We start from the raw sequence: 144179 nt of genomic DNA on the forward strand, positions 1-144179 counted from the left end.
AGTGCGCTGGCAGTAGGTGAGATCGTCTCTGTCAAATCTCAGATGATAATCTGGGCAAAGTTCTTCTCTCCCAAGTGGTCAAATGACAGTCCTTATACCCTAAATCATATCAGAGATTGGAATGTTCATCCTAGATTATGGACATCAAAGTATATACTTCTGACAGTGGCTTCATGGACATCTAGGGGAGACAGAAGTCAATTCCGACTACACTCCTTTGATTAAATATCTATATCAATTGTTATTTATCGTTGACTTGAAGGGGACTCAACATTTGACCCAGACAACTGTCACCTTAGAGTTTGTATCTAGGGTCACTGATCAAAGAGCTGGACGATATAATATTTCTTTAGAACAATAAGGTCTGGCGACAACTGTGTTAACATACAGACATGATAATGATTCTGCGCAAACAGGGAATAGTCTATGTCCCTTGTCTGAGATGGAGAAGATGGTGACATCCATGAACTAAGATGGTGTTGGGGCCTAGCTAAGATGAAGACAAACCTTAGGGACTTTGTCTATCCTTACACACTTTCACCAAGCATTACTGTCTGAATTCTAAAGTAGGTAAGGCATGTGTGTCCTGCAGGACTTCCTCATTTAACTATCCATCAACGTACCTAAGGGGTGCACTGCTTGGAAATCTTTCAACAGGTGAGGAATCTGCAGGTAGAAATGTACACCAGAAGACAAAGTTACTTACCCGAGGTAAGGATTTTTCTGGTGGATACTCTAGCTACCTGCAAATTCGTCACTGATCCTGTCCACCTCCCCGCTTGATGGATGTGTTATTAGGGAAAGTTTAACAAGATCCCAGTTAAAGCTTGACTCTGCACTACTAGCTGTTGATGCAAGGCCATCCACTTGCCTTGAAGGCTTTGAACAAATGGGGAAACTGGCATGGATGCTTTAAGGTGGCCGCTATATGGTACTGCCGTTACTTGCAGCTTCCATATGGAGACTTCAGCCCCTTGCGGCCACTTGAGAGCTTAGAAGTTTCTAAATCCAGTGTGACATGTGAGATTATTCTGTAGGTGAGGAATCTGCAGGTATATAGAGTAGCCACAAGAAAGATTGTTACTGCAAGTAAGTAACTTTTTCTTTAAATTCATCTCACTGGAAAGGCTGTATAAAACTGGTGAACAAGAGTAAGACTTCTGTTTCCTCAAATGATCCTCTCCTGGGTTTTTGCTGGAGAAATATAAAGAAAGACGTTGCTTCTTACTTGCAGGCAGTTATAAATGCATCACTTATTACAGTCGATCCAGAAGAGCATTTTGTGTCATTGAATATTATTAGACATCAATCTGTGCCACACTCTTGTAAATGAGTTGTCCAAGGGAATCTGGTCCCATTCTACCAGGGTGAAATCTTCAACCAAAGCCTTATCCATGTGGTTGATATTTGCAGGGCAGAGACATGGGCTTCCCTTCAAACATTCACCAAATACTACAGTTTGGATTCAGAGTTGAGGAGGTTAGTCATTTTGCATACTCAGCCCTCCAGGATTTCCTCATCTGACCACTCCTTCAGAATTCCACTTGGCGGGGGTACTGCTTGGGAATGTATTTAAGAGCTGAGTAATCTGCTGGTAGAAGAAGAAAAAGTTAATTGATAACAATCTTTCTGGTGGATACTCTAAATGCTCACTGTGGCTCAGGTTCTTTCGGCTGTGGCTCCAGAAGATTGGATGCTGTCCTTGGATTTGTTGGACACGTATTTTCATGTACCTGTCCTGCTGCAATCCCAGAGATGGTAACTGTGGTTCATGCTGGGTGTCAAACCACTTTTAATTGGCCATCTTACCCTTCAGCCAGCTCTTTGGGTGTTTACAAAGATGATACAGAAGTGCTTGTGGCCCATTTCTGCCATTTGGGATACGTGTAGTCTTCTACCTCAGCAACTGGCTGCTCAAGATGTGCTTGCTGCAGTTGGTCTCAAAACACCTTCAGACTACAGCCATTCTTCTGTCATCTCAGGGGTTTTCAATCAGTGAACAGGAGTCCCACCTGACTCCTGTGTCTTGAAATTCCCTATAGGTGTTATCTTGGACATGGTGGCGTTCAGGGCTTTTCCAGGAAATCTGGGGCAATCAGGATATGATCCTTATGTTTTAGGCTCAATGCTGGGTCTTGGTGAACATGGTCCTGAGGCCTGTTGGACTATCCAACACCATCTGAATTTCAAACGAGACAGCCAACGACCTTCAGTGGTGACACACGGGCACTAACCTGTCTTGTAGCAAGCTGCTCTTCCAACCCTATTCAAAGCTAACAGTAAAGATGAATGCATTGTCTCTGGGTTAGAGAGGTCATCAGGGACACGTGGAGATCAGATGTCTGTAGTCCTCAGTCCAATGTCAGCTCTACATCAATCAACTGGATCTGTATGCCATAAAACTGGCCCTGAAAACCTTCCTACTGACCATCAGTGAGAGACAGATGATGCAGGTTCTCACAGACATGACTGCCACATGGTACTGTAACAGGCAGGGCAGTGAGAGGTGTTGGGTCTTATACAAGGAGGCACTGTTCCTTTGAAGGCGACTGAACCACTTCCTGATAGTCACCCACCTAGTGAGATTCCTGAATACCAGAGCTGGCGAGTTGGGCAGATTTCAGCTGGTGGAAAATAAATGCAGTCATTATGCTGGGATGGTTCATAACATCTCTGACCATTGGGGCTGCCCTGGCTGGATCTTTTTCGCAAATGCTGAGAATGTCCAGTGTCAAGACTATTTCGTGCTGTGTAGCCTTGTAAAACATATCTCAGGCCTGTCGCTGCAACTTGTAGTACAATTTTAAACTTATTTTGACCTGGCTGTAGGAAGCTGGCTTTTTATGTAGTGGGCCAATATAAGGGCACACCATGCAAAAAGTCCAGATAACCGCTATTTGCTTTACAGGGCTTACTTTAATAATCCCCAGTGCTCTATTAGTGGTGGTGTGGTCCAACAGCTTGAGCTTATCAGAGGGGGATGTTATGCATTTGTTGCACACAAAAAGTCAATAAATAGTACACATACGCAAAAAGAAATCCGAGATCAATGTATAAAAATAACACAGATTTTTGTATATTTTTAAACACCAAGATCATCAATGTCGGGTAAGTACTTTCAGAGCTATGAATTTTAAAAGAAAACAGTAAAAATGCACAAATAATGGTTTTGAGGCGGGATCCTCGTATGCAATAATGCTAGCCTGTGGGAGGAAAGACGTACTGCAAAGAGGTACTTGTACTCTGAGTTCTGGGGTGCCTTTTGGAACTTAAGGTGCTAGGGGGCCAAGATCCAAAGAACCACCAGCAGTTTTAATTTACCTGGACTGGCATGTCAGGGAACAGAGGGTCTGGATGGGTTGGTAGCCTTGAATGCTACACGAGTAGAAAGCAATGTGTACCTGTGAACGCAGACTTCAAAGGGGTGACTTGGATACAAGTCTGGCAGAACGCACAGGGGGTTTGGCTTGTGAGGGCCTTTAGGGTAATGAGGCACAGTCAGTTGGTGTGAACCCAGGTTGAGGGGCTCGGTGCAGAGGTGTTTGTCTGGCAAGTCATTTGTGTTGGAGGCTCTCATGGTTCTCATGGTGACCTGCAGAGAGAAAGAAAACACAGCAGCAGGGCCACTCTTGGTGTGGGCTTGTTGGTTCTGAAAATTCATCGGCAGGTCGGGTTTCAGGGTGTTGGTGTCTGAGCTAGATGAAGAACAAGCCTTGGCTGGTTCAAATACTCCAGTACTTAGGGTATTGGTGCAGGGAGGCACTTGGAGGGTATAGCATCTCAAAACTTGGTAGAGAGATGGGGCTGACCTCCCAGAGCCATAGAAACTCCCTCCTGGTGTGATGCTTCCTCGGTGGGCCCGATGGTCAACAGAATGATGTATCAGAAAGATGTGGTTGGTGCAGGAAGATGCAGGGGGATGGCTCATTCACCCTAAGGGAGATGCTAGATGGTTGTCGAAGTGCTGGACATTCCTCCAAGGCTTTGGGAGGATGCACAGCTTTTGAACGAGTCAGGTTGGTGCAACTGTCGAAGTACCAGCAGCAAGGCAAGGTTTGGTGCCAGGTCCGGTGTAAGTACTCAGTTCTTGCAGTGACTACTCTTCTTCGTCCTTCTGTTCCCAGGAAGTCCAATCTGTCAATATGGTGTCAAGGGGTCCCCTAGATACTCAATTTCGGGGCAATAGGGAAATTGTAGGATAGTAGCCAATTGGCTACTTACCCCTGGGGTGACGTCACCCCCATATAACAACTTCCTGTGAAGAGTGGGCATAATCCTGACCCAGAATTCCTAGTTTCATGAAAACCATGATGGTGAAACCCTTCTTCGAGGGGAAAGAGCACTGGCACTGGGCCTAATTAGCAAGGACCCAGCGCACTGCCAATCAACAACAACAGTATCAGTGAGCAAAAAGTGGGAGTCACCATGTCAAAAAGAGGCACTTTAATACACTGGCAAAATAAACCTTTTTCCAGGTCTAAACCTTCCTTTTTAATACTTATGTCACCCCTATGGTAGGACCTAAAAACCTCATATTTCAAGGTGCATATTATTTAAAAGGTAGGACATGTGTTTTAGATGTGCTTGTCCTTGCAGTGAAAAACTCTCAGTGCCGTTTTTCACTATTGTAAGTTATCCATCACATTGACTAACAATGGGTTACCTTATTACATTTATTAAGTGCTAACTTCAGATTGAGAACAGATAGAGATATGCTTTTCCCACCCAAATGAATTATAATGTAACATTCTAAAATCCTCTTTAATGGTGAAATCAGATTTTAACTTACAATTCTGAAAATGACACTTTTAGAAAACTAGCATTTTCTTCTCCCAACCAACTGTGCCTTTCTGCCAGTGTTGTCCTGGGTCACATTACTGTAGGTGGCTCAGCTGTTGTGGGTTGTAAATTGCTTCCAGGCAGTGATGCAAGTGAAACCTAGGTGTGAGAGGAGAGGTTCTTCTTGACAAGATGGCTGGGGATGAGCTGCACCCAGCTTTAATTACATTTCAAAGGGCTCTGCCAGCAGCACACACAAAGGAACCCAACACATTCCTGCTCTGCCTTTTGTCACCCAAGGCAGTTTAGAGCCAGGGAAGAGGAACTGACCAGAACCAGTTTGGGGGTTGGTGAGGGGATTCCCATACACAAAGGCATGCTCTACATATTAAAATAGGACCTTCAGAACCACTCATGGACATGTAGAAGATTCAGAGGAAAGACTGCTCTGCTGTCAGAAGCACTGCCCTGGTGCTTCAGGGGCTGCTTTGCTGTCTGAAGTAGGAAGATTGGCCTGCTGCTTTCCTTGATCCTAGGCTACCCAAAGTGACTCTAAGGATCAGTTGGCTGACCTGTGAGAACTACATGAGACACAGATGCCACCCTACAAATGCCCACCAGATCAGCACCAACTGGACTGCCTGAACCTACTTGAGTCCTGCTGCTGGCCCTGCTATAGTGAGTCCTGATGACCAAGAGATGCCCCCAGGTCCTAGACCCTTGACTGGCATCAGTGAGAGCTCCTCCTGAAGAAAAGATGAAAATGCTGACGTTTGGGCTCCTCGCAACCATGAACAGGCCCAATTATGCCATAATTCTGTCGCTCGCTCTGACCATCAAGTGAAAGGTCCAGTGAGACTTGCTCATGTCGCGACAGCAACAATACACAATGATCAACAAACAAAGCTCCAGTGATGACCGGCTGTTCATGATACATTAACTACTGCCTGTGTGACACTCCACCTGCTCTTCACGCTGAAAGCCTCCTTCTTGCGGCCCTCACCGGTGTGACCAGAACTGTTAACGCTGGACTGGAAAAAGAAACTTTTTGGCACTATTTTCACTACAAACTTTAAAATTCATTATTTCCAGTATACTGCTTGGATGTGTTTTGTTTTGGTATCATTTTATTTATTAAAATGTATTCTTTTTTCTAAATTGGCTTTTTTCTAATCTTTTGTTGCCACTTTATTACTGTTTGTGTGCTGCACAAATACTTTACACATAGCCCCTAAGTTAAGCTTGGCTGCTTTTGTGGCAACCTAACAGAGGGATGAGCACAGATTAATTTAGTGACTTTTGTGGTTTACCCTGACAAGGATTGTGGTTTTTGCCCAAGTGTAGCATCTGATAGAGACTGCTAGCTGCAGATTCCTTACCTCTGAATTCTCCCCAGGCGTCAGATTGGATCTGGAAGATTTTCGTGAGCAGTACCCCTGCATGCTGTTGAGCCACTCAGCGTTTGTCGTCTGCGTCGTCCATGCCAGATATGATGTTGCGGGTCCTATATTGGCGCCACCCTGGCACGCAGACACCAGTTCTTTTCTTTCCGCACCAGCTAAGTCCTGGTCCAAAGAGAGCTACCCCTCATTCCATTTTTGACTGGCTTTTTTCAACTTTTTGGCAAGTGTTTTTCAAGTTTTACTCTAGACACATCTAGGGATGTCTTCTAGCAAGACAGGATTCAAGCCCTGCGGGTACTGCCATCGGGCAATTTCCACGACGGATCCACACCGCGTGTGTCTTTGGTGCCTGGGTGCGACCACAGCCCGAAGTTATGCTCTGAGTGCCGTGCCATGCATCCAAAGGCTTTGAGGGAGTGGTCCCTGTAGCTGATGATGGCTTGGCGCTCAACTCTGCGCAACTCCAGATCCCAGTCGAGAGGAAGTCCTGCGATCGGTCGTGGAGTCTGAAGTCTTTGTCATCTCACTCCAAGTCCTCGGGCGATTGGATAAGTCGAGACGCAAGAAAAAATCCAAGAAGTCAAAGAGCACTTTGACTTTTCCTTCTCCATTGGCAGACGAAATGAGAGAGCATTGATGCTCTAGGCCTTGTTCTGCGGAACCTGCGCCTGGGCCAACTTTACACCTCCCTGAGTTTCTGGGAGCTGGAGCGACCTCTGCTCAACTCCGAGAGTTCTATGAGCTCATGCTCCTAATTCTTGGAAAGCCCGACCCTGCTAGAGTGCCTTTGGGCCCCGTAGAGTCAGTTCAAATGTTCCACTGCGGCGGCTTCGGCCTTGGTACCGGGAAGCTCCCAGGGATCCAGGCCTGGTTCCGGACCGGCACCGGTCGTACCATCTCAACCTTCCCCGAAGCTGGTCCTGAGGCTGACGGTCCCGGCGCCCCCCATGAGCGGAGCCATCCTCATCGTAATCGCCGATACAGAGCCAAATGCATGTCGTAAGATGCGGAATCCAGCAGGAGCTTTACCTCTTCGCTCAGTTCCTGAGCCCTTTTAATATGGGCTTGGCTTCAGTGATGAATGAGAGGGGTCGCTGGACCCTTTAGAATACCAGCCTAATGAAGAAATGGACTGGCGTGAAGCCTTGGGTGAGGCCAGTGAACTAGATACTTCTCCAGACAATGGCATGCTTTCTCCCTCTACGATGGCTAGGGAGTAGTAAGCCTCTTATGCTATGGTGGTGAGGAGGGCAGCTGAGGTCCTGGACCTTCAATTGCCCTTCGTGGCAATCACGACCAATCTCTTGACAGAGGTGCTGCAACCCAAAGCTTCCTCCTCAGAACCCATGCCCTCAATGATGCCCTACGGGGTACCTGGTCCAAACCCAGCACATGGGATCCTGTGAACAGGATGGTTGCCCGCTGCCATTGCCTGGCACCTGGGGACCCAAGTTTCTTAACGCAACACTCCACCCCTGAGAGCTTGGTGATCCAAGCCTCAACCTCCCATGGCATATTCCCTTCCGCTCCCCCCGATAGGAAATCCAAAAGGTTTGACTCACTTGAGAAGATGATGTTCTGTTCACCCAGCCTTGCATTACAGTCCTTGAACACTGCATGCCTTTTGGGATGTTACTCCCACACGCTGTGGGACACGGTTGCGCAAGTGCTCACACAGGTCCCGGAGGAGGCCCAGGCTCTACTCTCCCAGACTGTTTCCAATGGGAGAGATGTGGCGAATTTCACAGTTCATTGTGGACTGTATACAACTGACTCGCTAGGCAGAGAGGTTTCTTCAACAGTGGCCTTGAGGCACCATGCCTGCTGAGGACATCTGGCTTTTCGGGTGAGGCCCAAGCTTCTTTGATGGACATGCCCTTTGATGGCACCCGTCTCTTCGGAGACAAGGCAGACTTGGTGTTTGATTGCTTCAAGGATTCTCGGCTTATGGCCAGGTCCTTGGGCCTTGTGGTGGCCCCTCCCACAAATCTACCTTTTTGCCACTTTTTATGGCTACTGAAGGGGTCTCTAAGTGAGCCCATTCCCAGTCAGGCACCGTGCACAGCATGTTGCCCAGCTTCTGCATGGCTGAGGGCACAGACCCACCAACCTCACAGCCAGCTATCTGGTCAATCTGTCACCACCCCCCCTCCTGCAGCAGCCTCTAAACCATCCTAGTCTGACTGAAGCCCACCATGAGCCAGTTGGCGGCAGGATTCGCCATCACCTGCTCTGCTGGCAATCCATTGTGTCAGACAGGTGGGTTTTTGCAGATAGTCAGAAAGGGCTGCTCCCTCCCCTTCTAGACTATCCCTCCATTAATGCCACCATCCTACAATCGGATGATGGAAGACCATTTATCCCTTCTCCATGAGGAAGTTACAGCTCTCTTGGCCAAGGGAGCCATAGAGAGGGTTCCTGTGCCAGAAGTAGGCTGTGGTTGCTATTCCCTCTACCTTCTGGTTCCCAAAAAATTGCAAGGGTCTTCCCCCTAACCTAGACCTTTGGTCCCATCAATTTCTTCCTCAAGAAGGAGAGGTTCAAGAAGTTCACTTTGGCTCAGGTTCTATCTGCCCGGGTTCCAGGAGACTGGATGTAGCTTTGGATTTGCAGGATGCTTATTTTCATATCCCGTCCTGCCTGCCCACAAACATTACCTGCGGTTAACGGTAGGCCACAAGCACTTTCAGTTTACTGTGCTCCCCTTTGGTGTTTCAAAGCCCCTCTGGTGTTCACCAAGGTGTTGCCGGTGGTTGCAGCTCATCTGCAGAGAGCAGGGGTTTCAGTCGTCCTCTATTGCGACAACTGGCTATGGAAGGTGGGCTCGCCACAGGTTGTTGTCTCCCACCTCCAGACTACAGCAGACCTCCATGCATTCACTGGGGTTCACTCTAAACGTGCCGATGTCACACCTGACTCCCTCTCAGACGCTCCCTTTCATCAGAGCTGTTCCGGACACAGTGCAGTTTCGGGCCTATCTTTCCAAGCGGTGAGTCCAGGATATTCTGGCCTATGAAACCGATGTTTCAGCCTCTGTCCTGGATTCCGGTGAGAATGACTCTGAGTCTGCTTTGCCTCACAGCCCCCTGCATCCTGCTGGTGACACAAGCCAGATGACATATGCAGGCTCTGCAGTGGGACCTGATGTTCCATTGGGCTCAGCATCAGTGGAATCTCTCTGATAAGGTCCAGATCCCAGAGGGAACTGCACAAGATCTGCAGTGGTGGTTAACGAACCACGATTGGGTCAGAGGCAGATCCATCTCTTTTGCCCAACCAGATCTAACAGTAATTACAGATGCGTCACTCCTGCGTTGGGGTAGCCATCTGGGACAGGTGGAGATCAGAAGCATCTGTTCTCTGACGAGACTCCACATGAACATGCTGGAGCTTTGTGTTATCCGGCTGCAATTGAAAGACTTTCTTTCCTCTATCAAAGGAAATATGGTGCAGATGTTCATTGACAACACCACCGCTGTGTAGTACTGAAACAAGCATGGCAGGTCGGGGTCATGCACCTTTTGTTAATAGGCTCTGTGCCTCTAGATGTCGCTGGAACAGCAGGGCATATTCCTGGTGGTTCAACATCTGGTGGGCTCTCTGAACGCCTGAACTGACTAACTTAGCTGAAAATGCGGATCATGAATAACATCTCCATCCGGAGGTGGTGCAAGGTCCCTTTCAGCAGTGGAGAGAGCCTTGATTAGATCTGTTTGCCTCCACAGAGAATGTGCAATGTCAGCAGTTTTGTGCATTGGAGTTTACAAGGCGGCAATCGCTCTGAGATGGTTTTTGTCTCGATTGGAGTTCAGGCCTCCTGTACACCTTTACACCTTTCCGCCAGTACCACTCCTTCCCAGAGTTCTCAAGAAGATCAGGAACAACCGGGCCCAAGTAATCCTTGTGGCTTCAGACTTCATTGGAGAGTCTGGTAACCCGAGCTCTTGAGCATGTCCATCGACCCTCCGATCAGACTGCCCCTTCAGGAGGATCTTCTTTTGCAGCGGGGGGGCTCTGCACCCAAACCTGTCCACTCTCTGCCTTCTTTTGTGGAGATTGAGCAGTAGCAGTTGACAGCCTTTGACCTTCCACCCAAAGTCTGTAATGTCATCTTGGCAGGCAGTCTTCCCTCCACCAAAACCGTATACGCCTGCAGTTGTAAGAAATTTGTGGTGCGATGCGCAGACAAGTCTGTTGACCCCCTTTCTGCTCCTCTCTCTGAGGTCCTGTCTTTTCCCTTGCCCAGCAAGGTTCTGCTATGGGCACTTTTAAGGGATATTTGTCTGCTTTTTTGAGGTTGCCTGATCAACCTTCTTTCTTTAGTCCCCTATTGTACGCAGGTTCCCAAAGGTCATACACATCTTTTTCCTCCAACCCCATTCACATCTGCCCACAGGGTAAGTGAGCTGTAGGCATTGTCATCTAAACCGCCCTACCTTTCTGTCTATAGTGACAAAGTGGTGCTTTGCACTAGGGCCTCTTTTCTGCTGAAAATGGTCATGCCCTTTCAAGCTGGCCAATCCATCACCTTGCCTACATTTAACACATCCCCACATCCTTCTAGGGAAGAAGAGAGACTCCACTGCTTGCACCCAAAAAGAGCTTTGGCATTCTACCTTGATCGTACAAAATAGTTCTGAGTGGATGACCAACTCTTTGTAGTGTATGTGGGTGTGAAGAAAGGACAGGCAGAGCAGAAGCAGACCATCTCCAGATTGGTCGTCCTCTGTATTAAGATCTGTGCTACGCACTGGCCAAAAAGCAACCCCGAGGGTTTTCATGCTCATTCTACCCGAGCTAAGGCTGTGACCACTACGTTAGCACGTGGAGTTCCAGTCCTTGACATCTATCAGACGGCAACGTGGGCATCTCCACACATGTTTACCAAACACTACTGCCTAGACAGTCCGGTCCGAAGGGATGGGCACTTTGCCCACTCAGTCCTGCAGGACTTTCCAGTCTGAACTTGTTTCGCAGACACATCTCCAGGGATGGTACTGCTTGGGTATTTATTCAAAGGTAAGGAATCTGCAGCTAGAAATATCTATCAGATGGGCAAGTTACTTACCTTCGGTAACGCCTTATCTGGCAGAGACCCTAGCTGCAGATTCTTTTCCAACCCGCTCTGTGAACAGATTTCTTGTCACAGAGACTCCCATTTCAGGGCCTTTATTTTGACACAACAGTAGTTAGTGTTCCTCATGGCGCTGCTCTTCTGGAGTGGAAAGTTGTGAATAGAAACTGATGTCAGCACACCTGGGTGGTGTCTATATAGGACCTGCGACGTCCTAACCAATTGAGTGCCTACTGACGCCACCTAACGGTGTGCAGGGGAACTGCACACGAAAATCTTGCGAATGCAGTCTGATGCCTGGGCAGAATTCAAAGATAAGGAATCTGCAGGTAGATATAGTCTCTACCGGATATGCCGTCACCAAAGGTAAGTAATTTGTCCTTCCACCTCTCTCAAACAATATCTCAATTTCTTACGGTCTTCCACCCAAATCTTTGCAATCTACAGTTCTGTACATGGACGTTGGACAAATGAATAGCTATTATTTGCCATCTGAAGTGATGGAGTGGTTTGATCTTGCAGGTAGATGTTCTTCAACCAAATCCTCTTTCCTAGAACCTCTTAGTCAGGGTTTTGGGAAAACTTTTTGTGTCCAGGTGTAGGAACTTGAAAGACAATTTATACAATGTTTTGTTATTTGTTTTGTTTTTGGCCCAGCAAAACTTTGCGTTGGGCACAGTATAAGGCTACATGTTAGCCCTTTTGGCCTTTCTTTATTTGCCTGACCATCCTCCTTTCAGATCACCAGTTGTGATGTGATTTTTGAAATAGTTTTGCATGTTTCCTTTAAAGTCCTACATCATGATTTAGAAGGATCTAAACGTAGCTCCCATATTTTTTTGTCTATTACCCACTCAAGTCTTTACAGCAGTTGTTCCCTAAAGCTCCTTACCATAAAGACAGTGTTCTTTATCACAATCACTTCTACGCTCCATGTCAGGGAACTGCTGGCACTCTCTGCAGCCCCCTTACACCACTTTCTTTCATTACTATTGGAGCAAAGGACACTAGCTATCTTTCTGCCTAAAGGTTATATCAACCTTCCATGTAGGCCAGTCCTTCATCCTTAGTGCATTTTCCTCATACTTCGAAAGAGAAGATGCTCCAACTGTTGGATCCTAAGAAAGCGTTTGAAATGAACGTATAAAGGAGTACCGCTCCTGAGAGGAACACGGGGGATGCAACGAAATTCAGTGTCAGTTGCACTTTTATGTAAACCGTTATACTTTCCAGGCTGTAAAATCAAAGTGGAATTTGTTTTGTCCTATTTACCTGGGAATGCTGCTAATTGACATGTCCCCTTAATAGAAATATTTTGGATATTTTATTGTTAAATTTGAAGCTGATCAATCAAGACTTGTAGAGTTACGTTTATATGTTTAATCATTAGGTAATTGAATCTAGTTGGCCATAAGAGAAAAAAAAAGTCTTTATTTTATCAGGGTTTACGAACTGAAGTAAAAGATGTTCTGGCACAGGTAGTGAATCTCTCCAACTAGAGGTATCCTGTACAATTAATCATTAACCCAGCAATCACTCTGGGATGAAGACCATAACCAAAGTGAAGCTAGACCAATGTTCAGTTGCACAATATGTTAATGCTGTTAGTTAGACCTTTGCACACCCTATTGGTGTCATGCTTCATCAGCGGGTCTCATTACGGTTTCTAAACACAGGATGGGCTCGACCATGTTCCAGGGACCACTTAGCATACTATCCTACCAGGGTCTATTGATAAAAATACTTCAAAACACCAAGGTATTCCTTTATTAGCAGTGTTCCTGGTATGATTAAAATACTATTACAGGTGGGTATCTACGGAGATTATGTAGATTGACCAGGCGTCCCGAATTTGCCATGACAGTCCTGGTTTTTCACCAGTTGTCCTGGCTGATTTCAGGAAATTTAGCTCATGTCCCGTTTTTTTGTGAGAGTAGACTGAAAACGCTGGAAGGTGCTTTTTTATGTTTCTAAAACAGGGATAGTTAGCAACTGTTAAAACAAAATAATTTCATTAAAAGGCATGATATTGGCATTTCATATTGCATTTTATTTACGTTCTTAGTGCCTCTTCTGTAATTCTGTGCTGATGAGGGCCTTCATTCTGTGCGCTCCGTTGAAGTATAATTGTAATCTTTCATTTTGTGAAATGTCCTGGTTTTTGTCTTTAACATTCTGGTCACCCAAAGATTATGGTCCTACACCCTATGTATCAGTCGACATGTATTAGTCCTCAAATAGAATTGGCCATAGGGCTTTCGCCAGGACCTGGTTATTTACAACCTCAGAGAAACTGTCAGTCGTGTCAAAGGAAGTCTAACTATGTTCTCTATAAAGTGTGTGCCTGCACCTTTCCTTTTAAAAGGGCTCTGGTTCTTTTAAGGAGCGCTCACGCCAAACTTTCACGAAGAGAGACTTTAATATGAGCAACTTTAAAGTTTCTGTTGGTGCACGCTGGCACTCACGCTGCCTGTGCGAGAGGCTTTAGAGAAGTGTCGGGGGCACTCAGAGGCATTATTTGGCCCTAGGGTATTAAGAGCTGCACCTAATAGCGTTATTCTGAAAGAAGCCTAACCTTGCAAACTTATTTTTTGCCTTTTATATGAATAGGATTGTAAACAATAATATTAAACAGATCTGACTGTCCTTCAGAACAGGTTTCCTCATTCCCCAGTGTGGTACAAAAAACAGCCGAAGTCTTTTAACTGACCTTGCCCTCTGCGGGGCAGGAGGTGGGGGCAAGGGGTGGGAGGGAGCCTAACATTTTCACTGATGGTTTACAACCCCAATGGTGAAACTCTTGCTGCATTGAAACAGGCTTCTTTGGATTCTGTCATGCCTGCGTAGATGAAACCCTTTTCACTATCAGCAGTACAGAGGACCATTGCCTGACACAAGATGACTTTATGACCTCTCACCGTTCTTTAAAATGTCTGGTAGTTAAAGCTTCCTCTTTGATAAAAACCTGAATGTGTTCACCGGGGCACCTTCCGGTAGGAAGTCGAAGAAACCTGACATTTCGAGTCGAAACGTTTTTGACTCTTGCAATCTCATTCTCCGTACAGTGAACACCACCTTCCTTGACATTAAAAAAACGTTTAATGATTGTTATTGACAGTTTGAATACCTCCAAACGGATCGTGAGGTGCCGTCTGGACTCAGCAGATACTATGACTAAGTCCATGGGCAGAGCCTTTGTGCTGCAGTGCTTCTACTGGTTTCTCTGTAGACTGTCCAGGCAACCCTCCTGGACACGCCCTCTGATGCTGAGTGGTTATTTGGAGACAAAGCTGATTCCTGATGGAATGTTTCAAATACAGTAGAGCAACAGCTCACTTGCTGGGCTAGCCTTCAAAGGGAGACAGTTTTTGCAACAAAACAGATATTGAGCAATATCATCTAGCGTCCCTTTTGCTGTCCTGATGAGGTGAATATCATCTAGGGTCCCAGAAAAAGCCACTGGGAAGTCCATCTATGTGGGTCAATGAAACAAATGTGTGCTGTGATGTGAGCTGGAAGGCCTAGATCCTTTCACATCCTCCCCTTCTGACTTCCTGAAATTTGTGTTGTCCTTTGCACCAAAAGATCTAGTGGTGGCTACAGTTTAGCACGTTTTGACTGCCTGTGCACCTTTAAGTTCTTCCTTACCTACGATCCCTGTTTAAATCATCACTTGTGGTGTGCTTCATGAGGGTTTTCTTTACTTATGTCCTTCCTCTCTGTTCGCTGTGCCTCTGTGTGTTTTGAATATTGTGTTGACTTTCTTAATTGCATCACATCTCAGGCTGATGCACAGTTGCCCAGTTTGAATTCTTATTTTCAGCACTGTTCTAACGGTGGCAACTTCAGGCACTCTCAGTTCTGTTTTTGGTAACACAATTTTCTTGATTTTCTGAGATCAGTACTTCGTAATTGCCAACAGCATATAGATCAGAGGGTCCTCCCATGACAGTATTCACAGACACAGGGACAAATTTATGAAAAGTGGCGCATCATGTCACGATGTACCACTTATCTTGAGCCCAATTGCGCCCACGAATGCCACCATGTGTGCATCGTATTTATGATACAGCGCACCATGGCGCACGTTAGGGAACTAGCATCAAAAATGTTGGTGCTAGTTTGGCGCTTTGCGGGATTAGCACCAAAAATATTGACACTAATCCTGCAAAGTGAAAGGAGGCCCATTTAAAACAATGAGAGCCTCATTTTAACACCTGCCTTAGGCCGGCGTTAAACATTCTGCTAGAAATGGCACAGTGCAATCTTTTAAATTCCACCACACCATTTCTCTGGGCCTCCTAATGCCGAAACGCCCCCTTGCATACATTATGCCTGGTGCAGGCGTAATGTGGCACAAGGGTTTTAAGTATGGTGTGGCATTTTTGCCAACCTAAAGCTACATTAGCGTGAAATGACGCTAATGTGGCGCAAGGTGGTGCTAGGGCCTTCTTAAATCTGGCCCACAGTTTGCAAGCGGATATATCATGTAGGAGAAAGCAAGGAGGGTCCTGATGAAAATAGTAAAAATTACAATTATACAGCAGGTCTATTACATTAGTGCTGTGGAGGAAATGCAAGTAAGGGCATGAGAAAGAAAAAACAATATATTCTAACACATGCTAAGATTTAAACATTAAGCCAATCAACCCACTGGAGAGGATATTATAAAGTTCATAAGCTACTTTCAGTCCGTGAGGGCGAAGATGGAGCCTTTGGTTAGCTCCTCCCATGCTTGCCAAGGTGGGGAATAGTGAGTGATATCAAGCGGCAGATACTCAATCATTGTCTCCCTCATTGACCTCCAGGACAGCGAAGAGATTAACAGAGTTGTCCATCAAGGGGCAATCTTTTAGTGTGGTGTCCTAGGCCAGGGCAAACTCAGGTCCTCCAACACCCCTTTGTGTCTCCCTCTTTAATTTTGCCACTTCATATTCTGGCCATTTGATCAATTCGTTTCTCCATACCCAGAGCCCTGACCCATGTTGGGACTTCAAGCGATGGTCAGTTGACGGAGTGCTGAAATTAATGTTAGGCCTGTGAATCTGAACGTAACAGTCAAACCCCTTGGTCCCGGGAAGAGTCTCAACAGGCAGAAAACAGCAATGGACTACATATGCCTGTGTTGCTAAATATTTTTAATCTGATTATGTCTATATTCTAGATATGTATAGTTCTTTAGGAAATATGTATTGCTACTATGCCATAACAATAAATTACACACATACTCTTTAAACCTGTTTAACAAATGTATATTTACTCACGATTAAATATGTATGTGTATGTATATATACATATATATAGTGTGTGTATGGGTATATATATATCTATATGAGTGTATGTGTATATGTACATATATATGTGTATGTTATTCTATGCTTAACATGTTCATAGGTCATTGCATAGCTCCTAGATAAGTTGTTATATTAGATACGTATGAATCCCTGATCTCGTTTTTATATCACACTGATCAAATGTTTTATCATCATAAGCATTTCACTATTCAAACATTGAGGAAATAAATAAATGTTAGAAAAGTACACTCATTAATTAACTTCAAATATTACAAATCTTGAAAGTCTGTGTTTATACAATACTACTTTTCTTCTCATATTTTTATACCCATTATTATATTCCATGAACATATATTCCATTACTATGTATTTACATATCTATTTATTACTCTAGTCCTACTGAACTAGAATTTTTTTAAATAAAAATACATAAAATAAAATCTATAAATAAAATTCAAATGATAAATAAGTAAATTTAAAAAAATGAATAAATAAATTAAATAAAAATAATGATTAAAAAAGTATATATATATGTAAAATGTTTTATAAATAAATAAAAAAAATTATAAATGTACTCCCTTGTAAACTTTACTTTGTCTACCTATCCCCATATGTCATGTCTCTATCAATCTATCCTGCATCCCCACTCTGACTCATCCCAAACCCATTCTGCTACTTTCATCTTCAAAATAACCCTGCCTAGGCTCGCCCCTCCTCTTCCTCATCTTGCTCACTCAAACCTCAGTTTACTACCATGATCTCCCAAATAAACCTACTAAATTCTCCCCCATTTATCTCACCTTTGACTCATCCAAAACCCCTCCTGCTACTATGATCTATCTAACCCTTTCCACAGACTCTTTCCTCCACCATCTCTCCTTTAGTCATCCCAAGCTTCATCTTATCACTATAAACTCCCAATTAACACTTCTGGATTCTTCACTCCTCTATCCCTCCATTACTCTAGTCAATCCAACTAACAAACTCACATATCCTCTGCTCAAATTAACTCATATTAATACTAAAACTGTACTCCTATTTTCCTATACTAATCCACCACTAATTCCTCTTGGGTTCCGGAGTAGTGTACTACTCCCCAAAAAGCGCTTTGACACCTCATCAGGGGTAGTAAGCGTGATATAGAAATACTATTACGATACAATACAATATGTAGCCCCTGGCAGTCCAAGGTGGAAGCTCAAAGCATTTGCGGCTACAGTAGAAAGTGATGCTTGCTGTGCATCATCTAGGTGTGTTATCAGATAGCATTGAGGAAGGGCAGGCCAGGACTACAAAAGGTAAGACTTACGCAGCTCAGCAAGGCAATGAATGGTGACGCATGTGCACTAGTGCATGTGCCTATGCAGTGTTATTGGGTGCCTGGCTCTCTGTCATGCAAAGGTCAGAGAATGACAGAAAACCAGGTAGTACTAATTTTCTAATTACTATAATCATAATAACAATTAGAAAATGTGTATCTTGATAATGAAAGAAATTGGGTAGGTAGGTGAATGCCAGTGCCCAAAGTAAGCATGGCAAACAAGTGTAGTGAGTTCTTGGGAGTGTGTTAAGAGATGCATGTCTGGTTCAGATTAGAATTTTCAGATGGTTTTGCATTTATGTTTATGGGCCACCTTTGTGAATTATGTGCCAGGAAGATCAAGAAAAATGGGATTTTGTGGTCGGACTGAAATTCTTCATGGTTGGTCATTGCCACATAGGGCTCGGGGGGAGGTTGAAGGTTGTGGGTAAAGTGGCCCAGAATCTTTTGCAGGAAGAGATGGACCGCAGTTTGCTTCAGTCTGGAAGGGTGGTAGGGGGCGCTATCAGGCGAGGGGAAGTAACATTTACGAATACAGTCATCACTTTGACGTTGTGGGTTGCATTTGGTTCTGCAGTATAGCACAGTGTTGTCACTGGGAAGGCATCAGTAATAACCAATGTGATGTGTTTCAGGCCCTCTGCCCACTTTGGGGCGTAGGTTAAAAGACCTGTATCCCACAACAGTAAATAAGATGCCACAAACCCTTAGTCATCTCATTATCTGTCATAGGTAAGGCATTTATTCATGGTGAAAGAATTACCATTATAGGCAGACTGGTAAATGCCAACAGAGCCATACACCGTTGCGAAACAACATATAACATGTGTAGAATGCTTGTCACGGGACATGTGATAGGCCTTTTCTGTGCAGAATAATATACTGGGTCTGGCAGAGTGGTGAAATAATGAACAGGATAATCCATGTTCTCAGTCAGAAATGTTATTATTAAGTTTGTAAAATAATCATACTATTCATATATACATATTTAAAATACATACATATATACATATTTTAAATACAATAAAACTCTTGCAACAACGATAGCATTCCTCATGGTATATTTGAAGTCAGCCCAGTGCATTAAAATAAAATATATTACAGTGCATACATTTTTAGATAGCTCTTCCTTTTTTAAACCAATGTTATTAGTTTTCCAAGACACTATTACAAATCTGTTATGTTATCATTGTACACCAGACATCACATTATTCAGATGGCAATATCATAGATAGGCTTCAGTGGCGAGACAGGAGTTACTGGTTCCTTTTTTTCAAAACTTGAACTATCTGAATTCGATTATCAAACAAACTGGAATATGTCTACCTATACTGTAAATGGCAATATGATCACATGCAAACGCATTGTATCTTTAAAATTAAGGCAGAGGGAGAAAACAGCCCACATCATTTACATAGATTAACATTAGCACGGTATCTATGTATGCGCTACCTTCCAATGTCTGGGATCTCACCCCTGTCAGATTGCAACAGCGCATTAGTTCCCATCCATGTGCCTGTTATAGAGAAGTAGCATGTAGTCCTTGTAGGTATGTGTCCGGGGGGTGGGGCCAGGACCTTTACTAAATCTATATTCCGTTTATCTCGAGCATTAGGGCATGATAATTAGGGCTGTATTTATTCTCGGTACCTATCCAGTTCCTGCATGTACATATCCCAGTTGCTTGCGATTGGTACTTTGCGTAGCCCTCTGGCTTCCCCCGCCTAAGGTCAACTGCTTCAGCCTTACTCCACTTTAACAATGAAGCGCACCATTGTGGAAGTGTCGGGAGCTGGTGCGATTTCCAGTTCATAGCTATGGCTCTCCTGCCTAAAATGAGTGCAAGGTCAATAAAGTGGCTAGTTGCGGTTGCCTGCTTGGATTGATGAAAAAGTCCCCGTAGGACGCTCTCTAACGTATGTATATCTGTACCCTGAGTCAATTCTGCAAGACCGCCTGCTATTTGTTGTCAAAATTGATCCGAATCCGGAGCACGACCAGAACATATGTATCATATTGGCTGTTGGTTCGTGACAGCGGGGGCATTTTGCTGAAGCCCCAAACATTTTGCTCAGTGTGTGCGGTGTAAGGTAGGCCCTGTGTAAGATGTAATACTGGATGCATTGGAATTTCGCATTTCTCTACACTTTTTTATGGTAGATCAACAGCTTGCTCCATTCCTTATCCTGGATTTCCCTACCGATATCCCTCTCCCATTTGTCACGCAGCGCTTGCAGGGGGTCGTGGGACGTGTGTGCCAGTGCCCAGATGAACCAAGTTATTAAGTTCTTCCCATTCCCCATGACATGTAATGCATGCACCAATGGGTGTGGAACTGGTTCTGAGTCTGTTATTTGCCAGTGCTCTGACAGTATAGTAATTAATCTAGTGTGTGCAATAAAGTGCCGCGTTGGGACTTCTCCCTCCATGTGCAGGTGGTCAAAGGGCTCAAGCACCCCATCACGGAACAAAGACCGACTCGGCTGATCCCTGCTGTCTCCCATTGTTGCAGTCCCACTTGGCCCAACATTATCTGGAAGGGTTTAAAGGCCTCTAATCTGATTTCAGGGGAATATGTCAGGAATATGTCAGGATCGAGGGCATAATTCTAATACTGCACTTGTAGCTACTTGGGCTACTGCCAATAGTGTACTGCAGCACGGAGGCAGTGAGGCAGATGGGAGAAAGGTTTCCTGAACTACGCACTGCACATCTTTGAGTGTATTGTTCCAATTCTTCTAGTTGCAGGCCCACCAGCCACCGAGCCAGCCACTGCAGTTGTGCCACTAAATAACAGTGTTTGAAATTAGGAGCTCCTAACCCCCCTTTCTCAATTGAGAGTTGCAATTTCCGTAGTACCACCCGGCGCCTGCTCTTATTCCTTATAAAGGTGCCTAGTGCAGCATGTGAACGACTTTCCTTAGGATGATTAGAGAAAAATGTTGGAACTAGTACAGATGGTGTGGAAGTATACCCATTTTTGATAATGCAATCCTGCCTTGCACTGTAAGTGGTAAGTTACACCAGAATATCATTTGAGAGCGTATAGCTGTGATGGCTTTTGTAAAGTTCCCATCTATCGGGTCATGTTTGGCGTAGTAAATGCATATATATATATATATATATATATATATATATATATCAAAATGTGCTGGGCTCCCAGCAAATTTCTTGGGTCTCTGCCCGAGGCACTGCAAAGGAGAGCAGGGGCTTAGTGGATATAGACATGACTTGGGCCAGTTTACCCCTTGACCCGATGCTGCTTCAAAGTCAGACAATATCTTAGTTATGGCGCTTACTCCCTGCCTTATATTGCATATATAAACCAGCACATCATGTGCATAGAGGGAAGCAACGGGCATACTACCATCTAATGGAACCCCCCATTCTGCTCCTTTCTGATGGAGTTACTGTGCAAGCGGTTCCATCGCCAAGGCGAAGAGCAGTGGAAATGGGGGCAGCCTTGGCGCATGCTTCTCGTCACTTGGAAGGCTGGGGAAATGCACTGTTCTATCTTCACTTGGGAGATAGGATCCACATATAAAAGTTATATAAGTGTATTTATGTGGCCCTTGATGCCAAGGTCAGTTATGGTGGAAAACATGTAGCTCCAGTCGAGCATATCAAACACTTTTTTGAGGTCTCAGACCGGATACGCCACCTATGTCCATTGTGTTGGAGCACTTTCCATTATTCTGTACAATCAACGTATGTTAAATGTTGTGCATCTGCCTGGGCCAAAGCCGTTCTGGTCTATATGTATTAGGTGGGGTATCCTGCAGAGACAATAGGAGCCGTCCTTCCTGTAACGCCACCTGGTAGGCATCTAACAGCTTGGGTGCCAATAACGGTAGACAGGCGTTTATAAAACTCAAGAGGGTACCCATCTACTCCCAGGGTCTTCCCAGTAGTTGAGGATTAAGGGCTTCTACAGCAGAGGGGCGCAGCCCTGATAGGACTAGTTCCTTCATGAAGGCCCGTATCTTCTGGGTTCTGTTTACTGGCGGGGGGTTATATAGGTCTCGGTAGTACATAGTAAAAGTATATTGGATATCTACTTGTGTGGTAATCAGGTGCGTGGGGGACAGTTTTATCTCTGTGGTCGGTGGTGCGGAGGCTGAGCTACGGAGCAGTTAGGCCAGTAAGTGTCCCGACTTGTTCCCTTCATCATGCATCCTTGCCTGATAATCTCTAAAGTCAAGGCAGCATAGTTGCTCTATTAGTTGAGCATGCGCTTCTGTAGCTGTGAGTAATTGGCGCTTTTCTTCTGGTGTGGCCCATGACTGGAGTTCTACTTCTCTAGGCATAGTTTCTAACCCCATTAATTCCTTGTGTATCGTTGCACGGACCCCCACTGTTGTACGGATACAATGTCCCCGTATTACTACCGTCAGCACCTCCCACCTCATCGCGCGTGTATTTGCCGTGCCCCAGTTATCTGTCAAGTAGTGTGCTAGAGCTTCTCACGTGCCTCCCCAAAATTACTGGTCTTGCAGTGTTGCAGATTGCAATTTCCATGTAGGGACCGGTGGTCTCAACTTCCCCCATTGAAAGTGTACTAATAAGGGATTATAATCAGAGAAGTTTTTCCAGAGATACTCTGCTGTAACTGTGTGGGGGTCTGACAGAGTATATAATGCAGCCGAACGTGTAGGTCATGTGGTATAGAATAGTGTGAAAACACCCTGATTTCTAGATGTAGTACATGCCAGCAATCGTGCAATGCCTACTGCTGCTGCCATTGGGAAAAGGGAGCAGTTAATGGAGGATATGAGCTATCCAGATCTATGTTTAGTACATTGTTAAAGTCCCCACCTACAATCCATGGCAGTGGTGCCCATTTAACCAATACAGTGGCTATATGTGCAAAAAAATGCAGCCTGGTTAACGTTAGAAAACTTAACAACCTTCTGGGTCCATGTCTGTCTTAATTGATTGGAACGGGACTCCTGCACGGATCCAAACCATGGCTCTGCGCGCAAACCCAGAGTACGTGGTGCAGTAGCATTGTCCCCGCCATCTGCTCTGTAGTCTAGTATCCTCAACCCCAGCTATGTGCGTCTCCTGCAAGAGCGCTATCTGCGCCCCATGTCGCCTTATATACTGCTGTATTGCATGCCCTTTCCATGTGGTGCCCAGACCCAGAACATTCCATGTCACTACCTTAATTTCTGCCATTAAACCTTATCTGGGATGAAGGCATCAGGAAGAAGGACTGCACCCCTTCCCCATTTTGTGCATCATCCTTGAATTTTATTACAACTATAACTGATCCGCGGAAGTCCAATCCCAGGGCTACTTTAAACAACTAGGTAAACGCAAACCAGAAACACATGATCCCAAACAAAGGGGTATCCAGCAGCGTGACCTGTGGGCGCCCAGGAGCAGGGCAGGGGGTTAGTTGGTTTGTACCTCAGTGTTAGCGTGACTACCAGTGCGTGTGCTGCATGACCTCCAAGAACACTTCAGGTAACAATGCAATATCACGTTTTAAACATTCTATTCCATCAATCTTTTCCAACAGCACCGGTGGCCTAGCAGGCCATGGAGAGTGACCTTGTCTTCGATGCCTACATTGCCATTCAGTGCCTCCCTGGAGTAGCATCTCAGCTGTTAGCAGGATTACCTCTGGTAAAATGTCTCGCTGGCCGAGCCCTCCGACTCGGAGTCTGTGTTGCTCATTACTAATCTGCAACATGGCTAGTCCTTTGTCCATCCATAGTGCAATTGCAGCGGTCAGTGCCGGGGTAGGTGCTCCTTTCACCCTATCCATGCCAAACTCCTGGGGAGTTTTCCTGCTACGCTTCCCTCTCTGCGGCCAGGCCGGAGTGCATTCGGCGATGATGGCTTAGAGATCTCATACCTGTGCTGCTCCACCCAGTCCCCGGTGTCCGTAGGCTCCATAGAAAAGAAACTGGTGCCATTGGCTATTACTTTGAGTCTGGCTGGGAATAATAGGGAGTATGTTAGGCTGGCCTGGCATAGGTGCTTCTTTACCCCCACGAAGGAGGCCCGTTGACGCTGGACTGTGGCTGTGTAATCCGGAAACAGGTAGATGCATGAGTTCTCATACTGCAGAGGCGATGCTGCATGGGTCCTCTGCAGCACTGCCTCTTTATCCCTATAATTAAGAAAGCGTATCAGTACCGGTCTGGGTGGTGCTCAAGCTGGCGGCCTTCGGGCTGCTACTCTATGTGCTCGCTCTACGATGTAGTGTGGAGACAATGCCTCTGTTCCCACCAATTGGGCTATCCAGGTCTAAAAAAAATGTATAGGGGTTAGTCCTTCTGCCCCCCAGGACCCCCACTACTCGAATATTGTTCAGTCGGGATCTACCTTCTGAATCCTCTGGTCAGTGCTCCAATTCTCTAACCTTATAAGTGAAGGAGCTAACTTTCTCTTCCAGCTCTATTAGCAATGGCCGTAAGGCTTTCAGTTTGCTTTCTGTGTTTGTCACTCTTGCGGAAAACTTCATCTGGTCTTCCCATAATAAGCCTACCTCCACAGCCACCACATCTACTCTATTGCGTAAGTCTTGTCCAGCTATGGCTTCTAGGATTTTGTCAAATTTTTCACCATGAAGGGTGGGTGTCAGATCCATCTCTGTTCGCCGCGCTGCGTCCCTATTGGGCCCAGAGATGCGGCCGCTCTCTGCTCTTGTGAGCCGGTGCTGGAACCTCCTCTCTTCCTTCTTGTGGTGGGGAATTCAGAGCCCCTCAAGCAGTACGCCACCACTAGTGAAGCAGTATGCCTGTAATGCATCGCCCTTTGTTGTCTTTTGAAACCTGCCAGGTGCTTCTACCAGGCAAAGGGGGGGGGGGGGCCGCGAGGGCCCTACACACCCCACCACTGGCCTGTATTTACAGGGATTGCTGCAATATCCAGTGGCACCACCAACACCACCCTTGCCTCAGCAGTGGCTCACGTCGGAGCCCGATCTCCCCCCCACATTCCCGGCTTCATTCATCAGGGAGATCCATGGCTCCATTAGTGGCGACACTGTTGTCGGCCACTTCCTCCGCAGACCTGGACCAGTGGGGAGGGCTCCCCTAGGTGACTGCTGCTCCCCCATCCAGCGGTCCCCTCGTCCCACGCCTATTCCGGTCACCACTGCCTGATATTCCCTGCGCGCCTCCTCTTGGTACTATGGAAGGCCGCAGGGAATATCAGGGAGATAGTGAAGAAATCAGTGGGGGCACCACTATCCTAGGCCTCTCCGCAACCCCCTTTGTCCTCACCGCAATCCAGGGCCCACTTGGCGTGTCCCAGTCCAGGTCACCTCCTCCTCGTCCTCTGCATGCACCATGGCTCACAGTCTGCCCAACTATCACCGGGAGCCAACCCCATGTTCAATGAGGCTGCACTGCCACAAGGAGCTAAAGGACGGCGAGGGAGGTAGTGGGCGTGTCCTCTGTAGGCCTCTTCACAGCCCCCTTCCCCTCACCGCGTCCAAGGCTCCTGACAGTGTGGTCTGGCTAGACCGCTGCTTCCTCTTCACACCAGAACGCGTGGCAACCGGCCACGACCAGTGACGCCCTCTGCAAGGCCATCCGGTCTATCGAGGCTTCCTGCACTCCAGACTTCCAGATCCGCTGCTCCCCCCGATTTCTGGGGAGTGGCCTATCTCGCTTGCTGCAGGGCGGGGAAAGGAGACAGAACAAGGCGAGGCCGGGGGCCACATACTACCCCTAGGCCCCTCTGCGTCCCATGCTCCTCACCATAGCTGAGGGAGCCCTCTTAGCATGCTATATCTAGGAAGCCTCCTTCTCCATTCCTCACGGCACGCGGCAGACCCGACAGTCGCCGCTGTCATCGCCACATTCCGCGAGGCCTCCCGGCTCTCCGCATGCCCCCAAGCCTTGGCCACTTGGCGCCGTCGCTCTCCCCAACGTTTATGTCTGGGGAGCAGCATATTTTCCCGGGCTGTGAGTCAGGTGGCAGGAGCTCTCCTAAGCTCCGTCCGCCATCTTACGGAGCCAGACCACTCCCCCAGCTAGTTCTTCCTAGTGCTGGAGCCACAACTTTTGAAAGTATGCCTGGAGAGCCCTCATGTGCTACCTTGCATGAGTGACCAAGAGAATGCAGGAAGCCAACACACCGAGCAGTCACAGTACTGTCAGGATTAAAATCCGAGCCCCTAGTTGAAACCATCAGAATCACATTTCATATGTCCTGAAAAGATTGTGGAGAAGGGAACGCTTGGAGTAAGGTGGTATTGAGTATTGCTCCTATGAAGAGGAGGCTCTGGGAGGGCTCTTGTTGAGTCTTGGGTATATTGATTGTAAATCCAAGTTGAACAACAGAGATGTGTTTTTGCAGGTGGCATGACACCAGGTGTTGCAAATTGTCTTTTAGCAGCCAACTGTAGAGGTACGGAAATACTGGAATCCCCAGACCTCCTTGAATGAGCTGCCACCCCACCCACCCACGGACCTTGGTGAAAACTTTCAGTGCTGATGTAAGATCAAATGGAAGGACTGAAAACTGGTAGTTGGTAGAACCCACCACAAATTGCAGATACTGCCTGTGTGACAGCAGGATTGGGATAAGAAAATAGGCATCCTACAAGTCGAAAGACACCATCCAGTCTTCGGTATTTAGCTCTAGAAGGATTTGAGCTAGACAGAGCATCTAGGAGTCAGAGGTCTAGGACTGGACGGTGACCGCTGTCCTTGAGGATGTTAGAACCTGTACCTTTTTCCTGCTCTGACATCAACTCCATTGCTCCTTTGTGCAGAAGGCTGCCACCTCCTGCTGCAAGATTCTTAGAAGTTCTTCGCATTGAAGGGACTGTTGGGGAGGAAGGTCATGGGGTTGTTTTGGGAAGGGTAAGGTATATCTTGTTTATTACTATTTGTAAAATCATTGGTCTAAAGAAATGCCTCTCTAAGATAATAGAAAAACGGTTACCAGTTCTTCCACTGTCTTGCACAGCCAAACATCTATGGCTTCTCTGGTGATACCAGGGAGGAGGAGGAGGACTGAAGCTGTTTTGCACTGCCTCTGTGCTGGTGCGTGAGGGAACTGGCCTGTTGATGCTGGGTGGTTGATGAAAATTGGCGCTGCCTGTAGGAATTGCCTTTAACATAAGGTTTTGGTCCAAGAAATATTATTCTAGAAGAACCTTGGAGACCTAAGAGGAAGCTTGGTGACCTAAGGAACTGGCTGTAGCTCAACGTTCATTTTTCATCTCCTTATATAAACTAATGTCAATTAGTGGAACGGAAAAAGGCATGCCTCCTCAGGGAGACTGATGAGCACGTGGAATGTGAAATTGTGCAAAGTGGGGTCCAAGGTGGACCGGTAGGCAGGAAATTGCCTTGTTTTCTATATCCTATAAGGCATACTTGTAGATGCCAAAAAGGCATGTTGCACTAAAGGATCATAGTCCTAAACGTCCTGAGGAAAATAAATTCTTCTCTCATATTGTTTGGACTCCATGTCTGGGGGGTGGAAGGGAGAGGCAACAGGGTCTAGATTAGCAGTGGAGGAGGCTTGATTAATGAAGGTTTTAGGAAAAGGATGAAGGGAAAGAAAAGCCAGATCATTAGGCACTGGCTTATATCTACGAGCAATAGCACAGCAAACCGCTGTAATAGTTGCTGGATGTGACCAGCGTTCCTTTACTGTCTCTATTAAGACTTTGGTAAGTGGAAGAAGGGGCTCATTGGATGCAGTGGACACTTGTAGAATGCCATGGAAGGTCATAAAATGCACTTCTATCTGTACCTGGGGCTGATCTTGATCTGAGTCTGGACCAAATAAGTCATGAATAAGGTCCCAATGTAAATTCTGAGAATCCAGGCCAGGCCCTGCAGGCAATATGTGTGGTGTTGGGTTGTTATACGGCCAACCACCGCTGCGCATGGCTGAAGGCCTTGCGCGGTGGTGGTTGGATTTACGTATAGTAATAAAAATTACTTTACATTGAAAAAAACAGAGAAAAAAACAAAGGTTACAGAGATGCTATCGTTAGGAAATAGAAGTTTAAAAAACTTATAAATTCACTTAAAAACCAAAGGTAACGGGGAAGTTGTAGTTAGGCTCATATTTTACACATACAAAACAAAACGTTCCCACCCATGCACTGCTAATTGCTCCAAAAATTACAGCACTCATGACATTTTTGATAACATCATTGATAATATCAATTTAATATTTGCAGTAACATTTTTGATTAAAAGACTGTGCATGGCAGGGGCACAAGTTAGGGTTACCTTAGAGCACCAGTTATAGTTACTTGAGATAACTCTAACAGGTGAATCTCTATAAATTCTATGGTTTTGTACATTTAAAATGTGAGCCTAACTATAACGTCCCTGTAACCTTTGGTTTTTTAAGTGAATATATATATTTTTTTTCACAAAAAACCCCAAACGTTTTATTTATAGTTAGGAAATAGAATTAAAAAAAACCTTAGAGATTCACTAAAAAGCCAAAGGTTACAGGGATGTTATAGTTAAGTTCAGATTTTACATGCAAAAAAACATAGAAATTCAGCTGCTATAGTTAGTTATTTCAAGTAACTGTAACTCGTGCCCTAAGGTAGCTATAACTCGCGCCCTCTCCATGCACAGTTTTCTCATCAATCATTTTACTGCAAATGTTACAGTGATTTAATTAATGATGTCAAAGAAGATGTCATGAATGATAAAATATCTTGGGAAATTAGAAGTGCATGGTGGGGGCCTGACGAATCAAGAAAAACAGGCCCAAACTGTTTCAAAATAATATACCCTACTGGTCTTTCCAAAAATGCCACCAAAAACCTCATCACCTTTTCTGGCCGTGCCCTGCCCGTGCAGACCAGTGTGTAACCCTTTCAAGGTGGGTGTGCACAGCATGGCTAAACCGCTCTAATGTAATCAGGTTTTGCACCCCACTGGCCATAAAAACACATGTATGCGTACGTGCCTTAGCGGCCACTGTAAAAGACTTGCAGTACTTCCAACAGGTTTGTCAAGCCCACCGCCTTTGAAAACTGGCACTGAAGCATGCACTCCTGGTGGCCATTTTGCAGAATTGGGAACCTTCCCAAACTGTGCCTATTTTCCATAAAAACACATGTACCACATATGCAATGTGGTAGCCACCTTGAATTGAGGGACATATCCTTAAACTGTATGTGCATCACGGTGTTAGAAAGCCTGCACTGATTTACAGCGACAGGCACACTTGTGAATTTGGAGAAGGCCTGCATTTAATGTTGTTACCAGGCACACCCTGGTTTATGCAAAGTACTAGGCTTATATCAACAGTTGATGACAGGCACACCTACGTTTAAAGTTAACAACTTATAATATTATGTACTTATCACTGCCGGTTTCCACAACTATGTTCTGCATGTATCCTGAAAATGTTTTATTACAATAAGAGAAACATTGGGCAATGTTTCATCCTATATAAGGTGTGGCAGCAACTCCCTTATGTATAGTCACCTCATGGAATAAATATTAGCACCACCACCTTTTCTTCAAGTACCTGGCACTCTTCTGTTGACTGGCAACAGTGGAATGAGACCTTCGAAGCATATTTAGAAGCGATTGATGGGGATATGTTCAAATCATAAAAGAAAAAGTGCTTCTAATAGAGAACTTGGGTTCTGTAGGAAGAAACATATTGAAAACCCTACCTTTGAAAGTAGTTAATGTCCACGCGGGTGAAGGAGAAGATGGTGATTCTGTGGTTTCCAAACACTTGGGTAAAAGATTAATTCCCAGGAAAATATAGCATTTGAGTGCCACACATTTCTTCAGTGTTCCCAAATTCCCAGGGAGTCCAATACTATTTTGTTGCCGCTCTATGAACACTTGGTGTTACAGGCAACTATAGGGAATTCAGAGATTAAATCATCCCAGATCAGTTGATCGAAAGAACTACCAACAAGGAATTTCAAGAGAAGCTTTTATCCATGGAGGACCCCCATTTAGAGACAGCCCTAAATCTGGCCAGAAGCATTAAGTGTTCTCAAATGTGCATGAATGAAATATACAAGTGTGTTAAGTCTAGTGAAGTAAAACAACTCAATTTGAAACACAATCCAAAACACCCTGCAAAGGAAGTTAATGCCAGTATTTTACATAATTCTGAAGTCTTACCATCCAAGTCAAAGGGCAAGAAGAATGAGACTTCATGTTTCTGCTGTGGCACCAAGTCTTATCTAGGAAATGCCAAATTCTGTTCTGCTGTGAACCAAATTTGTTTTAAATGTGGCAAGAAAGGCCACTTTGCACATGTGTGCAGAGTAAAATCAGGACAAAAAATGCTTCTTTGCAGGTTGTTAAAACATTGATGAAGATTCTATTGACTGATAAGAATAGCAATGTTGTACTAATGTTATCCTCATCTAGTCAGGAAGGCAGTGGTGCCATGGAAATATCAACCATAATTGGGTGAGGTAAAAGCCCCCCACCTTGAGTGATTACTGTGAATAATAGTGACGTTCGATTCATGGCAGACTTTGGTTCTCCTTTCACGCTAATAAATGTGAAGGGTTTTAGTGGGTTGGAGGACGTTCAGGTGCATCAATCTCACATAAAAATGTTTGCATTTGAGGGCAAGAAAGAGTAGAGGTTATGGATAAATTTGATGCCAAGTTGGAATTTGATGGGGAAATCTTCTGTGGGACCAGTATACATTCTCAATGAGGGTGACATTTTGTTGGGTTGGGATGAACAAGGGGACCTTGGAATTGTTTTGGACCCCAATCATCCTGACATGGTATTATCTAAACAAAAAGTGAGTGGAGTTTATTGTGCACAACAAAAGGCGAGCCTACCCAGTTCAAGCCTGGTTTGTCATTCGAAGGCTGATGAGTGGATCAGGGATTACTTTGAGGTTTTTAATGAGAAATTGGGAAAGCTAAAGTGTTTCTACGATCGCATAGTTCTTAAAGACTGCACACAAGCAGTAGCCCACAAGGTACGGAAAGTGCCATTAAGGTCGTGAGAAGAATTCAAACTTGAATTAGAGAGATTGTGTTCCATGGGCATAATCAAGCCCATTTAAGGGTCGGAATGACCGAACCCCATAGTCTGAGCAGGTAAAGTTGATAAGTCCTTAAGACTTTGTGTAGATTTGAGAGATCTAAATTCTAATATTTAGGTGGCTTGCCAACTCCTTCCTAACATCAATTAAATGCTGATGATGTTGGATAATGCTAGGTTATTCACTCCTCTAGATGTATAATCAACTTATCATCAGGTTAAATTAAGCTGGGATTCTAAATACCCGCCATCATTTGTTACGTCAGAAGGAGCATATTGCTATGTCCATATGCCATTTGGTCTGGCATCTGCATCAGCTGTATTCCAAAAATCAATGAACAATTTATTTAAGAACAACAAGGGGTGGTCACGTTTTTCCAAGATGACATCTTGATATTTGGTGAGACTAAGGCTGAACATGACTGGCTTGTGAGTTAACTTTAAAGACAGACAAATGTATTTTTTTTCAGGAGGGGGTGGATTATTTGGGTCACCATGTGTCAGGTGGGGGAGGAGGGGATTGAACCCAAAATAAAGATTCTAGAAGCCGTCCAAGGTGTGCCAAAACCCAAGGACAAAGACCAGCTTCCCTCATTCCTCAGTTTATTGAATAATCTGCCGAATTTGTTAACAAGTTCCTGGATAAAACTGTGTGTTTGCGCAGGCTCCTAAAGAAAAAGGGAGAGCTGCCCCGCATATTGCCAAATGGCAATATAAATTGCAAGAATTTAATTACAAGTTGGAATATGTGGCAGGGGGCAAGAATTCTGTGGCTGATTGCCTGTCTAGATTGCCACCGGAGAAGAGTGAAGAACCATATGAAATAACAGATGACCTTGAGATGGTATGTGTTGTGAGTTCAGCTGATTACACTATGAAGGAGGGATCTATCTGAGCAGGAGTGGTTGGAAGCAGTGTTGGATGACAAGGAGCTTCAGGATGTGGCAAACTTTGTTGTGAATGGTTAGCCCATTAACAAACGTATACCCCTGAAGCATTGATTCCCTAAAGGGGGGGAGGAATTGCCCATTGTTGGGGGCATTATGTGCAGGGGTGGACTATTGATGGCCCTGGGGTGCCTACACAGAAGATTCCTGGATTTGGCCGAGAACGTCATCTTGGGATTCATGCTATGAAGTGCAGAGTAAGTGAGGATTTTTGGTGGCCGGGGGTGGACAAAACCATTGAATATTATGTCAGTGAATGTTGCATGTGTGTCCTCAGTGATAAATCCTAGGTGACATGCTCCTCTCCTGTCAACCCTATCATAGTTAAAAAGACATCTTGGTGTAAAGTGGCATTTGATGTGTCTAGACTAGACCTTTTGGAGCTACAGGTAGCACACCCAAGTATGCTTTAGTTTTGGTAGACTTCATGAGTAAGTGGCCCAAAGTGAAATTTGTAGACAACATCAATTTTGATGCAGTCATTTAATTCTTTAAGAAGCGTTCTTGAGAAACGAATTTTCAGAAGAATTAATGACTAATAATGACACTTAACTTTTATCCAGAGAAATGAAAAGCTTCCAGGAAAACCCTGGCATAAAGCATATTCTAAATTCCTTATACTATCCCCGCAGTAATGGTTTGGTTGAGAGGGTGAACCAACGACCAATTACAGCTTGCACTTATCAATGGGTTGCATTGGAAGGATATGCTATGGGCCATAAGAATAACCCCTCACATAAGTACAGGGATATCCTCTTTTACTTATACTGAGTGGCAGGATTGGAAGATCTAAATTAAAGAATGAATGGATGTCTAGAAAACCGTTAATGTGCTGAAAAAGGCAGGGGTGGTGGATGTGAGAACTGCATTATAGATGAAATATAGTACTGTGGATGATTGACACAGAACCTTAGTAATTCCAATTGGACACTGGGTGAGAATCAAAAGACCTGGTTGTCTTTGCAAGGGCTTGTCATGGTTTTCTGCACACATTCATTTAAAAGAAGAGAAAGATAACATAGTAGTGTTAGAAAATGGTAAAAGGTGGAACAAATGTTTTGTCTCAGAAGTGCCAGAATCCAAGGCTGAGTACCTACGTAACAAAATGGGGGTACAAACTGGCTCTAAGTTTGACAACCACTGTTCCAACAACAGGGCTTCAGGTAGAGTATGATCGAGTCCAGTGAAGTTTAAGGATTATGACATGTATTAACTGGAGTCCTGTGTTAAATTCGGAATACCTTATGACATACATTTTGTACAATTCATGTCTGTTTATCTTTGAATTCATGTTGTTTTCTTATGTTGTTTACTCATTTTTTTATTTCTTTATTTTTTTTCGTTTTTGTGAAGGAAGCGGGTGTGTTGGAATATGTGCTGGGCGGCTCAGTATGTGGGAATTTGTAGGTTTTTAGAGTTCCCTGAGTAGAACCTAGGGTGGGGTGTATCTGAGAGTTCTGTTGCCACTTGCTGCCAGGAGATTGTGCTAACTCTTACCACTGTGTCTGGAGCTTCCTTTCACTGGATCTCTGGTCTTGTTCTCTGCAGAAGATGAGCAATTTAGATTGCCCCACAGTCCTCCAACCCTTACCTGCTCATGTCCTTCACCCATCCTACCACCATTGCTTGGAGAAGTTCTGCTTCTGCATCCATTCTAAAAGGTATGTGTAGGATGAAGAAGTTATTTAGGTATGTTACATCTCAGAGTTGTGTTGCTTGTGTTTGTTTCCATACCTACTTTCTCAATGATGGCGTTGGTGGGCATCTATCTAATGTTTGTTGGAGGTAGAAAGAAAAGTTTGAAGATACAGGTCCCATGGATCCGTACATCAACCAAGGCAAAGCCGTAGATCAACCAAGGCAAAGGTCATTCATCTCTGGGATTTTGCTACTTAACTTGATCCACATAGAGAAGAATCATTCTAAATGGTCGTGACAGGCATAGGCAGAGAACTTGGGTGTTCACCCAACTATGCAATAAAAAAAAAACGCAAATACTTTAACATAAATATCTTGATCACAAGCACCACCTGTTACCGTAAGTGTTAATCTCACCCACACACTTTTATTAACGTAAAACACATTTTGTGGAACCACTAATTATTTAGTACTGTCATTATCTAGTAAATACATTTTATATTACATTTTTTACATTTGTACATTATTCATTTAAAAAATATATAACAGTTAGGTGCAGTGGATCCAAATGGTTATGATGTTAGTGTGGCCTCACACCAACAATAAATAGAAGCTAGGGAAAATGTCGAGGCAAGAGCTTTGCTTTTGAACAACTGAAACTCTCAGTGCATGTGTACACTTTCTTTCATTGAATACACTGTGCATGATCTCAAGTCGAAAAACATTTTAAAAATGGAGGCGTGTTTTTTAATCATTACTTTGCTAGTTGTTATGATTTTGCTGTGCTGAGGTTTTGTTACCAATATTCGTGGTTTGTATGTGGCTTCAAGAATGCCACATGAAATTCTTTCACTTGTTCCAGAGCAGTGCAGATCATCAAGTTTTATGAAGTTGAACACTACAGCAGTAAATAAGTATCTATTTGTTTTGTAAGCACCATCCCTGTGATCTGAATCCTTCCTCTATTTCTGTTTCAGCTCTGACAAAAGTCTTGGCAGTTCTTGCTAGATCCCATAGAATCTGTCTGGAGAGGATAGGAGAAGTACTGTGGAGATACCAGAAAGGTAGCAGGCTGGGCTGTCAGGTGGATGGTGTGGGTGGATGTGTAAGGCGGGGGCGATGATTGTACCAGGCAGCCAGGCTCTGTTCTGGCGAAGGAGAACCTGCGAATAGAGCCCCCTGTGGAACTGGAGCTGGTGGCTATGCTGGACTGTCTCGATGGAGTCCTGATGCTGCTGGATGTCAGGATCATTGGGAGTGTCTCCGTCTGGTAGCTACGCAGGGAGAAGCGGATTGGCTGCTGCGACGTTTGTTTTGGCCTCAGGCACGTGCAGCAATAAACTGCCACCAGTGAGCCCACGATGATAAACGCAATAAAAATTGAACCCACTACAAGGAAAGGCACGTAGATAGGCTCTGAATAGGGGGAAAAAAAGAATATTTTAGTATTTTTTTTTTTTTTTAAAGTACAGCAGTTGCTAAAGAAATCATGCCATCGCAGTATAAATTCAAAATATTTCAGTCATTTCTGCTACATATTATTGTTCACATATTCTGGTGTACATGTTATTTGATACTTCACTCACTAAGTTTGTTGACTTCGTTTATGAGGTTTTTCGCCTGTTAAAGGCGTCCCTATTTGATAACACTGTGTAACTCGTAAAAGCCATCTCCACCAAATTATATTCATTATTTTGATTTACTTGCATTGCACATGACGTCAATTATTTGAGACCTTGGGAAAGAGAAACAATATTTTGAATGCCTCATATTTTTCTGCTGGTGCCTTCATTTTTTTGGTTAAACGTCAAAGTTTCTGCTTTATTCACTTGCAAAATATATTAAGGATTTCTACATGATCATCTGCAAAAGTGAGTCTGAAATATAAATCAGAAAACTTGTCTTCAAATGACAATGCCCTCAGAAAATGAGGTCCTTAGAATATGCCTTGGCAAAGTTAGACGCCCATAGAAACTCCCACTTTAAAAACTGACAAGAATTAAATAGTTGTTATAGGTCATTTTAATTTAATTAAATGTTTTGGTTAAAATAAAAATATAGGCACAATAAAATAGTCACACGCATATTAACAAAAAACAAAACTAAGTTTGCATTCATCGTTCTAAAATACATTTTCTCAGTGAATTTCAAGATTCGTCTTTAAAACTATTTAAGAAACGCAGGTTGTAATAAGCTTTGCTGATTCTATAGTATGGCGGCCACTCAGATTGCAGGTAGGAAGTTCCTATGCAGACTCCAATTAAACTGCCCATGTGTATCCTGCATAAAAAGTCTTGTTTCTGTAGAATACAGATACCTAACGTCAAGGTGGTTCCCAATTAACCGTCTTTACATAAACGCTGGAAATTATTATCTTTTAATGATCTTACCATCCTTAGTATGCTATTTGTGAATGCATTATTGACATTTCCTAGTTAAACCTAAGCTCATGATAGCTATAAAAAGGGATTACAGTGTTTTAAATATTAAAGATACCTTGGTGTGACCTCCCTGGAAATGTTTTTCTTCAGAGCTGATGACTCAAAAGATGTCTTTGAAAATGCTTTGTAGCAGCCAGTGGGTTCTTTCATCTTTGCTTTATGAGGAGTACCTCCCGCCAATCACGCTCTATTTGATCTGTGTAGGCATGCTTTTCCATGGCTTCAAAGATGCAAAAATGTCAAATAGGGATGTCCCAATTAGTACAGATTACTGCATACTGTGACACCCACACTGTGTGATAATTTTAATCTAATGTCTGATTCTATCCATGGTATGAAATACCACAATAAAGGTATACACCTTATATTTTGTATTCTATTTTGTATTTTTTTTCATTGTTGCCCTATTACCAATGAGTGGTGTAATTGAAAAGGTTAATACAAGTGTCTTTTTTTAGAAGTTTCCTTTCTGAAATTCGTTGATGGCTGTGGGGTTCAGGCTTTGGAGAAGATATATTTTGATAGCATAGTAGGTATGCCTGCATGGAGTAGTATACTCAAAATGAATCGAATGCATTGTTTATAGGACAAATATATATATATATATATATATATATATATATATATATATATATATATATATATATATATATATATATATATATATATATATATATATATACACACACACACACACACCATGTAGCTTTGTGGCATTCTGTTAAAAAGACAACATGTTCCATAGCAAGAAAGGGCTGTGGATGAAGGGAAGTAGGAGTAAGTTCAATGGGTGAGCAGATGTAACATTTCCAGTGCGACTTATTGTTTCTTGTGAATGTCAGGGGTATCCTAAAAACGGAGGCACTCATTACATGTACCCTAGAGCAGTAGCCCCAGAGGAATACCGCTCTGGGGAACTAGATGATTTTCTGTGTTTCCAGGGCTGGTATTATCAAGTTCTCAAAGTTGGATCCGAAGGAGCTCCCCTGGAGGATCTCTACCCTCTTGCTGCCTCTGCACTCCAGACCACCCATGGCTGAGAAAAGAAGCCCCACAACATTTAACAAAACCAAGCAGGTGTGAAATGTCTGCAGAGTTGGGCCTGTCATTTCCCCAAAGCAGGGAAAACGTGCAATTGGACCTGGTATTTACCATATCCGCTTGTTATACCCCATTCCAGCAGAAACACCTTTCTCTCTCTCTCTGTCTCCCTCTTTTGTGGTTGGGCGTTACTTCTCAATTCTTTTATCCTCCTGACTTCAAAACAACATACAGAATGTGCCACTGGTAAATCGTCCTGTCTTGTGGCTCGCAAACGTTCGGGTCCCAGCTTGTGAGTGGCTGCAGTAGTTAATTTCGTAGATGCCATGTGTGTGTGAATTTGTGGATTTATGTTGGTGTGTATTTGTTTGGATGTACGATATCCCTGTGTATTTGTGTGGGTGTGTAATACGCCAGTGAGCTGCGACCACTAGAAGGATGTTTCCTTTCAGCATGACGGACTGATGAGTACTAGAGCATTGTGCTACTTAGATGGTAGTTTATGGCAGAACTAGAGCTCTCTGTGGGTGTTGCGGTTTAGTGCTTTGATGATTTCGTGTAGATAGCATTATTAAGTTTTCAAAACACTAAATGACAATGTATGGGGAAAGGGACCTTCAAGTTGGACGGTGGGGGGGGAGTGCTTTGAGTGGCACCACGAAAGAGGTGTGTGTGGTGTTGACACAAGGCTTTACAATTGGGAGGCCTTTTGGTGGCATGATGGTGATTCAAAGACAGCAGGCGTTGGGGGTTGTTTCTAGACAGGGCTGTCAGGAAATTTTATGTAGGGTGTAGTGATATTTTATGTAGGGAGTAGTGGCGTAAAAAAGGAAATGTTCTAGTGAGAACAGTTTTGCTTTTTTTGTTAGTTTCAAAGAGAAGAAGGAAGAACACCCAAGAAGGTTGTGGTGTGTTCATGTTGGCTATTTTCATGCAGATGTTAGACTAGTGCAGTGCTTCCCAAACTGTGGGTTGCAACCTATTGATGGGTTGTGAGCTGAATTTTTGTGTTGCGAAAGTCAGAGCAATAAATAAAGATGTTTTTAAATTCTGTGTTGTCTTATCAAACCTGCAGTGATTCAAGGACGGAGATCAAATGTCAGGCTGCTTTATTCTTTTAACTTGATGATTAGTCTTTACCTTTCTTTCTTTGACTGCAAAGTGAGTGGAATGTTTAAAGTGAATTATGCGACAATAGGATGTTATTGTTTTGTAGTACACACCAAAGTGTAATTGCCTGTAAATTAACTCTATGCATCCAGCAAAAATGAAGAACTTTTTGGTAATTCTGAAACATGCTGGAAACAGAGATTTTAATAGGATCAAAACCAATCAATTACTTGGTGATGCACAAATGATAAATATTCACAGAAACCCAATTTCCACACATCATAATTGGCGTGACATATAGCTTTATCAGAAAAATGTCTGTCTGTGCAAATTTATTGGCCATTTAAATGGAAAATGTTCTGAATGACAATGCGCTACCACACTATTCTTTTGCTATATTAAAAAAATCACGCCACCTGATGTCCACTAAGGGTAGGTGGGTTGCAAAAGCTTGTTGTTCTAAAAAGTGGGTTGCTGTTCTAAAAAGTTTGGGAACCACTGTGTTAGAGGCATGTGGGCACTGGCTATGGTAGGCGCTGGAGTGTAATGTAGTAAGTGTTGTAGTCATGTATTCGGTACATTTCATACAGAGGCAAAGCTGTTGCCATTCTTCAATCTTAAACCAGCCAATCTGGTTTGCTGTGGTGGTGTAAAGGAATTCCGACATTTCTTGGGGAGGGTTTTGCTTTCCCTCTCTTATTATTATGTTCTACTGAAACATCATGTTTAGACAAAAATAGGATCTTACCCACGGGGAGAGTATTGAATCCTGGTGGGCAACGGCCTGTCCTTTGAATGAGAATTACATTGAAGATGCTAGATGAAATCTGTTTCATAAAGAATACTTATGTCATACCAGACCTGGATACAAACCTCATGCATGAGGAGTGTGTGGAGGAGATTTTAGGAACTGATCCTGTTAAAAGCCTGAATGTCTGGGCTGTCTCACCCATGTTCATCATTTTATGCTGTATATATTTATTTCTAGACCTATTTAGGTTACTATTTGCATTAGTGCATTGGTCTAATATTTTTATTTGTATACCAATCACCATTTCTCATGCCACTAGTCGTGGTATAAGGTGCTATGTAACTAAATAATATAAAGAGTGGGGTTCTTGCTGTAAATGTGCAAAGTCTTTAGCCATGAAAATTATATTTTTGGGTGTCACTCGAAGCATTTTATCCTGGATAGGGTTGTCATCTGTTTATTTTTTACTGGCCTGCCGTGTCACTTTATGTCCAATCCACATAAATATTAGGGAAAGTAGTGTTTTCGCTGTGTTGTTTCTCAGCAGTAATGATACAACTCACAAGCTCAGACCTCCGATATGATCTACCAGTGGGTGACAAGTCATGCTATGTGGATCGTCTGTGGGCAACTTTGTCATCACTTTCTTTAAGGTGTTTTGTCTTTCTCATTGAAAATTGGGGAGTCGTTCAAGGCAAAGTAGAGGGCTTCCATCTCACCATCCGGACACGGGCAGGTATCACTGCTGAAACAGCAGCAATTCTAGTCAGGTGGCACGGTTTGCACTAGGCTTCCACTGGCTAGGGTGAACAGATGCCTCTTTTCTGGATTGTCCAGGCACGTTACCAGTGGTGCACAACAAAATTATGCCCACACTGCTCAATGTGGTGATGGGCCCTTGTGACTCCAATATCTCATGAATATTCATTGCCTTTAGGCTGACTGGAAGGCCTTCCGGTGGATGGGTGACCACACTCCACCACAGGGGCTGCAGGGGCCTATGCATCACACCTATTTGTCACATGTGTTTGTATTACCTCGCTGGGCTCAAAGATCCCTTGGCACGAATTGTGTCAGCTGCCATTCTGCACAAACAGTCCACCTTTAAAGCTTTGCCTTAGTGACTTGTTTGTATTCTGTGTACTCTGCAATGGGCCAGGAACATTTCCTTTCGATTTGCAGTTCTTTCACTTCCCCCCCATTATCAACCTTCTTCTCTTTCGGTTGCATGTGGCAGTTACCACCTCCTTCCAGCATTCATCAATTATGTGCTTGTTTTACTGTGTTTTTCTTGGCTGCTTGCCTTGAGAAGATATTGTTTGCTTTAGGCGCAAGTTTCTGAAAAGGCATTTGTCCTCTGAGATTGACATTCATATGCATATGGAAGGTGCAGTATCTTCTTCCACAGAGCTCTCCACGTCACTCCCAGAATTTAGAAGAGGGCTGGGGTGGGGGGCGCAGACTTCTGGGCGGTATATACCATGGGGTCACTCTGCAGGATTCGGCAGTGTTGAAATGAGCCTCGAACAAAATGATGTGCAAACCTGGACCCAGCTCTAGCTTGGTTAACCGTTTTCTTAGCTAATTTTGTTAAGTGCGTTGCCAGTTCAGCGGATAATGAACCAAATTCCCATGTAGGGAAAGCTAGTTACCTTTTCCAGTTTTTGAATAAATCTCTTCAACTTGATCCTCTTATGTGGCCCCAGGGCATTATTTTGTATGTGCTGTAGTTTACCTGGATTTCTTTGTGCTAGTGACGTGTACTTTGTTTCCCCTTTTGCATCCTGGAACGATGAGTGAGTTGTACTATGACTTTGGTCATTCTTAAAACTTTGTGAAAAACTGAGACCCAGTTCCAGTAACCAAAGTGTTTGAAAGACTCTATGCACCGATTTGGCTGCAAACTCAGGGCCTGATTATGAGTTTGATGGGTGGGAAAGCCTGTCCGCCAAACTCCCGACAGGCTGGCTTGGCCGCCTTCGTGGTGATCGTCGGAAGGGCAGAAACCTCGGCCCACAAGCCTAGCGGGAAACAGGATACAACATTTTCTCTGGCTCGTAATCGAGCCAGCGACAATGCTGTAGCCTGCAAGGTGCACCAGCACCCTCGCAATGTTCACTGGCTGGCCAGCAGACAGTGAACATTGCAACTGTGCTGGGCAGAGGGACTCCTGCACTGCCCATACCAAGTGGATTGGCAGTGAGGGCCACCCCGTGGCCCCCTGCACCTGTTCTCTGCCAGCCTTTTCATGGCGGTGAAACCACCATGAAAAGGCTGGCAGAGAATGAGGTGGTACTCCGCAGGGCGTCGCTGCATACAGCGCTGCCCTGGAGGATTATGATCTCCGCCTCCACCATGCCATCAGGATCATGGATCCTGGTGGTGCTGGTGGAACCCTGACGGTCTGACCACCAGGGTCTTTATGTGGCAGTCAGTCCACCACAGCAGCAGCAGTCCTGACTGCCACCGTGAGGCTGGCGGTCTGAAGATCACCAGCCTCGTAATGAGGCCCTCAGTGTTCTGATCTATGTGTAGCCTGCACGTCACAGATTAGCACCCTGGCATGCTGAACTCAGCCTGTCATCCTTCCATGGCTAATGAAATATGTACAATGTTAAATTGAGTACTAATAATTAGAGACAAATGTTCCATGTAAAGCATGACTAGTAAAGGTCCTATACATACAACAAGTTATGTGTTTCATCTTCCATGTGTGTTTTTTTTAAATGTAGTCAAAGTAAAACAGCACATCTACCGAGGAACAAAATATCCTTCATTGATTGACCTAAGAGTAGTTGGAGGTGGCCTCCTCTGAAGACGATTGCTTCCTGCATCCCCTCCTGTGCGCTTTAAAGATTTACACTTATCGGAGGCAGTGGGTTAAAAAGCACCATAGAAGGCCACTCCTGAAGTGTATGCAATAGTGTACAAACATTACACTGGTAGACAACAGACAGTAAAGTGCACTATTCCTCCCTCGACTATGTGATGCAGAGGGCTCTTGTTCATCTCAGATGCAAGTAGGGTTCATCTAAAAGCATCAGCTGAGGGAAAGAAGAAACCTGCTGCACGACAAGAAAAGAAAAATGTTCTCCTCGTGCTGTTTTTACTGGAAATGCAAAACTCGATTTTTGTGTGTTTCATATTGATCACTTAATAGCTATGAACTGAGAACTGGGGCCTGAGATTAAAAACAAAAAAAATCCTACATCAACTTGTCAGGCTGGTCCTTGCTGAGCACCTCTGCCTGCCCAATAAAAGCACTGCTGGTTGTCTCAATGACTCCTGCTCTACCGCCTCTTCATAGCGCCATATTTGAAATGACTTTAGTATGGTACACTTACCAAAATTCCACTATAGGGGCGACACATTTAGAGTTTTGCAGTCAGACCTTAGAGTATTACATGAATTATAACCAAAACCTACATCCTCACAATAAAATTCCAGTTGAAATGTCTTGCATCAGAATGTGCAGACTCAAGGAACAGAGCCAAGGGCAGAAAAAAGGAGCACGATCCTGCGGAAACCATTTTCTTCATCAGCTGGTGTGCAGACTGTTTTCTCTTTTCTTGACAAGTTGTTTAATAAAGGCACGGACATGGTTAGTACCTTGGTACGGATTTTTCTTCTCTAGCAACAGAAAGTAGCCTGGCTGAGTATGAAGGACTACCTTCGGGGCCACAAGAGTACATTGAGATAGGCGACTAAGAAAGATATTCACTTTGTCAAGCCAGAATCACACAAAAGCTTGAACAGCAACACCGACGACTCAAAACAGATGGCAAATATTGATGAAATGCAGGAGAGATTTTGGTTCATGACCATGACCACTTTACATACGTTTTTATAGTGAATTGGCGATAAAACTAACAATCCCAGAGGCTTGGCATAATAGGCCAATAAAGGAATGTCCTATGGTGCAGACAGCAGTCAAAACCACAGATAAAAGGTAAATTATGAATTTCCTAGAGATTAGTACACACAGTGGTGCGTAGGGCATTTGGCCCTACATCACAAGGTGGACAAATTAATCATCAAGAAAAGAGTCAAGACAGCACGCAGCTCCTAAACCAAAGGTAGCCTGCAAGGTGTTCAACAGTACTGCATGGTTGACAGTGATGAAATCCATTGAGAAATCTAGCGGCCCTAAAACACAGATAGCCCTGCCATTCAGCATATGGTGACACCAGCCAACACCTTCACACTGTCAGTATCAAGTCTGCATCTAACATGGAACCTCTTTCTATTACCCATGCTCTTGAAACGAAGAGCTTCTGGGTATTATTATCTTTGCTGCATACAGGTTCATGAGGATTTTGTGTGCAGAGATTATCAAAAATCTGCCCCTGGAGATTTCCTCCTATGTTTGGAGTATATTTCAGACTTGTATAGTATTTATGAAATTCTGGGGTTGAAGATTTCCAGAAGCACTTCTCATATACACTTAGGAGGATTTTTCTTAGAGAGAATCTTGGTGAAAGGATGGCAGAAATTTGGATTTGCACATTTAACTTTTCCTGTAGAGGAAAACCCCCTATGAAATTTGAGTGTGTTGCTTTCCTATTTTCACCTTTGAAACCCAGTTTCTCCAACCACTTTGTAAAGTAACTGTACAAGTTTTTCCAGAGTGTGTCTTGCTGTGGAAAACGTGTGGGATGCACGCACATCTATGAGATTGTGGATGTTTCAGGCATTTCCTGCAGCCGCGTCTAAATGTAGGATGGGAAAAATCCACATAATGACGATTGCCCACCAGTGCACTTTACAATCCTAAAATTTCCCTTATGCTGGATCTACAAATTAGGATATGGAATTTTGACCGTAAAACTGATTTTGTTAGCATGGGCAGAAGGAATGTGTACTTGGAAAATAGCGCCTTTCGTAGGGAGTAGATGAGAAGGAGTGAGGAGAGGATATTGGAGTTATGCAGTGGGTATGCGTAGCCCAGGAGAATCAAAGCAGGTTTTTATTAATTTACTCAACTATACATAAAACCAACCAACATTAAAAACAAGTAACAATAAGTAACCATATTGTTTAACCTACTCTTGGAAAAAAAAAAGAGTAATTACATGTATGCAGTAAAGACCATTCATTCTCTAGTTGTTCTTGCAACAGCTGCTGCTAGCAGTGTATGAATCTCCCCCACAGGACCGAAGGTATTCAAAAGACAATCCTGTGAGTGCGGAGCTGTGGGGGCGGGTTTGGGTGGTTTCATTTATAGGTGGGTTATCTCAGTCGGCGTTAGGAAGGGGGCCCGTCCAGCGGGAGGGCTCCACAGAAAGAAGTGACCCAAGACCGTGTTTTTTTGGTTTAGAGAATAATATTCTGGCCATATTTATTGCATCCAGCAAATTAGTAAAAAATCACAATTATCGCAACCTTACATGAGAACAATAACCTCCTGTATATGTCATTTTTACAGTGCAAACTGGACATTACCACTCCAAACCACAATCCCCATTAAAGATAAAACCTTCTGTAGGCTCATGCCCTGCTCCTCAACAGGTCTTCTCTGGACCACATGATCTAGCACCTTGAATAAACTAAGGGCTCCTTTCGGAAATTAAGGAAACTCTCAGCTCTCCAACTGGGGAGCAAGGCCCTGCTCTGATGCGAGCCAGAGGTCACCATATTGGGGTCACCTTCACATCCTTCTGGGAAATGTGCCTGGGCAGCTGGGACATAACTCAGCCCGCTGCTGCATCCCCTCTCTTTCTCTGGGCATTTAAAAACTGAATATATATTAAAGGGCTAGAAACAGTGACATAAACATTCTCAGCTCACCCCATCACCACCAGAGTTCCAAAGCCCAGATTTCTGGGCTGAAGACAACCAATTTGTTGGAAGATTTAGTGTGGGATACCAAAGGTATCCTTCCTTGGTACCTGCTTCCTTGGCAAAGCATGAGTCGACCATGATCAAAATAATAAATTAAACAACCCATCCCCATTAAAGCAACAATGGTATCATAGCATAAACATCCACCCTAACCCTTATCACAGGCTTTGGTAGGTAGGAAAAGCAAGAAATCCAAGTGGGCACATCGCAAGCAGGAGGCTTCTGCAGGTCACAGCATAAAAAGAGGTCTTGGCTGCCAATTTAACCAATTGGCAGCCCGTCAGCTCTGGACCCGATTGCCCCAATATACATCCAGTTAAAGCCACTTTTGAGGGCTCTTTTTCTGCAACAGCATCAAATGTTAGGAAACAATATATATATAGTAGAATCAGGCCTGAGTCCTGTCTTCCTGCTACATGAAAGGCGTTGTGGTATGCTTATATTATAACTTATTGCATTTTCCATTCATTTGTATTTCCCAGCCTCAATTTGCATGTGAGGTTCCTTAATGTATTATTTGTCTTGCACTCTAATTCTGTTTTGGAGCTCACAGGAGGTTCTGGAGCACTACAGCCATCTGAACTAGTAAGCTGCTGGCAGGCGCTTGAATCTCCCAGTACTGTTCCTGGCTGTGGGCTTCTACTTATTGAAATAAACATATTAATGTTGATTTCCACTGTATGGCTTCTAGCGTATGATTTACACATCACAGGACAAAAGAGGCTCTAAATTAACCTTTATTAGAACATTGGAATGCTGGGGGCTCCATTGAAAACAATGGAGTGCTGCGGGCTTTTACAGGCCAGTAAAAGCCAGCAGCGCCAACATTCCAATGTTCACTTTGTTCACAGCAACAGCTGTGAACAAAGCCTCACGGAGCCCGAGGGGATTTTAATCCCCTCGGGCTCCGTGAACATTTTTTTTTTTAATAGAACATTCTGCCCTGTGTGGCAGAATGTTCTAATAGCCTTAGAACCCGCCGTAGCGGGCTCTACCGACTATTAAAGTCCCTCTCCCTTGTTAAATGCCCTCGCCTTCGGCTCGGGCATTTAACGCGGGGAGCGGGCCTTTAATAGCCGGTAGAGCCCGCTACGGCGGGTTCTAAGGCTATATTAGAACTTTTAAACACTGGGAGCTCTATTAAAGACAATGGAGTAGCTCTGGGCTTATAATGGCTGGCATAAGCCTTCTGCTCCAACATTCCAATGTCTGTCTTAATGTTTCTCCCTTTTTAATTTCTAACATTCTGTCCATAGTGGGTGGAATTTTCTAAAAGCCTTATAGTCCTTTAGCCTCGGGCATTCCAGTTCTCAAAGGCCCTCTGTCTTTATAGGCCCTTGCCTGTTGCTCAGGCCTATAACTCTGGTTCAGGGCCTTTAACAACTGGTTTAGCCCTCAGCAGTGGCTACAAGGCTATATTAGAACATTGGAATGCTGGGGGCTCCAATGAAAACAATGGAGTGCTGCAGGCTTTTACTGGCCGGTAAAAGCCCGCAGCGCCAACATTCCAATGTTCGCTTTGTTCACAGCAACAGCTGTGAACAAAGCCTCACGGAGCCCGAGGGGATTTTAATCCCCTTGTGCTCCGTGAACATTTTTTTTTTAATAGAACATTCTCCCCTGAGTGGCAGAATGTTCTAATAGCCTTAGAACAGAGCCTTCGGCTCGGGCATTTAACGCGGGGAGCGGGCCTTTAATAGCCGGTAGAGCCCGCTACGGCGGGTTCTAAGGCTATATTATAACACAGGAATTTTGGGAGCTCTATTAAAGACAGTGGAGTAGCCCCAGGCTTATAAAGGCTGGTATAAGCGTTCTGCGCCAACATTCCAATGTTTGTCTTTATGTTTCTCCCTTTAATTTAGAACATTCTACCCATAGTCGGTGGAATGTTCTAATAGCCTTATCCCCCTTGTCCCGCAGACTATACCAGTTGTTAAAGATCCTCACCCTTGTTATAGGCCTGAGCCACAGGTTCAGGGCCTTTAACAACTGGTAGAGCTTTCTGCAGCGGCTATGAAGCTATAGAAAGATCTTTCACAGTCGTATCCAATAAAGTGCCTTGGATAACACTCTGGCATCAGAAGTATGTTTCTCCTTTTTCTGAATACGAGGGGGATGTAATTTTTGTAAATAAACATATTGTAATGCCAATGTGTTTTTAATATAAGTGGTATTTCCTAGAAAGACTATTGGTATTGCTGTCAGTAGTATTGTAATTCGAAGGCCGAGACACTTTGGGTATTCAAATCTGTGCTGTTGCTCACTTGTGCTGGTGCTGCTGCACTGTGAGCAGGTTGCTGAGTGGATGTTCTTAAGACAACCCTGGTTTCTTCTCGGCAATACAGATAAGTGGTCAATTGAAGTGGTGTTCAGCTGAGACAAATTTGAGAGACCTTTAGTGATTGTCCCAACTGATTGGCTAAACTTCAACTTGGATGCACAATGGTAACTTTAGATCACAGAATCAATAAGGTGAAATTGGATTTTAAAAGCTAAAATCCTCTTCGAAGTTAATGAATGCTTGTGTGAACAATGGACACTTTTAAATCACTGTATGCACATATGGATCTGAGGGGTGAAATAAACTCTGAAGCTCAGGTTAATCTATGTGCAAATTTCTTGAATCAATATGACAATCTGTGGGATGAGAAATGTACACCAAAAAAAGAGTCCAGCTAATGAATGAGTATTAGGGAAGGCCAATGTGTATTAAAAGGGCCAACAACATGGAGCTGTTAATGAACTGAAAAGAGAAACTGGTCGTCTTGAAGCCTGGTAACTCTTTAAAAAAGGCATTAGCACAAGAGAAGAAACAAATAGTAGGGGCAGAATTCAGTAAATGTGTATCTTTAGTTTAGCCTACAAAAGAAGAGCAAGATAGAAACAGGTGCAACTAGAAATCCTGTTAGGAATAGTGTGAGTGTTATTACACATGGCAGGGGGAAGGGAGTACCAGTTGCTTAAGGAAAAACCATTTAGTGTTGTTTTGAATCTTCTTTGCAGGTGAATATTCAATATGTCACCTTTATTATTTTAGGTTGTTTGTTTAGTTCGTTATTTCTTCCCAACCTTCGTTCCCTTGGGAGTGCTCCTTCTGCTGACTCTATAGAAGGGATCACCGTAGCAGAGAGGAGAAAACCCACTCAGAACAATGAGTTTACAATTCTCTAGTCTGACACAAAACATCTGAGCATACACACTCGAGGCACAAGATATCTTAGGAGCAGTGTTTTGCATATTATTAGAACATTGGAAGTTGGCAGCTCCATTGAAAACAATGGAGTGCTGCGGGCTTTTACTGGCCGGTAAAAGCCCGCAGCGCCAACATTCCAATGGGCTTTGTTCACAGCAGCAGCTGTGAACAAAGCCTCACGGAGCCTGAGGGGATTCTAATCCCCTCGGGCTCCGTGAGCAATTTGTTTTTTTTAAGAGAACATTCTGCCCTGAGTGGCAGAATGTTCTAATAGCCTTAGAACCCGCCGTAGCGGGCTCTACCGGCTATTAAAGGCCCTTTCCCTTGTTAAATGCCCTTGCCTTCGGCTCGGGCATTTAACTCGGGAGCGGGCCTTTAATAGCCGGTAGAGCCTGCTACGGCGGGTTCTAAGGCTATAATGGATAAGAGTAATGGAGCTGAAGAGTCATGTCTAAAGTGTGTGTAGTGCAAAGTTTTTTCGCACATTATTAATGGAAAACCTTGCAACTTCACAGTTATCAATCAATCAATCAGAGTATTTGTAAAGCGCACTACTCACCCGCGGGGATCTCAAGGCTCTGAGGGGAGGGGGGGCTGCTACTGCTCGAACAGCCACATCTTGAGATGTCTCCTGAAGGTGAGTAGGTCCTGTGTCTATAGCATGTGGGTGGGAAGAGTGTTCCACGTCTTGGCGATGAGGTGGGAGAATGATCTGCCACCGGCGGTCATTCTGTGAATGCGTGGGATAGTGGCAAGGGCAAGGTTTGCAGAGCAAAGCTGTCTGGTCGGGGTGTAGAAGAAGAGCCGTCTGTTGAGGTATTCTGGTCCGGTGTTGTGCAGTGCCTTGTGAGCATGGGTGTGGAGTTTGAACGTGATTCTCTTGTTGACATGGAGCGAGTGTAGGTCTCTCAGGTGGGCTGTGATGTGGCAGTGGAGAGGGATGTGCAGGATGAGGTTTGCGGAGGCGTTCTGTATGCGTTGCAGTCTTTTCTGGAGCTTGGCCGTGGTTCCTGCGTAGAGGGAATTAACATAGTCCAGTTGCTGCTTACGAGGGCTTGGGTGACCGTCCTTCTGGTATCAGTGGGGATCCATTTGTAGACCTCCCGAAGCTTGCGGAGGGTGTTGAAGCAGGAGGAAGAGATGGCCTTGACTTGCTGGGTAGTTGATAGTGATGAATCCAGGATGAATCCCACGTTGCGTGTGTGGTGGATGATTGTTGGTGCGCTTCCCAGTGTGGCAGGTCCCCGGGGGTCATCCCAAGCGGGGGGGTGGAGCCGAGGATGAGGACCTCAGTTTTTGGGGAATTCAGTTTCAGGCAGATGTTCTTCATCCATTCGGCAATGGCCTTCATTCCTTTGTGAAGGTTGGTTTTGGCGATGGTGGGGTCCTTGGTGAGGGAGAAGAATCAGCTGGGTGTCTTCGGCGTATGAGATGATGTTGAGGTTGTGGGACCGGGTGATGTTTGCGAGCGGAGCCATGTAGACGTTAAAGAGGGTTGGACTGAGGGATGATCCCTGGGGTACGCCGCAGATGATTTTGGTGGCTTCAGAGTGGAATGGAGGGAGGCGGACTCTGAGTTCTGCCGGTGAGGAAGGAGGTGATCCAGTCCAGGGCTCTGTCGCGGATCACTGTGTCATTGAGGCGTGCGCGTAGGGTGTGGTGGCAGACAGCACACAGTTACAAACACTTACACTTTTATGTTTTTGAAAGAACATATGGACAATTGTGACAATTCATGCTGTAAAGGATAAACTTGCATACAAGCCTACAAACATTTCCCTCTTGGCTGCATTTGATTTAAGTGAACATTATCTTGCAAACGTCTCTACAATCCACAACCAATGCATGCTCAACACTTTGGGGCCTATTCACAAACTGTATTTTGTAGCAAGTGAAGTAGTACTACAGTAGAACTACTCACCTACTACAAAACCATATACACTTATGTACAAATGGAGATCACTGTCTCTGCCTTCCCTCTCTTTCCTATTCAGAGATCTCCATCATGGTGGCTTAGATTTCTGCAAAAGTATGCTTATATTTTAGTAGGAAATGTGGGGGGAACATGGAGGAGTGGCGAGAAATGCTTACTAGAAAATGGGAGGAGTCTAGGGAAATTTAAAGAGATATTTAGGGAGGGATGCGCTAATCCAAAAACCCTCTCTCAAAAGAGTAAGCCCATTTCTATTAAAAAAAATATACTTCTAAATTTACTACAGCCGTTAAAGTGGTAAAACAGTAGTAGAATTACTCTAGCCCAACCTTGGTGTAAGTCAAGCATTATGAGGCATATCCGCTAAAACAATGTATTGCAACAATTTTCCTGGACCATAATGGAGGCACTGAAGTAAAATGACACCCCATAGTGTAGGAAAGTGCCCCTTTTGGCATGGGTACCCCCCACAAACCTTTTGCCTGATATTGATGCTAACTTAACTGAGGGGGTCATTCCGAGTTTGGGGATGGCAGAGGCCGCCCGCCAAACTCAACCTGAGGCCTGACCGCTGGTGCCGTCAGGACACTGCCGACCCTATTACGACTTCACACGAAGGGTTGGCGGGTGGAAACAGCGTTTCCACCCGCTGGACCTGTGGTGAAGCGGGCCTTAACATTGACGCCAGCTCACAATTGAGCCGGTGCCAATGTGGAGGTGCAGCGGCACCCGTTGCACATTTCACTGACCATGATTTGCCCAGTGAAATGCGCGAGACCCCAGCACCCTCATTCCGCCAGCTTTTCCACAGTGGTGTAAACTGCCATGGAAAGGCTGGTGGAATGGAACTCGTAATCCGGGACTGCCAGGCTAGAGGCTGACTCCAGCCTGGCAGTGTCGACGGTATTACTGCGGCATTTCAGTCACAGTCAGAATGTGGCGGATTGAACTGCCACTACGGCTGCAGTCTGATGGCCACCCCAAGTCTGGCAGTCTCAAGACCACCAGACTCGGAATGACCCCCTGAGTGTGTGCTTGGATCCTGCTAACCAGGCCCCAGCACCAGTGTTCTTTCCCTAAACTGTACAGTGTTTCCACAATTGACACACCCCTGGCACACAGCTAAGACCCTTGAAAAAGGTACCAGTGGTATCAAGGGCTCTGTGACCAGGAAAGAGCACTAAGAGCAGCGGCATGTATTGTGCCACCCTAAGGGACCCCTCACTAAACACATGCATACTGCCATTGCAGCTTGTGAGTGTTGGTGGCCATTACCAGTTCACTGTTATGCCCATTGGTTTAGAAAATGGCCCTACCACCTTCCAAAGGTCGGTGAATCAAGTCCTTGCTGGTTTGGAGTGCTTCAGTGCAGCATATCTTGTTGATATAACTTTATTTAGCTACTTCTGGCAGGATCACCTGGTCCACCTGAGGAAAGTTTTGCATGCTCTGCAAACTTCAGGCCTCGCTATTAAGGCATCCAAATGCCAGATAGGACAGGACACTGTTGTATACTTGGGCCACTGTGTAGGTAGAGGCCGAGTGCAAACCTTACAGCCCAAGATCCAGACAATTCTGGACTGGAAAGCTCCCAAAACCCAGACTCAAGTCAGGGCATTCATTGGCTTGACTCGTTCTTGCAGGAGACTTGTGAAGGGGTATGGATCCATTGTGACCCCCTCACAGAGCTGACCTCTAAGAAAATGCCCAAGAAAGTAAACTGGACTGTAAGTTGTCAAAAGGCCTTTGACACCCTGAAGGATGCAATTTGCACAGCACTGTTCTCAAAGCTCCAGACTACTCTAAGCCTCTCTATGTGCAGACAGATGCCTCTGAACATGGGATTGGAGCAGTCTTGTCCCAAACCAGCGATGATGGCCATGACCAGCCTGTTGCTTTCATTAGCAGGAGGGAACAGCGTTGAAGTGCCATTGAGATGGAGACCTATGCTGTGGTTTGGTGCCTGAAAAAGGTAAGCCCATACTTGTTTGGTACTCACTTTATTGTTCAAACTGACCACAGACCTCTCGGATGGCTAATGCAAATGAAAGGTGAGAACCCTAAACTTTTGAGGTGGTCCGTCTCCCTACATGGAATGGACTTTACAGTGGAACCTGGGACTGCCCATGCCAATGTAGGTGGACTTTCTCACTTAGACAATGAAGACTTTCTTAGGATAGGCTGGTCTCACCCTCTTTCATTTGGGAGGGGGTTGTGAATGAAAGTGCTCCTTTTGGAATGGTTACCCTCTGCCTCCCCTCCTCCCCCCCAGTTTATGCCAGGTATTGATGCTAACTTGACTTAGTGTGTGCTGGGATCCTGCTAACCAAGCCCTAGCACCAGTGTTCTTTCCCTAAACTGTACCATCATTTCCACAATTGGCACATCCCTGGCACACAGCTACATCCCTTGTACAAGGTACCAATGGTAACAAGGGCTTTCTGACCAGGGAAAGTCCCTAAGGGCTGCAGCATGTATTGTGCCACCCTAAGGGACCCCTCACCAAGCACCTGCACACTGCCATTGCAGATTGTGTGTGCTGGTGGGGAGGAAAAGGCAAAGTCAACATGGCACACCTTCCAGGGTGCCATGCCCACAAACCACTTCCTGTGGCACCGGTAAGTCACCCCTCTAGCAGGCCTTACAGCCCTAAGGTAGGGTGCACTGTACCACAGGCGAGGGCATAGCTGCATGAGCAATATGCCCCTACAGTGTCTAAGTCCATTCTTAGACATTGTAAGTGCAGTGTGGCCATCTCAAGTACATGGGCTGGGAGTTTGTCATTACGAACTCCCCAGCTCCATGATGGCTTCACCGAAGGCTGGTAAGTTTGGTATCAAACTTCTCAGCACAATAAACCCTCTCTAATGCCATTGTTGGATTTATTGTACAATGTACACAGAGGGCATCTTAGAGATCCCCCCGTATTTTACTAAACCCTTTAGTGTAAGGCTGACCAGTCTGTACCAGCCTGCCACTAACAGACACTTTTTTGACCCCATGGGGTAGAGCCTTTGTTCTTTCTGGGGTCAGGAACAAAGCCTGCTCTGGGCGGAGGTGCTTCACAGTCCCCTAACCCCCTGCAGGAACTGTAACACTTGGCTGTGTGCCTCAAAGCCTGTTACAGTGCCCCAGGACACTCCAGCTAATGGAGATACCCGCCCCCTAGACTAAGCCCCACTTTTGGCAGCAAGTCTGGTAGGAAAATTAGGAAAAACAAATAGGAGTGACCACTTCAGCTGGGACCACCCCAACGTATCCAGAGCTGAAGTGACCACCTCCTTGCAGAATCCTCCATCTTGTTTTGGAGGATAGGGACCAATAGGGTTAGGAATGTGCTTTCCTCCCCAAAGGGAGTGGACACAAGAAGGGTGTAGCCACCCTCAGGGACAGTAGCCGTTAGCTACTGCCCTCTGACCCCTGTAATACTCTTAGATCTAGTATTTAGGGGCACCCCTGAACCTTACTCACCAGATTCCTGGTGACCTCAGAAGCAAAAAGAATGAAGAGCTGCTAAGCCGACCCCAGCAGTGAAGTCTCTAGATGACAACTAACTTGGCTCCTGCCCTAACGTCCTGTCTGCACCTCCAAAAAGGTGATGCATCCTGCAGGACTAGTGGCCTCTGAAACCCCCCAGAGGGCTGCCTGCCCAGTAGAGCACCAAGAATTCTCGAGGGCAGCAGCCCTATCGAGAAGAAATTTCTGAAAGGACTCCTGAACCGCCCAGGATCCCGTGAGCCCTGTCCACTCTGCACCCGAAATCCTTGGCCCGAATACAAGTGGCCCACTGGCCCAGAGAAAGTTCCCATGCAATCCCAACCTCAAAATGCACCCTGGGTTGACCCCTCCTGGCCAACACAACGACGTTTGCAGACTGAATCCGGAGGACCCCTCTGACCGTGACTGGATCCGACAAAGATTCCCGACACCCAAGGAGACCCCTGTACCCGCAGCCCCATGGCCTTGGGAATCTATGCGACAGTCCAGCAACTTCCAGTGCGCACCTCCCCTACCTGTCCAGCTTTTGGTTTTCCTGAACCTACCCCCTAGGATCCATCCTGCAGCATCTTTTGTGACCCCGGGGTCCCCATATTCAAAAGCATTGGGCGCCCAAGCTCTGTGTTTGCCCCCTGCACCCAGCTGCCCCTGTGCCACTGAGGGTGTGTGTTTCATGTAGACCTGAGGCTTCCCCATTGCCCCTCTAAAATCCCCAGGTCTGCTCTCAGATGACGCGGGTACTTACTTGCCAGCAGATCTTCTCCGGGTGCCCCCAGTCTCCATAGGATCCCATTCTAAAACCAACATCAACTTTGACCTCTGCACCCGGCCTGTCCCGTGTTGCTGGTGGTGTAGGTTTGGGGTCAACTTGAGCTTTGACCTTTGTACATCCTAACCCCTGGGGACTGCAATTGTAAATCGAGTGCATACCTTCAAAGCATACTAATACTTTTCTTCCCCCAGGACTGCATTGGATCCTATGAAAAATGGCACTGTCAACTTTTGAAATAGAAAATTGCTACTTACTGCTTTATCTGCTAAAACCAAACAAAGTACATTTGATACATATGCTTTAAACCTACTTCCAACTGTACTCACCTGCAACAAAGTTCTTCTGGTTCTAGTAATAAAGTTACAAAATACATTTTTGCAATATAAAAACAATTGTCCTGGAGTTGCAGGTGTCATTACGAGTCTGTCGATCACTAGTCTGCCAGACTCGCGGATGGCAGTCGGACCAGTGCCAGTATGGAGGTCTGGGCTCCACATTACAACCATGATGGTTGGTCCACCAGGGAACTGCCAGCTGCGCCAGGAAACAGAGATCCCGGTGGTCTGGAGGTGGTGGCGGTCCCAATCTGCCAGGGCAGCGCTCTGGAGATTACAACCCCCTTCTCCGCCAGAGGTTTCATGGTTGTACCACTGCAATGAAAATGCTGATGGAGAATGGTTGCAGGGGGCCACAGGGGGACCCCTGCACTGCCCATGCACTTGGGCAGTGGAGGGCCCCCCTGGCCAGCACCTTTGCAATGTTTACTGTCTGCTTTGAAGACATTGAACATTGCAAGGGTGCTGGTGCACCCTACAGGCTACAGCATTGCCACCAGCTCGATTACGAGCCGGAGACAATGCTGTAGCCTGTTTCTTGCTAGGGCAGCGGGTGGAAACTCAGGTTTCTACCTGCTGACCTAGCGGGAAACTCTTAATGGGGATGACTGGGAGGTAGCCCGTGTAGCGCCAATCTCCCTGTCGGAAGTTCGCCGGACAGTAAAAACCGTCCACCAACTCATAATGACTCCCTGAGTGTGTGCCTCATTTCTTGACTGTGTGTGTGCAACAAATGCTTTGCACTACCCTCTGATAAGCCTAACTGCTCGACCACACTACCACAAAAGAGAGCATTAGTCCTGCCTACTTTAGCCTCTGTTGAGCCTCTGATGAACCCCTGGAATCTGTGCACACTTTACCTCATTTTGGTATAGTATATACAGAGCCAGCTTCCTACACATAGTACCTAATATTAAATTAATAAAGTAATTATTTTATTATGTTAAAATCTATTAGTACACTTTGCTTTAAAATAACAATTTTATTAAATGTTTAAACTTGTGTTAAATAAAACTTTAAGATAATTTAAATTAATTCAACAAACACTTTTTAACAAAAGTTTAATACACAATAAATTAAAATGTAACTGTGAGGGGAGTTTTTGTAATTACCCTTTAAGAAATATTTTTTATAAATTAAATACATTTAGTTCAATTAGTTAGCACACATTTCATTTAATGAGTTAATGTACTGTATGTTTTATTGTATTGGTTCTAAGTTAATTTATATTTATTTGTCCCAGTTGAAAATAGGTTTAATATTTTGTTAAAGATAAACAACCTTTCATATTTTTCCTTACACGTTCTTATAGAGGGTGAACAACACAAATATCAATTTAAAAATAATGTATTACTTAAATATTATGACAAAAATGTTGTCAGTGCAAAATAATCGAAAAAATGAAAAATGAAAAAAGAATACTGTTTTTATGTGTAAAATATTTTTTTAAATAATGTATATAATATCGTGTACTTTGATATAGTTGTATTTATTATCATTTTTAATTAATGTACGATATATATATATTACTTATATTAAGTTTAGATGTGACTGTTAGGTGTTATCGTTATTGGTATCATTGTTTTATATTTTTGTAGTTTGTCTTTTTTATTATGTAATTTATAATTTAGTTCAGGTTGTTGGGCTTGAAGGGGAGTAGGGTGAGATGTATGATGTAAAATGTATTGTTTTAACGTTTCATGTTAGTTAAAGATTTAACTGGTGATTAATTGTGTAAAGGTTTTAATGAATGGATTATTTATTATTTTAATTATAAAAGTGTATGTTGTGTTTTTAATGTATATTTTATTTTTGTATACTTTAATTGCTAATTTATATTTTAGTTGTGTGTTGGTTTGCATGGGAAAAGGGTGGAAATTAATATAAATTGAAATATTTGTTTTTTACAAGTTAATTAGTTAAATAATAATAGGTGATTATGTAACTTGTTGATTATTTGTCATATATATTTCTTGTTATGTAAACTATATGTTGTAATTTTATTTGTTAATAAATGTGTTTAATAATGAACTTTCTAAAATGTATTTTATATTTATTATTGGCATTAAATGTATGTGTTCTATTGATTTACTATTTTAATATTAGAATTCTTTTTTGGAAATCATTTTAACTGTTTTATGGTAAATTTATTTGTGGGCAGTAGGGAGGATAGTGTATTTACTTTAGATGCACTTGTTTTGGTTTTTAATTATTTTTTGTTTACTTTTCATGTATATTGTATATATTTTTGTTTTGAATATATATTTATTATCAATTTTGTGCTGGTAGCTATTTAAATGTTTGTTTAATAATGATTAGGAGCTCAAATGGTATATGTAACCCTTCTTAAGTACAACACTTACTATGCTTACCCTTAAATTGAAATGAGAATGGTAAATTTAAACCCTCAAAAGTCCAACACTACCCTGCGTTTGCTTGCATTTGCATGGGAATTGAAAAGGTAACTCCTCCAGCATTCAACACTTTCCCTACTGTGGTTTAGCTTAAGCTATTGTGGGAATAGGAAATCTAACCCATCCCACAGCCCAACACTTTCCCAACTGTTGTTTAGATTGAAGTTGGAATAGCAAATCTAACCCCTCCAAGTCCAACTGTTTCCCTGATTTTGCTTACGTTGGGGCGGGCATAGTAAATCTAACCCCTCTAAAGTCCAACACTTTCTTTGTCTTGCTTAGGTTGGTGTGAAAATAGTAAATCTAACCAAGTCCACCACTTTCTCTACTGTTGCTTACATTGGAGTGAGAATAGTAAATCTAGCACCTCCAAAGTCCAACACTTTACCTATTGTTGTTTAGGTTGAAGTTAGAGTAGTAAATCTAACATCTTCAAAGTCCAGCACTTTCCCTACTGTTACTTAGATATGAGTGCGGATAGTAAATTTAATTGAAGTCCTTCATTTTCCCTGCTTTTTCTAATCCCATCTAAATTGCAGACCTTTGCCTACTGTTTTTTAGATTTGAGGGGGAATAATAAATCTAACCCCTACCAAGGTCTGACACTTTCCCTGCTTTTGCTTATGCTGGAGTTACATTATTTTATCTGACTCCCTTGAAGTCCGGCACTTTTGCTAGTGTTCTTTATTTTTTTATTGTTGTTTTTTCAGTATTTTGTATTCTTTATTTATTGCTTCTATTACTTAAAAAAATCATTTCAATAATATTTTATATCAAATTATCTTTTTCATAAATGTTTATAAATGGTGTTGTTAACATATGTTTGTTAATTTTAATTTTTATGTTATTGTTAATATTACTAATGTATTTTAGCAATTACTTAACTATTTTTAAAATATATATGTTATGTACATATGTAGTTCACAGTATTAAGTACAAATTATTTTTAATATTTAAATTCGGTTTTATATATATATATATATATGTATGTATATATGTGTGTGTGTGTGTATATATATATATAGATATATATATATATGTTTTGGTGAAGTATATGTTCATTTTTGCTTTTAACTTATTTTTAATATTACTAATTTAATGTATTTTTTAAATTGTATATTGTTTTATATTCTTTAAGCAATATAGAGATTGTTTTATTTACATTGCTTATTAAAACTGTTTTCATTAAATTATTATTTTGTAGTTTTGTGTTTTAAATAATTAAGTATCATGGTATATTTATCAACATTTTGATATACTTACTTTTTTAGGACATAATATTTTGGTAGTTTGCATTCCAAAGTGTATAAACTCAATGGGGAGGATTACGAATTTGGAGGATGGGAACACCTGTCCACCAAACTCCCGACCTCCCCACCAGCCCCATTATGACTTTCCCACTGCGCTGACCGATGAAAACCAAGGTTTCTGCCACTCAGACCAGTGGGAAAGTGGTGGCAGTGCAGGCCCCCCCCCTGTGGTCCCTTGCACTTGTTCTCTGCCAGCCTTTTCATGGTGGTGGTACCGCCATGAAAAGGCTGGTGGAGGACAAGGTTGTAAACAGCTAGCCGATGCTGACTTCAGTGCCGCCCTGCTTGAGTACAACCAGCACCGTCGCTAGGCCATTGGGATTGAAGATCCTGGTGGGGACAGCAATAGGTTACCGGGTCTCCCTGCCAACCTCGTAAAGGGGCAGTCCGACCGCTACTGCGGCACTGGCAATCCTTGGACTGCCAATGTTGTGATAAGGCCCAATATTTTTGTAGACCGTATTTTTGATACAATAATCTGGTAACTTGATGTTGATGCTGATATTCAGTTGTACTACCCCCTATGGACATCTCCACTGTGGTCGTGGAGATCCCCACCTACCTGAGAAAAGATACTAGCAATTTTACCATTCCTGTTATAGGAAGCTCCAACTGGACATGGTGACATGGAAGTCTACACTCAAATGTGAATCTACACTAAGAAATGGTGAATATAAAAAAGATGTAGAGTTACGTCTAGGTGTAGTAGACTTAGGACCTCATTACGAGTGTGGAGGTCCGAGGACCACCATACTCATGTTGACAGTCCGACAGGCGCACTCCTGACAGTCCGACCACCCAATTGCAACCCTGGTGGGAGGACCCACCAGGAACCTGCCGTCCCTGCCTGGAACATGGTTTCCCAATGTGGTGACGGTGGTCTGAATTGTACTCAACCAGGGAGACCCTGAACTCATGCCACCTGGCTGATTACAACTTCCCTCACTGCCAGCCTTTCCATTGGAGTTTCATCAGCATGGAAAGGCTGGCGGTGAGGTTGTGCTTCGGGCCACAGGTGGGCATCTGCACTGCCCATGACCATTGCATGGACAGTACAGGGCCCCCCCTGCCTAGCACTCTGGGAATGTTCACTGTCTGCTTTGCACACAGTGAGCATTACGGGGTGCTGGTTGGCCCCCTCTGTGCAACGAGATACAACTCGGCTCCTTTAAGGGAGCTGCATGCTATCTCATTGCACTGTTCCCTCTGGTCTGACTGGCGTTAACGCTCTATTAATATGTTCCTGCTAGTCAGACCAGCAGAAACATTGTAATAGGGTGGGGGAAACACCACCTCTATGGCAGTGGCATTCTCCCGCAAGTTTGGCGGTCCCACATTGGGAGCTGTTCAAATAAGCAGGGTGCAGATTGTAAGATATTTAAGTATGCATATGCCCTAACAAAAAAAACTAAACAGTTGGAGTTTTGTTGAAAAACACATCAGATGTTTATATATTCTTAAGAATTGCAACTTTGTTTACCAGGAGGCAATCTCTGACAAATATCAGTGGTGTTTCAACCCTTTGTATTAATTTAACAAAGTCTTCCTCAGGGCAAGATACTGTCCAGTAAGTTCTAATCACCATTTATATCAGTTATAATGGGATATCAAACCTAAGGCAGCTTGGCAAGGGTGTATAACATCAGGCTTACAAAGTGCATGCAGAAATTACGTCTGTTATATAGTAGCAGGCTTACATTGTCCTTATGGAGTGGAGAGATCATTTTGTAATTGTTGAGAATGTGCACATTAATTGCACATTAATTGCACCAGGCCACTTGATATATTGCAATTACACTTACAGACACTGACCCATACTATGGAAGTTAAAAACATTTTTAAATATATTTTAGTATTTAGTAACAATGTAGAAACGTTTCTGTGGGTGGCTGTGTTCCCAGTTTTAATGACATTACAAGTCTATGGTTTGAGACGTCTCTCGTTGTCTTGCCTCGTATGCTGTAAATATTCCATGTATTGTGTTTCATTGCCGGAACCTGTGCTAGTGGTATTAAGTAATGTTTACTTAACGGCTTATGTGGCGGTATCATTAAGTTCATATCATTTATTTTGAGTACAGTCAATAATTTTGGTATGTTATTCGCTAAACGTGTCCTTGATAAGTAATCATAGAAGCTTTACTATGCCAATCAATTTTCTTAAAAACATGCACCTTGAAATAAATGCAGTTTAACAGTGCTGATATTTATTCCGTTTAATCAAGAATGTATTGTTAACAGCATCACACAAGTTGTCAAAAATTAATAAATGTTTCTCCAACGTGTATTTTACTTTGGAGTAATATTCACCCAGTGAGACTCTTCAGGGTTGTTGGAAAAAACAGTAACATGAAAAAATTAAATAATCAGCACCTATTTACCTAGTTGTTTGAACGTGGGTCTGTTTCGTGTAGAGTCCCATTTCTTTGTAGAGCACTCAAAGACAGTGCAGTACAAATCTGTGACCCTAAGATCCTAGCAAACACGATTAGAAAGGTTGCAAAAATATGTCACATCCTATGTATTGCTGCTGAACTGAAAGAGCGCAACCAATTTTGAAAAAAGGAACTCAGTATGATGACGTCATGATTTGTATCCCCTATACAACAGCTATTATGTGACTTCCAAAGACAAAAGAAAAATACAGAAATGTCTTATTCCTAATGTGACTGCTGTTTTCACACAACACTGCGTTGCAAGCAGTGATTGGTCTAAGTAGTTGTTATTGTAATCTTGGGGCCACAGAAATCAATTTTATGCATGTTATTGCTGTTCACTTGCCATTCTTAGTACATCTGCTGTTGTAATAGTTTGAGCTGGGGCAATGCACATATTGTTCTAATTCTTGTTCAGTGACTTTCCAAATTAAAATGTTATTAATGGATCTGCCGAAGTCCACTCCATTTCTTGGAAACTCATGGAGAGGTTACGAGTAAGGTAACTATCCTGGCATCTCACCGTTTCCTGAATTTATAAGTATATTTCACTGTTGAAGGGGGCAACATTTCTTTTGATGGAAAATTCAAACATCTCTGTAGGAAGCTGGCTCTGTATATACCATATCAAAGTGAGATATAGTTTGTACAGAGTCCAGGGGTTCCCCAGAGGCTTGGCAGAGGCTAACATAGATAATACTAATGCTCTATTTGTGGGAGTGTGGTCTAGCAGTTAGGCTTATCAGAGGGTAGTGTTAAGCATTTGTTGTACATACACAAGCAATAGAAGAAGGAGGGCTAACCACACTCAATGACAACTCCAGACCAATAGGATTTTGTATAGAAAAATATATTTTTGTTACTTTAGAACTACAAGATTCAGCTCAGAAGTAAATACTGTTGCAGGTAAGTACTTAACATAAACATCAATATAACTTGGTTTCACTTTAGTCAAGTAAACAGTTTTTAAGAAACCAGAGAAAATCTATTTTAAAAGTGGACCCTGCATTTTCTGAATAGTTCCTGGGGAAGAAAATAAAGCACAGTTTTAGAGGTAAGTACGTGACTTACAGTTCCAGTCTCTGGGGTATAGGTAGTCCACCGTTGGGGGTTCAAGTTAACACCAAACACCCATCACCAGCAACACAGGACAGCTCGGGGGCAGAGGTCAAAGTTGAGCAATTTTAACCAGGGCTCCTATGGAGACAGGGGGTTCTTGGAATTCGGTCTACCAGCAGGTAAGTATCCGTGGCTCGGAATGCAGACCAGGGGGGGGTTTAGAAGAGCACTGTGGGGGCCACAAGTAGGCACCAGACACACACCCTCAGTGGCACAGGGGCAGCCGGGTGCAGGGTGCAAACAGGAAGTCAGGCTTCCAATGTTGGTCTATGAGATGACCCCGGGGTCACTCAAGAGGCTGCAGGCGAGGTCCAGGGGGGTGTCTCGGGCACACCACTGGTTGGACAGGGTAGAGGGACACCTGTTGATCGCACCGGGTGTCAGTTTCTCCAAAGCCTGGGAGCTGCGGGTGCAGTGGGTCCTTTGGCGTCGGTTGTCTTCGTCCAGGGCAATCGCGGGGTCCTCGAGATTCCCTCTGCAGATATCATCGTGTAGAGGTGGAGGGATCAGCCCAGGGTGAGCACTTGCCCGGAATCGCCTAGGGACCCTTTCTGGCTGGGTGGACGATCTGGACACAAGCCGTGGTCAGGACTCACGCTTCTGGAGTGAGGTGGGAGTCCTTTAAAAGAGGTTTCTTCTTCTTTTCTTCGTTGGACAGGGCCGCTGTCCACAAGAGTTGTTTTTCAGAGGTCACTGGACCTGCAGGACGCGCCGCCTTTCTTCTGCAAGTTCTTTGAAGCAGGAGACAGGCCGGTAGGACTAGAGCCAAGTCAGTTGTTGTCTCCTTTCCTTCTCTGCTGGGGTTTCAGCAAAGCAGTCCTTCTTTTTCTTGTGAGGTTGTCAGGAATCTGGCGTGTTGGGTTCAGGGAAGCCCTTAAATACAAGATTTAGGGGCGTTACAGGGGTCAGAGGGCAGTAGCCAAAGGCTACTGTCCCTAGGGGTGGCTACACCCTCCTTCCATCCACTCCCTTTGGGGAGGGGAGCACATTCTTATCCCTAGTGGTCCCTGTCCTCCAAACCAAAATGGAGGATTCTGCAGGGAGGGGGGGTCACTTCAGCTCTGGACACCTTAGGGGTGGTCCCAGCTAAAGTGGTCACTCCTCCTTGTTTTTCTGAAGTTTCCCCCCGAACTGGCCTCCCAAGGTGGGGGCTTGTCCAGGGGCGGGCATCTCCACTAGCTGGAGTGCCCTCGGGCATTGTAACACGAGGCCTGGGTGTTTGAGGCTCACCACCAGGTGTTACAGTTCCTGAGGGGGAGGTGTGAAGCACCTCCACCCAGAACAGGCTTTGTTTCTGGCCTCAGAGGGCACAAAGGCCCTCACCCCCTGGGGTCAGAAATTCATCTGCAAGTGGCAGGCTGGCACAGACCAGTCAGTCCTACACTAGAGGATTGGGTAATATACAGGCAGCATCTCTAAGATGCCCTCTCTGTGCATTTTGTAATAAATCCCACACTGGCATCAGTGGGGGTTTATTGTGCTGACGCATTTGATACCAAACTTTCCAGTATTCAATGTAGCATTATGGAACTGTGGAGTTCGTTTTGACAAATTCCCATACCATATACTTAATATGGCCACACTGCACTTACAATGTCTAAGAATGGACTTTGACACTGTAGGGGCATATTTCTCATGCAGCTATGCCCTCACCTGTGGTATAGTGCACCCTACCTTAGGGCTGTGGGCTTGCTAGAGTGGTGACTTGCCTATGCCACAGCCAGTGTTTTGTGGGATGGCACCCTGAGGGGGATGCCATGTTGGCTTTGCCTTTTTCTTCCCACCAACACACACAATCTCAAATGGCAGTGTGCATGTGTTAGGTGAGGGGTCCCTTGGGGTGGCACAACATGTGCTGCAGCCCTTAGGGATCCCCTCTGGTCACAGTGCCCTTGGTACCACTGGTGACTTTTACAAGGGACTTATCTGTGTGCCAGAGGTGTGCCAATTGTGTAAACAATGGTACACTTTTAGGGAAAGAACACTGGTGCTGGGGCCTGGTTAGCAGGATCCCAGCACACTCTCAGTCAAGTCAGCATCAATATCAGGCAAAACGTGTGTGTGTGTGGTGGGGGGGGGGAGGTAACTGCAACAAGTGCCAGTTACCTACAATTTCCAAAATAATTTCTAAGAAAAAATGTGCTGCATTATTAAGAGGTAACCTGTTGACTGGGTTTAATCAATCAATCAATCAATCAAGAATTTATAAAGCGCGCTATGTACCCGACAGGGTTTCGAGGCGCTGGGGGGTGGGGTTGGAGGGGGGGTGCTGCTAGCGTTCGAAGAGCCATGTCTTGAGGAGTCTCCTGAAGGTGAGGAGGTCCTGGGTCTGGCGTAGTGAGGTGGGAGAGAGTTCCAGGTCTTGGCGGCGAGGAAGGAGAAGGATCTGCCGCCAGAGGTCTTGCGCTGGATTCGGGGGACGATGGCGAGGGCGAGGTTGGCCGAGCGGAGTTGACGTGTGGGGACGTAGAAGTTGAGTCTGGTGTTCAGGTAGGTGGGTCCGGTGTTGTGGAGTGCCTTGTGTGCGTGGATGAGGAGTTTGAAGGTGATCCTTTTTTCCACAGGGAGCCAGTGGAGGTCCTTCAGGTGGGGTATGTCGAGGATCAGGCGGGCGGATGCGTTCTGGATGCGTTGGAGTCGTTTGATGTCTTTCGTTGGGATGCCTGTGTAGAGTGCGTTGCCGTAGTCAAGTCTGCTACTGACGAGGGCTTGAGTCACCGTCTTCCTGGTTCCTGTTGGAATCCACTTGAAGATCCTGCGGAGCATGCGGAGGGTGTTGAAACAAGAAGAGGAGACGGCGTTGATCTGTTTGGACATGGTGAGAGCAGAGTCGAGGATGACGCCGAGGTTTCGTGCGTGGCTGGCTGGGGTGGGTGGGGGTCCGAGGGCGGTGGGCCACCAGGAGTCGTTCCAGGCCGAGGGGGTGCGTCCGAGGATGAGGACTTCCGTCTTGTCGGAGTTGAGCTTCAGGCGGCTGTTGCTCATCCACTCGGCGATGGATTTTAGTCCCTCGTGGAGGTTGGTTTTGGCGGTGAGCGGATCTTTGGTCAGGGAGAGGACGAGCTGGGTGTCGTCGGCGTAGGAGATGATGCTGAGGTTGTGTTGACGGGCCAGTCGTGCGAGGGGGGCCATGTATACGTTGAACAACGTTGGGCTAAGAGAGGATCCTTGGGGGACGCCGCAGATGAGGTTGGTGGCTTTGGAGCGGAAGGGTGAGAGTCGGACTCTCTGGGTTCTGTCGGAGAGGAAGGATGAGATCCAGTTGAGGGCTTTGTCTTGGATGCCGGCTTCGTGGAGACGGGTTAGCAGGGTGCGGTGGCAGACTGTGTCGAAAGTGGCAGATAGGTCGAGGAGGATGAGGGCTGAGGTTTCGCCGTTGTCCATTTGTTGTCTGATGTCATCTGTGGCGGCGAGGAGTGCGGTCTCAGTGCTGTGGTTTTGTCTGAATCCAGATTGTGAGGGGTCTAGGATGGAGTTGACTTCTAGGAAGTGGGCGAGCTGTGCGTTGACGATCTTCTCGATGACTTTCGCTGGAAAAGGGAGGAGAGAGATCGGTCGGAAGTTTTTGAGATCGTTGGGGTCAGCCTTGGGTTTCTTGAGGAGGGGTTGGATTTCTGCGTGCTTCCAGCTGTCTGGGAAGGTGGCGGAGTTGAAGGAGAGGTTGATGATCTTGCAGAGTTTGGGGGCGATGGTGGCGTCTGCTTTGTTGAATACGTGATGTGGGCACGGGTCCGTGGGAGAGCCTGAGTGGATAGAATTCATGGTTGTTAGGGTTTCGGCGTCGTCTACTTGGGTCCAGGTGGTGAGGCGGCAGGCGTGGGAGGAGTCGTCGGGGTGGGGTCTGGCGGAGGTGTGGTGTTGAAGCTGTCGTGGATGGCTGCGATTTTCTGGTGGAAGAAGGTGGAGAGATCGTCGCAGAGTTTCTGGGAGGGAGGGACGTCGTTGACGTTGGCGTTAGGGTTGGAGAGCTCCTTCACGATGCAGAAGAGTTCTTTGCAGTCGTGGGTGTTGTTGTTGAGGCGTTCTGTGAAGTGGGCGCGCTTGGCGAGTCGGATCCGTTGGTGGTGTTCACGGTTGGCGTCCTTGAGGGTGGCAAGGTTGTCGGGTGTGCGCTCGAGGATCCATTTCTTCTTGAGTTTCTGGCAGGTACGTTTGGAGGTGGTCAGTTCGGCTGTGAACCATGCTGGTTTTTTCTTTTCTTGGTTGGTGGTGGGTTTCTTGAGTGGGGCTAAGGTGTTGGCGCAGTTGAGGATCCATTGATGGAGGTTGATGGCGGCGGTGCTCGGGTCGGTGGGTTCGGGTGGTGGGTTTTTGGCGAGTGTGCTGGTTAGTTGGTCGTTGGTGACTTTTTCCCAGCGGCGGTGAGGCGGTAGAGGGATGCGGTGGTGTTCGGTGTTTTTCTTGAAGGAGAAGTGGACGCAGTGATGGTCGGTCCAGTGGAGTTCGGAGGTGTGGCTGAAAGAGATGTGGTTGCTTGAGGTGAAGAGTGGGTCAAGCGTGTGTCCGGCGATGTGGGTGGGAGTGTTGACCAGCTGACGGAGTCCGAGGTTGAGGAGGTTGGTGGTCAGTGATGCGGTGTTGGCGTTGTTGTTGTTTTCCAGGTGGAAGTTAAGATCTCCCAGGAGGATGTAGTCTGGAGAGGTGAGGGCGTGGGTGCTTGCGAGGTCGGAGACGGTGTCGCTGAAGGGGGCTCTTGGTCCTGGGGGGCGGTATATGAGGGTTCCTCTGAGGGTAGTGTTGGGGTCCGTGTGAATCTGGAAGTGGAGGTGTTCGGCTGTCTTGAGGGTGTCGTCCGTGTGGGTGTGGATCTTGAGGGTGGATTTGTGGGCAATGGCTATCCCTCTGCCGATTCCGTTGATGGTGATCTTGTATCCGTCAGGTATGGCGATGGCGATGTCAGGGGCCGAAGAGTCGTTCCACCAGGTCTCGGTCAGGAAGGCCACGTCTGGGGCGGTGGTGTCGAGCAGGTCCCAGAGCTCGATGGCTTGTTTTCGTGCGGAGTGTGTGTTGAGGAGGATGCAGTGCAGGTGGTTTGTATTGGTTGTTGCTGGCTTCGTAGTTCTGTTGCAGGAGAAGTTGCAGGTGCGGCAGGAAAAAGGTCCTTTGGTGTGCTTCGGGGTGGCCAGGAAGCACTCTGTGGAGGGGCCAGGGTTGAGGGCAAGGAGTTCGCGGGCCGAGTATCGGAAGCAGGAGGTGCGGGGGGCGTGAGGACCAGGGGGGGTGGTGCTGGGCGCGGTCCAGGTGCGGACGGGTGCAGACGGGCTTGCCTCTGGCTGCCTGCGGGTGGAGGAGGGCTTCGAACACGCTAGCAGCAGCGTGGGCGGGGGTCAGAGGCAGGAGACAGCAGGTTGGTGCTGCGGACGTGGGGGGCGAGCTCTGGACCAAAAACAGGTCAGAGGTCGCTCACTCGCGACGCGCAGCACCAGCCATTAAGAAGGGAGGGGGGAGGGAGGAGCAGCTGGGAGGCGGGAGGTGGGAGGGAGCGGCGAATGGGGGCGCAAGGGGGGCGGGGCCGCAGGGAGGCAGCGGCAGGGAGCGGAGAGCAAGGGGGAGCGCACAAGGGGCGAAAACACGAAAAACAAGGCAAAAAAGTCGGGCACAATTTTTTAAAACAGTCACAATTTCAAAACAGACACAGAAATACACTAATGGCACAGTATACAATCGGGGAAACAGCAATCAGAGGGGCACAACGGGGGCAGAAGCGCGGGAGGCGAGGCGCTTGAAAACAGTAAAAGCGCACTTACAGGACGGCGAAAAGTGGCACAAACAGAAGGGGCACGACGGGGGCAGAAGCGCAAGGAGGCAAGGCGCTGAGAATGAGGAAAAACACTTACAGGACGACGGCGGAAAGCGGCACACGGGTCAAGTGAAGCTTACTAGAGCCCACTAGACACCAGGGATGAGGCGCAGGAGGATGCCTGCGGGTGGAGGAGGGCCTCGAACACGCTAGCAGCAGCGTGGGCGGGGGTCAGAGGCAGGAGACAGCAGGTTGGTGCTGCGGACGTGGGGGGGCGAGCTCTGGACCAAAAACAGGTCAGAGGTCGCTCACTCGCGACGCGCAGCGCCAGCCATTAAGAAGGGAGGGGGGAGGGAGGAGCAGCTGGAATGCGGGAGGCGGGAGGGAGCGGCGAATGGGGGCGCGAGGGGGGCGGGGCCGCAGGGAGGCAGCGGCAGGGAGCGGAGAGCAAGGGGGAGCGCACAAGGGGCGAAAACACGAAAAACAAGGCAAAAAAGTCGGGCACAATTTTTTAAAACAGTCACAATTTCAAAACAGACACAGAAATACACTAATGGCACAGTATACAATCGGGGAAACAGCAATCAGAGGGGCACGACGGGGGCAGAAGCGCGGGAGGCGAGGCGCTTGAAAACAGTAAAAGCGCACTTACAGGACGGCGAAAAGTGGCACAAACAGAAGGGGCACGACGGGGGCAGAAGCGCAAGGAGGCAAGGCGCTGAGAATGAGGAAAAACACTTACAGGACGACGGCGGAAAGCGGCACACGGGTCAAGTGAAGCTTACTAGAGCCCACTAGACACCAGGGATGAGGCGCAGGAGGATGCCTGCGGGTGGAGGAGGGCCTCGAACACGCTAGCAGCAGCGTGGGCGGGGGTCAGAGACAGGAGACAGCAGGTTGGGGCTGCGGACGTGGGGGGCGAGCTCTGGACCAAAAACAGGTCAGAGGTCGCTCACTCGCGACGCACAGCGCCAGCCATTAAGAAGGGAGGGGGGAGGAAGGAGCAGCTGGGAGGCGGGAGGCGGGAGGGAGCGGCGAATGGGGACGTGAGGGGGGCGGGCCGCAGGGAGGCAGCGGCAGGGAGCGGAGAGCAAGGGGGAGCGCACAAGGGGCGAAAACACGAAAAACAAGGCAAAAAAGTCGGGCACAATTTTTTAAAACAGTCACAATTTCAAAACAGACACAGAAATACACTAATGGCACAGTATACAATCGGGGAAACAGCAATCAGAGGGGCACAACGGGGGCAGAAGCGCGGGAGGCAAGGCGCTTGAAAACAGTAAAAGCGCACTTACAGGACGGCGAAAAGTGGCACAAACAGAAGGGGCACGACGGAGGCAGAAGCGCAAGGAGGCAAGGCGCTGAGAATTAAGAAAAACACTTACAGGACGACGGCGGAAAGCGGCACACGGGTCAAGTGAAGCTTACTAGAGCCCACTAGACACCAGGGATGAGGCGCAGGAGGATGCCTGCGGGTGGAGGAGGGCCTCGAACACGCTAGCAGCAGCGTGGGCAGGGGTCAGAGGCAGGAGACAGCAGGTTGGTGCTGCGGACGTGGGGAGCGAGCTCTGGACCAAAAACAGGTCAGAGGTCGCTCACTCGCGACGCGCAGCGCCAGCCATTAAGAAGGGAGGGGGAGGGAGGAGCAGCTGGGAGGCGGGAGGCGGGAGGGAGCGGCGAATGGGGGTGTGAGGGGGGCGGGGCCGCAGGGAGGCAGCGGCAGGGAGCGGAGAGCAAGGGGGAGCGCACAAGGGGCGAAAACACGAAAAACAAGGCAAAAAAGTCGGGCACAATTTTTTAAAACAGTCACAATTTCAAAACAGACACAGAAATACACTAATGGCACAGTATACAATCGGGGAAACAGCAATCAGAGGGGCACAACGGGGGCAGTAGCGCGGGAGGCGAGGCGCTTGAAAACAGTAAAAGCGCACTTACAGTACGGCGAAAAGTGGCACAAACAGAAGGGGCACGACGGGGGCAGAAGCGCAAGGAGGCAAGGCGCTGAGAATGAGGAAAAACACTTACAGGACGACGGCGGAAAGCGGCACACGGGTCAAGTGAAGCTTACTAGAGCCCACTAGACACCAGGGATGAGGCGCAGGAGGATGCCTGCGGGTGGAGGAGGGCCTCGAACACGCTAGCAGCAGCGTGGGTGGGGGTCAGAGGCAGGAGACAGCAGGTTGGTGCTGCGGACGTGGGGGGCGAGCTCTGGACCAAAAACCAGTCTACACTGTGTTAGTGGATATTTAGAGCCTTTTAACATCTTCCCAACATTATAACCAACATGTATAACACCATTCATTCTTATGTATCTAACTCTTTAAATTGCCCATACTGTCTTTCAAATAAATGGGTAGTTTCTGTTTATTTGAAAGACAGTATGCAGTGCGGGAGTATATGCCTGAAATGATGGGAATAGCTGGTTGGGGTCATATGGAGAGGAATTGACTGGAAGAAGGTTTTGAGGCTGTTTTATAGTTTGGCTGATGCTGTCAGTCGACCGGGGTGGGGTGGGGGGTGGAGTGTTGGCATTCATTACCTCAATCACTCTGGTAGATTAGCCCCTGCCATAGTTAGAGATCACTGCTCTCAGAGGTACCATCATTGCTGCAGTTCCTCTGATGACACTCCATGTTTGGTGTTTTACAGCAAGTCTTTCAGGTGGCAGCCACCAAATGTTTTAAGTTTTCTTAAAATCTGTCCAGTACCACAAGGTTTTCATATCAGACTGTCTGCTCTAAATTGGGCGGATGGTCTGATGTCCTTATACTGACAGGCTCTACTCTAGCGGCCCATCGGAAAAATTATGGTCTACTGAATCATAATAGTATACACCATTGGTTCCCAACCTTTTGACTTCAGTGGACCCCCACTTTCTCATTACTGGAACTCGAGAACCCCCTCTGACTCTTTTTTGGAAACCAGGGCCCCCCTACCTCCCACTGAGTCATTAATGGAAGCTGGGGACCCCAGCCTAAACATTGTCAATGATTTGAAGCACAAAACAATACATACAAAAATACAGAAACAAGCATTCATCAAGCACATGCACAAATTACACCACATTTTATTTAATTTGCAAACAAATATAAATAAAAAATAATAATTTTAATAGGAAGGTTAGAGCTTTTCTAAATTCAATTGAAGCCACACATCGTCCATACTATATTCTGTTTAATGCACCTGCACTGTGACCACAAATCAACCTGAGGATACTAATTTAATTTTTAGCCTCCAATTTCAAATTCCTTGACATTTACAGTACATTTTAAAATGTTAATTTGTATATTTAGCCACTTTGTTAATATACACTTAATTAATCCATTAATATTATTTAATTTTCTAAGCAGTCGCGGACCCCTTGAGGAGGCTGGTCCACAGGTTGGGAACCACTGAAATACACAATAAATGGATTATTGTGTGGCCTTTTATGGGGTTAAGTAAGGTCTGCTTTGGTTAAAATTAAAGGCCTGGGGCCTCTCTGTCACACTATTGGGGACAATGAGGGTTTTTACACCAGCACTTGGTTTACAGTTAAATTGGGTCAGGGCTTGCATGTCTCTGAACACATTTACACAAGTAGAGGCTTGAAACAAGTCTGTGCACTGGCTACCTTCCTTCTTTTACAGTACACAGCCAATGATGGCTCAGTCCTGGAACCTGTGAGAACTCTCCCCTCCCTAAACTGTGGGAAATATTCTTGGGATCATGTAAAGAAGTTAGCAATCTGGATGAAACTAACACACTTTAAAATAGAGGGTTTATAAACCACCATGCTTCTTACTGTCTTTGACAATTAATATATGGATCAACTATGCAGACACTTCAGGAGCAAGGAAAAGAGGAGGTAAGAGTGCTCATCAATTACATTTTTAAATAGCCTGTGGCAATACTTTTGGGGAAAAAACATTTGACGAATCAAAATGTCAATTTTATGTGTATACCGCACCTTACACCATTCTGCTCTCCCAACAACAGGAGAAGCCGCAATAGTGAACAGAATTTACGTGTGTGAGATTAGATTGATCAATAAATTGAAAACTGTTAAGATGAGTCTCAACACTGACGCAGAATTACAAACATTATTGTGATCAAACATATTGTAGTATAGAGTAAAACTGATTTATGGATAGTCATCTCACCAATTACTGTATTATCACCTCAGAAGTTCATGTATATATGGCAGATTTTAGAAAACGTAAGTGCATTACTATTTGTTAGATGTGCACATATACATTTTAAATTCTGCTAGAAATAGGACAATTTAAACGGTTGATCTATCATGCCCCCATACATGGGTTAGTATTGAGACAATGCTTTTATGACCCTTTTCTGAAAACTAACATATGGAAACAAATGGTAATTTGGAATGAGAAGATTCTGAATTGTGCCTATGCATATGGGCCTCTATCATATCAATATCTTTAAACTCCAAATACAAAAATCTGAATACTCACCTTTACGGCTACTAACAAAGGAATACTTAAAGTGTTTCTTATTCTCCTCACATGAGTTCATGTCCTATTAGTCTCGTTACAGCCTTTTTCACACTTAGTCATAAAATTGTCATATTTCCGAGAGGACTAATATGTAATATTTATTGAGAAATGTATACACAAAACCTATAGCCATCTGTTTTCCATAGCATTCTTGCTATGCAATTGTGATTTATAGTTGACACAGCTGTGACTTGTTGTTAGAATCTTGTCATTTGATCGTTGGTGAACTCAATAGAGACATTTTTTAGAACCAGAGCAGTATCTTACAAGGATATAGATTTGCACTTAATGTTTTCAAAGAGTCATTTCATAGGATTACAAACTTTATAGCACTTGTTTATTTCACAAGGAGTCATTCATTGGGAATATGATTTCTATAGCTCTTATTTGTATTCAACAAGAGCCACCTTCAGGATTCAGAAACATCTTGTACAGGTTAATCTACAAAGAGTTACCCATGTGGTTTATTAACTATTTTGTAAGCTCATAACAGCAGTATATTAGCACAGGTTTATTGTTGTGTACTGACACCTATGCTAGTGTGAATGTATAATAACCAAGAGTAGAAACTGCAAAACGAATTAATGCTTTCCATGCTATAGTTGCACACTTGACACTCTGAATATAAATCGAGTATGACAAGTTGTTTCTCAATATTGATTGTAGCTCCCATTAACAAAAAAGGTATTGTTGCCCTGCTTGTGGTTCACAATTACTATATCAAACTTGATTGGATGTCATCTCAGAAGGAAAATCGAGTTTCAAATTATAATGTGGATATACAGATAATATATGTTTTGCTTCTGTAATGTAATCGTAGCACATAAACTATATGTGAATAAAAATCTGAATTATGTATGTATTAACTCTACTAAGGGAAATTAAACCTGAGGAGCGTGTCTCCCCTTACAATATTGGGTCAATGCTGACCGCAACTCACTGCCTCACCCAACAAGGTGGCAGTCATGATGACCTGCCATTGATGCGTGTGCCACTCTGTTCGCCAACTGCCAGACAAACAAGTTACAATCAGGTAACGACTTTATGTAGTTTGTGTTCACTTCGTGGCGGCAGGAGACGGGTTCTTCAGCTATTGGTATTCAAAGAAAGCTTGTCATGTGGCTTTACATTTTGAAATGTCCTCCCTCTTCAGCTTTGTGCTGAGATTGTATTTTAGTAGAACATATTTCACTAGGGACCTTTGGCAAAGACTTGTACAATTTGGCATATGAAACATTTGCCACATTTTTGATGGAGTATCCTGTCCGCCCAACTTTATATAAGGGCTTGGTCTTTATTTGATCTTTATCAAGTATACTGCCATCTAAGCACAGTTAACTCAACTGTTGGTCTTATATTTAGAAACCTGTGAAATAGTCTACAACAAGCCCAGCCTTAACATGCACTGCCATCCAAGGAAATATTTCTCACTTATGTACCATGAAGCCTTTTATATTATCTTAGAGTCTAGATTTGTTTGTAGATTAGAATATACTTTCCAAAGTAACAATGACAGATTTGTTTTGCAAAATCATTTTTTTTCTTTTCTCTAGAAGAAAACCATGATTTTCAAAGCATTTATATTTTTAAAGTACCTCTTTATCCAGTGGTCCAGTGAGGCTGATTTTTACATCTTGCCTAAGACAGTGCATGTCCTGTCTCTTGCAAGACATATTGTTTCTAACAGTGGGTTTAGAGGCTGCCCATTGCTTACCATTGGTTGGCTTCTTTGTTACTCTTCTTTGCTTGCTTGTCACTGGCCAGCTGCAGTAAGCCTCGTTCCTTTTTTGTGTGTTCATCCCTCCCCTGGAGCATGGATGCATTACTGGTGTCTTTCCACTGCTCATTTTTTTAGGCACTACGTTTTCTTTGTGTTTAGGCACTCTGACAGAGCTCTTATTTTCAGCTGTCTCATTTATCTACTTCTACCTCCTCCGTCTTTCTCCCCATCCGGCCTCCTCTGTCATGTTGGCCCCACACCTACCTTCCCTTTGTTGACTGTATTGCCCTCATCCCTTTCCACCATTGTTCCTGTTGTGCCTTGCACACTTCATCCTTCCATTGTTTGTGTTGCCCCTGTCATCCCCTCCATCTGTTGTTCATGTTGCCCCTGACGCCTGCCCTCCCTCTGTTGCTCTATTGCTCCTAATCCACCCAGCCGCCCTCAACTGTCCACATCATGGTGATTTTTTCCGCACGCCCTCTATTGTCCATGTTGCCACCATATGTCCTCTGTTTCTCTGCATTGCCAATCCATCTACCCCCCCTGCTTTGCCCGTCCCACCCCGTCCTTTGCCCATGCTGCTCCTTACACCCGCCATAAGAAGAAAATATCACTGTGACATGGCCAGTGCTTCACTAGTGACTGTTAAACCGAACCAATTAACCTTCTGTCACTAGGACCGCTCTCTGCAGTATCATACATTACTGTCCTAGTCTTGGCAGTGTGGTGGATCATTACCCAGACGCATGTAATAGCTGTTGTCTACCAGGCCAAGGGATGCCAGTGGCAGTTCGTATTGAGATATGAAATTACATTCTTAAACTGCTTTTAACAAGTTAAAAAAATATTCTGTGTTTTTTTTTTATTAAATCTTCTTTTAATGAGTGTTTGTTTCCTGCTAGTGTTCTTTATCCAGCTCAGCTCCAAAATACAAAAATACTTGAAATTTGCAGTTCTTCAAGAAAATAGGTTAACAGTGTCAAATCCTCTGGTCCTCAGGCAAGAAATTGAAACATAACCCCTTCATATGCCATTTTCACAAATAAAGTGGATGTTGCCAGTGTGATGGAGGGTGTGGAAAGTTAATATTGTGGTTACTTTTCTGAGACCCTAAGTTCTAATTTGGTGTACAAACATGTTTGTCAACTTTAAACGTTTGACCATTTTGTGTGCAAAAATGTTTGTTCTTCCCTTATTATTTAGTATTATAGTTACATTAAATTTGCATACTTCAATAAACCATTAATTGATTAATCACACTCATCTTTGGTTTGTTAACTGTTATTTGTCAGTGTTTGTAAAATAAGACAATTTCATTTAGAGGACTATTTTAAAAATTCTACTGAGACAGGAATATTTAAAAATAAACTGAGACTAGGAACTAAGGGCCCGATTACGAGTTTGGTGGTCAGACCACCAGACCACCAAGGTGGCAGTCCCAAAAAGACCGCTGAGTCGACAGTCTATTGGCCACCGTATTACAGCGTTATTACTGGTCCAACAACGGTGTACCTGACAATGGTGGACCGGCAAGGGACGCGGTCAGCAATACAAGGTATACTTTTACACTTGTGTAGATGTAGGTTTGTACTTTTTGACCAAACGGTACACATATTGCCTAACACGTGTAAAAATACTTTGCACATGTACCATTTCATTGCTGGAGAATGGGCCATATATGTCCAGTCAATGGCAGAAAAATGCAAATTGTACTTACCTGTAATTTTTTTTTTTTTTTCAGGGCTGAAGCTGCTGCTGGGAAGGGGGGCCCATGTCGAAGGGGCCCACATGGGAGGCTAAAGGGAAAAGAAGGAAATGGAGAAGCTAGCACCCTATTTCCTTCAATCCTGCTATCTTCAGTCGGCTCTGTGGACAAGCACATCATAATGTGGACGGTGGTACCCTTGTCTATACTGCCCTGTGACAGCTGCTTTTCCCCAGTGGCCATCAAGGCAGTCGGCGGATGGCTGGTGGTATAGACAGGACTCTGGTGGTCCCTAGTTCACCAATCCGCCAACATCGTAATTCGGCTGGTGGACCGACCTAAGTCCCATTTCTAACAACAGTGAGGGGACTCTACAGCCACGTCTACCCTGACTTGTGCCCTGGTTTCTTTACAGTCCTCTGTATTCTTTTTAGGTCTACGTTAACCAAAACCTTTTAATTTTACTTAAATTATATGTATAATATACTTACTTATATGGGGCTTTTAACCAGCCCTCTTCCTTCACTGGTCTGTTATTGTGTCATTCACCTTCTTTTTCTATCCACTACAACATAGAGCATAGGGAAGTGGGTCGCCCACTTCAGCCATTGGCCCACATCACTATGAATGATGGCTCTCTGCCTTTTCGCAAGGAGCACAGCCACACACAAAGTAGTTTGATTAAGTCTCAGAGACTACTAGAGGAACGTGTTATTTTTGAGACCAAGAACTATGTTTGCTTTTAAAATTATTTTTTTTTGGATTGACAAGGGCCCCGACAACTTCCCCATCAATAATGTGTTGCCAAAAAAATCGAAGAGCCTGGTGGCCATAGACAGACGTATTACCTTTTCCAATGGTTGTTTTAATGTAATGATGTCTCTGCTTGCCATCTGTGGGCAGCAGTTCTTCACTTCCCTTATCTTCACCTGTCTGCCATGCACTACAGACTGCACTCACGTTGCGTTTTTGCTGTGATTCTGCTCTTCGTGGGTTACATTTTCAACCACTACTTGCGTTGACGGCTGATGGGGATCGGGCACCCTGCTGGTGCACAGCCAGACCCTTCATGAAGTGGAAGAAATTCTACAGTCTAAGTCTGGGCCCTGATAGCACCTTGTTGGCAGTCACTGCTCACAGGCTCCAACTATATGTGCACGTCAGCAAGTTCATTTCCAGGCACCATTACAAGTTATTCAGAAGTATCTGCAGGGAGAGTTTATCTTACTTGCCTTTGCTGCCATTTGTGCATCTGAATCTGTCCAGAGTCAGAGAAAGGGTGCTTCTGAATCTCGGGTCTCGGACCAAGTGATTGTACTGTGTTATAATGTCCATGGAAGCAATTATTCTGGGTGGTACCCAGCCCTAGTATAATGCGTACACTGGCATAATAATAGTAATTCTTGGAAATGTAATAATATCACCACTGTTTTGCAATGCCCCCTCCTCTAAATTGTTTACATTCATTCAGTCACCTAGCCATCCATCAATTCACGTTTACAACCATTCATCTGTCCACTCATTCACCTAATTGTTATCCATGCACTTAATTTCTCACTCATTAATCCATCTACTCACTCTCGCATTCACCCAATTGCTCATCTGTCCAAGCACATATTAGAAGAAGCCCTTTCATTTATTTACCAGACATATCTAAACGCTTTGCCACAGCCTATTGATCTTTGCATGACTCCCTTTTGAGTTTGCTCAGTCTACCTCTTTCTGCCTCTTTCCTATTCTAATTTTGTTTGTATGCTGCATGTCTTTCCCAAGAGAGTTGCACAGTCTGTAACGTCATACCTCCTCTAGGACATCAGTCTGTTTATCTTGTCTGATTGTTTTCTGTCTTTGTGAGGAGTTCAGTCTGAAGTGCTGACTGTTTTAATTCAATAAACTTGAATTTACCCAGTGGCTCTGTTCAGTTCTTCATAATTCACGTTGGTTGTTTCTCTGAATAATTGTCTTCCATTTTTTATTTGATTATTCTTCTTTTTTCTTTTCTGCAAGACCCTTTCCATTATTGTGTATAGGTAATTCAGTCCTCTTGTACAAGGGTTTACATATTTATTTTCCCGGCCTTCTAACATTTTGTGATCAATGTGATCTCACTTGAAAATGAGGGAAATTAACGTTACTAAGACCATTTTGGGTTGCTTTTTTATCAAGATTATTAAACCCCACCAGTGCTTTATAACAGTTTTTACATTTTCATGAATGTGCTATTAGATCCTAGTTTCCTATCTACTCACTGCGGTCCATTTTTCACTTGCATTGAAACTATTTCCTGCAGCTTGGTCTCTCATATAGCGCTTCCTACAGTAATTCAAGTAATTCATGTACTGTTATACATTTATACTGTGTATCACAAAATATAAACTTGAAGCTTCTGTGCATAATATACACCGTAGGTGCAAATAAACTTGCAGTACTTCAGAAAGAGGCCTGTAAGCACTGGAGTGGCTGGGAGACTGTTACAATGTGCTGTTTCAGTATTCTAGTATTTCAAGAAAGATGCCAAGACCCCTCTGGGAATGACCTTCTTACCAAGTTTTAATTGAATTACAAGCCTGTGCTGGAAGTAAGCGCTCTTTGTCTTCAGTCACATGTGATAAATATTTCATGTATTTTATTGTTTCATTGCCAAAGCCTCTTATACCATATAATGGTCATTTAACTGCTTTATTATTAATGATATTAATGGGTTATTTTACCATTCTTTCTGCGTACGATTACTCATGGCTTTAGGATATTATTTATAAGTCATCAGTCATTGTTAATCATAAAAGCATTAATCTGCCAATTGGATCCTTAAAAGACTGCACCTTGAAATAAATACTTTGGAGTAATGACCTCACGGGTACGTAGAGCGCTTTATAAATCCAATGATTGATTGATTGATGCTGAGTATTCATAAACGTTTCAGCCAGTACAAGTTTTTCTTTGGAGTAATATTTACCCAATGAGTTTCTTCGGGGCAGTTGGAAAAATATCACAATAAAAAATGACGATATAAGCATCTTTTCTTGAATCTTTGAAAGTCAAAATGTTTAAAGTGGAGTCCCACTTCACAGTAAGCCTGCAGAAACATGTAACTCCCCCTGTTTTGCTGCTAGGTTGCGAGAACAAACCGCTTTAAAAAAAAAAAGCCTCACTTACCAATATAATAATGCCATCAATTATGCCCGGTTCTATTGCCAATAAGTGGCTGTCAAAGAAAAAGAAAACCTAACATTTCAAAAAGTAATATATTTTACAATTAAAAATATAAGGTTTTTCAAGCAGCTAGTCTACAGCTTCACTATCCAGGATGAATTGTATGTTTGTGTTTATTGAAGCCAGTCCTTCACAATTAGTATTACTGTTGCAGGTTTACTGCTGGTTTTTATAGGGAAGTACTTGGTAAATCTCCTAATAACTAGGAAAGAATTTAAAACATTACCACTTAAACGCTGAAAGCTGGTTTGGATTGTTTTAGAGCATTCAAGAAATGGTGAAGTCATAAAAGTAATCAAACAGGTTCTTAGCTCCCTATAGACCCCCATACGGTTATGCATGGCAGTAGGTATTTTTTACAGCTGGTCATTAGCCTGGGTAATAAATATATTACTGTTGTGAGTAAGTAGGAATAGTATCCTTTCACTGAGTCTAAAAACAGAATGTTTGGAAGCAGAGCCAGCAGAATCTTGATAGCAGCGTTCACTGAGCACTGCCAACTTCCAAGTCAACGCTTGATTAACTGATTACTGTTCAGACAATCTTCTTGGGTGAACTTCCATTCCCTGGTGCTTACAGTCATTTGCTCACAAGGAAACGTGACTGTCTCCATTCATTACAAAGAATTGGAAACCCACGTCCATATGTAAAAAAAGAATATTTAAAGTCACTTCCAAGTTCCATGAACTTGTATCGTGTAACTCGTCTGCGACATGCAATATCCTGACAATATATTGTTGGGGATACATTATCCTATATATATTTTCAGTGGGAAACAATTTTGTTTGCAACAATGCTGTTGCCACCTATGTTGAAAACTGTTAATTTAGTAATGATAACAGGTTGCAAGAATACATCGATCAAATGAGAAAATGCTCCTGTGAATCATTTATAAAATGACAGTTCAACTGATAGAGAAATCTCATCTCTATCATGGAAACAATTCATAATGTTCACGTGTTCAATTGGTTTGCGTTTGTAAGACATCCGTTTTAATGGTGTTGTAGAAATCCAAAAAGAACCTTGAAATTTTACTGAGTGCTTTGAAGGTGAGTCTGGGGCGCCCTCGAGTCGTAGGAAAGGTTTTGATTATTCAGATTTGACCGTGTTACAAAAGGCCCACTTGTTTTCAATAAACAGGCCTGTCAAAAGAACAAAACAGAGTTAACTTAGAAGTCCCCACAGGGATCACGTGTAGGTTCTGCCATTGCACCCTGGAGGTGGAGGCTGTTTGATGCCTTGGGCTGTGGTTCTACCACCCCAGGGCCGGCTGTCTGTGAGAATTCATTGGCTGCCTCCTCCGTAGGCGTGTGATTCACTGCCGCCTGGAGGATGGCTTCACAGCCAGTTCTTGTGACCACTATGTCAAGGAGCGAGTGAAGGGGGAGAAAACACCTCCACGTAATAAATAATGAAAGGGAAAGGCCTCTCCGCCCAGCACAAGGCGCATTAATAGGGAAAACAGATGGCAGGACAGAAATCTCCAGGCAATAACACGGCTTCTGGCTCCTGCACTGGCTCAGCTTGGGCAACTTATTTGAGCTCATTATTTGCACTAAATCTTTACAGAAATTGGTATGACATTTTCGATACGTAGTTGTGTGACCCGCTGCATCAGTACTTTTACAGATACAAAGAGTTGGGAACTAAAATGTAAAATTACTTTTATTATAAGAAGTGCACTTTCACTTTTATGGGTCAGTTCACTAAGGCAGGCCACAAAATGTTTGAAATCTGCTTCCACTAGTTTACTTCTAGAATTGGAAAAGATTTCCACCTTTGTGGGGAATTCAGCAAGGAGTGTTCCTAGACATCTATAATAGAGCACTTTTGGGAGTGATAGAACTTTGCAAAAATGTGTCCTGTAAATGTTTCAGTGAAGGGAGAAATCGCCCTGCTGGTGGTTTTGTCACTATCAATCGAGCATTTTATGACAGTGATGTTTTACCAATCCCTGCTCTCTGAACCAGGGTGGGAAAAATCAATATTTACAATTACTTTTTTGAGCCCCTATGAATCAATTTGGTGTACAAAAAAAGGTTGTCAGTTTTGTGCTGTGCAGAAAGTGTGTTCATTACTTTATTATTTAGTATTAAATGTAAATGTTTTACAGAACCATGAATTTTGAATTACACTCGTTTTTGGTTTGTTAACTTTGTTTTTTCATTGTTTGTAAAGTACAAAAATTCATCTAGAGGAATATTTTAAAATTGCTTTGGGACGACATATTATCAACACAAACTTCATGCTTCAAAATTATTATTGCAGCCAGGATGCTTCTGACCAGTCTCGGTGCATTGTTTGGGAGAAACCGACCCTCAAATCGACCCAAAAAGTGGCAGAAGCTGGAATAGGCTACAGAATTCAGGATTATGTCTAGCAAAGTGATTTTTTACTCTCACAAACTGATACTTCGAAACACAAAAATGAGGCAGAAACGTGGGAAATGATGCAGCCGATGTTAGCCTCATCTATTTAGTGAGTGAAGAAATTCATCTGCTTCTGTCTAGAATCACGATTTAAAAGTAAGTTAGTCGGCGTTTCTTGTCCTGCTAAATAATGGGCTGTAATGCTAAAGGTAATCATTGGGGCAAAAAAATGCTAATTAATTTTCTTTTTCTGTTTACAGAAAAATGAATAGCTTGCGCCCTATAAATTGAGAATAACTTGCCCCTTTTCCTCTCACGTGCAAAGTTGTACATACTGTGGCCATTTATTTCATGGCAGGTTGCACAACAAGCTTAAATCAAGCAAAATCGGTTTGCCCTTGTTTACAGTGGTTCAATCCTTAGCAACCTCAACAAGAGTGTGTTAAGGTCCCCATTCCCCAAGAGCAGGTGTTTGGTTCCACAGGCCAGATGTATGGAGCGTTCTGCTTTCCTTGGCGTGAAATGGTATATGCAGAGACACTGAAATTATTACGTTTTCCACATAGTTGTGGATTTGCCACATAACCCATCATCTGCTGTATAATTTGCAGATTCTAACATCAAAATTGTGTTTTTTGCAGACCAAAAGCTACTAAAACTGTTGTGACGTTCACAAACAGTGGTAGGCCTCTTGCATAAGTTAACTGATCATCTTTCAGGTGCTTATTCGTGTATTTGGTTGCAAAAAATAGGAACTAATAAGGTGAAATATTTACTCAGACAGTTTTACCATGATTAAAACTTATAAAATAGTGAAGTAATATTATCACAATATTTGCCCCATGTATCTGAACAATTTGTATTTTCTTGCCACATAAGTTAGTCACCCCTGCCACATAATTTGGTTCTCCCCTGCCACATAATTCCAGTGGCCGTGGGTATATACAATAATGTGAAGGGTACATCCATTACTGTTAAAGCCCCTTTTGTAAGATTCTCCACTATGCGAGAAATTGGTTATGTAACGCAGGCCGAATCCTGGAAAGGATGCCACGAGTGCCTCTGTACTAGAAGCATAAATTATAGTCAAAGGCCGTGTTTTGACAGCTAAATAAGATAATGCACAGCTGGAGAAGTTATTTTCCTGGATCACTCAATGTGGTGAGGTGAAGAAGGCAATGATAAAAGTCTGTATTCTTGTTTTGTCAGAGTAATATGACCACTTCTCCCATTTAGTGCCAAAATAATGCACAAGTAGACGAGCCACTTTTCCCCCAGACGTTGTGCACAGCGGTATCGTGCAACCTTTCAGGCAATCTCAATGCAACACGTCGGAAACTAGTCGTGTTATATCAAGTTTGCACCAGTTCAAAAATAGAAGCAAATATTTATTGCACTGTTTTCATGCTTGTGTGATACAGGATGGAGTATGCAAATTGTGCTCTAATTCATTAGATACATTTTTTTTCACTATGGCAAATTGCAGCGGGCTTGTTTTGTACTTTACGTATTAAGAAATTCAGATTGATTCAGGCTTTAAATCATCCCCACCTTCCACGTTTGAGGTTGAAGGAGAGACGCCTACATGCCACCGCCATTTAAGGATCTACCGCAACACTTCGCTCTGACTAATTACCTACCAAGTCATCCACCTGGTACCCTCCCGAACCTCTCAAGGGCGTGCCACTACCTCACCCAGGGACAACCCCACCCCACCCCCTTAACACTAACACTACTCAACACGTGCTTCCACGTATTTGTTTATAACGATTTAAGATATGATTTTATATTTTATATAGTGCCAACACGTCACATGTTCACATCAGTGAGCTAGCTTGAAGAAAAACAAAGATTTGTGACGAAAAGGACAGTGAACTGGGGTGCACTGCTGTTGACAGTAGTGTAAATAAAAATCATACATAAAACCTTCCTCTCAATAGCGAAATCGTGTCACATTTCAGCAGAACTTTGCAAACTACCATTGCAGAAAATATGATTGTTAAAACTCAGCTGTTCTTCGAAAATAAAACTAGCTTGCATAGGATCATTTTAGGCTGAACCACAAAATGAATACCTGCTCCCCGGAAACCAAAAAATCTATATCTATGAGTAATTTGCGCCAGACTTAAACGCGTCGATTCACAAAAGGCAACAGAAGTGCTGATGACGTTCAACTGTGAACATCTCATTCTTCACATACACCTAAATCGAGATAACGTGAGTGTAACCAGGAGAGTGCCGAGAGTATGGTCAAGGGCAGGAAACTGACGAATGGTCTGTGCATTCATAAGGAACAAATCTAGAATCAGGTTAGCTCATTCACAAAAACAGAAGCGCACGTTCAGTCTTCCTGGTAAAGGAATGTGTGACTTTTTTTTCGGTGAGCGCACCTGTTTCATCCTAGTCTAAGTCACGAAGTTTTCTTCAGAATGTGTGACGTATATATATATATATATATATATATAGAAAAAAAAAAATTAAAGCGGACTTCGTCTCCTATTGCATACATGGAATTTTGTACCTGAATGGTTTACTGTCTCAATTGGGAAGCTAAAAAGGACGCGTGTTCCTTACACTTAATAAATCAGACCTTTGACTTGGAGAAGTGTATGTCTTTGAGAAGAGCGCTGATAAGAAAGCACAGGCTTTCGGCAGGATTTGTGATCAAAATGCTCGTTTTTGTGAATCACATAGGTTATGCATGAGCGTTTTACGACGGGTTTTATTTCCTCATGTAGCTTGGTGGAATATTACGAATGGGTAAATACGTGCGGTTTGCACCTCGGGAAAGAGTTTCCCTTAGACTTTGTGAAGTAGCCCATTTAAGTGCACAACCACAGCTGCGGCTGTGTGTGTGTTTTGGTGGTTCTTGACTAGCCTCTGTGGGAAGGGGGGGTGAGTTGTGCTGCTAATGTGACATTACGTGGAGAGTGATGCATTGACTGAAATCTGTCCCAAAGTCTCTCTCGTTTGTCACTTGTCACCGCCCCCACCGGACCCCCCAAACCCCCCCCACCCGATTGTCCCAGTGGACGCCGTGTTCCCGAGACCCCACAGAAAACCCCTCTTGACAGGCATAAAGCCCCCCCTGAGCCTGCAGTTAGCCTCATTGCAGACAGACAAGATCACACAGTGTGACCACAGACCATCAGCATGCGGCGCTTGTGTGTGTGTGTGTGTGCGCGGGGGGAGGGGGGGTGGGAACGACGGCTGGAGTACAGGCCACACCGGTAGGGCGACCAAAGACACGTTCCGGCATCCCTTTACCATCCCCTCGGATTTCAGACGGGGTCTCACAGGGCAGGGAGGGCTTATTTCATACGGGGTCTCACAGGGCAGGGAGGGAGGGTTTATTTCATACGGCAGGGAGGGAGGGCTTTCGAGCAGAAATGTAGAGCCCCGGAGAGCGTTGGAGACGTGGAGGGGTTGGTGGGAAGGGGTCATGTCCAACAAGTCACAAGAGCTTCTGACGTATACGCTTTTAGAACTATAAAGCAATTTACGAAGGTAAGATTAACTTCGGAAAGTTCAAGATTTAAGTGTAGTCACATGGGTTTCTCGCCAGCCACATGTTTACAGGCGCCAGTGTTCTCGTTAGTGCATCGCTGGCTGGTAAATTCGACCCCCAGATGTGCAAACAGAAGATTGCCCTGCAGAGAATGACCTCTCTAATGGGTGAGGGCAAAGGTGCTTGCAGGGAAGAGTGACGTAGCTATTGGTAAACAGAACCGAATCTGCGGGGCATCGTGAGATCTCCGAGTAGGGAGGAGTCGGAAGGGCAGAGAGACGTCCTATGGATCAGTGCGAAGATGCCTACAGGGTGCGTCTGCACAGTAGGATGACCGCTTTCTGCTGCTGGACATTATGCCATCTCTATGGCTGAGTAGAAAGTTGCTGCTGGTGAATATAACATCTCTGTGGGTGAGATCAGAGTTGCTGCTTGAAACTACGACATCTCTGTGGGTGGGCAGAAAGTTGCAGCAGGACATTACAACATCTCTGTGGGTGGGCAGAAAGTTGCAGCAGGGCATTACAACATCTCTGTGGGTGGGCAGAAGGTTGCAGCAGGACATTACAACATCTCTGTGGGTGAGCACAGAGTTGATGCAAGGCAGTACGACATATTTATGGGTGGGCAGAAAGTCGCTGCAGGACAGTATACCTTCTCTGTGGAAGGGCAGAAAGTTGCTGCTAAGAATGCCATCTCTGTGGGTGGGCAGTAAGCTGCTGCTGGACAGTATGACACCTCTATGTATGAGGAGAATCTTAAGAAGGCGAGTAAGAAGTCGCCTGCAGTTCAGTTTGATGTTTTTTTATCCGTGAGTTGAAGGGTGTCTGCCGGACAGGGCGAGATTTCTAGGAGTGATTGGCAAGGTGCCCGCTGGGCAATACGCCATCTTTAATGTGTGCTTAGGAAGATGTAAGATGTCTGCGGGGCAGTGTGACTTCTCTAATGGCTGACTGCGTGTGCAGGTGCCTGCAGGTCAGAGTGCATCGCTAAGGTGTGGGTGGAAGGTGTCACAGGGTAGAGTGATATCACTATTTTGAATAGAGATGACCATGCAGGGCAGTATGACGTCCACGAATAAGCAGGCAGGTGTGTGTAATATCGTGTGGTATCCGTGAGTTAGGCGGGAGGGACTTGCAGGGCAGTATGACCTTTCTCTGGGTAAGTGAGAAGGTTCCCGGAGGGCAGAGTGGCATCTCTAGCGGTGAATGTGAAGGTTAATATAGGGTAGAATGGCCTCGTGTGCGTGCCTGCAGGGCAGAGTGGCGTCTCTGTAGGGAAAGAGGGCGTTGCCTGCAGAGCAATGTGGCCGTTCTCAAAGCCAAAGAAGACGGCGCCATCAGAGCACTAGGGCAGTGTGACATCTAATTAAGGAGCAGAGTACCTGCAGGGCAGTGTGAAATGTCCATGCCTGAGCCAGGAAATGCCAGCTACACAGAGTGACATCACTAATAGTTGAGAAAGAAAGTGCCCGGAGAACCGTGCGACATCCCTAATGGATGAGGATGGCCGTGCATGTGGGGCAGAGTGACACCTCTAATCTGTGAGTAAGAAGGTGCCTAGAGGACAGTGTGACATCCCCAATGAATGAAGATGGCCGCACATACGGGGCAGTGACATCTCTAACGTAAGCGGAGGAAGGTGCCTAAAGGGCAGTGTGATATCTGAATGCAGGGCAGAATAACATCTCTGATATGTGAGAAGGAAAGGTGCCTAGAGGACAGAGTGACATCTGAATGCAGGACAGAGTGACATCTCTGATGTGTGAGGAGGAAGGTGACTAGAGGGAAGTGTGACATCTGAATGTAGGACAGAGTAACATCTCTGACGTGTGTGGAGGAAGGTGCCTAGAGGGCAGAGTGACATGCCTAGTGGATGAGGATGGCCGTACACACGGGGTAGTGACATCTCTAATATGTGTGGAGGAAGGTGCTTAAAGGGCAGTGTGACATCTCTGATGTGTGATGAGGAAGGCGCCTAGAGGTCAGTGTGACATCTGCATGCAGGACACAGTGGCATTTCTGATGTGTGATGAGGAAGGTGCCTAGAGGGCAGTGTGACATCTGAATGCAGGACAGAGTGACATCTCTGACGTGTGTGGAGGAAGGTGCCTGGAGGGCAGTGTGACATCTGCATGCAGGGCAGAGTGGCCTCTCTGATGTGTGAAGAGGAAGGTGCCTAGAGGGCGGTGTGACATCCCTAGTGGGTGAGGGCGAGTGTGCGTGTAGGGTAGAGTGGCATCTCTGCATGGAATTAGAACGCTGCCTGTGAAAGTACAATCTCTGGAATGTGTCAGGCAGGTGTCCTGTGGTTGAAACGAGCGAGTCCCTTGGAGTCTGTGGTCTGCGCGTCATCAGCACGTCGGCTGCGTCGTCACGCTGTGGGGCGGTTCTGAACACAGCAGTCTGTTTTGACAACAAGGAATCTGGCACAGCGTGCTGCGTCTCACACACGCCGCCGCAGGAAGGAGGATTGATTGGATTTGGACGCCGAGATCTCTATCCGATCAAAAAAATATTTTCGTTTTGTACGCGTAGTCGTTTCAAGCTAAAATGTAGTGCTTTAATTGAACAGGTACTCAGGGGTACAGACATTTTTTAAACTTTAAAGGGAGAATACAAGCACTTCTCAGCAGAAGTGCAATACTTTTAATGGGGGTGTAACACCACTAATCAGAAGCAAATAAGTAATCTGGGATTTTGAGTACCTGCACCTTTACATTTCTATTTCACGTGCTGGCTAAAGTTGCTTCGGATTTAGGGCTTACACAGAGCTGTAAGTGAAATGGAAAAAACTGACAGGTCTCTCACAAGGGCATGGCTGATGTAATTAAGAGCAGGGTTTAAAGCAGGTACTCAAACAATCTGTGCTCAGCGTAGTACGCCCACGGACTGGTATTCTGCTGCCTATTTCTGTCATTCCAGCCAGACATAATGCAACAGGTAACACACCTCCAAGAAGAAGCCAGGACTATTGGCTTTGTCAGTGGTTGTTAGCTGCATAAGATAAATAAGCAACGACAGTGGCTTCATTCTGTATATTATTGAAAATGCTTCCGTTCTGAAAATAGGTGAAAGAACCCCAGTCTATTTGAAATTATATCAAAGGCAATAATGGGTGGTACAGCTGTCGAACTGAGATTTTTTTTTGTTCATCCTGAGGGTGAAGGCAAACACAGAGAGCCCGATAGGCACCCGTCTTAGCCTCTGCTTTTAGAACTACAAGTGCGAAGCATCGGCAGGAACCGGCCCACTTACAGCCCTGGGCTTACACAATTATTTTTAGAGCGAGAATTGAATGCAATATTAGTGCATTGCCCGGCTTGTGTAGCATGCAGCCGCGTTGCATGAAGGTTCCGTAGTTCAGAATCAGCACGGATTTCATGATCACTTTAGGGACCTCTGCTAGATGTACTTGTTTGTAGGAAGTCGCGTAGACTGTGCACAGGGTGCTGGATGGCGTGAGTTCTTGTGGCGTTGTCCTTTGCCTGGGGTGTGTATGTGAGTGTGTGCCCAAGGCACGAGATAGTGTGAATGGGGAGCCCACTGGGTCTGGAGGCTGTATCCCTGGTCTGGTGTGAGAGGGTGTGCACCGTGCGCGCGCGAACATGTCACTAGATGGTGTGAATAGTATTCTGAGGGTTGTATCTCACGTCTGGTGTGTGTGTGAGGGTGTGCACTAGGCACGAGGTAGTGTGAATGGGGCGCGCACGGGTCCTGAATGCTGTAGCACTGGAATGTGTAAGGGGGGCGTGCGCAAGCTTCTGGAGACTGTACCCCTGCTCTGGTGTGCACAGGATGCTGGAAGCAGGCCCTGCAGAGTTACGGATGGTGTGTTGCTCGCCTGTTTGTGTAAGCCTCGCGTGCGCGTGGTACTGGACGGTGTGAATACATGCCGATAAATCCAGAGGATGTACGCAGAGGGTACCCATAGCCTGAATGCTGGGTGTGAACCCTGCCGGTGGCGGAGTGTGTGCGCTGCACGTGAACTGCGCACATTATGTTGTAGTATTTGCGCACAACGCTGCAAATTCACAACATGAAAGTTATGGACTTCGGGGGCGTGAGCACGGTCCATACTCGAATGATGGAGGCTGTGAACGGTGTGGGGCGGGGGGGGGGGGGGGTTAAAGGGTGCGACAGAGAATGTACAACTAGTGCTGTGGGAAGGTGTGGGCGCGGGCGAGTGTGAGTAGAGCGCTGGTTCACATGGTGCTGAGAAAATGAACAAGGTAGTGACATGTGGGCACAATGTACAGATGTGAACAAGATGCCGGATGGTGTGCACCGGTTTTTTATGCTGTGCATAGGCTTCTGTTGGTGTTAGCGAGGTGATGGTGAGTGCGCAGAGCTAGGGCTAAGACTGGGGTGCGCGCATGATGAAGAAGCTTTGAACATGATGTGGGTCAGTGTGAAGGCACTGTGTGAAAGGGATCGTGGTGGCTGAAAGCAGCATGTTTTACGTGCTTGTCGGGCGCTTGTGATGTAAGGGGGATATACACACCATTGTGGATCAGTGTTTGAGCACGGTACATCTTATGGGTGTGAGCAGGGAGTGTGTATAGTGAGTGAGTGTGAGCAGGATTTGTCCAGTGTTTGGGTCAGTGTGTGAGGAGGGTGTGTATACAGAGTGCGAATCGGTGTGAGCAGGATGTGTCCTGTGGATGTGGGTCTGTTTGTGAGAAGGGTGTTAGAAGGATGCGCTGTGTGTCTGTGGGTCAGTGTGTGAGCAGGATGTGTTTATGGTGCTGGTGGATGTTATAATGACGAGCCCCACCGGGGTGAGATATCGCTTGCGCAGGCTGCATGTATAGTGCTGTTTGGTGTGAGCGGGATGTGCTTTGTAAACGTGGGTGAGTGTGTATATAGTGCTGGTTGTCGTGATCAGGATGTTCCCGATTGGTCAGTGCCTAAGCAAGGTATCTCTAGGGTGCTAGTGGGTGTGAGCAGGACTACCACTGGGTGCAGGGTGTGTGGGGGCGAGGGGATTGCTGGGTGTGAGCCAGATGCGCCCTCGTGTGTGTGTGTGGGGAGGGGGCATAGTATGCATAGGTTGCAGGCTGTGGCCAGAATGCGAATGGTTTGTATGGGGTGCTAGCTGTGGGCAGGATGCGCCTTAATGCGTGGGGGTCACCCTGTGTAGGGGTCCGTGTTAGAACAGTGTTTGTACAGAGTGGTGAAGGGAGCCTGCAGACTTTGGGGTATTTGGGGCGTTGTTGAAAAGATGCTGTAGCGCTGAATAGCGCGCACAGGGCGCTGGCAGAACGCGCGCAAGGTGAGATACTCACGAGCAGCGGGGGCCGCTTGGCTTTCCTCCTCGAGCCCAGGCGGCCGGTCGTTGGTGCAGGTGCCCTGCGCCAGGCGGGCATCGACGGAGGCGCAGCAGTAGCGCAGGGCGCAGGAGCCGCAGCAGACGGTGGCGTCGGCCGTGTCGAAGGCCTCGGGGCACTGGAAGCCCTCGTGGTAGCGGGCGGCGCTGTCCAGCCAGCCGTGGCAGTACTCGCCCTGGGCGCCCGTCGCCCGCCAGCGCAGGAGGAGCAGCAGCAGCAGCGGCGGCGCCTGCATGGCCTCACTGGGTCCCTCTAGAGCCCCGGACAGGGGTCGAGCGGGGCATGGGGTGGAGGGCTGCACAGAAGCCCCCGCAGAGGCGAACTCCAACTCGGTGCAGTTCGGAGTTTTCCTGTCACTTCTCCGGACGGCGGAAGATCACAGTCAGACGGGGATCTCCATACTCCAAGAGCGAAAAGCAGTCTGTTTCCGGGCAAATCCTTAAATTCGACTCTGCTCCGGCCTGGCAGTGATCAGAAACTGAGGATGCACAAATGGTCCGTCCTGCGGAAAGGTCCCGTCCTCTGTTGGGGTGCTTGCGAGAAGGAGGTGGGTGCGCACTGAAGAGGCAGTGCCCAGGCGCAAGAGCTAGTCTTTGTTGCTACCTCAGCGCTGCCTGTGGGCCATGTGCTTAGAGTCCGTGCCTCGGATCCAGCTCCCTCCTTCTTCGCCTTGACTTTGGCTGTCAGTGTGCCCTCTCAGAGAGCCCGGGTCACAAGGCAGCTAATCACAGGCTCCAGCCCCGTCTCCTCCCAGCCCCCTTCGCTCCCTCCCAAAACCTCCTGTTGCTTTACACAGCCTCTTTGCCCAAGGTCTGCAATGGTTTTCCTGCTGATAAACGCCCGGGGGTCTGTTTTTAATATTTCAAACATGTCAGTCAAGTTTGTCATTGTCCTTTGTTTTGCGCAACTCTACTTAAAGTCTCTGCTACTTTTTTTAAAAAAGTTTGCGACTTTTTCTGGTTCGTGTTGCTAAAACACAGTTTTCAGCGTTTTTGCTTTAATTTTTCAACGTTCCAGTATTTGCTCCAGTCCAACGCGGTAAATTAATGATAGTTCTTAAGAGTCCAAATATAGCTTTTCTGCTTGATCAATACTAACTCGCTGCGCATTCCTTTATTTCCGAAAACTGGAAACGCTGGCCTTTTTTTCTGTTCTTTGCAACATACACATGTCTGTCACACATGCCGATTTACCCTTTCTCTCAAACACCCACACAACATTTTCTAACTCAGTCACACAAGAACATCACAGTGTGATAGTTTTGTAGTAGTGGAAGTGATGGTGATAGTTGTGGTGGCGATTGGAGTCGTCATGGTGGTTAGTGCTGTTGGCGAGTGGTAGAGATAGTGGTGCTTTTAGTGGTGGTACTGGTGATGCTGGTACAAGTGGAGATGATAGTTATGGTGGTGAGGATAAAAGTGGAGGGACACTGGTTGTGTAGTAGTGGCAGTGATGGTGGTAGTTGTGGTGGCGCTTGGAGTCGTCATGGTGGTTAATGATCTTGGAGAGTGTTTAGATAGTGGCGGTACTGGTGATGGTGGTATTAGTGGAGCTAGTGTTATGGTGGTGAGGATAGCAGTGGAGACACTGGGTGTGTAGTAGTGGAAGTGATGGTGATAGTTGTGGTGGCGATTGGAGTCGTCATGGTGGTTAGTGCTGTTGGCGAGTGGTAGAGATAGTGGTGCTTTTAGTGGTGGTACTGGTGATGCTGGCATTAGTGGAGATGATAGTTATGGTGGTGAGGATAGAAGTGGAGGGACACTGGTTGTGTAGTAGTGACAGTCATGGTGGTAGTTGTGGTGGCGCTTGGAGTCGTCATGGTGGTTAGTGATCTTGGAGCGTGTTGTAGATAGTGGTGGTACTGGTGATGGTGGTATTAGTGGAGCTAGTGTTATGGTGATGAGGATAGCAGTGGAGACAGTGGTGGAGTAGTAGTGGAAGTGATGGTGGTAGTTGTGGTGGTGACGAGTTGTATTGGTGGTTAGTGATATTGGAGTGTGTTGTAGATAGTGGTGGTACTGGTGATGGTGGTATTAGTGGAGCTAGTGTTATGGTGATGAGGATAGCAGTGGAGACAGTGGTGGAGTAGTAGCGGAAGTGATGGTTGTAGCTGTGGTGGTGACTGGAGTTGTCATGGTGGTTAGTGCTCTTGGCGAGTGGTGGAGATAGTGGTGCTTTTAGAGCAGGTACTGGTGATGCTGGCATTAGTGGAGCTGGTGTTATGGTGATGAGGATAGCAGTGGAGACAGTGTGGTGTAGTAGTGGTGATGGTGTTGACAATGATGTTTGAGAGGGCAGAGGTAGCAGTTGTGGTGATGGCTGAGATAGCAGTAATAGTGATGGTGCTGACGGTGATTTAATATGAATAACCAGCACCTACTATTCAAGTATGCTAAAGGAAATTTAGATTCTGGTATTTACTCTCTTAATAGTCACTATTATTCAAGTAAATCATTCAAAATATAAGAGAATCATCTACCAATAGACTATTACACATAGTTAATACATTTTTGTACTCTGAAAATTATATACATAGTTGCCACTCTTGCAGAGAGCTACCTTTTTTAACAGACCATCTTCCATCCTAGCCCACAGTGGTAACTTGTCTGCTGTCAATTTGCATTTTGCTCACAAGCAGATAAAATATAAGATATATAAATACATATAATGAACATGTATAGAAAATCATTTAACTAAAGGAGGGGTGGTTTGTTCCAGTACAACATTGCACATTAATGAATTTACCGTGATTGAAGATGAGACTACAGGAATCCATCGATTGTCTCGAGAAATATCACACGAAGTATCAGAGAATGGAGCGGGAAGGGAGGAAGCCGGTAGAAAAGGCAAGGGATGACATGAATAGCAGAACGGGGAATGAAGTGAAAAAGAGGAAGGAAGAGGCATATTAGGGAGTGAGGGAGAGGGGCACTGAGAGGAACGAAAGAGGCAAGGAAGAGATACAATGTAAAGAAGTAAACATGGAGGAGAAGGGTAATTGAGTGAAAAGCCAGAGCGAGGCTGAGAGTAGGGAGGAATATGGAGCAGCGGGATGAAAGAATGGCACACATATGTCAGGGAGAATGGAGGAAGAGATTGGGAAAGGAAGGAGAGAAGGATCAAACTGAGAAATGAGGGAAGAGGGGGAGGACATGTGTCCAGAAGAAGAATGGAGGAGGAAAAGGGATGAGAAAATCAAAGGTGGAGAAAAAGCAGTGTAGGGTGGCTTGGAGAAATGGAAGGAATTTCATTACAGAGAGGATGGAATGAGTAGTCTCCTGATGACAAGAATGCATCTTTCGGTACCTGCATGTCACTCAGACACTCAAAGCCTGGAGCGATGAGATTCGCAGAGTGACGGGGTAAGTCATACTCTATCAGAAGCCAGGATCTCACCTCTGGGCACCAGGAATAAAAACAATAAGTAAAGACGTAGCCCGAAGTGCACCTGCGTACCTGCCAGCAGACCCGATTCAGGCAGGAGGCTCCTGTTTTTCGAAGTCAAAATGGCTTTATTTTACCAGTCTCCCGTCTACAATGTCCTCGAGGTCAACATCAGTCAATGGGGAAAAATAAAGCCCGCCCATTTTCAGTATCTCCCTCTTTCAAAATAGTCCAGTATGCACCTGCGAACCCGAAGTACATGAAACATAAACACAGCGCAGGACACTATAATAAACTGGGTGCTGATGCATAGCAGTACAATGCAAACTTGTTTTAAAGAATCCTTCTGGGCGCTGCACGAGTCGGTTCATTCCGTGCGCAGAAGCGAGAACGGATATGCCTGCCTACTGCCCTGCTCGCACACCAGTGGCGTAACGAAACTGGAAGAGCCCCCCCCGCACAGAATATGGAGGTGCCCTCCTCCGCACTCACACAGGCCAGGTGCTGTGCTGAGGGGGCTCCTGGACCTCCCTCTCTCTCCTCCACCGCGGGGGCTGCGGGATCCTTTGTTACATCCCTGTCGCACACCAGTAGCGTAACGAAACTGGAAGCCACCCCCTTCCCCCGCACAGAATATGGAGGTGCCCCTTTCCGGACTCACACGGGCCAGGTGCTGTGCTGAGGGGGGCCCAGCACCTCAACTCCCGCTCTGCGGGGGCTGCGCGATCCTTTGTTACATCCCTGTCGCACACCCTCTTTTGAGGCAAGAGACAGACGTCACCTGACTTGATGCAGAGCAATTGAGAAAGAGATCTTATATCCTATCTATATAACGTCCACGATGATGTTTCAGTTTTAATTAGCAATGTAATACCAGTTAACGAGACACTTATTTCAGACAAAGGGTGCAAATTACAATTATAGATCTGCACGGAGCAGGAGGAAGCTGTTGTTTCGCAGCCCCATGGCCCTGTGATGTTTCACCGACAGGCTGAGTTTAAACTGAATATCCCGGGTCCATAGACCTACGGAGATGCTGATCCGTATTGCTATTATGTTATATCATGTAATGGAACCCAGTGGCTCACTTTCGAATTTCATGAGCACTTTAATGTAGACTTCCGTGCTCGCAATTAGAAATAGTTTTTTTTTTTGTTAATCTCAAGTGTCCGCTGTAAAATTATGCATTTGCTTCAGATGTCAGGTCGCACTACTTGGGGTGGGCTCATTACCATCAACAGGAGAATATTTATTAAGGCCTATTAGACCTGATTGATCAACATGCACTCCTGGCACAAGCCACATGACACTCCACCCTCCCAGCTTTGTAAAACGTTAGTGGTTCTTCCCAGCGATAAAACGCGGGCTGGAACGCATGTACACGGACTGTAACCAATGCACAATATTAAATAATGGATCCCAGTCCAGGAACATCTTTGATAAAAACAATAATAAAAACAAATTGCAGGAATGCGGGCCTGTGATAGTTGCGAAGTTTCACTCGAGCGGTGCTGCTGTCATCACGTGGTGCTCTGTTCCTCCCATGGTTTTCACACCGAGGACTTCCTTTGTGAAAGGACAGCACACCTCGATGCTGCGTGTGTTGGGGCCATATTAAAACAAAAAGCTATCAGCACAATACAACAACTCTTGCCAAATAATCGGAGCAAATGCAAGGTTAGAGGCAGTTTTTAAATTATTTGCAACAGTGTGTTTTACTGATGGATTCCCTATTGATTTAGTGGTATTTTAAAGAAAACATATTGAAGTAAAGCACAGAGGTGTTGCTGAAGTACATTTCAGGACCAGCATGCCGAGACCCCTCAGGCACCCAGAGAGGACTGTGATGTAGTGCTCCTGCAAGCAAGCCTGGCTGCCTTCCTCTTAGGCTCATGGTCTGAAGCCTGACAAGAGAAGCCGCGAGACTATGGTGGACATTTTGGACTGGGTGATTTCAAAAGACACAAAATGGAAGTTATGCTACTGTTTTAAGCTAGAGACCCAATAAGCACCAAAAGGGATGATGTGGATGAGTGGAGGCAGCACTGCTGGCTGCCATCTTCCCACCCACTGTGTGCAAATAACAGCTAGTGCATGATGTGCCATTGCCACAGGAGTTTACTTTTTTGTTGTTTCTTGGAAGTACACATCTCCACATTTAGACTTGGAGAGTAAATGGGTAAAATGCAGTCACTCTTAGTGACTGACGGTCCAGATGCCGAATGGCTGTCCTCAGGGCTGACTCAAAGTGTGAGTGACATGGCAATGGCCACTGGTTTTCGGGGGCGCTCTCCATGTATATTGTATGTATGCTATCCTGTGGGTTGACCCAACATTTGAATGACACCACAGCACACCAATGGCTGCAAGAGGCTGTCGTAAGGCCCCGGTATTTACGTATTACTACTATCAACATGATCTATTTTTTTTGGAGAAAACGTGAAACTGGCGTGACAGCTTAAGATGCCCTTAGGCCATACCTAATAAACGAGATTTCAAATGCCTCACTAAAATGCTCCCTCCCTGTAGGCGCATCACAATTGCCTTGAAAGAAGCACGTTGTAAAGTCAAGCATATTTAGTTTAGTAAATTAGTTTCCACCACAGGGTAAACAGCACCCAAAACAAAACTCCACACTGTACGACAACTAAAGATTTTGTGTTATTGATTGATATTAGCATGCAATCAATCAATCAGGTTTTATAAAGAGCGGCTAATCACCCAATAGGGATATTCAAGCACATGCAAGCATATGTTGTTTACATACTACATGGAAGTTCTCCTTCTGTGATATTAATGACTGGTTCACAAAACTAATTTTACTGTTTGTGACTACGAACTGTGACATACATTTGCATACCTTGGAGGAATTCTTCGAATGGCTTCCTATGCCCCTAAATTCTTTTCCCGAAGGTGATCACTGGGCGCCATTACATCCATAATCGGAAATGGGTAAAAAAAACATAAATAAAGTTGTGGTAGTCGGAAGGGGCTAGTCACGAGGCATGGAGCCATGAAAAGTGGAGTCTGACAGTCAGTTTATTAATTTATTTTTCAAAAACGTAGCCACGAATAAATTGGCAACAAAGTGACAGTAAATCTGTTCTGGCTTGCTTCTTTGGCCACAAAGATGATGTATTTTAAAATATTTTACGAGGTTAAGGAACCTGCTGAAGAGCTGTTTGTGTGCCCAGCAAGATTCAGGGGGTACTAATAATGGTACAATAACCCTAATGGTTGATGCACTTGCTGAAGAAATCTGTGTTTTGTCTAGTTACACTTTTGACTCATAAAGTAGCATAGAGGGTTAATGCGCCAGCTGTAAAGTACATCGTGTACCATGCAGAGCATACATTTGTATTTCATCTCGGTAGGTAAGAGGGTTACTGGTTTTGATGCAGATAGTTTTGTTACTTACAGTTCATAGCTTGTAAGCGTTATAATATAACACAGAGAGCTGTGAACAGGCACAAGGAGATACATGCAAACTGAAAGGCATGAGTTTAGAAGCTTATTGTTTTTTTCTCATAAATCTGTCATTATTAAAAAAATGCTAAATGGGGTTCCTTTGGGTAGTAGTAGAGTCTTATTAGTAAAGAGAACCCCCAACCTGCATAATGTTTTAAATCCTGACTTTGTGTTTCTCGCAACCACGCACTCTTAATGTATAATACCTACCAGTAATCATGATATGTGAAGGATACCTTGTTACCCTCATCGTATTATTTTACATTTCCTGTGCATTGATTTACACACTTGTTTGATTCTTGTCTCTGTATAATGTGTGGATGTGATGTAAGGAGCTTTGACCCCCTCAATTGGCATAAGTAACGCTCTGAAATAAATAAATAAATTAGTAAGTGCTGTTTAAATCGTTATTTGTGTAATTACTAGGATGGGCGAAAAATTAGCTCCACTGGTGGAGTTCACATAGTTTTGGACACTCCGCGTTATGCATGTAATGCGAAGTTCTGGCCAAAATCTGCACTTCGCAACATGGTGGAGTTTTTCTTGCATGCGGCTCCTCAATGGTAAGTTGGCAAGCGTGAGTAAGAATTGGTGTTCCCCTAGTGCGATTTTTGGGCGCTGGGAGGGCACCCAGCGAGATTTTCCCAACTCAGGTGGTCCCGACTGTTTGTGTTGGAAAAGATGTAGTTCAAGTAGAAAATCTACATGAGCGGCAGCAAAACCAACTCAAGCAGCAGTGCCTTCTGGTGGGCCTCCTGGTGTAATTCGCGCAGATTTCTCAGCGTGGAATAAGCTCCCAGCACTAAAAATCAGTGTGGGCAGCAGAACATAGTGATTTCCGCATGCTCACAGAAACCCACAGAGTTTTTATGTAACTCCATGGATTTCCACAGAGTGAAACTCAGAGAGTTACACCCATCCCTAGTAATTACTCATACAGACAGATGCATCTGGCATTCTTAGAGTACATGCATATCTCTTACATACAGGAGTGGAACTAAGTCAAAAACTTGCCTTCAAATCATAGTATCTTGTAAGTACTTGTACGTTAGAGGGCATGCGCATCTCTTATATACAGAAGTTGAACAAAGTCAACAATTTGCTTTAAAATTATAGTCTCTTGTAAGTACTTGTGACGTGCTAACAAACTGTCTGCTTTTGTTTCTTTCAATTGCAATGGCATTTAGGTGTTAGGCTCCAGATAGCTCCCAACCATGATTATACTCAAACAAAAAAGAGGGCTGGTGGCCTTTTAGATCAGGCTTTTGTTTTGGGCCCAGCTGGAAGTCAAAATAAGAGACTCACTTCACCACTTGAAGGTTGCTGCTCGAAACTAAAGGCAGTCAATGTGTAGGCACTGCTGATTGTAACCCAATGTCAGAAAATTTTACTTGGGTCATCCTGAATCCCAGATCCAGCTCAATGATAGCTACCGGGTCGAGGATCTGTCTGGATTTCCCTCATTCCCTTCAAGTTCATAATCGAAGAAGCATTTTGACAGCAAAGACGTTTAATGTGACAGCACATGCAGGATGATGTTTCCACAGAATGGTATTGCCAGACCTATTGTCTTTTTCAGTGTTTGGTAATGCTCATGGTGGTATTGGTATTAATAGTGTTTGTATTGGTGGTGTTGGTATTGATAGTTTTATTGGTAATGTGGTGGAGTATTTATGGTGGCAGTGCTGGTATTGTTAGTCTTATTGATGATGTCTGGTGGTGGCATTGGTATTGATAGTAATGTTAGTAACGTGGTGATGGGATTGGTAGTGGTTGTGTTAATGTTATTTGTGGTGGTATTGTTTGTGCTATTGGTGACGGTATTGGAGATATTGGTCTGGATAATGCGGGTGATTGTACTTGATGTGTTATTGGCGGCGGTCATATTGGTATTGTTCTTAGTTTTGGTAGTATTGGTAGTGGTATTAGTTACAATGTTGGTTTTGGTGGTAGTAGTGATAGGGGTGGTATTGGTAGTGATAGTGGTGTGGTATTGCTGCTGGTGATATTGCTATCAATGAGGCTATAGTGCTGGTATTAATAATGGTATTGTTTTTTGTGCTAGTGGTTTTGACGATGCACTTGTTGTAGTAATAATATTGTTAATATTGTGGTGGTAGTATTGATATTATTGGTATTGGCACTGATGATGATGAGCAATTGATGTTTCTTTAAACCACTCATTCGTCTATGCTTCATGGTGTTCTCTAAACCACAATAATAATTTAAAATCACAAAATGAGAATCATAAAAGCAGATACAGATGAACAAAGGAAAAGACCGGTGCTGAGAAAAGAATATTAAGGAGCATATTTATACTCTCATAGCGCCACCTTGAGCCACAATAACGTCATTATTTCTGACATTAATGAGGCCCAACGAGGCTGAAATCTCTGTACCGTATTCATAGAGTGGTGCAATGCATGCATTGCGCCATTCTGTAACCCTTTGCGCTACATTATGCCTGCGCCAGGCATAATGTATGCAAAGGGGGCGTTCCCCCGTCACAGAGAGCCAAAAAAATTGTGCAAGGAAATCTCTGAGATTTCCTTGCACCATTTTTTACGGCTCAGTGCAGGCGTAAAAAGGGGGCTTCCATTCTTTAGAATGGGCTCCTTTGTACTCTGCAGGAGTAGCACCAACATTTTGGCGCTACTCCTGCAGAGTACATCAATAGCTTCTAGAAAAATTATGCTATTGCCCCCTACCCTGCGCCATGGTGCGCCATATTTTAAATACGGTGCACACATGGTGGCAGTAGGGGGGTGCTAAGGGGCACAGGGAAAGTGGTCCTGCACTAGGTGCAGCACCACTTTCCATAAATCTGCTCCTAAGAATATTAAAGGAAATGTGAAATTTAATGCAATGGGAATGGTAACAGCCTATCAGTAAGAAAGCCAGGCCTTCAGCTGATTCAAAAAAATAAGAAGATGAGTTTGTTCCCAGAGATTTAAGAAGAGAATGTTCTGTACTTTTGGGCCTACCATCAAAATAGTGTGAGCTCCAGAAGTAACACTATAAGTCATGGGTATATGAATTAGGGCATGCTGGGAGAAATGTAAATCTTTTCTGGAAAGGAGCTAACTTAATTTGGAAGCGCAGAAGTCCAGTATTGATGGCTGTATGGGTAATCACCAAGGCCTTATTCTGTTGTAACAGGAAATATTTCAGTGCACGTAGTATAGGCAAAATGCAGAGATGACTGGAGAGGCCGGCAATCAGGTGGCATGCTTTTTAAAAGTTATCTGTATTAGTTTTTCAGCAGTAAACATACAGCACAATTCTGCCAGCAGAACAGAGCAACTGTAAGTGCTTTCAAGTGGACATATGCATGTAAGTCATAACAATATTAATATGCTATTAGTAAAGGCTACCTCATATTGTTTCTATCATTTTGAGTCACCATGACATAACTATATACATTTTAACTCCATCTGATTTCATGGTATAACATAATGTGTCAATTGCCTACTTAGCTACAAATTGACCAAGGAAAGAGTAGAGAAGAAAAAACTAAAGAAAATGTGGACAAAACAAACACAAACTAAGTTGAGCGCAAGTAGAATGTAAGGATGTATCTGTGCAGGGCAGTGATTAATTTGAGTTGGTGTTTGCTGGTGCTTAGCACCGGCACCCAATTCTCAACACTGACACTTATGATAGTCCACCACATGGTGGCACCATTGTTTATTTTTAAGGTGAGCACATCAACAGTGTTTAACAATTCAATGTTCAATAAAAATAGATAATACCAGCCGTCCAGGCCATTTTTACAGCTTTGGATGGCCTAGCATAGTCTGAATTGTCATACCTGTAGGAGTGTGATGAATACAATTTGTACTGGTACTGGCATTGGTACTATTAGCAGTGGCAATAGGTGTATCTAAAGATTGCATCAGCACAAATGGCATATGAATAACATTTGAATTCTGACAATATACAACATTTCAGCGACTGTGGGCAGATTGAGAAAGAAATGTGGACAATGATATACTACCAACCAATACTAGTTAACATATTGTCAATTAGGAGGCTTCCCTTCTTGAGAGATGCATTGGTTCATTGAAAGTACAATGTGTAATTCTCAGTCCCCTTACATGGTATTGGTCTTAATCTTGGTGGTATTGGTTGTGGCATTGGTAATGGTAGTGGTATTAGTGATGATGTTGGTTTTGGTGATGGTGGTGGTATTGGTAGTGGTAGTGGCATAATTAATTAAAATCATTGCAAAAATCACATCAACACACAACTAGCGGGTAAACTAAAGATGCTACATGACAAGCCATTCCGCTTTGCTTGATGTGACTACTCTAGATGGTTAAAGGAGACTTCTTCTATTGGCATTACTAAAGTGCCGTCTGTGCAGTATTACAATGTCTATTGCGACCAAGCAGTTATAAAAATGAATTTATCAGTAGCAAAGATATTTCTAAAAGGAGCAAGTCATGATTTAGTTGAAGTGTCTGGGATGGTATTAAAGCTTAAAATGGCTTCCCACTTCTCAGGGGTAAATTTAAAAATAGTGGCAGCTAACCCTTTGATTAGCCACACTCCATTTTAATGGTCTGATAGTTATTTCCACTCCTTTTTACTCTATCCTGTGCCCTAGGGCTGGTGGTGAGGCACTATATTGGCAGAGGCATGATACTTGTGTGAATGTCAACAAAATATTTTTCTATTCTTCCTGGGCATATGGGGCAGAGGCAGAGGCATGATACTTGTGTCATTGTCAACAAAACATTTTTCTATTCTTCCTGGGGATATGGGGGATCAATTTTAGATCGGTATGCCCTGCGTTTTAGTAACCTGGCCTTGAGAGTAGCCCATAAAGATCTCCTTAAACGGTGGGGAGCAAGGACATTGCCAACCAGGTGTGAGTGGGAAGGACTGGTGCATGGGGCAGAGTGATTGGTATATTGTGCGAGGTGATGCCCACATAAATTTGAAAAGATCTGAGGTTTATTGATGGAATTGAGGGAGGAGATGAGGTAGGCCTGCAGGGGTGAGGGTGAGATAAGTTGAGGGGGGTCACAGTACCGTTGAGGTATCGTAGCGAACAGTGGTCCACTCCTAGAATGATTGGAAGCATTCTACATTAGTGGATGCATGCTTGTCCGCATACCATCTGTGTTGGGGGCATTGTTTTGTTGGCCGTTTTTGTCCAAAATACAATAAAAAGGTTTACAAAAAACGTTCTCTGTGTACTTTGATCAGCCGGCCACTGAGCTATTACTTAATGCAGCGCATGGTTTACTAGCTCATGTCACATGTATGATATGCCAAAACATATGAGGACCTTTGAACTTTATAGCCCTGTTGGACTTTTGCTTTTGCAGGGTCATCCCCAGACTTTTTTGCCTCCTGCCTCCTATATTTTTCTGACATGTGGCTGTTGGCTTTTCAACTCTGAGCACTTTACCACTGCTAACCAGTGCTAAAGTGCATATGCTCTCCTGTTTAAATTGTATGTAAGTGGTTTATCCATGATTGGCATATTTGATTTACTAGTAAGTCCCTAGTAAGGTGCACTAGAGGTGCCAGGGCCTGTAAATCAAATGCTACTAGTGGGCCTGCAGCACTGGTTGTGCCACCCACATAAGTAGCTCTGTAATCATGTCTCAGACCTGCCACTGCAGTGTCTGTGTGTGTATTTTTACACTGTAAATTCGACTTGGCAAGTGTACCCACTTGCCAGGCCTAAACCTTCCCTTTCCTTACATGTAAGGCACCCCTAAGGTATGCCCTAGGTAGCCCCAAGGGCAGGGTGCAGTGTATGGATAAGGTAGGACATATAGTAATGTGGTTTATATGTCCTGACAGTGAAATACTGCCAATTTCGTTTTCACTGTTGCAAGGTCTGTCTCTCTCTCATAGGATAATATGGGGGCTACCTTTAAATATGATTAAAGTGTAGATTCCCCTAGAGAAGAGATGGACAGGTGGAGTTTGGGATCCCTGAACTCACAATTTAAAAATGCATCTTTTAGTAAAGTTGATTTTGAGATTGTGCGTTTGAAAATGCCACTTTTAGAAAGTGAGCATTTTCTTGCTTAAACCATTCTGTGACTCTGCCTTGTTTGTGGATTCCCTGTCTGGGTCAGTTGACAGTTGGGTTGTTTTTCACCTCACACCAGACAGTGACACAAAGGGAGCTGGGGTGTGATCTGCATTCCTGATTAGCCATCTCTGCTAGGAGGGAGGGGTGGAGTGGTCACTCTCATCTGAAAGGACTGTGCCTGCCTCTGACAATGCTGTCTCCAGCCCCCTGGTGTGTGTCTGAGGCCTTGCCTGGGCAAGGCAGGATCTCACAAGAAGGTGTGAGTCCCCTTTGAAGAAAGGTGACTTCAAAGACTAAAATGAGTATAAGAAGGGCACCCAAACTTACAAACTTTAGAAACACTTCTGGAATCAAGGGGAACCTCTGCCTGGAGAAGAGCTGATGGCTGAGGAACAAGTGCTGCCCTGCCTGTGACTGTGCTTTGTGGAGCTTTCCTGCAGTGCTACTTCTGCCAGAGTAAGAGGGCAAAGACTGGACTTTGTGTGCCTTCCATCTTGAAGAAGAAATCTCCAAGGGCTTGATGTAGAGCTTGCCTCCTGTTGTTGAAGTCTCAGGGATAGCAAAGACTTCTCCCTGCCAGCACCTGGAGTCTCTGGAGAGACCCCTACTCTGCTCTGTGGTGCCCTTCCAGTTCCTGGGACCCTGAAAGGAGAGGCTGGCAGCCTAAGGACAAAAATACACGCACCGAGCGCCGTGCGGAGAAAAGATCGACGCGAATCCGATCGCGGCTGAGAAAACGACGCGACGCCGGCTCCGCAGCTGAGAAACGACGCCGCAGGAAACGCGACCGAAGAATCGACGCCCGGAGCAGGAGAAACGACGCGCAGCATCGCTGACGAAGGCTGAGTGATCGCAACCTGCGCCGCGGGACTTTCGGACCGTCGCGTGGCTGGCTGTTTCGACGCGCATCGCCGTGCCGAGTTGTTTTCGACGCATATAACCGTGCAGGGTTATTTTCGACGCGCACAGCCCGTGCGGGGTTATTTTTGACGCAAACCAGGTACATTTACACGCTAGCAGCGCTAGTGTGTTGTTACAACTACCTAAAGACTCTTTTTATTTTAAACCTTTTAAAAATCATAACTTGACTTGTGTATGTTGGATTTTTGTCGTTTTGGTCTTGTTTTGTCTAGATAAATATTTCCTATTTTTCTAAACTGGTGTTGTGTCATTTTGTAGTGTTTTCATTGAGTTACTGTGTGTGTTGGTACAAATACTTTACGCCCAGCACTCTGAGGTTAAGCCTACTGCTCTGCCAAGCTACCAAGGGGGTAAGCAGGGGTTAGCTGAGGGTGATTCTCTTTTATCCTAACTAGAGTGAGGGTCCTTGCTTGAACAGGGGGTAACCTGACTGTCAACCAAAGACCCCATTTCTAACATTGGTGACCAGCGGTCGGGATTTGGACTTGTATTTGTACTTGACATACAGTAATTAAGTGTACACTACTGTTTTGATCTCAGACCACTACGTGACCACATACTACTTGTCTTGTGATTCTGCTTTTTGTTCTCTGATGTCCTCCTGGAAGTATTGATGATATTTTTGGACTTTGTTTTTTGGTTGTGAAGCCTTTGCAGAAATGGAAGTCAATTTCTGGCACCTATCTATGTATAAAAAGTGGCAGCTTAAAGCATTCTGCATGGAAAGGGGACTGGCTGTGAACAAGGAATCCAGAAGGGAGGATCTTGAGTCAGCCCTGTTTCAGGATGAATTGAAACGTTGTCAGGCAACACCACCAAATGAGTCTGAGGAGGATAACTACTCTGAGGAGGAGGACTACTCCAAAGAGGAGGGCAGTGGCCCTGAGGAGGGAACAGAAAGAGATGATAGGCTCCTAGCTCGAATCCGGAGTCTGGAAGAGCTTAAGAGGGCCGAGGAGAAGAGAGCCTTAGCCCTGGCAGAAAGGAGGAGGGACTTAGAGATTAAAAAAATGATTTATGCTTACGAGCTTAAATTGAAAGAGCTGGAAGTCATGAGGGCTGAGTCCAGCTGGAATGGTGGCAGCAACAATTGTATATCCAGTGATGCTGCAGAAGTACACATGCCCAGAGAGGTGGTGCCCTACTTGAAGGAGGGAGTTAACACACGCCAGGAGGTTCAGGGGTATGAGGTAGCTCCAGTGATGCACAGGGTCTCTGAGGTGGATTGGGGAACTGGCATGGGGAGTCATATTCCTACTGGTGGGAGGGACACTCTACTGACTCTAGTTGAGAGTGACAGGGAGAGGGGTTCCCCCCAAGTAGAAGTCCTGGTTATGGAGTGTGAAGACATCCCAGAAGAGTGTGGGTTGAGTGTCAGGGACAGTCAGGTACTGTCTCACCAGTCTCAGGAGGGTGATGTGGGGTGCTTTGTCAAAGCAGAGTCACTGGATGGTTGGGTGAAGGGTACTTTGGTTAATTCATGTGAGGGGCTGAGTGATGTAATTGCTGGAGAGCAGATGTCTAGTCCTTATTTTCCAGAGCTATGCCAACACCAGGTGAGTTCTCTGACCCCAGGGAGCTTACAATGGAGGCAGACTTCTGGGTGAGTACCAGAGAGTCTGAAGAGGCATTTGGGGGTGCTCCTGAGAGGAGTGGTCTAGGTAGTTCCCAACCAGGTGAGGTAGGGAAGGATTGTAGTGTCCCAGGTAGGTCCCAGTGTAGTGGGATGGGTGAGGGACCCCATGTCCAGTCTCAGAGGAGAGGGAATGGGGATGGGTTGAGGCCCAAGGTGCCCGAGATCCGGTCCCAGGTCCTGGAGGGTTCCCTGCGGGAACCCCAGGAGGGGAGCCTAGCCTGTACCATAGGGCCATCTGTTGAGGGAGACCCCACAGTGTCAGGAGAACTTGGGGGGGCGGCTGTAGCCAGCGTCCCACCAGTTCTGGTGTCTGGCAGTACCACTCCTAGTGAGGGGTTGCAGAAGTCCAGACAGAGGGTTGAGAGGGGGTTGCGGACCCCAGTGGAGAACCTGGAGGGTCAGGGGTCAGCTCTGAGAGCAGAGCCCCCCATGAATGACCTTGGTGAGACCATTTCTGGGTTGGGGGGAATCCAGACTCTGTCAGATGGGCAGAGGTCAGGAGACCTGCGCCAGCCAGACTCTTGTGTGGCCCTTCGGGACAGTGTGTCCCTTGAGGGGGGTAAGTGTGCCCCCCTGGAAGTCCTGGTGTGCCAGGCAATGGTTCAACCGCAGGGTGGTGACTCTGGGTTGAATAATCAGGTTCAGGGGGTAAACTCTGACCTGATGGGGGGTAAGTGTGCTCCCCAGGAAGTCCTGGTGTGCCAGGCAGTGGTTCAACCGCAGGGTGGTGACCCTGGGTTGGATGACCAGGTTCAGAGGGTAAACTCTGACCTGGTAGGGGGTAGGTATGCCCCCCAGGAAGTCCTGGGTTGCCAGGCAGTGATCCAGTCTGTGGGTACAGGCCCTGGATTGGGAGGCCAGGTTAAGGGTGTCCCCCCTGACCTGGAGGAAGGGGCTACTGCTAACAGTGCCCCTACCATGTTGTCTTCTGGGGGGGCCGCTCCTAGTTGGGTGGTTCAGGACCCCAGAAGAGAGGGCAGGGGGAGGGAAGCCTCACCCCTGGCCCTGGTCCAACCTGAAGGTACAGACCCCAGGTTGGAGGATCAGTTGCAGGTTAACATCCCTGCACTGATGGAAGAATTGTGCAGGACTGCTTCTACAAGCACCCTGACAGTTTTTGACTCTGGGGGTGCCGCTTCTGCAGGGAGGGTACAGAGCCCCAGAGGGGAGGACCAGGGTCAGGTTGTCATCCCTGACCTGGTGGAAGAGAGAGTGGTCAAAGGGTGCCAGGCACCTGGGGCTACCACCCCCCACTCTCCGCAGTCACAGTGGTTAGAGAGGCCTGAGGTCGGGCTCTCATCCCTGACAGTTGTCTGGGGCCACTGTGGCTTGCTGTCCTGGTGGACAGAGTTGCCCCTGGGGGGGGAAGGACGAGAGTCACACCCCAGGGGTGGAGTGGGCAACACCATTGTGTTGGCCCTGGTGGTACTATCTGCCCATTGCAATACATCTGTGAGCAAAGTAAAGTTAGGTGTTGCACAGATGGTGTCTGTAGATGTGGAGAAGGGTTCCCCATGGGTTAGCTTAGTGGGCCCTGAGAGTATGGACAGAGGGATCCAACTGGAGTCAGGAAGGCGTAGAACTGGAGCATGCCCCTGCTGTTGTGGGCCTGGGTCCCTGTTCTATCGCCCCAATCAGGGAAGTACATCAAGGTATTGATTGTTCTCCCCTGGCTTTAGGCTGGTAGGGGGTCGTGTTGGACTTTTGCTTTTGCAGGGTCATCCCCAGACTTTTTTGCCTCCTGCCTCCTATATTTTTCTGACATGTTGCTGTTGGCTTTTCAACTCTGAGCACTTTACCACTGCTAACCAGTGCTAAAGTGCATATGCTCTCCTGTTTAAATTGTATGTAAGTGGTTTATCCATGATTGGCATATTTGATTTACTAGTAAGTCCCTAGTAAGGTGCACTAGAGGTGCCAGGGCCTGTAAATCAAATGCTACTAGTGGGCCTGCAGCACTGGTTGTGCCACCCACATAAGTAGCTCTGTAATCATGTCTCAGACCTGCCACTGCAGTGTCTGTGTGTGTATTTTTACACTGTAAATTCGACTTGGCAAGTGTACCCACTTGCCAGGCCTAAACCTTCCCTTTCCTTACATGTAAGGCACCCCTAAGGTATGCCCTAGGTAGCCCCAAGGGCAGGGTGCAGTGTATGGATAAGGTAGGACATATAGTAATGTGGTTTATATGTCCTGACAGTGAAATACTGCCAATTTCGTTTTCACTGTTGCAAGGTCTGTCTCTCTCTCATAGGATAATATGGGGGCTACCTTTAAATATGATTAAAGTGTAGATTCCCCTAGAGAAGAGATGGACAGGTGGAGTTTGGGATCCCTGAACTCACAATTTAAAAATGCATCTTTTAGTAAAGTTGATTTTGAGATTGTGCGTTTGAAAATGCCACTTTTAGAAAGTGAGCATTTTCTTGCTTAAACCATTCTGTGACTCTGCCTTGTTTGTGGATTCCCTGTCTGGGTCAGTTGACAGTTGGGTTGTTTTTCACCTCACACCAGACAGTGACACAAAGGGAGCTGGGGTGTGATCTGCATTCCTGATTAGCCATCTCTGCTAGGAGGGAGGGGTGGAGTGGTCACTCTCATCTGAAAGGACTGTGCCTGCCTCTGACAATGCTGTCTCCAGCCCCCTGGTGTGTGTCTGAGGCCTTGCCTGGGCAAGGCAGGATCTCACAAGAAGGTGTGAGTCCCCTTTGAAGAAAGGTGACTTCAAAGACTAAAATGAGTATAAGAAGGGCACCCAAACTTACAAACTTTAGAAACACTTCTGGAATCAAGGGGAACCTCTGCCTGGAGAAGAGCTGATCGCTGAGGAACAAGTGCTGCCCTGCCTGTGACTGTGCTTTGTGGAGCTTTCCTGCAGTGCTACTTCTGCCAGAGTAAGAGGGCAAAGACTGGACTTTGTGTGCCTTCCATCTTGAAGAAGAAATCTCCAAGGGCTTGATGTAGAGCTTGCCTCCTGTTGTTGAAGTCTCAGGGATAGCAAAGACTTCTCCCTGCCAGCACCTGGAGTCTCTGGAGAGACCCCTACTCTGCTCTGTGGTGCCCTTCCAGTTCCTGGGACCCTGAAAGGAGAGGCTGGCAGCCTAAGGACAAAAATACACGCACCGAGCGCCGTGCGGAGAAAAGATCGACGCGAATCCGATCGCGGCTGAGAAAACGACGCGACGCCGGCTCCGCAGCTGAGAAACGACGCCGCAGGAAACGCGACCGAAGAATCGACGCCCGGAGCAGCAGAAACGACGCGCAGCATCGCTGACGAAGGCTGAGTGATCGCAACCTGCGCCGCGGGACTTTCGGACCGTCGCGTGGCTGGCTGTTTCGACGCGCATCGCCGTGCCGAGTTGTTTTCGACGCATATAACCGTGCAGGGTTATTTTCAACGCGCACAGCCCGTGCGGGGTTATTTTTGACGCAAACCAGGTACATTTACACGCTAGCAGCGCTAGTGTGTTGTTACAACTACCTAAAGACTCTTTTTATTTTAAACCTTTTAAAAATCATAACTTGACTTGTGTATGTTGGATTTTTGTCGTTTTGGTCTTGTTTTGTCTAGATAAATATTTCCTATTTTTCTAAACTGGTGTTGTGTCATTTTGTAGTGTTTTCATTGAGTTACTGTGTGTGTTGGTACAAATACTTTACGCCCAGCACTCTGAGGTTAAGCCTACTGCTCTGCCAAGCTACCAAGGGGGTAAGCAGGGGTTAGCTGAGGGTGATTCTCTTTTATCCTAACTAGAGTGAGGGTCCTTGCTTGAACAGGGGGTAACCTGACTGTCAACCAAAGACCCCATTTCTAACAAGCCCTATGTATTCTGACCCATTTTCCTTCATCTTCATACCTCTTCGTCTCTCACAATTTCTTTCGGTATCTAGAGCTGAGATTTTTGACTGTTTCCTTTTTGGTGTAAAGGCTTTCACTATATAATCCTGATTTTTATTGCCTTATTTAATTGCATTTTCAATCATCTAATTTATTTTGCAAAGCCTGAGTAATATCTCTCCAGGTCTCAAGGAAAGATCGATTGGCAGGAGCCTCGGCTACCACCTGCAGGGTGGATATCACCTTTGTATATACCACTGGAAGTGTGGGGTGATCAAATGAGGGTAAAACTGGATTAGTGGACCCTCAACTAGTGGTGCTGACTCAGCGCGTAATTCATATAAGGGGCGGTGCGTAGAGAGTATCTATGGTAGTGGCTGTGTCTACAAGAGGGAGTTCCTTTTATGGACTAGGTGATCTCACACACATAATAGTGTCATGCTTCATCATTTGACCACCTAGCCCCGCCCAGGTAAGATAGTACTACCTGGGCGGACTTAACCTCGTTGTTAAAGGAACGACAGAGGGAGTGCTGAAATGAATCTAACTGGATATTTCACAGGGATCCAGATGAGGTGGGAATAAAATTACCATACACGTCATCTATCACGATAAGTTGAGTATTTTAATAGAGGTGCATGTAGGTAAGGTTAAAATTATGATAGGGACTCAGTTGAGTTTTAATGACTCACAGAGTCTAAAAATCAGGGACCAACATGTTTCTGCCCTCTCTACGTGCTGGAAAGTCAGGGGCATTCGTCAGGGTCATGGATTCTCTAGGGGTGGATGCTTTGTAACATGCTCAGTGGGTGGTAAAAGGTAGAATAGTAAGCATACCTGAACTGATTGTTTGTATATAGGTAGGTCCCGAGGGATAAGGCGATTTGCCTCTGGTCTGGGAGATGCCGGAGGGAGGGTATCCCTTGTAGTCACACTCACTCAAGGGATTACCGGAGGGTGTACCTAATGCCCGGAGCCCAGCCGCTCGAGACCACCTTTGGCCATCTCTTAAGAGGCCGGTCTTCCAGTTGATCCTGCGCTGCAAGGGAATCCAAATTTTGCATCAGCCAATTATCAAGATGATCAATGTTGTCAATCATCCACTTGATCTTTTGAACTGGTTCAAGCTTGTCTTGTGCTCCAATATCGTGAGAGGGCGCTGATGGGTTACTTGTATGTCCATGGCACACTCCAGCCGTGCATGGACACTCACAAGGGTGGGCAGCACTTTAAACTCTCTAATCTTATGAAAATGTGTGATGGAAACCCACATATAAGCTAACATAGCAAATCTATATGAGGAGGCATGGATATAGGTGGCTGGTTGGTCATTTGGCCCTCTTCCACTCAACATGCGCAGACCTAAATCCTTAATTCCATTCCCAAACGTGTGCCATGCACGTCCTTCCTTTGGAATTGTATCACCTTTGTAGGGATGTTCTAATAGCTATTGACAATATCCTGCCAGCAAGAGCTGGCTCCATTGTCAAAGCATTAAAATCACTAGCAACTAGTCACATTGCATTCCCATAACCACATTTCAGGAGAAGGTTGCACCTGGGTGTATGTAGATGATACGGATTATCAGAAAAGGGGCATTATCACGGCCTTTGGCCCTAGTGAGACATGCTCTCACAAAAAGCTAATCTCTCTCTCCAGCCTCAATTATAATCAGGTCAACTGCCAGCTAGCTTTTGAGTTGAATTGAGGTCACTCCGGAGGTATGACCACCTTGGTGGAAGGGTGTGGCAAGAGAGGAGAATTCCAGAAAATATGGCCATGGAACCGGGGCCAGGGCCCAGGTTTCCTGTATAAACACTACCTCATAATACATCAGATGGGTAATAGCAGCTTTTTTTTATCATCTGATAAACTCATACCTCTAATATTCCATGAGCAGACCATGACTGAGCTTTCTCAGACTGTTTTTGCAGGTTCAGTTAATTGATGGTTAGGCCTTTCTTGGAATGGTTTAGCCGGCTAGGTAGCTGGTGGAAATCACCCCGCAGCCATGACCAAACTGTTCTCTCTTACTGTAGGTACGCCTTCTTCCACTACTGCCGGGGGGGGGGGGGCTTTTATTGTTATATTATGTAAATCAGTAATTCTTGATTCTACAGCTCCCTTGGTGTTGACAACTACTGACACCAAGACCTTGCTGGTAGATGGGAGAGAGCTGGAGCCATTATGAGAGGTAGCCACAGTATCATCCTCCGATTGTTTGGCTATACAAAATTGCTGGATAATTCATCATGGCAGGCGGCACAATTCTTATGCCCCTATCAGTCTGTTGTCCACAGTGCCCTTCAGATGTGGAACCCCATTATGGTTAACATATATTACTTCTGTTTGTTTGTTAATCTCTCCCCCAGTGAGGGAACTTTAAATGCAAAAGATTTGATGTCATTTGACCTTAGTTTATCTTGGCTGGCCAGCAGGGCCAGACTGAGATCTAGAAGCAGCCCTGGCAAAGTTTGTCAGGCCAGCCCCCACAGAGTGCATAGCGAGAGAGACTGACCACTACATTGGGGGTTGGGGGTATTCTCCTCCTCAAGGAAGTTTGGGAAAAATGGCAAAAATGATGCATTCAACAACATATTTTGCCATTAAATATTCAATTGTATTAGTTTTTAAAGCATAGTAAATCATGACATTAAAGTGCACCAGGATACAGCAGTCTTTATTGGGGTTTCCTCAACATCATCCTCTAACAGTTCCTGACATCTTTCTATAGCCCCTCTCTCACATGTGTTGCATTTGTTTTAAAGTGCCTGTCTTACCAGTGTAGGGTGTTGGAACAATTTACATCACACACACATACAGAGGCAATGAATCAAACGTGTAAATCAGTGTATAGAAAATGTTGATAAAGGGGACTACAAGGTGTAGGATTCACATTAGCCATATTGGTAGGCATTTTTAAGAATGCTTGGTCTGGAGAAGCATAAACTCAGGATTCAGAATGTAACACAGTGGGTAGGGTTGACTTTACTAATAACAGGTTATTTCTACCCAAATAAACCATTTTAGCAAAATTGGATGATCAAACACTGGAAAAAACATAACTTTCTAACTTGTATCATGCAGATTGGATGCAGCTCTTTGATGGAAGTTCAACTTACTGTGCTAGATTATGAACTGCGCAGTAACAAAAGGAGCTCTGTGACAAAGGTAGTATCCCACTGAGCTATGCACATAAAATACTGTTTTGTGATCTACATAGTACATGTTTTTTGCAGCAGGCATATTAACCCTCTGCACTACCTTAGGTGAGTCACAACTGGCACTAGACAAACCCCAATCGGTCTCCAGCAGGTACATTAATCACCAGAGTTATCTTGCCACTTTTATTTTTGCCTGAATACTTTTGGATATACAAGGAACTCTGCAGTGCTTTTACGACTGCTGCACTGCTACAAAAACCAGCCCCCATGAAAAAAGCTGCCCCCCTGTTCAGCCTCCTGGGAAAATGCCTGATACCCAGTCCATCAAGTCTGGCCTTGCCGGCTAGGGCTGAGGCAAGGTTCGTCCCTCAGCCCCACCCTCTTCACCCCAGGATTGTCCCTCAGGCCCAACCTCTTCAACACCTACATGACTCCCCTGGCTGACACCGTCAGATTGCACAGACTCAACATCATCTCCTATGCTGACAACACCCAGATCATCCTAACACTGTCTGAAGACCCCTCCTCCTCCAAAGCCAACTTCCACAGATGGATGATGAACATCACGGACTCTCAAATTTAACACAGATAAGATGGAAGTCCTCATCTTTGGCATGGAACAAGGCATGGTGGACCCCGGAACTCGGCCCACCCCGTCACAAAAGACCCCGTCTGCAACCTTGACATCATCCTAGATAACATGCTTTCCATGAAGAAACAAGTCAATGCAGTCTCATCTGCCTGCTTCAGCACCACTTGCATGCTCCGAAAGCCCTTCAAATGGCTTCCAGTCAACACCAGAACCGTCACTCAGGCCTCGCCACCAACAGACTGGACTACAGAAAAACACTCTACGTGCGAATCACTGCACTCCTCCTTAAGAGACTCCAGACAATACAAAACTCAGTGGCAAGACTCAAACTCGTCTTCCCCAGGAAAACCCACATCACACCCCATCTCTAGAAACTACACTGACTCCCAAAGGGGCACATTCTCCTTTGGGAGCATTTGGTGAGACTTCTTTATAGAGTTAGACAAGGCAGCAGCTATGTTGAATATTGGTGATGCAGGTGATAGGTCCTCAGCCGATGACCAATGCTGTTAATTCTGCCTGTCTGACCAGTAGCGACTACCTCCCACAGGTCCACAACCAGGTTTGACATTATTTTAGGCAGTGCTTTCCGTCTCTCAGTCATTGGACTGCACTGGCAGGAGGACTGTTGATTGTAGGTTGATTTGTGGGCCCTCACGATTAATTGATTCATTGATTTAGCTTTTCAAATATGGAATTGGTTGACATCGTGAAAGTGGCTAAAGTTTGTAATACTGATATTTTAATATTGAACTTGTCGGCATGCAGCATTGGGGCCTGAGCAACACTGGTAAGTGCTTTATCAATGATCTCTCATCCAAGTATCGGAAAGATGGACACCCTCATCAGCAGGGGTTCTTCGATAATGGTGGGGCAGCTTCCCCACCAATTGATGAAGTGGAACCTTGCCTTTTGTGATGTAACTGGGAGATAATGCAGCCGCCTTTGCTTTGTCCAGATCCTTGAGGGCATGCTATCAATTGGTAAAGGACTTCATTCATCACTAGGGATCATATATTGTGTGAATGAGGACTCATCCCTGATGAGGGAGATGGTATTGTCATTTGACTGGATGTAACCATGCTATGCCTTTTCATCCCGCCTGCTGGGTGGACTACCTCCTGGGGTTCAATAGAAGGGAAAATAATTCAGGGGACTTCTGTGTTTTCCTGAGTTAACTCAAATTTTTGTACTTGGGCAGGGAACAGAAAGTGAGTTCAACCTCACGTTGGATGATGTGTATCAAAAGAACTAGTGCATTTCCAGTTGTTAGTCTCTTTGAATTGAAAGCTTTAGGACGTCTATGCTCCATCAGGGAGTTGATCACCAAAGGTACTCATTGCACTATTGTTAAGAGATCTCTGGGGACCAGGGACGTAGCCTGGCCAGTGAAATTGAGGGAAGGGGGGTGAGCTTCAGATTATCTAATAATCAGGCTGGCATTTAATGTTTAAATACATTGTAAAATAAACAGGGTGCATGGGAGAGACCTAAGTGGCAGTGGAAATGGAGAAGATGTGGATTGGGAGGAGCACTGAGAAAGAAAATACAATATTTTGTAAAATAACCTACATTTTTGAAGACTTTCAAAACAGAGAGGGTGAGTGTGTGTGCATTTTTGTATGTGTGCATGTAAAAATTCCAGGTGAAACCCGACAGACATCTCACCATACCCAACTGAGAGCACCTGTACCCAACTATTTATCAGAAAATACATTTATTAGGGGGTGGAACACCCCATACCCCCCGAAGCTACAACCCTCCTGGGGACAGCCTCCCGGAACAGCTGCCACTGGACATTCTAAAGTGGGTTTTGTAATAAATTCCTTTATCTACCTTGTCTTCATTATTTGCAGGAAGGGCATACCTTCGTATAGCTTAGTTGATTTTAACTTCACCCATAAAAAGGCTCGAATGATTACTGATTGAGCTGATTTCTTTACACTGTCTTGATAGATTTCTTCTGTTTCTCTGCTTCCTAATTTGGTTGTGTGCCAGAGTGTGTACCTGAAGCAGTAGTGAGCTTAGAGTTATCACTGTCCTTTATTTCCAGCTGCTATGATGATTCAATCAATCAGTCAATCATTGCATTTGTAGAGCGCGCTACTCACCCGTGAGGGTCTCAAGGCGCTTGGGAGGGCGCTGCTACTGCTCGAACAGCCAGGTCTTGAGGAGTCTCCTGAAGGTCAGTAGGTCCTTGGTCAGCTGTAGGTGGATGGGGAGGGTGTTCCAGGTCTTGGCAGCAAGGTAAGAGAAAGAATGATTAACAGGTGTTAAACTCGGGTAATTTAAAATTGAAACAAATGAATTTGCGACCACCGTTGTTATGAAAGATAAGATATGATTGTATTATCATGTGCAGAGTAGGTGGCAAAGCAAAGAGATGTTAAAGTGAGCATAATTAAGCAGCATTTTGGCTGGAACCTTCTCCCTTGATCTGAGATCACTAGGTGATGGTTGAACGTGGTCTCGGTGTAGCCTAGGGGACCTGAACCAGACACCTGTCCATGGTTGACCATAAGCTGCATAAGGACAGGGCTGCCAGCCAGGAGGAGGTAGAGGATACATTTGTCCTAACCAGAACCACAGCCCCCCACAGTGAAAAAAGGACTACAAGCCACCACCAGTTGTTCATCACTCACAGCCAAACACGGAGGAGGTCCCAACCGCCAGCCATCAAATCCTAAGCTCTGCTCACTCCAAACCTACCACAGCCACTCTTCCCCAAGCATGTTTCAACCCCACTTTTGCTGCATCTTAGATGTGGCCACAATGACGTGGCAAGGGCAGGCGAGCTGGCAGGCAGCAAAAACACCAAAGCTGGTCAGGTGGTAATAATTGTGAGGTGTCAGATCAATGGCGGTGGCGGTACAGCACTAAGTGCGGCTCCTCTACCAGCGGCACAGGCACCCTGAACTCTTCTGTGGCGCCTCAGTCTTCATAGCCGACCTGCTGGCCTGCCGAACTACGGTGCTGCTCACAAGCAGAATCCTGTGAGCTGTACTGCTCCTGCGCAGCATGCTTCTTTCTATGTCTCCTTGTTTGAGTGTTTCACCCCTAATGAACTAAGCCCAACACATCCACCAGGATCTCTTTCTGCTTCCTATTCACTTTGCTCCCAGGGGTCAAGCTAAGTCAGTGGATTTGGGGATTGTGAATCTCAAATTTCCCAACTAAAAAAGCAGTGAGCCACAGAGTGAATGTGTGAGGTGACCATGGTTGAGGATTGGCTATTCCCATGAGTTGCAGGGTCAGTACTGATTTGTGCTAGGTGGGCAGCTGGCAGACAGGTACTTTGTTGAAATGCCAACGGTGTACCCTGTTCAACAAACTCAAGGTCCAGTAGTCAATTTGGAGTCAGGCGAACTGCAAGTTTGATGCAGGCAGAGTAAAATTTACTCTGTGTCAGTGCTTAATTTGTAAGCGGCTGCTGCAATTAAATGTGCGAACACATAATACTGAGGTGGCGTAATCCTGAAGCCATCTCGGGCCTCCTCAATCCATATAAAGCCACTCCCTACCCCTTCAGCTCACTCTTGCAGCTTTCTACTTTCTCCCTTTGTGACGCTTTTTCGTTTTTCCCTTCCTCCGTCTTTCCCATATGCGTCTTTTGCTCACAGCAAATGCTTGAGGCAGAAGAAGAAGCCCCTGCCCTCAAATTTAAGTGCCGGTGCTCAGCACCGGAAACAACTAGCACAAGCACTGCTCTGTGCGTTTAAATCTTCCTTTGACAGCGTGACAGATTAGGTGACATCAGAAATATGCCATCAAAATGTTCAACCTATATACAGTGGCTTTTTTATATTGTCAGTCACTGAAAGGCATATACCGGTGGTGAGGGACAGAAAAAAAAGAAAAATGACCTCCACACCATGGGAGAACACTGGCCATTAGTATTGTGGGTCATTATATTTTTATTTTTCAAAGCCAAATTCCTGCTTTGGGAGTTTGTTTAAAAAAAAAAAAATCTTCAGATTTGGTGGTGCCATCTGTTAAACATTTCCTACATTGACAGGAACTGTCATGACAGTGTGTCCTGCTATTGCTGAGAGATATGTAAATTTGGCAGGCAGAGTAAAGGTAGTAAAGACCTCTGCCACTCTGTTTGCCTTTACACCATTTGCTAAATCGTTAGACTATTTGCAAGCATTCATCCCATCACATTTTAAGTGTTTGATTGCCAGTAGTAAGCCCGGAAACTTGAGACTGCCATAGTTTTCCAAGCCTGCTACTGCCAATGTTTGTGGATTATAAAACATAGTAAATATACATCCATTCAAGGAGTACTTCTATGGGTGCAGCTACTTTTTTACAAACTAGTCACTGAGGGTCATAATTTCAAAGAAGTGGTGGGGTGCAGCACAGCGAGCAGAGATGCTGCACCACACTACTTTGTGTCACCTGAAGGAAGCAGAACTGCACCATATCATCAAAGATATTGCACAGTTATACTCTTTCCATGTGCTTGCATCCTTTGGGCTGCCTAGCACAATTACAGACACCCCTGGACCATATTGCAATGGTGTCTGTGTTAGTGTCAATATAGTTTTTGCGCAGGAAGGACTAGCTTCCTGCTCAGAAACTGTCTTTGGAGATTTTTTTTCTGTTTCTGTGTGTCCTGCAGGATGCAGCATCAAAGAAGAAGTAACAAGGAGAAATAAAAATATATTTTTCCTTGTTACGCCAGCCTCATGCAGGCTCGCCATTTTGCAGCAAATCCATGCCTACAACCCTTTGTAAATAAGGGTTTGTGACAAAATCCACGAGTGCATGCACAGGAGAGCCCATGCACCACCCACGGAATGCTTACCTGACTCAAATTAATGCAAAGCAGCGCAATGTGCTGCCTTTTCTTACAAAGCCACACAAACCGACATTTACTTGGCTCTGTAAATACCAGAAATGTTTTTGCACCAGGGCTGTGTCAAAAGAGTGACGCAAGCCAATGCAAAATCTTTGTAAACCTGGGCCTAGCTATATTTGAGTTCTTGATCCACAAAATTAACAAGTTAAAATATCTTAGTGAAATCGGGATGAAAAGAAAAAACAACACAGACAAAACAGTCCCAACTCGGGGCCCCCAAACCCAACTACCAAGCTAGGAGTATATTTATTTTAGGGATGTCATACCCCTACTACGTAGCAAAAACAACAAGTGATGGACGGAATGCTGAACATTGTCAAACACTCACCCCCAGTCACAGATCTGGGTTTAATCCATGGCTAGCTTGAATCCAGTGGCATGGGAAGCACGGGACCCACGTCTGGGCATACCCTTCCCACTTAGGGCGACAAAGCAAAAACAACAAGTGATGGACGGAATGCTGAACATTGTCAAACACTCACCCCCAGTCACAGATCTGGGTTTAATCCATCGTTCTTTTGCTCACCATGCCACCCCAGTTTGGACCCAGCCAAATGCAAACTGGGGTGGCATGGTGAGCAAAAGAACGATGGATTAAACCCAGATCTATGACTGGGGGTGAGTGTTTGACAATATTCAGCATTCCGTCCATTACTTGTTGTTTATACCCCTACTACGTCCCTGTTGGCGCCCTGTATTGCCTTTCAAGACCATTAAACACTGTCCGCCTTCATGACCCTGTGCTGCTCCCTCAGCACTCCTTGCGGGCCTTGCCCATCCACCAGCTGCCCGCCCCCGATAGAGCTCATCGTTTTGGGGTGCTTTGCATAGTGAAAGTGTATTTGCTAAGCTTCACTACTAGGCAGGGAAAGGGGAGCAGCAGGAGGCAAGCTTGACTGTATAATACGCTACTGCTTCCCGTGTGCCACCTCTTTTGTTTATTATTTAAGTTTTTGAAACAACTTTTCAATCAGAAAAATCCAAACAAGTGGAATTACCGGGGCGCGGGCTTTGTAACAGACCATGCCACTGGTGTCTATTTACTGTGGTAGTTTAACACAACTTTGGTAGCATTGCACATCCGTAGCGCTCCGGTATGTTGTGCTTGCCAGCAGCGTTTTATCTTCACTGTCTGGGGCTCCTTGGAGACCGTCGAGCTCTAGCAGATGACTGCCTGATGTTACAAAGTTACGTTTATGGCCTGTTTTATTGCCTGACTGACTGGTACAAATGTTTGCAATTATGGAAGAAAGATAAAGCTGTCACGCGGATTATGCCCGTGTAGGAGATGAAAAGGGGAACCCAGCGATTGTTACAGAGAGGTCAAAGCCAGGGACCCTTCCCCAGCATCCCCTCATAAAAAGGCCTGTCAGTGTACATCTTCACGCTGTGGTTTACGGCTCTTCTTTAAGGTCCTCTCTCTTTCTTCTTTTTTTCTTCGCTCTTGTAGGACAGGTAAGGCAAAACACCTTTCATTTTGGTAAGAAAGCAAAACGAGATATTGCCTGAACTAAACAACAGAAATATTTAACCGTAGTATTCGGCCCAACAGTGCCACCTAGTGACACGGGATTTTCAAATTCTTGTAAAGATTGCCATAAAAATTATATTTCTGCTGTATTTTTTAAAAACTGCGTTACGTTAGGAATTCCAAAGTAATAAATTGGACAAGACAGGCACTGGAATTAAGTAGAGACTTTAATAGCTTGTCTCAAAGTAAAGAGCCCATGACTGACCTCCCCTGCTGCTCACAAGTACTCTGCTGATTGCCAATCAGCAATAGGAACACAGAACATGGAACGTACATTAAATATATACAATCTAATCATTGAAATATGATCTGTGCATCTCCTGCCGTGTCACAAGATACACAGTATAACAACGGCCACAGTGTAAACACAGTGTAAAATAAATACATACCACAAGTTGCCTGTGTTGACTGTGACAGCTCATAGCTTGCCGTTGTGGGAAAGCCTGTTATTGGATTGTGCCTGTGCACCTAATTGTGAAACATCATCTCTCATACACAAGCACTAAAGGAAAAGCTGTAGGAACAATGGGGTAAGAAGCACCTAGGATTAAGGTAAGAAAAAATGTTACTATTGCTTCAACACTTCGATAATGTTCTCAAATATACAAATCCTTGTTTTAACTATTTTGAATTTTTATTTAGGTAAAATTGCTTTTTTTTTAATTAAAGACAGAAGCAAGCTACAGCAGATCCCACCACACAATCCATATTGGTATAGCCTTTTTAATTAAAAAACATAATTGTTCAAACACGCTGTGATTAGCACATAATAAACTCCAGATATTCTGTTGAGAATGTATGCTTATTTTACCACTGGATAATGCAGGCCTCAATTTCAAAATGATTGTTGCTATCTGTCGCCATCTTTCTCTTGCATGCATTCATCTCTGTCCTCTCTTCACCTTTCATTCTTTCAACAGTGGATAGTTTGTACACAATATTTTCAAACACAATGTTGTTCTCTTGTGTACAACATGATGCTTCATTCTCCAGCTTTGTTTTCGTGTTGTCTTAGCATAGTGAATGTTTTCCGGAAGTCACGCCTATTGGTGCCATAATGTGATTCTCATGAGAACTTAACCTTGGTTTGTCGCGATATTTGTACTAACTATTGAGGTGTCATGGGACCTGTCTTATACTGTGTGTAATGCAAGTTTAAAATGATTACTTGTATATTCATAGTGCTTTTTATCACAGGCTGGGACTTCATAGCACTAAAAATACACGCCACTGTTATCTACTGTATGAACCGGGATTCAGTTCTGTGGCCCTCTGGTTACACATGCAGGCATTTGGAGTGATCACAATAATTAATTGAGGTTTCATTATGTAAAATAGTGTATTTCCCACTGATTGGTTTAAATTACATTTATTTGTTTCATTTTAAAATATGTATAATTTTGTATGCAGTTACCGTAAGATCAAAGACAAACAAAATAGTTACAGACTATGTCGTTCTTTTTAGTCATGCCATTTACCTCAACCCCACGTTCACTGACTTCCCTCCCTTTCCACTCAGGATCACCGTTCCCATACTTTTATTTCAGTACATTTCGATCACTGCTGTTTCTAAACGTTGTTGTCTAAAATAATGTACTAACTTGGAGAACTGTGGGGTTGCATGGACTGACTGTTCACACTGCAGGCTCATAAAATAAGCATTTGTCTTTGCGCTGCGCCAGACAAGCCCGGCACAATACAGCACCTGCTTTGACACAAATCTTGGTGCCAGAGAGTTCACATCAATAAAGTAAATACCCAATGATCCACACAAACTTAGCAACATAACAATAATGTCCAGCGTAGGATAACATAACAGAAATGAACAGAAAAGTGAATAAGGAGATTCAACTTAGTGACTAACAATGCAGAGTAATGAACTATAATGTAAATAAAGCACAGAATACCTCTTGGAGAAAGATAATGTAGAGGATGATATACAATAATAATTACAAGAATCTCTTCCTAGGGAAGATAGTGTGGCAGATAATGTACAATTTCCATGCGTCCTGTGAGAATGAAGAAGACTATGATATGCTAGAGAAATGCATATTGAGCAGAAATATTTGTTAACAACAAGTTCATACATGAAGGCAGGTTTGGTTTCATGACTGACTTACAGAGATATTACATGGAGAAATATAATACAAGCAATTTAAGGAAATACATAAAGTAAGCCTAAATTAGATTAATATAAAAGGAATTCAGATGGTCTAAGAGAGCAAATAAATAATGATGGAGACGTTTTACAAATTGGTTCTTTCGGCAGTTGAACTTCAGGTGCTTCTGATTCACCCATCTTTGTGTGTTTTTCAGGCTTGACATTAGAGTAGAAATGGGCTCAGAGAGTCGATCTTAAGATGATCATAAATATCATCCATGTAATAATACACTGAGGTCAGTCTATAATTTCACCATAAACGTTGACGAGTATTACGCTCTATGAAACAACACATGGCATTGTGATGGTATTTGAGGACATTTCTACAAGTTGATTGCTGTTAGCAAGATAAGACCTCTTATTTAACTACCATCTTACCTATTTTCTCTAGACATTATTAATGAGTATCTCCTGGTCTTATATGTTAAACACAGAGTTGATATCCAGAAGTAGACTGAGATATGGATGTTTTTCATCAAAATGCCGAAGGATATCACTATTAAGGTGGTATATTCAGTGTTGTGTACAGGTCTGAAACTAGATTGATGTGTACCAAATAGATTTTCTTACTTCGATGTTTTCTTTTATTGTTTAAATTGTGCAGCTACGTATTTTTAAGTATGTTTAGCTAGAAAACAGACACTAGAGATGAGCCTGTAGGTTTATGTTTGATATAGGTTTTGAGTCTTTTTTTAATGGAGTTTTATTGAACCTGTGTTAAGGCTCCCTGGGGCAATGCCATTTTCAATGGAGGATTGTATCAGAATTAGCCAATGTCGAAGTACTATTAGGCAGATATCTTCAGCAAGGTGATGTAGAGAGACTCAGAGGAGTAAACTGGGGCTTTGTATAAGATACTGGTGAGGTAATTTAACCTGGGCGCTTGAAGGATGGGCTAGGTTTGAATTTCTGACAAATCTTGGCAGAAAACCACCAGACATAAAGTCTGCAAATGTGTCCCAAGTTAGAAGTGGTAACACTGTCTTTCTTCTTCAAGCGTTCTCAAGTGATTGACGCTAAGAATTTGAAAACAAAGTTGAATTCTCACCACTAGATAACATTGAACATCACTAAGTGGACTGTGTCACTGCAATTACTTATAGAGTACTGAACCTTTAAGGATTCTATAACACGTGACCATTGAGCATTGCGCCATTTCAGTTCCGGCTAAATACTAACCTGTTGGCCTTATAGGGGTCCTTCATCCTCATTAAAAGACACAGTTCTGAAGATGGCCCAAGGCTGTCCGACAACCAATACCGAAATGTCAACCCATAACCTAACTTTCTTTGAAAAGTTGTTAACACCGACAAAGAGTCTTGTATTTTTGTAAAAAACAGTCTTTAGTTGTATATTTGCAAGTGGGCATTAAGTACATCAATATATACTATATAAGACTTTGAATGCATTAAAACATACATTGTCAGTGTACATTGAGATGTACATGTTGAACCCCTGTGATTATTCGATCAATATCTGTTCTTTCTAATAAAAATGTGAAAACATAAACATCTGCATTTCAGATTTATTTCTTTTTCCAATTTCTGTATATAAGCAAAATAATTATTTCATTTACTTGGGTTGTTATTTTTAGACATCATAAATGTCTAACAAATCTATCGAAAATACGTTTTTTAACTAAATCCCTTTTTGGCACCCTTACCTACTTATAGTTACCCAAGCCCACAAGGGTGTATTTGGTTATCCTTTTGTGTTCAATTATCATTTACTATATAACCAATTCACAATTCTACATTACTGTTTAGATCCAGCCCCTGTCATGTAGATTCTCTGTTTAATTCCCTTGTGAGAGACAGGCTGAAAAAATAAATGAAAAATCCAAAGACCTAATTCAGTACATACAGTAGCTGAGCAAAAACAATTTTACAGGATCACACAGTAGTGCAAACACTCAGGTTACAAAGGCACTAACCTTACAATTTAGGTTTTCAGGCAGCAGTATTCATTGTCATTCATGTATCCTATTTAGATATATATTTGAAAATTAAATAATTTTGTACCTTATTTATCAAGTCATTTTGTCGTTGCAAGTCCTCTGATTCACAAATTCACTGTTTACAATCACAAAATCGCTTTTTGGTACGTGTTAAACTCATTTCTTTGCAAAATAGCTTCACCAATCCATACCAAATTGCAATTAGGATGTGTTTTGAAAAGGGTGCTCCTTCTAAATGTGATCTGGTATGGTATATACCAACAATTTGTCACTGCAATTGCAGTCGCAGGTCATTGCTTAGCTACCAACACCTCAAAGGAGGTAGTATCAGATGACTGGAATTGCAGCGGTGGCCCCAGGGGGAGCAGGCAGCGGTGCCCTTTTGCTGTCTACTCCGCCAATATGGCAAAAATAAATATCAATTTGCCAGCACCAGCATGTTGCCCTATAGTGTGCATCATACTGCATGAATGTCTCCGGATTTCTGTGAATTATCACAAATTTGCCTTTAGTGTACTCAAGTTACTCTAATATGCCAGGCCTATTGTTTTGTCCAGTGAGGGCACCAGCCTACCATGAATAACCCCAAAAGCAAAAGAATTGCCACCAAATGCCATTAGTTGGCCCAAAATGCTACAAATTACTGCCAATATGACTCAGCCAGTACACTGCCCAGTGAGGGTACCATTCTGCCATCAATGGACCTAACATGCAACGAATTGCCTCTAATATGCATTATCATCAGTATGCTAGGAGCCAGTCAGCATACTTGTTCTCACACACATTTACACACAAATATACAAAGGAATGCATGGAGCTGACACACACACTCTCACACGTGCTCAGACGCACACACATTCACTCACCATTTGCATTTTTATGCTTACTCTCATATCACCATCATCTGCCTGCATGGGTTAAGCTTTCACTCCCCAGCTACCAAATCTCCAAGGACTCTCCCATAGTGGCAGATAGGTTCCACAAGACCCTGCACACACAAGTTCCTCCAGCACTTATTCCTGAGCACTATGTGGCTCTCGCAAGCAGGCTTTGACTAGCTAGCAACAACATAGCGGTGAAGCAGGAAACTGAAAGCAGGAGCCTGTGAAGTGCATACAGCATGTCACCATGTAACACCGGGTCCATACTAATCGGGACCTTGTCTTATTAGACCATACAAAGGTTGGTCGTCAGAGGGCCTTGAATGCATTAAATGACTACAACCAAAACAAGCATTTGCAATGCAACGGGTCTCGCGTTTGCTCATGTTGGAGCTGATCGCGTTGTAACCTCCTAACCCGACTTTTCACCTATCGGGCAAAAGTGCATTTATATACGTAACCTGAAAAAGTGCAATTAACTATGTAAAGCGCTAGACTTCTGCCAAGCGAGATCGCACTCGTAAATTAGAGAAAAAGAAGTCCACGAGCCCGATGGAAAACAGCGAGCCTCGCATGTTTTCTGTACTTGGTCACTGCGCTCGAGGAGGGCTAGCCACCGGAAAAGGCATGACGTATGCGTGCCTTCGACTAATGAAAGCAAGCAGATTTTATTAGGCAAGCCCACAAACCAATAAAAAACACTGACGTGATGTTGACAGGGCTCCGAGGCCTTTTTTGACTACGATATGCATGCGCCAGCGCATGCAACGCAGGCTCGACCCTAAAAATGATCTAATTGCTAACCAAAGAAAGACCAAAGTAATGGTTTTTGCCCATTATCCAAAAAAAGGGCCAGGAAGTGCTGTCTGGAGGCTCAAAAGCTGGAATGTGCGTAGGTACAACTATCTAGGGGCCTGGTTAACTGAAACCGGAAAATCAAAAGAGCACCTTCAAGGAATATGAAACAAAGGGAACATGATTATGCACGCTCTCTGTAAATTAAACAGTTCGCTTGATAGTCCATCGGCCACAGACATTAGGAGGATTATTACAGCTAAACTAGTGCCAGCACCCAACTATGCTCAGTAGGCATAACCGGGCAGACTAGCGGACGACTGGATAAACTGCAGTGCTCCTGCTACCAAAGAGTCGTCCCACTGTCATCTTACACTCTGAATACTTTAGTTAGACTCGAGTTTCACCTAGCATGTAAAAAAATGTGTATACGGACATCCTGACACAATATTTCTATCGGAGAACTGTCGCCCCTGAGAACTCAATGAAGAAAGTCCGAAACGCAATTTTTACACCTAAAGGGAACCTATGGCATACGCATTTACAACAAGTGGTGGAGAAGCTCGGTTTAGCCATAGAGAATAGGGCTCACTGCCCCAACAGCTCGATCGCAATGAAGGCCGCAATCAAAAGCCAGATTCACCTCTGCTCGAGAGGGGCAGATGTAACGACCCTTCAGGAGCGGGCGGTTCAAGCGTTCTTAATACCATCTTAGAGATCTCATCCAAACTGTATGCACGTGAAACAAGCTTTGGGAAAACCTTATTTAAAGCTCATACTGTGGGCTAGATTGGTGCCCCTTCCATTACGGGAGCTGAACGGCGAGTGGAAGATGCTCACCAATATCGTACGCTGCAGGTTGTGCAACTACAAACAGGAAACTCTGAGCCATCTCTCATGCAGCTGTCCAGCACTACATAGCCTGTGTCGTAAACTCCTGAGGCCAATTTTCTTTCAATACCTTATACAATCTGTCCTGAGACTCAAAACCTCTTGTTTGAATCGGAGAGTGTGTGCCAGAAATGGCGAAGTTTGGGATTGGCAGATTCATGTACCAGGCACGGACTGGGTTGAAGGAGAAACTGTGGGTTGGTGCCGGCCCCCTCCGGCCGAAGTTTAAATGTATGAAGCCAAACCGCAGCCACACACTGAGTTAGAGACATTAACTTTTATATTTGAAACAAATACCAAATTAACATTTTCTTTGGCTAAATAACTCCTTTTTTATGATTTAACTGCATTTTAATGTTGGCACACTTTCTGGTTTTAATTAACTGGGGAAATTGAATGCAGATTTTATTTGTAATTCTTTTAAGTAATCAAAGAATAAATTAAAGTTCATTCATATTAATGCACTGCGCAGCCTCCATTCTCCAGCTAGCAGCAGAGCAGCCTTTTGCTTTTTCAACTCAACATAAAATGTAAATTTCGCACTACTCACCTGTTAGGGTCTCAAGGCACTGTAGGCATACGGCTGTGGAACCCCTCCCGGCTTTTCCCTGTGAGGCACCCACTCCTGGGCAACCCCCAGAGTGAAGCCAGGCATCCAAGCGCTGTCAGGGAGTTGTGGAGATTAAGCAAGCTATTACCCAGAGGCTGTCAGGGACAATGTGGAGGTTAAGAAAGCTATTGCCCAGAGTTACACCCATTAATTAGATTAGGCACCAAGGCCAGAATTATCTGGTCCTAGGGAATTGAGCCCAAGACCCCTGAGGTGGGAATTGAACCCTGGTCCCAGGCCAGATCCCTGTATGAGGGTCTGCCTACCATTGTGCCACACTTCTCCACCGGTCATTCCAGGGGGAGTCCTGAGTGCACTTGCAGCATTTATGCCAATTAACGTTTCACTGCAGCTTCATGAACGGGCATTTTCCGCTAATGGCATCCATTTTGATAACACGCATAACTCAAGTGATGCCTGGTAAGGTACTGTGGAGAAAGAGAGGGGACATGCACGTGTGTACGCGAGGGTGATGTCTTTGTGCTAAGTGATGGCCTGGAGAGTTCAAAAGGGATGATATGTCTTTAAATAGTTGCAGTTATGCACATGTACTTGTGCGCTGCTATTTTTCAGATGCGTGCATGTATGTATTGTGTGTGGCTGCTTATAGTCCTAAAGTCCACAGGTACTCAAGGATGAATATGTATTCAGCTGTTCCACAAGTGTTTAAGTCTGTGAGATGCAAGTCCGCTGATTAGGGGGAGCAAAGAATAAAGTCTACAGTCCGGACAACCACTCCCCAATACACGGGAAAGAGAAGTGGAGAGAACCTGGTCGGCTCTCTTTAACAGACGTAAATCAATGGCAAATGATCTCTTTAACGGACAGTTACGTTTTCTATGGAGATGGGTCCAAAATAGTGAAAATCCTTTAAAAAAAACCCCATTACAAATGACAGTGCGGAGGCTGTGTTTTTGAAGAGCAGGTGGAGGTGGAGATGGAACACAGGGAGGTGAACCCACCCCATAGGGCCGCCCCGCAGACCCCACCAGCAGCCTAATGACTGGGGCTTCACCGACATGCAGCAGAGGAGAACAAGGCAGTAACCACTGCTGGAGGACACGGGTGTACTACTGACACCGACTGCAGCCTGACAACCCACACAGGAGTGAAGGGCGCAGAGAAGCGGCCACTCCATCGACCGGAGGGAGCGCGGTCATTGCCGACAGAGGGCACCAGGGCCTTTCTACACTGTGATGCTTAAGTAGAAGTAAAAGAGAGAAATATCATCGCTCACACTGGCTGACAAACCAACCACCCAGTGGCTATTCTTGGGGGCTGATGAATGACCCTGTCAATAAAACCAATGACTGACCCTGGCAGACCCATTCCCTATGGTATGGACATTGTCCCGTGGGCTGACATAAATTGTGAATGAGACATGACATAACCAATGGTTGAAAAGGGGTAACCCAAAGCCCTCTTTATGCAGTATCAGTATTCTTTATTACTTGAGTCTGGAAAGACAGCTACAGCTCTGCTCAGTCGGAACCTAATAGAAACCAAGCCTATTGCTTCTCCATATGAGGGTCAGGCATCAGAATAATACACGCTGCCTGACCCTCTCTTGGACCAAGAGTCTGGTAATCTGTGTGATGCAATCTGTATGGATGTGCATGCATCAGCATCACACTGAGTTTCCAGTGCCGCCAACCACACAGTCCTGGCTTCCAGCACCTGCTAGGCCTGAGTATCATCCTGGTTCATGACAAGCAGCAGTGTCACTAACAAAGGAGCCCTTAAGTGCCTGGCAATGCATGCGAGTTGGCATCAAACTCCACCATTTACCAATTTGTCACACAGTTAGGTGGTATTAGTAAGCCTTATTGACCCCACCCCACTCCGTTCTGAGCTATAACATGTTGAGTTGATGTGTTAGAGGTATGCTTTCAAATTAAGTATTGAATCGTGTCACATACATACATACAGATATCATGCTTATTTTGTTAATTTTCCTATTGTTTTATGTCCCACATAAGCGTCTCACATTACTCATTCAAAAGCAGAAATATCCGTCTGCACTGCAGGCGTTTGGGTCATCTTAAAGAAACAAACTCTACTTCTGCCCCACCCCATAGCATTTTCTCTTTCTGGTTCGTGTTTTGTAAATTGTGAAAACGTTTTTGAAATATTTCCTTTTATTTCACCTCCATACCCTTATTCACTGTTGTCTTCAGGTTTGTGCTGGTGTAGGCTAACAGAAATAAACAAAGGGCAGTTATTACAAAAACACATTCACTTACCATAACCCAAGCCTTTTGGTTTTGCCAATGGTTGTTTGTAATAGTGAGCGATGGCACTATAATTTACACTGTCAGAGCTCTCCTAAGGTGCCTCCATTATGACCTGTAATAAGCACAGCAAACCGACCACTGTGACCTCCAGAAGTTCTCATAATTCTCTTCTCAGAGTCTCATCATTCACTGAAATGGACTTGACTTGCTCTGCACCCTGCTGAGACATCCTAGGCACTCTGAAAATGACCATCTATACTGATCTCCCATACACTGCTCTCCCAGTCTTGAGACATGGAAGTAGGACTTAATCACTTCTATTCCCACTTCACCATCACTAATCTTCAAGTAATGAAACATTCAGCCAGCAATCATAATGCATATTTGTGTGCACTGATATCCCAGTGCTGAAACACCAGCAGAGCCCTCCTATTGCCCTTTGATTGAGCTTTGACTAGGTACTGATATCCCGGTAGAGACAATAACAGGACTCTTCCAGTGCACTTTACCACTGGCCTGCATCCCACATCACAGCTCTGACAATGCATCTCTGCTATGTTCTGAAGCATACACAGAAATGTCAGTAATAAGACGTTGGCAAGAATTAATCCATACCATGCACTCATTGATAAGCCAGTATTTACATAATTAGAGTGCTTTTGTGGGTTAGGGCATTGACCGTTTGTCATAGAAAACTAAGGGGCATATTTACAATGAATTGGCGTAGGACACAGCCACACTTATTTTTGCTGTGCTGCCATACGACAATTCGAGAGGGCAAGAATGCACCGTATTTATGAGATACAGTGAATTCCTGTCCTTTCAGCCAGCACTGGTGCACAATTTGCTACTCTGCTCCAATGCCGACAACCTTGCACCATGGTGCAGGGGCATCTGTGTTGTTGGCAGGATTGTTTTGTGCAGGAAAGGACACCTTCCTGAACAAAAACAACCAATGGAGGCTTTTCCTCTTTCTGTGTGTGCTGCAGAATGCAGCACACATAGAAAGAGGAAAAACCGAGGAGAAATAAAGATATTTCTCCTTGTTATACCTCCCCTGGGGAGACGTACAGTTTTGACGCATTCCCAGGTTTACAGATCCTTGTAAATCTGGGAATGTGTCAAAACCCATGGGTATTCCGTGGGAAAACCCACTGCAGCACCCATGGCTTGCTCCCCTGATGCAGTGTAACGCATTGCAGCGACTTGTGCTGGGTTGACTTATGCCATATCTACGAGGCCATGAAAAGCCACACAAAGTTGTGTAGGTTACTCTATTCAGAGCTTGGTGAATGGGATATCCCATCAGGAAATGGCAGATGTCCCATCCACTCTATTACAAGTGCATTATAGCCCATGGCACTTCTAATACAGCAGACACGATGCCTGTCATGTTTTGATGGAGTATCCCATCTACCAAGCTTTAAATAAGGCCCTACATCCTGTGTTCTGTGGGTCGTCTTGGGATATGGGTATCATGTGAAGTGCAGGGTGGTGTTATAGGAGGGTCCATATGAGGGACGGTGGAGGGACATTTTAGTGAGGACTTTCTATGTTGTTTTTTCGATGACCTACACACTTGAATACTCAGGGAGCATTGGCAATGTTGAGTTTTGGGATACTGATCCCAGCAAAACAAATAAAAGCCCATGCGTTACTTTGGCCTTTCTTTGACTACTGGGTTTCCAGTGCTTGTTGTGGTCACCGCGTTCTTTTGGTGCCTCAGCTCTCCAGTGTAAAACCTTCCGTTTATTTAGCTCCATTGCTTTGTTGCTCGGTTCGAGCTAAATACTCGAAAGCGCGCACACTTTGGGACAGAAAGCACAGGGGGCCTTTTTCTGAGCTGTGCCAGCGCAGCAGGGGTGATGCCCTTTTGTTTTGGCTTCTTCACCACGTACATTATCTTAAAAAAATCTCGAAGTTCGTGTACGTTTTGATGACTGGGGATCGGAAACATAAAGAGGCAATTACTGCCCTGTATTTCTGAAAATGTAGCACAGCTCGATTAAAAAACAAACAAAAAAAACTTACGCCGGTTCTGTACTCCTTGCATGTGCTTCGATTACAATGAGATATCTGAAGAGGCCAGAGTAAGTGCAGGGCACAGACTTTCATCTGTGTGCAAGATTAGTTAGTGATTACTGCATCCCCGGGTCACTGGCATTGGCCATGTGAACCGATGATCAGTGCACATCAGTGACGTATGATACCTGCCAGAAGTTTTCCAAATGTCTGTTCTTGCTTGTAAAATTAAGAGGTTTTCTCTGCCCTGCACTTGATCAAAATGGTGTACACTGGTGGAAGGGGGAGGGGAGTGTAGGATCGCTCAACACCAGTGAGTCACAGCCTAGTTATAATGCCCAGATTGATGGTCCGAGCTATAAAGTTTGACTGAACATGCTTGTGTAAAATGCCTTAAGCTCCTATGTCACATCCCCCCTCGTTAGCACTAGCTTTAGTTTGTGTCATAATACGCGAGATGCTGAAATATTCTACTGCAGCAAGTTGTCTTTTGCACTTTCTACTCCCAGTTCTTTACATTCAGAACTGCATAATCTGTCTTTACAATACATATCATTCTTCACGTTACCTTTGTTGACATTGTAATAGTTGAATGAACATAGCACTTAAATGTTTTTCTAAGTAACTCTTAATACATGTTCAAATTAAAAAATTGCTAAACTGAACCGGAATGCATCTGAACACACGAGTAACATGGAATGGGTTGATCCAACTAGACTCTTACAAAACTTGTTTTCGAATCTCTGCTTTTTCCCGACATTTTTAAATAAAAATAGGAATAAATTGCCAATGATGGCAGCGAAATTGACTGGAAAGAACCCATATTATTTTTTTAATTCATTATGGGTAGTACAACAGATGTTCACATTCTCGTACATCGTGTACAAACCGATTGAGAAAAATCTAAAGAAAGGCAAGACAGCTCGCCGAAAGACAAATTTATATCAAGTAAAGTTATACTTAATTTACAATAAAGCAGTTCACACATTAAAAATTAAATACTGAACTACACTTGCAAATGTAGGTAAATATCTACCAGTAGGCTTATAGAATAGTGTCCCAAAAAGGGAATTTGAAACTAATTTCCACCAACCATAAAAACTCACCAAATGAATGAGGTCCAGAAACAAGCATTAAATACACTTACGTTTTCAGGGCCCAAATCAAACACTGCCCAGAAATAACGAATTACCTTTTATCACGGGGAAAATGGCATGTTTAATTGTACTCTGCAAAAACAAGGCAGAGCTGGAATTTAAAGTACAATGATCAAAAGTACAGGGAGCAGTAATTAAACAGTACCTCCCGATGATCAATACAGGCGAAGAAAATGTGGCGTAAAATAACATAGACTATGTAAAATACTGTGCTCTGCAGAAACTCCACCAATGCAATGCTGTAGCATTCGTGCCCAGGCAGGATCACAATTCATGTGAGACCCCTTCTCCACCCCTGAAGCTCCATCCATCCACAAATCCAGCTTTGATGAGCCAGATTGCGTAATGAAATGCGTTTAACCAGAAAGCAGTAATCCTGAAAACTATCAGGCCCATGTTAGACTCAGGAGGACAGCCCCAACTCACATCCCACGGACATTGACATCTGCACTCAATAAAAATTCAAAATTAACAAGTATCCTCATCCCTCACATGACATGACAGGTTTACTGTATCAAACCCCATCTGTGGGATGACAGAGGAACTGCACGTACCTGTAACTAATGATGTATTGTACAGTTAACAGACAAAGAAGAGCCAGGGTTTAGACTCAATATTATATTGCTTCGTGCGTGTGAGTGTGCGCGTATTTGCGTGACACCTCAATGATAAGAAGAGAGAAATAACAGATTCAGCGGCGCAGTGCAAAATGATGATCCCTGCAGAATGTGATGAGGGAACCCCTGGTCTCCCATATCTCACAAGTGTTAATTCGCCTTGGAGATGGGGGAATGCGGCCACACTAGGGAGTTTGGGGCCCTGAAGGGTTGGGGACCTCCCTGCAGTTCTAGGGCGTGTGCTACGCACCTGAGCAGATGGATTGCTCGTCCCACATGTATGCAATTAATGAGATAAAGCTTCAACTCTTGGAAACTACATCTTAGTGAAATGCATCCTATAGGTGCAAAACCATCTACAAACAATGGATTAAATACAAAGCCAGGCCACAGGCACTCAGAAAAAAATCTGTTCTAGTGGCCTTTTCAGCTAATGAATGGCGGACTGCCCCCTAGTCCATCTGGGCCCTGGCTCAACAGTACTGACTATACCAGTGGTTCCTAACCTCTTGACTTCTGTGGACCCCCACTTTATCATTACTGGAACCGGGGGACCCCACTGAATCATTATTGGAATCTGGGGACCCCCTACTGAGTCACTACTGGAAGCCAGGGACCCAGACCTTAAAATTGGTGATGATTTGAATGGTAAAACAATAGGCAAAAAATACAGAAACAAGCATTCCACCAACCACATACACAAATTATAACACATTTCATTGAATTTGCAAACAAATTAAATAAAAACATTAAAACAAAATAATTTTAATGAGAAGGTTGCTGCTTTTCTAAATTCATTTGAAGTCACATATCGTCCATACTACATTCTGTTTGCTGCACCTGCACTGCTCCCATGAATCAATTTGAGGATACTAATTTCATTTTTAGCCTTCAGTTTCAATTCCTTGACATTTAAAATATGTTTTAAAAATTGCAGTTGTACATTTAGTCCCTTTATTTATATACACTTTATTATTCGGTTAATATTAGTTAATTTTCTAAACAGTCATGGACCCCCTGAGGAGGCTTCGCGGACCCCCAGGGGTCACCGAACCACAGGTTGGGAACCACTGGACTATGCCACTAATAGCTACGCCCCTGGATGATCTAAGTGTCTTTCATGTTGTAGCCCAATGCAGTGTGCAGCAGGCTTGCCATTCTTTTGAAGGTGGCATTAAACAAAATATGTCAACACTGCCAATGCTGACTGTGGATGACACCCAAAGCAAACTGGAGGGGTAGGTATAGCCGTGGATGACATATAGGCAACGACATGGAGGATATAGATGACATATAGTGGTCACAGATGGGACCCCTGGCTTGCCTCTTGCGACTCCTATCACAGGTTTTGCAACTCCAAGCTTCAGTGGTGGCAAAATCAGTTTTCCAAGCATAGAAGGTAAACAGTGTTCTGATTAATACTGTTTACTTTCGGCAGAGATTACACTTTAAGATTACGATATAAGATGTGGAATTTTCACTCTACAATACAAAATAAAATTAAACAAAATAAAAAATTATACACTTTTTAAAATTGTTGCCAATGTTCATTATTTTGAATATGTGACAAATATGTTTTTGACCAGAACCGTCATCTCTGTGATAGGGCCAGATGTACGTACATTGAATTCCCTAGAAGTTGTCACAATTTGTGCACTGACTTTCAGAACATCCAATAGTATTATGTGAACTGACCTATGTACTCATAGGTTGGCTGACAAAATACCAAATCACACTGGATCACACCTCATGAACATTAATGAGGTAGGTCACAAGTAGCAACCCACTACGATTCACTGACATCACAGAGATGGTGTTGACGGGGTCAGCAGACCACCATGTCTATGATTGCTTATAAATACACCAATCTTTTTTATGGGCGAGCGCAAATTGCTCCGTCCATTCTATAATCTCTCTTTGGGCTTCAAACCATGGCCATGTCACGTCAGTCACTTACATTGGTTCGTGGGCTTGCCTTTAAAATCCGCTTGCTTTCATTTGTGAAAGGCATGCATACGTCATGCATTTTCCGGTGTTTAGCCCACCTACACAGCACCGGTAAACTACTAAAAACATTAGAGGCTCGATGTTTTCAGCCTGTGTTCTGGACTACTTTATCTGTTTATTTTCCATGCAGCGCGATGGCGCTGCATTTGACATAGCACGATTGCGCTGCGTTTTTTTTTCTTTCCAACGCTAATAGTTCTAACTCGAGCAAATGCGAGACCCGTTGCATTGAAAATGCTTGTTTAAAAAATGCAGCCTGCTTTCCTTAAAGGAAAAAGAGATGCGTTCACAAAAAAATGAGACAAATTTCTAAAACTTTTTTAAGAGTAGGCAGTGGGGGCATGTCAAAGATGGTGTATGTGTGGGTTTATTTTCCTGGAGCTCTAACAAACGCTTACTAATTTGGATGGACACCGATCTCCTCCGGGCTTCCTTCTACCCCCATCTGCATCGAGACAGTTACCTGGTCATTGACAATGGTCCAGGGATGTTGGATGCCGCTGTGCTGCCCCTGGTGGTAGCAGATTTGGGGGGGGAGCAGGCACGGTGGCCGGGATAAGATGACAGGGGCTGCAGGCCACAACTCTTGAAACTTGCAGCAGGGACATCTCACGGTAGGCCTGCTTTATATTCCTGTTCCTGGGGGACGCTGGGTTAGTTGCAACTGTTGGCGCTTTCCTCCCACGGTCCTCGGTCATCCTCTTCAGGATTCCAGACCTGCGGCAGCAGCTAGAAGACATCTGCCCATGCCTGCAGCCTGCGCCGGGATCAGTGGGACGTGCTGTGACAAGCGGTAGGACGAAGGTCTGATGATTGTGGACCTTCTGCGTCCCCCTCCAACTGTGGGCTGGCCCGTCCTGCCTCCTGGCCCACCCTCCTTTGCTGGACAACCCTTGTTGGCATGTGTTTTCCGGGCGGACAAAGCTGGCTGCATTCATCATGGGCACCCAATGCCCCATCGCTAACACCCTGCCCCAACCCTGCTGCCCACATCTAGAGCTGCCACAGTGCATGGGGGTGGTATAGGATGAGGGTCCATCTGTAGAGGACCTTCTGTGGCCCTTCCTGTTGTTAGGCTTGCCTATCCTTCTGCTTGGCCCGGTGTTGTCCTCATAATGAGCACCTAATATAACGTGGACCCGGTTGGACTACGTGGACACTGCCTGGTTGTGCTCCAGGAGTTTTATTTGGCCTGGGAGGTGTCAGCTTTCACTTCCCTGAATTACCTCCTTCTATGAGGGATGGCTGAGCCCTTTTACATCTTTGGGCCCACTAGCCTAACCAGTGAACTAGGTTAAAGGGGTAAACGGGATGCTGCACTGCAGGTCAACAACAGTGATGCTGTTCCAGGGCCATACCTCTGGGTTTAGACTTGGCAAGAATGACTCAGCGAACCCCTTGCTCCTGCTCTTACTATATCCCCTGAGTTGCTCCAGGTTGAAAAGTGTGGCCTTCCTGGATTACCATTGCACCTGCACAGTAGAATCCTCATGAGACACACCAGTGCCCACGTGTTCCTGAGGGGCATAGTACTACCGACAACTCTGCATGTCAGCTGGTGTTGGTTGAGGCCCCTGTTTTTCCTGATGAAAAGTTCAAGGATCAGTTCTCCATGCCTTCCCAATGCAATGTTAAAAAAGACGCCACATTGAAAGATCTGTTCCACAAGATACCTGTGAAGAAACCTAACAAGGATCACGAGGCATCCCCAAATCTGCCACCCCTGAGGGGCCAGTAGTGGATGGCACACACCCCGATGAGGCCCCTGTAATAAGCACTTATTTGGAGTTATTTGAGATGATTTTGCAACCCTCAAACAAGACATAGCCACAGAGGTGAAGGACCTCCGATGTGAGATTGGTGGCCTGGGCCTCCATGTAAACTCCCTGGAACAGTCCCATGACTCTCGAGATGAGAAACTGGATGGCCATCGCCGAGAACATTTGGAACTGCGAGACATGAATGAGGAGCTTTGCTATCATTTGGAAAACCGTGAGAACAGGTCTTAATGCTCGACTATACACATCAAAGGTGTTCAGTTACAAACAGTATCTGGTAATCTTGAGGAATTCGTTACCCGCCTATTTCGCCATGTGGCACCAGCACTAGCAGACCAAGAGATCATCCTAGATTGGACTTATTGGGCAGGTTACCCAACTAGTACTCCTGATTAAGCCCAAGACATTTTCATATATCTTCACTATTACAGGCAAACAAAAAAAACATCATGGACATGGCACAAGATATGTCTGCCATACAGTTTGAGGCACTAAAATTGGATTATATCAGGATCTCTCACTAATAACTCTGCAACGGCAAAAGGCCCTTCAGCCTTTGACAAATGCCCTATTGGAGAAGGACATCAGATACAAGTGGGGACATCCCTTCTGCCTCCAGTTTATTTAGCAAAATGAATAGCAGAGCATCCTCGCTCTAGAAGAAGCCAGATCACTGTTGGAAATGACAGGTTTGATTGGAGACACCCCAGCCTCCCCTCACACATGAGACAGGCCACTGCCACTATGTATCTGTTCTGCTCCACCTGTCAGAGGAAGAAAAAGAAACACAAGCCCTCGGAGACCGAAAGCTGTGAGGAATGGGCAGCGCTGCTCAGACTCGCGAAAGAGTAGGAGCAGCGCTCCATCTTCGTACGTTGACACAGGGATTGCGTACTTGTGTGGATTGGCAGAAGACAAGAAAACATTACGAAATCATTACACAGATGCCGGTATTTAAACGAGGGTCGTCAGTAGATAGCACTCGAGAACTGAGTATTCTAGCTCGTACACTTTCTATAATTGGATGGAAAGAGGTGCCAGTGTTCTCCGACAGTCCTGATGAGGCCTTGAGTTGTTAGGCCGAAACGCGTCGACATATACCTAATGGGTCCAAGGAGTCTGAGCAAATAAGCAATTGATTTCCAAAACTTATATAGCACTACTTACTACCTTGTACAAAGACATTTAAGGCAGTATACAGCTGGGTGCAAGATCCTTGGTCACCATATAACTGTTGATCACTATGTTTATTGTATTTTGTTGTGACTATTCTATAAAGCGTTGGAGTAGGGCACATGTTTTTTAAACATTGTATGTATTATGTGTTTCACATGTCTGGTATTATTGTAAATATGTATACATAAGTGTATATTTGTCCACTTTAGTGTCATTTGTTCATAGATAGGCAGTCTTCCTCTGACTCTGATGTGGTTGTGTATTATCAAATGAAATAAATAAGAGAAAATAGTTTAACCCCTCCGAACCAAGAGTCAATATTGGTTGTGTGCAATAATTATTTAATTTGTCCCTTTCCTGCTAAAAATTTTTGTGAGCATTGTTAAGTTAGTATCCTAAGCAGGCGAGGGTTATAGGATACTCCCCTCCTTTTTTCTGGCCAGACAGCTCCAGCGACACAAAAGTGCAACAGAGGCAGAAAGTGACCACGGACTTCCCTACTGGCTGCCTTGGGCCTCCTTGTCAAGATGGTGGAATAACTCCCAGACTTACCCTCCTGGGTATTGTCTCATCATGCACAACAAATCTTCCCCCATTTTTCAGGATGTTGCTTACACTGGCGGTGCACCATGGCTAACCGAGTTGAAGATCAAAGAGACTTGTCGCCGATGACATGGACCCTCACCGATGGGTTCTTGATGTTCCCAAATGGGGAACTTTCTTTTTGAACAGTTCTTTGTTGTTTTCTTTCCCTCGTCCTCTGAAACCTTCTGAAAGCCCTTTTGTCCTTTCTTGGGGATGAAAAATGTAACATGTTACAAGAGACACACTTGCTTAAAACTGACTGGAAACACCTACGCTCCCGGTGGTTTGACCACCAACATTTTTTCTCTGGGGGAGCGAAGAGGGCGGGGGTCACGATCCTGCTGGTGACCCATTTTCCGGGGCACGTGACTCAGGTCCATACAGAACTTCTGGGCACTTTTGGCCCTTTGCCTAGGTCTGAAAGGGCATGGGTTTACACAGGTGAATATCTATGCCCTCATTGACCATCAAGAAGCCTTTTACGGGATGCCATGGGGCAGGTGTTATTCACACCAAACATAGACTTTATTATAGGTGGAGACTTTAACATTGTAATTGAGGTTCAGAGGGACAGATCACATCACAGACGGGGACAAACGGGCGCTCTTGCATCTGCCTTTCGGCAGTGGCTGGCAGAGGCAGTCCTGACAGACGTGAGGCGACACACCCATCTGATGGACTTGGGCTACACTTTTTTTTTGGCAGCACAGCAGACATACTCTCACATTGACCTTTTTCTTACCTCTCCTTGTATCACAAAGACGATGACGGGGTGGATATTGGTGCAGCAGCCCTGTCTGATCACTCCCCTATCATCTTTTGTTATGCCCACCCTACTGTCCTACTGCTATAGTTGAATTGACACCTTAACATGAGGCTTCTCACCTACGACTCAATATTCACTGAAATCTCAGCCACGATCTCCACCTTCCTGGAGACTAACAACACACCAGCCACATCAATCTAACTTTTGTGGGAGACCCTGAAGGCAGTCCAGCGTGGCCAGTTCATTGCCATTGCTGCCCATTTTAACAAAGACAGACGCAAATTGTGCACCCAACTAGAAACCAACGTGCATGAGTTAGAGGACTCTCGTGAACATTTTGGCTCGTTAGCCACCCGCAGTAAGTTGATCTTAGCCCAGAAACAATTAAAAGCACTGGATATGAATAGAGCGGAATATGCACTGCTCTGGACAAAATAGAGATATTATGTGGGGGCGGGGGCAAGGCGGGTCCGCTGCTGGCCCATCGCCTGCCTGTTAAGGTGGTGGACCACAGGGTGAGTGAATTAATGGGTTCTGATGGCACCCTAATGTGCCAGGATGAGTGGATGGCCTGTGAGTTTGAGCAGTTTCACATTGCACTTTATTTGGCTAAGGATCTTATGGCCGATGATATTTCTACCTATCTGTCTGCAGTCCTATTAACTGGCATACCACGCTGTTGCTTCCCTAGACAGGGATATTACTCCTAACAAGGTCCTCATGATCATACAGCATCTGCAACTGAGTAAAGCTCATGGGCAGGATGGATAATGTGCAGAATTTTATAAAGCATTTGGCTCACTACTGGCACCTGTACTGGCCTGACTGTACAATGCGTTTAGCACCAGCGGTGCGCTGACAGACTCAATGCAGCTTTCTACTATTACTGTGATCCCCAAGACAGGCAAAGAGCCCAAGCAATGCGCCTCCCATGACCTGATTTCTTTATTGAATATCAGCGCCAACATTTTTACAGGTATCTTGGCACATAGATTAGCTCCCTATATGCAAGGCATGGTGGATCCCGCCCAAACTGGATTTATTCAAGAGGGGGTGTGGTGACCACACGAAATGAGGTTGCCACCTCCTGGACAAAACACAGCACACCGCGTCCCAGCTCTTCTCCTGTCCATTGACGCAGTGACGGCCTTTGATCGGGTCCACTAGCCATATCTCTGTGCTGTCCTAGCACATTTGGGCCTGGGACCCCGGTTTCACCAATAGGTTGTGTTGTTATGCTTCCTCCAAAGCCAGGATATGGGTCAATGGGATCCTATCTAGGCCCTTTCCCATCACTCGGGAACCTGGCAGGGTTGCCCCCGTCACCTTTATTGTTTGCCCTTTACATGTAGCTATTTGCAGAATTAATATACAACTGTCCACAAATTGTGGGCATCTGTATGGGGGCAGTGTAGGAGGCTGGACTGGCTTGTAGTGAGTACCTAGGGGTACTTGCACCTTGCACCAGGCCCAGTTATCCCTTATTAGTGTATAGGGTGTCTAGCAGCATAGGCTGATAGATAATGGTAGCTTAGCAGAGCAGCTTAGGCTGAACTAGGAGACGAGTGAAGCTCCTACAGTACCACTAGTGTCATATGCACTATATCGTAAGAAAACACAATACACAGATATACTAAAAATAAAGGTACTTTATTTTTATGACAATATGCCAAAAGTATCTCAGTGAGTACCCTCAGTATGAGGATAGCAAATATACACAAGATATATGTACACAATACCAAAATATGCAGTAATAGTATTAGAAAACAGTGCAAACAATGTATAGTTACAATAGGATGCAATGGAGACACATAGGGGCAACACAAACCATATACTCCAAAAGTGGAATGCGAACCACGAATGGACCCCAAACCTATGTGACCTTGTAGAGGGTCGCTGGGACTATTAGAAAATAGTAAGGGTTAGAAAAATAGCCCACCCCAAGACCCTGAAAAGTGAGTGCAAAGTGCACTAAAGTTCCCCAAAGGACATAGAAGTCGTGATAGGGGAATTCTGCAGGAAAGACACAAACCAACAATGCAACAACGATGGATTTCCAGTCGTGGGTACCTGTGGAACAAGGGGACCAAGTCCAAAAGTCACAAGCAATCGGAGATGGGCAGATGCCCAGGAAATGCCAGCTGTGGGTGCAAAGAAGCTGCTACTGGACAGTAGAAGCTTAGGTTTCTGCAGGAACGACAAGGGCTAGAGACTTCCCCTTTGGAGGACGGATCTCTCACGCCGTGGAGAGTCGTGCAGAAGTGTTTTCCTGCCGAAAGACCGCCAACAAGCCTTGCTAGCTGCAAATCGTGCAGTTAGTGTTTTTGGATGCTGCTGTGGCCCAGGAGGGACCAGGATGTCGCCAATTGCGTCAGAGGACAGAGGGGGCATTGAGCAAGACAAGGAGCCCTCTCAGCAGCAGGCAGCCCCCGCAGAAGTGCCAGAAACAGGCACTACGAGGATGCGTGAAACGGTGCTCACCCGAAGTCGCACAAAGGAGTCCCACGTCGCCGGAGGACAACTTAGGAGGTCGTGCAATACAGGTTAGAGTGCCGTGGACCCAGGCTGGACTGTGCACAAAGGATTTCCACCGGAAGTGCACGGAGGCCGGAGTAGCTGCAAAAGTCGTGGTTCCCAGCAATGCAGTCTGGCATGGGGAGGCAAGGACTTACCTCCACCAAACTTGGACTGAAGAGTCACTGGACTGTGGGAGTCACTTGGACAGAGTTGCTGGATTCAAGGGACCTCGCTCGTCGTGCTGAGAGGAGACCCAAGGTACCGGTGATGCAGTTCTTTGGTGCCTGCGGTTGCAGGGGGACGATTCCGTCGACCCACGGGAGATTTCTTCGCAGCTTCTAGTGCAGAGAGGAGGCAGACTACCCCCACAGCATGCACCACCAGGAAAACAGTCGAGAAGGCGGCAGGATCAGCGTTACAGAGTTGCAGTAGTCGTCTTCGTTACTATGTTGCAGTTTTGCAGGCTTCCAGCGCGGTCAGCAGTCGATTCCTTGGCAGAAGGTGAAGAGAGAGATGCAGAGAAACTCGGATGAGCTCTTGCATTCGTTATCTAAGGAATCCCAAGAGACAGAGACCCTAAATAGCCAGAAAAGAGGGTTTGGCTACCTAGGCGAGAGGATAGGCTAGCAACACCTGAAGGAGCCTATCAGAAGGAGTCTCTGACGTCACCTGATGGCACTGGCCACTCAGAGCAGTCCAGTGTGCCAGCAGCACCTCTGTTTCCAAGATGGCAGAGGTCTGGAGCACACTGGAGGAGCTCTGGGCACCTCCCAGGGGAGGTACAGGTCAGGGGAGTGGTCACTCCCCTTTCCTTTGTCCAGTTTCGCGCCAGAGCAGGGCTAAGGGGTCCCTGAACCGGTGTAGACTGGCTTATGCAGAAATGGGCACCATGTGTGCCCATGAAAGCATTTCCAGAGGCTGGGGGAGGCTACTCCTCCCCTGCCTTCACACCATTTTCCAAAGGGAGAGGGTGTAACACCCTCTCTCAGAGGAAGTCCTTTGTTCTGCCATCCTGGGCCAGGCCTGGCTGGACCCCAGGAGGGCAGAAGCCTGTCTGAGGGGTTGGCAGCAGCAGCAGCTGCAGTGAAACCCCCGGAAAGGCAGTTTGGCAGTACCAGGGTCTGTGCTACAGACCACTGGGATCATGGGATTGTGCCAACTATGCCAGGATGGTATAGAGGGGGCAATTCCATGATCATAGACATGTTACATGGCCATATTCGGAGTTACCATTGTGAAGCTACATCTAGGTAGTGACCTATATGTAGTGCACACGTGTAATGGTGTCCCCGCACTCACAAAGCCCGGGGAATTGGCCCTGAACAATGTGGGGCACCTTGGCTAGTGCCAGGGTGCCCACACACTAAGTAACTTAGCACCCAACCTTTACCAGGTAAAGGTTAGACATATAGGTGACTTATAAGTTACTTAAGTGCAGTGTAAAATGGCTGTGAAATAACGTGGACGTTATTTCACTCAGGCTGCAGTGGCAGGCCTGTGTAAGAATTGTCAGAGCTCCCTATGGGTGGGAAAAGAAATGCTGCAGCCCATAGGGATCTCCTGGAACCCCAATACCCTGGGTACCTCAGTACCATATACTAGGGAATTATAAGGGTGTTCCAGTAAGCCAATATAAATTGGTAAAATTGGTCACTAGCCTGTTAGTGACAATTTGAAAGAAATGAGAGAGCATAACCACTGAGGTTCTGATTAGCAGAGCCTCAGTGAGACAGTTAGTCATAACACAGGTAACACATTCAGGCACACTTATGAGCACTGGGGCCCTGGCTGGCAGGGTCCCAGTGACACATACAACTAAAACAACATATATACAGTGAAAAATGGGGGTAACATGCCAGGCAAGATGGTACTTTCCTACAGGCAGGGACCATAAAATTATGTTATACGCAGACATTGTCCTTTTGATACTGTCTGACCTTCATATGTCTTTACAGGTGGTGGTGGAGGAGCTGGAGGCCTTCAGGAGAGCTTCTGGCTTCGAGACTAAACCTAAGAAGTCCTCCATACCTAGCTTGACCCTATCTGAGGCTACCCAAACACAACTTGCATGAGACTTCCTATTTATGTGGGTCACAAAAGGGGTCACCTATTTAGGCCTTCAAATATATCCTACACTGGATCGCACAGTGCCTCTTAACTATGACAAACTCCTGATTACTATGCAGACATACCTCTCCAGGTGGGAATGTCATGGCCTCGCCTGACTGGGCCACCTGACGTCAATCAAGATGATATGCCTACCAAAAATCTGGGTGCTTGATAAGTTGCAATCCCTTATTTGGGATTTTATTAGGGAGGGCAAAAAAACAGGAATGGATTAATTCCAGGCATATCTTTCATAGGCAGAGGTAGGCCTAAGAGTCCCTAATTTACAATGTTACTATCAAGCAACTATCATGCTACATGGTGGCAGGATCTCGGCCCAGCACCAAAAAATGCTGGTGCTTTATTGATCAGGCTGTGGTGGGCATCCTGATCTGGAAGGTGCCATGGCTGCCAAAACAACATCAACCTGTGGGAATGTAAATTTCCCCAGTGGTGCACACCACAGTGAGAGTGTGGGACAGGGTACAGCTTTGGCACGGGCTGTCCACTCCTCTGTCTCCACAGACACTGATATTAGGAAATTCGGTTCCCCCCCCCCCCCCCCCCCCCCCCACCGGTGCAGGGGGCTCCGCCCTTGCTGCATGGCAGGAGGCCAACTGCAAGTGGATAGGTGGCATGTTTGACAAGAATGGCCTTATGGACTTCCCACAGATTCACTCGACCTTTGGGATCCCCTCTACAGTCCGTTGGCAGTACATGGCTATCTCCCACTGGCTGAT

General features: G+C 45.0%; 1 protein-coding gene across 1 annotated transcript; it reads right to left on the reverse strand.

The window, feature by feature from the left end:
- Positions 1-33849: 33849 nt before the first annotated feature.
- Positions 33850-90435, reverse strand: SHISA3 (shisa family member 3). The gene is made up of 2 exons (XM_069201797.1): positions 89682-90435; positions 33850-34858 (listed from the first exon to the last, which is right to left on the reverse strand). Exons 1-2 carry the CDS (start codon positions 89956-89958, stop codon positions 34416-34418), a joined length of 720 nt encoding a protein of 239 aa, XP_069057898.1. The 5' UTR covers positions 89959-90435; the 3' UTR covers positions 33850-34415.
- Positions 90436-144179: the final 53744 nt, after the last annotated feature.

Source organism: Pleurodeles waltl, chromosome 1_2 (assembly GCF_031143425.1).
Source record: "Pleurodeles waltl isolate 20211129_DDA chromosome 1_2, aPleWal1.hap1.20221129, whole genome shotgun sequence".
NCBI lineage: Eukaryota > Metazoa > Chordata > Amphibia > Caudata > Salamandridae > Pleurodeles > Pleurodeles waltl.

Bases quoted from the DNA above. Each gene is read 5' to 3' on its own strand.
- SHISA3 (XM_069201797.1), bottom strand. From the start codon at position 89,958: ATGCAGGCGCCGCCGCTGCTGCTGCTGCTCCTCCTGCGCTGGCGGGCG. The intron at 34,859-89,681 runs GTGAGTATCTCA...CCCCCTATTCAG, and splicing joins CCAAGCGGCCCCCGCTGCTC to AGCCTATCTACGTGCCTTTC.